This window comes from Desmodus rotundus, chromosome 3, assembly GCF_022682495.2.
Source record: "Desmodus rotundus isolate HL8 chromosome 3, HLdesRot8A.1, whole genome shotgun sequence".
Lineage (NCBI taxonomy): Eukaryota > Metazoa > Chordata > Mammalia > Chiroptera > Phyllostomidae > Desmodus > Desmodus rotundus.
Window position 1 is genome coordinate 195,012,854 of NC_071389.1, and position 140,376 is coordinate 195,153,229.

Genomic DNA, 140,376 nt, shown 5'->3' on the forward strand with positions numbered 1-140,376 from the left:
CGGGACGGAATCCGGGCCTGCCGGTACAAGTTGCTTTGCCCAGACAATGAGAGCCCTCCATATTGCAACCGTCAAGTTTCAGGGTGTCCGGGTGCCAGAAGCCCTGCAAGGTCTTCAGAGTCCCTCGCTGCGGCCCCGCGTGCTATCGGGCCCCGCAGCCTGAGACCTGCCGAGACTGGCCGCGCGCCCCGGCGCCATTTCCTTTCGGTTGCTCTCGCTGTGCTGTCGCCGGCAGCCATGATGGGTGCGCCTGGTCCGTTTTTCCCCGAGCCGGCCTGGCAGCAACGTCCCAGCTGGGTTAGAGCACTCTGCTGCGTGTAGTTCACACTCAGGTGCTTCTCGTCAACAGAATATTTACACTACCCCCTGGCTGAGCACAGTTGGCAAGAAACTAAAATATGGGTGGAGCCCCGTTGAGGTAGCCGCCCCGGTCCCTTGACCGCCTTTACACGGAGCTGTTTCCGGAGGGCCGCTCGGCGCTGCTCCGGGCGGCCCGTGCCGTGCTCTCAGCGCTCTCCCAACAGGAGAGGTTGAAAAGGTGGTCTTCCAACACAAAAAAGGTGAAGGCATGAAGTGTTTTTAACCAGCCTAGGCCGCGTCCTCAATCCTTCTAAGCTGGCTTCCCTTCCCCTGCCTGCTTCCTTCTCCCTCGAGCTGCACTTCGAAGTCTCACAAACTTGGCCAGCGAGAGGCACAGAACTGTCCAGCTGTCAGGACCTTAGGAGAGCAGCTCATCCAGCATCTCCTTTATTTCGGTAGTTGGGTTAAGCAGGGAGACTTGAGACCCCTCACTATGAGGGCTGACTGGTGTCTCTTACTCCGTTCTGAGTGTTTCCAAAATTAGTACAAGAATGCATAAGGAAAGAGCCTCCGGACAAGCCCTTCGGAGGTCTCCTGGGCCACAGACGCCGATGGGCGTGGAAGAAAGGGGGCCACTAACCCTGACAAGCTCAGGGGAGGCCTGCCTGGCGGCCTTACTACTCAGAGACTTGAAGTACCCACATAGTACGATTCGGAATTAAACGCTTTCTACCTAAAAGCAGGTCATGGGGGACAGCCACTGGTCCTAGGCGACTCCTCCGTGACGAGTCAATCTTTGCCCTAAGTGAGCCTGTCTATTGTCTTTTTGCATCTAAAACCTTTGGAATGTCTAGGTAACCTCCCTTTTTCCGGACCCCTCCTGGCAGGGCACAACCACCACCCCTGAGCAGAGACTACAACCCCCTCCTCCCCCAACCCCTCCGTTGTTGTTATGCTGATTGTTGGCTGTTAAGGGTCTTAGGTACCCACCAGTGTAAAAGAAGTTTGTGTCTATCCAGTCCCAGAGGTTTCCCCGCTTTGCTTTCTCTGGCCTCCCTAATCTGTCACCAGTAGAGTTCTTGCAAACCCTTTATGCCTCTTCTTTTGATTGTAATGTATAAAATAAGAGGGAAAGCTGCCATTTCCCAGAGCATTTTCTCAATATGTTGAGGTTTTGCTTCCTGGCAGATGTCAGTTTGGCTCAAACAAATGCATAAAGATTCTTACAAGTTTGGACGTTTCTCCTATCAACATGAGTGATCAGATTCACTGGACAGATGTCGGATGCCTGAAGGGCACTGTGCTAGTAACTGGGGCAAAGCAGCGGACAAACGAGTTACTGCACCCCTGGAGGTAACTCCTGTGGGGCAGATAGGCTAACGTCTGTGCCAGGGTTGCTAACTAAAAGAAAAAAAAGAAAGCAGCGTGCCTACTTCTTTTGTGTGCCTGCGGGGGAGGAGAGTATGCTGGTGACATTGTGTTACATAGGGTGTCCTGGGAAGGCCTCTCTCCTGTGACATTGTGTTACATAGAGTGTCCTGGGAAGGCCTCTCTCCTGTGACATTGTGTTACATAGAGTGTCCTGGGAAGGCCTCTCTGAGCAAGTGACCTTGGAGCAGAGACCTCAAGTGAGGGAGCTAGCCTCTGGCCGACAGAGGAAGAGCAAGTACAAAGGCCCTGGGGCAGAATGTGGCTGGAGCAGAGCAAGGAGGAAAGAGAGGAGAGGTCCAGGCTATGAAGGGCTTGTTGGCTACTGTAAGGACTTTTGTTTTTTTTTCTCTCAGTAAATTGGAAATGTCTAGAAGGGTTTAAGCAGAGTGACATAATAAAAGGACCCCTACAGCTGCAGTAAGGGCAATAAATTGAGAGTGAGCTAGGGCGCAAGTAGGCAGATTAATCAGGAGGCTGGTGCAGTAACCCAGGCGAGAGATGACAGGGCTGGGTGCAGGGTAATAGCAACCAGTGAGGGAGAAAAGGTCAGACTGAAAATCGAGCTGATGATCTGCCGATGGGTGGGATGTAAAAGACAGAAGAGTCAAGAATGAGTCTTGTAGGGGTCGGCCAACAATTAAGCTCCTGCTGGGATTTGTACTGTAGAGGCACAGAAGGAGTTTTTTATCATATATGCCAAGCAATTAAACCTGGGGCTCTCTATGTAATAAATAATTTATAAAGTAAGGCATGTCCATTGAAACCCACCCCCTCCACACACACATTTTGCCAGGGGAAAATAAGTCATATTTTTTACTAGATCAGGTCCCTGTTTTATAGCAGCTCATAACTCCTTATCTCCCTAAAGCTTTTCATAGTATGTCACTACATATTTCTGTCATTATTATTTTGCCCTTCAAATAGTAAATTTTACCTTCCTCTGGTAGGCAAGTTTCTGATTATAAAGTGAACCCATAGTATGCATTTCTCATTCTTGATATATCTCTTTGTTTTCCTACCAATGAGGGTTGAAACCTACTACATTTTCCTAAGCACAGAGAAAGATTTTCATTGCGTTGGGCTGTCAGAGAACCTAGGAATTTCATTACTAACAACCAATGTTGTTAGTAAAAATGAAAACATGTTTTTCTCAACTCATCCTTTTTTTGAAAACCTAACCATACCTCAGCATACATACCACACCGTCCAGCAATCGTGCTCTTTGCTATGGTATTTACCAAGAGGTTTGAAAACTTCTGTCCACACAAAAACCTGCACAAGGATGGTTATAGCAGCTTTATTCATAATTGCCGAAACCTGGAAGCAACCAAAGTGTCCTTCAGTCAGTGAGTGAATAAACTGTGGTACATCCAGACAATGAAATATTATTTTGAGTTAAAAGGAAATTAGTTATTAAGCCATGAAAAGACATGGAGAAACCTTAAATGCGTTATTGCTAAGTGAAAGGAACCAATCCGAAAAGGCTACCTGTTGTATGATTCCAACTCCAGGGCATTCTAGAAAAGGCAGAACTATGGAGACAGTGGTTGCCAGGGGCTGGAGGGGGGATGGGACGGGTAGGTACAGCACAGGCGATGTTTAAGGCAATGGAAACTATTTGCCACGGTACCATGATGATGGATGCATGTCATTACACATTTCCCCACCACAGAAAATGTACAGCAACAGGAGTGACCCTTCAGTGTAAACCATGGACTTTGGTGCTCATGTGTCAATGGGGTCTCACTGAGTGAGACGACGGATGTTGATGGTGGGGGAAGCATGCATGTGTGGAGGCAAGGGATATAGGGAAACTGCATTTTTCCACCCAATTTTGCTGTGAGCAAAAACAGTCTTAAAAAAGTACCTAAGGACTGATAGCTCTTGGGTGCTCATGCTCACCGCGTTGCAGGCGTGTGCTGTGATCTTTTATTGTATGTTGTCCTCATCTGTAAATGACATAACTGTACCTAATAGGGATTTTGGAAGGAGCACAGGAAATACCACTCAGAGTGGTGCCTGGCATGCAATGCTCAACAGATATGAGTGGTTATCATCTCTCCACGTTACGGGTAAGAAAGCTGAGGCTCAGATGAAGTAGCTAGCCCAGGGTCATGCAGCAATTGGCATAGCTGGGACTCAAACCCAGGCGCTCTGGCGAGGTTTTGACGTGGCCTTGTTGACATTATAGGACTCGGTAAGTTATTGTGTGTGTGTGGCGGGGGCGGGGGAGTTATCCCATGTGCTGTCAGATGTTTAACGGCATTCCTGGACTCTACCCACTGGATGCCAGTAGGATCTACCTCCTCCTACATGATGTGACAACAAAATATTTCCAGACATTGCCAAATGCCTCCCACGGGGCACTGAGAACCACCCCGGTTGAAAGTCGCTGCTCTGGACCCACTGTGCGGTATTAATTACATCCCTGTGGCTCACAGGGCCAGTATCATTCTCTCTCCATTGTCAAGTTTTCCTGCAGATGTAGTTTGCTTTCTGCAGACTCCACCTGCCAACAACACCAATGCCATTTTTCATTTTACTGTCTCTTATTGTTGTTATAGCAGTAAATTTATACTTAAGACTCAGTTTCCAACCACTAAGAAAATGATTCATTTTGTTTAAGTTTTGAAATTGTAGGATTTTGTTCCTGAGCTACTGTTACTGTGAACCACCTATACTAAGTCCTGTACGTACATTTCCTTGTTCATTGTCAAACTGTGCACGTTCGTAGTCATTAAACCCACCTACGTGTGAAATAAATGCGTCCGTCTTCTGTCTCGGTAGGACTCAGGCTGGTTTTCTGATGTCTTGGTTTATTGTACTTCAGATACAAGAGGTTGAGAATACTTAAGGCGAAAAGGTTACTTAAAGCAGCTGCTTTTAAACTGTGGTGTGCAAAAGACACACACCAACAGACTTTTCAGGCAATCTATTTCCAGGACTTCAACTTTCATATATAGTCCTTTCTAAAATCGATATGACTGACAAATGAAAAGAATATTTCTCTTCTACCCAAAATCTCACCCCGGCCTGTGGGGTCCATGTGTTGTGGCTGCGACAGATAAATTCACACGGACTACAGAAGCCCTGTGGAGAAAAGGAACAGCATGGCTGCTCTCTGAGTGAGAGAGGGCCCCGACCCCGGCCTGGACAGGCTTTTATTGCTTTTCTGGGTACATTACACCGAGGATTGGTCCTCATTCACTATGCACAGGTTTGCTTTAGGTGATTACCTTTTACAGATTACAAAGGAAAGAATGTTGCTAATTCAAAGAGAAGGATGTTTCAGATGCAAGGGGAAAAGTGGTTGAACTGGTTACACTCCATACTTGGGAGGTTTAGCACAGACTTTAGGAAGCTGGTTTAAAGATATGCAGTAAACATTTGCTGCCTCAATCCAGGGTGAGGGAGTTTTAGCAAAAAAGCAAGCCTCAAAGCAGCCTAGGTACAATGCAGACCTGATTTCCCATGGGAAAACCGATCTGTGGGCTCGGGTCCTGTGTGCTGACTTGCTCCCCACTGGTTTTCCGAGTCAGGGGCTGGGCTACATTCCCCACGCCACGCAGAGTGGTTCCCTATAACTATGGACTTTGACATGGAAGTAGAAATCTCAGAGGTGCCAAATTCAGGGACCATTAGATATGCTGATATTGACAACTTGAAAAAAAGGAAATGGTTCTAATCATTTGTTAATACATCTATATGCAAAATAAGATCATTCCAAGTCTTTGCTTCCAACAAAATGGAAGGAGGGCCACGTGGAATTTCTGCTGATACATCATTGCAAATAACTTGACATAATTACTGGATTTTTTGGCATATAACTTGGAAGGAGATCAAATAATTGAGTGACACTGCTGTAATAAAACTCTTTCCCTTCCCATCTACTAAATTATAGGATCAAAATTTCTCAGCACTGACAGCCATAGAAAGAGAGAGAAATACAAAGAATAGCCAAAAGTAATAGTCTTCCATGAATGTATGATCAGTTTTTTTCCCTTAATCTCCCTCTGTCTTGTTAAAGGATGCATTTCCATTAAAAAAACTTACTTTGTTTTAATAAAGATTTTATTTATTTATTTTTAGAGAGAGGGGAAATGAAGGAGAAAGAGAGGGAGAGACATATCAATGTGTGGTTGTCTCTCGTGCACCCGCCACTGGGGACCTGGCCCGCAACCCAGGCATGTGCCCTGACTGGGAATCAAACTGGCGACCCCTTGGTTTGCAGGTGGGCACTCAATCCACTGAGCCACATCAGCCAGAGCAAAAATTTACTTTCTATGTTTAACATTTTTAAAGAATTGTAATATATTTATATCACTTTGCTTAATTGTGTTCTAATAATATTTGTAATGATAACTTAATCAAAAAAAAGTTTTAATACATAGAGCCTTAGGGTCACAGAAAATGAGAAGAAATATTTTAATTCTGTGCTAAAGTTCTGTGTGTATAAATAAAATAAGTAATGACTAAGACATTTGATAAAGAGGCCCTGGGTAGGTAGTTCAGTTGGTTAGAGCATCGTCCCACTACACCAAGATTGTGGGTTTGATTCCTGGTCAAGGCACATACAAGAAGCAACCAATGAATGCATGAATAAGTGGAACCACAGATCAATGTTTCTCTCTCTCTCCCCCCCCTCTCTAGGATCAATAAATTTAAAAAATTGATGTAAAAGTATGGGATAAAATTCTGGAAAGAAAATAAGAATTCAAAGAGAAAATTGAAACATATACAATGTTCAGCCCTTAAAGAGCTACTTCATATACTTTTAAAGGATGATATTGGTATTAAATTTATATGGCATTTACATTTCACTCGGATGCATTTAGAAGAGTGACATGACAGTCACTCTTTTTCAAGTCACATGAAATATTTCAAGTCACATGAAGTCTTTAAAATGGTAATATTTCAGCATATCATAAATTACATCCTTTCAAACAATTGAAACTTACAATAAAAAAGTTTAGGTATTAGCTTAAAATATATTTGCAGAATTTTCTGGGGTGAGGGGGAGTATTTGAAGACCACTAATCTGAGGAGATTGGGTGTGTTCAGGGTGGTATGGCCGTAGACCTGAAGACCACTAATCGTAAGAGGTGAACCCAGACCAGGTGGGGCCTGAGGGAGCTGGCAAGCCCTGTTCCATCTAAAGTAGCGTCTCATTGTTCAGTCAATTGTTGCCAGAAAGAAGTTTAGGCCCAGAGGTGTTAACTCTAATCTAATGTGTTAGTGACTTCTGTAGTAGAGACTAGAAGAATGGAATCTCATTCTCTCTGTTTTTCAGCTTTGCTAATCTGTGTAGATGTGTTGATTAAAAACTTTCTGTGGCTCCCCGTGACCTAAAGACTCAGCATTAGCTCCATAATCTGTCATTCAAGGCCTTTGAGTTCTGGCTCCAACCTCTCACCAGTCATCTGAGCACAGGACAATACGTTCATTCTCCCTTTTGCCTCTGCAAATGAACCTTTCTATTTAGGGTGGGACAAGAAGAATTTTGGGGGGGACAGAAGAAATTGTTGTAATATGTTAGAAACGATCTAATCAAGGGGCCTTAAGCCCTAGCTGGAAAGCTCAGTTGGGCCTAGTGCCAACACGCCAAGGTTGTGGGTTTCATCTCCAGTCAGGGCACATACAAGAATCAGCTAGTGAGTGCATAAATAAGTGGAACAACAAATTGATGTCATTCTCTCTGTCTATCTCTCTCTGTCTCTCTGTCTGTCTCTCTCTCTGTGTCTCTCCCTCCCTGTAAAATCAATAAATATTTTTTAAAAATTAAAATAAATAAATGAAGGGATCTCAGTAGATGGAGGCTGTTTGGTTTGCTGACCATAAATGAATTTAAACACAGTGTGAAACAGTGGGTATAGGAGTGCAAAATTTGAGAAGCCAGATAAAGTCAGAAATCTTTGCCGGGCAGCAGGGTGAAAGGAGGCAGTAAGGCAGTGATTTTATCCTCAATAAAATCAGTAACATTCACTAGTGCTTAGCAGAGGTGTTTGTTTAATGCAGGTGCGACTAAAATGCCATGGAGTGCTGGGTTCCACTTCAAAATAGATGCCAGTTCAGAGCAAGCCTGTCAGTGGGGACACAGCCATATGTGAGGGTAACTGTTCTCAGTCCAAAGAGAAAAAAATGGAGATGTTACAGTAGATTCGAAGGCACAGGGGTGTGATTTTCCTAAGGTTCCCAGGGTTTTCAGCAGTTGAAATCCAGACTCTACTGGCTCCTCCTTTCTTGCTAGTAGTAGAAAAACAACTATCACAGGTTTGGACTGACCAAAGGCTGAGTGACCAAGGACATTTCAGTGGCAGCTTTTCAGTTCAGTTGAAGCCCTAAAATCAACCCAAGCAGACTGCTGGGTCACTGTGGCTAAAGACCATCTGTGGTGTGCCCTACCGGGCCCCAGTCTCTGAGGTCTCCTTCTGAGTGGGGCTCAAAAGGGAAAGATCAGGCTCCCAGGGTTGTGTGACTGCAGCTGTTGGTGCTTGGGAGGTCCTCACAGTCTCCCGAACTGCAGCAGGGCCTTATCTTTGCTGAGGACACAAACAAGTCTTTCTTCATTCCAGGGGAACAGGTGATTGGGATCCTCAGTTTGCTTTTGACAAATGTAAAGAGGAAAAGTCAGCCATCACAGGCTGGAGGGGAGGCGATGGGGACATGCTAAAATTGAAAACAAACTCCCTAGTAGCTGAGCAAGGTTGGAGGGGCAGGTCCATGTTTTTAAATAGATCCTTTTGTGCTCCCCAGACAGACAGAGGGGTGTTGATCAGAGACAGAGCTGAGTGGAAAGTAGAGAGAAAGCTGACAATGAAAGTTGATAAAGTCCTGCTGAGGAACAGAATAGAAAGGAGGAGAACTGACCACCAAATACACAATTATGTTACAGTCAATTGTACTTTAGAAAGACATAAACTTACAGACAGAGAAAGACAAATGCCATGTGACTTCATGTATGGAATCTAAAAAATAAAATAAATGAACAAGCACAATAGAAAAAGAGAACATTTTGACATTTGCCATATGGGAAGGGGTTTGGGGGGGTGGATGAAAAAAGTGAAGGGACTGAGAAGTACGTATTGGCAGTTACAGAACAGTCACGGGGATGTAAAGTACAGCACAGGGAATATAGTCAGTAATATTGTAATAACTGTGAGGTTTTAGATGAGTACTCATTTGTTCAGAGTGGGCAGTTTGTAAATTATATAAATATTTAGTCACTAGGTTGTACACCTGAAACTAATATAATGTTATAATCAACTGCAATTGAAAATAAAAAATTATTTTAGCCCTGGCCGGGTGCTCAGTGGTTGGAGTGTTGTCCCATGCACCAAAAGGTCGCGCGTGCAGGAGGCAACCGATCGATGACTCTCTCTCACATCAATGATTCTCTCTCTTTCTCTCCCTTCCTCTCTCTCTAACATTGGTAAACCTATCCTTGGGTGAGGATAAAAAATTATTTTAAAAAGAACATATATTCATGGATGTACACTGGCAATAGAATGGATGTTGGATTTTGTCTGGAAAGTTTTTAGACCAGAAGTTGATCTATTATGGGAATTTTTTTTCATTATGTGCTTTTCTATAATATAACATTACATAATATAAAAATGTGAACATCAAAAATAAGATGCTGTATATACTTAAAAAAAAGAAATACATAGATTTAATAATGTGAAGAAAAACCAGCTGGCACACCAAAAATCAGAACATAAGGGTGAAGACAGCGAAAATATCAATAGGTCAGTCAAACACCGACTGGTGTCTCTACAATATTATATAACGAGAAGGGAAACTCTGGCATTGACATAATTAGATCACAGAGGCAAAATGTAGTTTGCACACATTTGAAGGAGAACCAACGAGGATTAGGAAGGACTGTGTCAAACAAGGATGCTGGGCCTAAACACACACACACACACACACACACACACACACACACCATTGACTTGGGGGTGGATTCAGATTGGTGCTGGGTAGAAAAATCAGGTGGAGTCAAAAGGATGTTAGCTTTTGTATACATATGTAATTCTCGGCATGTATGCTTGAGAAGTTGTGGGGTTTTTACAGGCCTGTTATTTCCTGTAAACTGGCTCAGAGCAAGTCAACATAAGCAGATTCACAGGGCTTTACTTCCTCGCTTGCTGGAATGGCTGCCGTGATCAGTTCTTAGCTTGGGAAGTAAGGGATCTGACTCCCCTGGCAGTACTTGTGGACTGAATTGAAGCGTTCAGGACAGGCTCTTTGCTCTCTGCTAAGGAGTGAAGCTACTCAGGGGAGGGGTGGAGGGGAGGTTGGCAACACAACCATACAAAAGCTGCCTACGGTAGAGAGAGGGTGCCTTTTCAAGACAATGTGAATGTTCAGGGCCTGGCTGTTCTTTGTGTCTTCTGGTCAGGTTAACCCCAAACAAGGCAGCCCTCTCAGAGGGTTCTCTCATAGCTACCTGTACTTCTACTTCGTAGCACTTAACCACGTTTGGTTATTTGGGCGATCTTTCCTGTAACTCCACTTCTCAGGAACTGTCTTGATTGGTCATTACTTTATCTGTTGTACTTGGTGCTTCACATCAACACTGGGAGGGTGCAGCAATGTGTTTTATTACTTAGGGATACATATATGTGCATGTAGCGTAAAAATGAAGATATGGATGGAACCGTTTGACAATAAATTCAGAAAAGTGAATAATTCTGTGAGCAGGGAAAGAGATTCAATCCTAGAGGATATTCAGGGGTTTTCAACTGTATTGGTAATATTGCATTTCACAAGTATCAATGGCATTATTTTTATGCTTTTTTGTCTTAAATACTTGATAATAAATTTAAAGTATGAATGGCATGAATGTAATGGACCATCAGAGCCTATTAATAATTCAAGGTTTATATCCAAGAAGACTTATTCTGACTTCAAGTTCATCAAGCAACTTCAGCTTCACGTGAACTTGCTCGCTAAGACAATGGGCTGTCAGATCAATCTTTACATCTGGTCTACTTGACATTATATTCTATTCCTCAATGTCACTGGTGTCCAGGTATACTCTCCTTGTGTCCTTAGCCACACTAAGCCATCGTTCTAGAAATTAACCAATACTCAGGAACTAAACGTATTGAAGACCAAGGCTGAAGGCCTGACCCTGAGGCATGGAACATTCACACCATGTGAGACCTCTTGGGAAAAATCCAGCTAGCCTTCCCAAGCTGGCACCCCTCTCTCTGTGCCTGACTTCAGAGTTACATAGTCTTAAAAATGTTATCTAAATATTTTAATCCTGTGTTGTTTTACTTTCCGAGAATTTGTGTCTTGTGTCCCTGACCATAATGTGAGCTCTTGAAGATAAACTCCTCCTGTTACAGAGCAGAAGGCGGGGGTGGTTCACGATAAATTATTACAGAAAGGATTCCCCCTTTCTGTCTCTGGACGTTCCTTCCCCCACGCCCACCTGCTAGGTTCGCAATGCCCGCCGCCAGACGAAAGACGTCTCTCAATGCCAGAGACTGGTGAAAAGGAAAGGAATTGTTTATTTAAAAGTTACACAAACTTAGAATAATGACCTAATGTCTTCAATAAGATACTAAAGTCCTCTAGAATACCCACAGATGCACAGTCCTTCCCTCTCCCTGTGCCCAGTCCGGGGTACCGTGTCTCAGGAAAAGAAGTAGAAGTCCGTGATTCAGGCTCCCGGCACCATCCGCTGTGTGGCTGCCGCAATCTCCAGTTAATCCAAAGCCATGTGGCACCTTCTCATGGCCCAGCAGCAAGAGTCCTCTCTCCCCTTTCTCTATGGCTGCAGTCTCTCCTGCTGCCTAAGCCGCGTGGCAAGAAGAAGCACTCCAAAACCTCGTGGTCCTCTTTACTCTCCTTCAGAACCGCGTGGTCCTTTTCCCCACTTCAGAACCACATGGACCTCTATCTATCTACTTGCTTCAGAGCCTCGTGGTTCACTCCTTCCTTCAGACCCGCATGGTCTCTCCTCCTATGGCTGCCGGGCCTAGGTTTAAATCCCAGTTCCCATCTTCCTTTGCAGCCCATTTCCGACTCCTCCTACAGTCAGCTACACCTGCCAGCATCCCCGTATTCTTCCAGCTTTACTGGGCTGCCATAGTAAGTCTGGGCAGGTGTGGCCCCATGGCTTGGAGCCAATCATCTCCAAGCTCTCACGCAGGCCCTGTAACCAGGGGGAGTTGCTTCCCAGTCCCATCTTGGGTGGAAGCCACTCCCATCTCCCTGGCTCAAAGCAGGGCCACAGCTATTTAACATATCCATGAAACCAGTTAAAGGTTATAGATATGTTAAATGACTGCCAGGGGTTAGCTACAAAGCTGTTGCTACCCAAAACAGCTCTGAATGGCCCTGTTCCATGTGTCCCATCCCCCCTGGCTCAGGCCTGTAGGGGTGAGGACATCCTATATACATTTTTCTAATGTTTCCTGGACACCCCGAGTCCTGGACCCCATTACAAATCCCTTCTTGGGGCCCTCCTCTTGGCGGCACCCTGCTTCACTCCTACTTCCAAAGGGCACGATGCAGACATGGTTACACTGATGACCTCCAAGGAGCCACGCCTCCTGGTATTCAACCCCCTGTGGAATCCCCTCCCACAGTGACTGTGCACTTAGTGCGCAACCTGCTTCAGCCAGTAGGGCGTCAGCAAGCAGGAAGCAAGTTGAAGCTTGATGAGCACTTCCCCTCTTGGAGCCCAGCTGCCATGTAAAGAAGTTAAGGCTAGACTACTAAATGATGATAGAGAGAAGTCCTAGCCTTTCCACAATCCCTGCCAGGACCCCAGATAGATGCGTGAAGCCATCTTAGACTCTCCAGCCAACCCACAGGCTGCACGAGTGAGATGCTGCCTTGCTCTGAAAAGAATGCCTCGTCTTCTAGGTGCTGTCCTGTTGGGATGTGAAGGTGGAATTGCTGCAGCCATGTTCTGACCATAAGTGGAGCTTCTAAAGAACAAAACCCACACATTGAGGAAAGGAAAACAGAGAGAAAGAACCTGGGCCCTTGATATTATGGAGTTGCTAAATTAACTAACTATGGAGCTAGCTGACTTCTGGACTTTTTATTATATAAGATAAAATGTTTCCTCATGATTTGTTATTTTCTGTTTCTTGAAGCTGAAGACATTTTAACTGATACATTCCTCAGCCAGCTCTACTGGTACAAGTACAAAATGCCTGAAATGCCCTGCATAGCATGTAATAGACACTGAGTAAGCTTGTCATTGCTGAGGAAATAAAAGAAAATGTTGTGGAGACTGGTACTTGCCTACCCAACAACTGTTCTCCCTTTCCTCCTTAATTACAGAACTCTGAATTTTAGCTGGGCTTATGCTGTCTAGAACAAAAAACTATTTCCCTGCCTTCTTTGTATAGAGAGGTGGCCAGGTGGCCGAGTTCAGGCCAGTGAGAGGTAAGCGGAAGGGCTGTGTGAGAGGGCTGATTCACAGGAGCTGCCTCAGCCGGAAGGATCTGCTTTTGTCCTTCTGCCTTTCTTCTTGCTCCCCCAACATGGCTTCTCTGACTAGAGTTCTAGGCGCCACCTGAGGCCATGAGCTGACCTTGAGGATGGAAGCCAGGAGCTAGAACGGGCAAGCAGAAAGAGAAGCCCGGGGTCCTGATTGCTGCCACCCCAGTCCCATTCTTCACCATCTCACAATTGAATTCTTGTAACTGTTTCCTGAAATGTCTTCCTGATGCCAGTGTTAGTTCCTTTACTCATTTTAAAAAGTATATTTTATTAATTATGCTACTATAGTTGTCCTTTACTCATTTTACTGTGTCTCTACCAGCTTACTCCTCCAGCTTCCCCATGTCAACAACCTTCAATGAAAGCATGCCTGAAACCTTTCCTTATTTTTCCACTCTAAGCTTTCCTATTACTCTGCCCGACTTGAAGTCTCTACCAAAAGCAAATGAAGGTCTCTGACTCTCTTGCTGTAGCAAACTGAATAAATAGCCTCTGTTCTCATTTGTTTGTTTCCACAGAATGAATAATCTATGGAGGAAAAAGACATGCTTTTTCTAGTGCGTTTTCTGACTTGGTGGGATGTAAGCCTACAGCTGCAAGCAGCATCTTGGCAACTAAGTAGGGAAAGCCTAAGAACAATAGCAGCGTGGAGATGAGCAGAGCAGAACACGGAAACAGGGAGAACAAGACCTGATGATGTCTGAGATCTCTGCTCCAGCTGTGGCTTAAGTCAGCTACTTCTGGACTTCGCAGTTTCACAAGCCAGTGAATTCCTGTCTTGCATTTGCTGATTTGAGTTTCTGTGGCTTGCAACCAATAGTCATGAGCAATAAAGTCTTCTTTGAGTCCCTCTCGCCCTCTTAGAATAAGCGACCAGGGCCATTTCTACAGTCTGGAGGAGGAGGACTGGAAAACCCCGATGCTTTGGTCACTGATGACAAATTGAACGCTAGCCCAGAAAAGGCCAGTGGGCCCTGCACAAATCTGCTGTGCTGTCCCAAAACTAGGCCCCAACGTTACAGCTTTTTAGTTCACATTTGCATGCTCAGCTACTGTTCTCCAAAGTAGGACGTATTGGAATGGCTGGACCCAGGGAGGTTTCTAGCTTTAGCCATATGCCATATTAAAACCCTCTTCACAGAGCTGTAGGGTCTGTGTTGAGCCCTGGTTTACAGCCATCTGCCCACCTCTGTGGAAATTCTCCTCCTGGTCAGGGGTACTCAGCTTAACCCAGAAAGATTTTCTGAATTTCAAATCTTGGGAGTTTTATTTCCTTCCCTACCTAAAGGCCCTGGGATCCTATACAAATTAGTCCATTCCCTTTCCAGGGCTTGGCATACAAGGGTATCTCTAGGAAATGCTCAGTTTTACTCAAATAACAAAACTTTCCCTTCTCCAGGACAAAAAATATGCATTTATATTTGTATTCTAAAAGAAGCCATCCCTTCTTTCCTTCCTTCCTCCCTCCCTCCCTCCCTCCATCCCTTCCTTCCTCCCTTCCTTCCTTTCTCCTTTCCTCCCTTCTGAGGCTTTGGTTGTGTTTGCAATGTAAGTCTGTTTTCTTCAGGGGTTGACTTACTTGAAGGCAACAAATATTCTATCTCTATAAAAGAAGCCATTTCTTTCTTTCTTCTTTTTTAAGAAAGATTTTATTTATTCATTTATTTATTTATTTGAGAAGGGAAGGGGAGGAGAAAGAGAGGGAGAGAGACATCGATTGGTTGCCTCTCGCATGCACCCCAACCTAGGACCTGGCCTGCAACCCAGGCATGTGCCCTGACCTGGAATTGAACCAGTGATCTTTGGGAGATGACACCCAGCCAACCGAGCCACACGGGTCAGGGCAAGAAGCCATTTCTTAAATGGCCCTGCAGAATATAAAAAAGCTGCCCTTAGATGACTTTATATATTCAGAGAAGCAGTTCTGTGTAAAATGAAAAAAAAAAAAAAAAAGCTCTTATTTCCCAGAACCCCAGCCTGTGAACAATTCTGCTTGTCTAGTTAGTCTCTATTCCCAAATCCCAGCTTCTAAACTCTGCGCATGCTGTCTGGAAGCTTACCCTTTCCACTCCCGTTTTTGGAACCCTATAATCCAAATCACACTACTGATTATACAATCATCTGCTCCCTCATTTTTTCACAAGTTAGCCTTTTCTCTTAACTAATGTATAATACATTGAGGGCAGAAACTATACTTTTCCTGTATATTCTTTAGCACTTAGCATTCAGTATACAATTGGTGAGTAAGTGACTTACTGGATAATCAAATGCCTTTTTAACAAACGGTATTTTCAATACTTGAATTTTTATAAAAGTTATTACAATATAAGAGATTGAATCTTTTTGAAGTTTATAAAGATTACCATTGTAAATATTATTATTTTAATTTAAAGATATTATTTTTACCACATATACATTTTAAAAACTAGATTTTATTTTTGTTTAACAATTAGAAAAAACGATATTCTTTTACACATTTCTAAATTAGTATTTGGAAATTTTACATTTAACTTTAATATTTAAAAAGGTTTTTAATTCTCCATGCAAAACTTTAAAGTCATGCTACCTTTAACACCCCAAATTGTAAAGCTACTTATTTCCTTCCTCTTTATTTCACCAATAAAATATATACATCAGAAGTATATTTTTTAAAGTAATTTCAACTTGTTAAAAAGTCATGATTTAAAATTTAGCTTAATTTAATGTTTGTTTTCTGTTGCTATAAAGGTGAATGTAGTTTGACACTGTAAGTTTAAAAAAAGGCTCTTTTTGTGTGTGTCACGTAAACGTTCCTTCCTCAAAGGTCTCCCTTCTCTGGAAAGGTATCCTCTGTAAGTGTTCGAGGGGAAACCCGGAAGAGAGTGGGACATTTCTGAACTCTGGGACTTCCCTTTCGCCGTGTGGTTCACTTTAAAAAGCTAATGTACGAGGGGGCGGGGCGCTGCGCCTGCACACGTCTCCTAGTAGCCGACGTCACAGCGCGGGCGCCGGCGGACTGCACAGACGCCGCGGTCAAAAGCCGTTGACTGTCTCAGGTTGTGGTCGCTGCTCCTGCTGCTGCCGCTCCTGCTGCCGCTCCGTGCTCTTGCTGCCGCTCCTGCTGCCGCTCCTGCTCCTGCTGCCGCTCCGTTCTCTTGCTGCCGCTCCGTTCTCTTGCTGCCGCTCCTGCTCCTGCTGCCTCTGCCGCCATGGCTCAGTACAAGGGCGCTGCGAGCGAGGCGGGCCGCGCCATGCACCTGATGAAGAAGCGGGAGAAGCAGCGCGAGCAAATGGAGCAGATGAAGCAGCGCATCGCTGAGGAGAACATCGTGAAATCCAACATCGACAAGAAGTTCTCTGCGCACTACGATGCCGTGGAGGCGGAGCTCAAGTCCAGCACCGTGGGACTTGTCACCCTGAATGACATGAAGGCCAAGCAGGAGGCCCTGGTGAAGGAACGGGAGAAGCAGCTGGCCAAGAAGGAGCAGTCGAAGGAGCTGCAGCTGCAGCTGGAGAAGCTGCGGGAGAAGGAGCGCAAGAAGGAGGCCAAGCGGAAGATCTCTTGCCTGTCCTTCACTGTGGACGCAGAGGAGGAGGCCACGCAGGAGGGGGAGTTGGAAAGGGCGGAGGTCCTCCCGAAGAGGAGGAAATTGGGGAAGAACCCGGATGTGGATACAAGCTTTTTGCCTGACCGTGACCGCGAGGAGGAGGAGAATCGGCTCCGGGAAGAGCTGCGGCAGGAGTGGGAAGCCAAGCAGGAGAAGATCAAGAGCGAGGAGATTGAAATCACCTTCAGTTACTGGGATGGCTCCGGGCACCGGCGGACGGTCAAGATGAAAAAAGGCAACACCATGCAGCAGTTCCTGCAGAAGGCGCTGGAGATCCTGCGCAAAGACTTCAGCGAGCTCAGGTCGGCCGGGGTGGAGCAGCTCATGTACATCAAGGAGGACCTGATCATACCCCACCACCACAGCTTCTACGACTTCATCGTCACCAAGGCCCGAGGGAAGAGCGGGCCCCTCTTCAATTTCGACGTTCATGATGACGTGCGGCTGCTCAGTGACGCCACTGTGGAGAAGGACGAGTCGCATGCGGGCAAGGTGGTGCTAAGGAGCTGGTACGAGAAGAACAAGCACATCTTCCCCGCCAGCCGCTGGGAACCCTATGACCCCGAGAAGAAGTGGGACAAGTACACGATCCGGTGAATGCAGAGGTGGAGGGGGCGCACTTCCCGGGTCCCCCCCGACTCCCCACTGCCTGGGTCTCCGGGACTCCAGGTGCCTGAGCTCCCCGATCCTATGACGTGACTGACTGTCCCCTGCCTTTGATGCTATCATTTACTGCTCTCGGTTACTGCTTTTTCTTTTATGATAAAGAAATGCACATGTTAGAGTCAGAGCACTGTGCTTTATTTAAAAAAAAACATTTTTGAGATAAAATTAACGTTACAAAGTTAACCATTTGGCCATTTGCAAGTGTGCAAGTCGGGGTATTTAGTACATTGACAGTGTTGTGCAACCGTCACCTCTCTCTAGTTTCAGAGTATTTCTAACACCCCGAAAGGAGACCCTGTGCCCATGAGCAGTCTCTCCCCCAGCCCCTGGCACTCCCTCGTCTATTTTCTGGCTGGATTTGCCTGTTCTGGAAGTGTCACATAAATGGAATTATACAATTAAAAAAAAAAAAAAACTGCTGTGAGAGAACCAGATACCACTTTCCCAAGTAGTTTTCAATAGGTTTATTCATTCATGTGCATATATATTCCCAAATTGACATACAATGTAAAGTTATAAATCAGGGACTTTTAAGATAAATATAGATTTAAATCTCTTGCTGACTTTAATAACATGTGAAACAAACTCTTACTTCAAGATCTGGTATGTGAGACTGCTTTTCTATTTCTTCGTCTCCTAATAAGCACTAAGAAGCAATTTGCATCAATTCACCACCTACTCCTTGGCATCCCCAATTCCTCCAGCAGTTATTGCGAAGGTGGCTTCATTTTCAGGCATGTCAGGGCTAACAGAATGCAAGGGAACAGAAGTTTATAAAAAGCTGTATTTCTATAAATACTGTATTCATGTTACAGACACCATACTCCTATCTTTGTGAGTCTCCAGAGACACCTCAGAGTTGGTACAGCTAAATGTGGACTAGAGAATTTAGCTACAAGTATTACCAACCCTCATAAACATTTATGGAACAAGTTCTTATAAATAAGGTTCTGAATGTTGAGAAAAATTACCCCCAACTTGGAAATAGGCAAAAGGGATAGCTGAGTGTGCTTTCAGTGTGCTGTCAGGCATTTTGCAGCGGACCCTTAGGGGCTTATCTGTTGCTAAAGGGCTGTGCACCTCTTACTGTCTAGACCAATGGGGGGAAACTGTGACAGACTGAAGGGAATGAGAAGACTGCTGAGCAGAAAAACAGGCTGACCAGCACATCGTTCCAGGCTGTCTGGTTCTGTGAGGACTCTGCTTTTCGTTGAGTTATTTTACAACTCTATAAGTTGCAGGAAACTATGAGTAATACCATTGTTCTTGTCCACAGAAATGTAAATTGTGTGAGGAGGTGTGTAATTGATTATTGTTCTATGGATACTGTGACCTGTTTTTGATCAATTTATAATTTATCTCAGCATTCCTTATCTGATTACATATGTGTGGTAATTTGATTTCTTTTGATCTGGTTATAAAATCTTACTAGTTGCTGCATTAACGAGTTGAATGAACTGACATTTTATATTTGTACATCAGTCATGCTTATATGCTCTTTAAAATTTTACCTTTGAATTTATTCTAAAACTCTGTAGGGCAGTTTGTAGAAAACTAAGAGCAATGCAGATTATTCCAGTCTATAGCAATGGAAATGAAATGTATTTCATTGTGTAGAAAAGCAACTGATTTCCCTCTAGTAGAAAAAACTTCAAATGTTACAATGTATTGCCTGATATTAACCAATTTTGCATTTACTAGCAAATTTATTTCAGCATTCATTTGACTACATAGCTCTTTCTCAAATTATCCTTTGAATCAGTGGTTTCCTCATTAATCAGGAAGTTGAATAAAATCTTTGACACATTCATTTTGTATTTATTTGCAAGAAAGTCATGTTTTTAACTTTTTGGAAATCAGACTAGCATGCACTAGATCCTATAGATTTTACAAAAATGAGACAGAGTCATTATTCTCAAGAAGTCTAACAGGTGAGCTATGACATATATACAAATTAAGCTGTTTCATAAAATCGGTATATATGTTATAGAACTCTGAAGAAAGGGGAGGGGGAGGATTGAATGTGGGAGAGGAGGGGAGGGCAGGGCAGGGGAGAGTAATGGGGGGAAAAGGGAGACAACTATAATTGAACAACAATTACAATTTAAAAAATAAGAGACATTATGCCAGGTAGGTTGATTAGGAAAGGCTTCATGGACAACATTTGAAGGGTCTTTGAGGCAGAAATGGGAGTAATCCAGGTAGAGGTAATAGCATGAAAAAAATGGGAATAGAAAGCTGCTTTTGTGTATAAGAAAAGGAAAGGATAAGAAGTTATGTTTAGATACGTTTCGTTTAAGGTATTTTGGGATATTTATGTATAAGAGTTTTGCAAGCAGTTGGAAATGAATAAAACTTGACTAAATGGTTAGACTAGAAACAGAAATGTGAAAATTACTGATCATGAAAGAGACTGCTGCCACTTTGTGCTGCTATTATACCCAGGTAATGCTGACTGTATAGTACTGTGAACAGCCTCCTTTATTAAGTAGTTATTCTTTACCATGTGTCAGGATCCCTTATTTTATTTCATTTAAGCTTTATGATAACCCTGCTAGGTATATATAATTATCCACATTTTACAATTGAGAAGACTGAAGTTCAGACAAGTAATTTGCCCAAGGTCACATTGCTAGTAAGTGAAGATGCCAGGATTAGAGACTAAGGTAATGACTCCAGAAGGTTTTGATTCCAAAACTCATGTTCTAAACTACTATGCATATTGCCTTTCAAAGTTGGGTGTTTTTAAAAAATTTTGTTTGTTTTGTTGGGAGGGAGCAGATTAGGCAGTAAACTTTGAGCTCCTATGGATACGGTTACTTGCCTTAGGAAATAGCAGAGAGGTCTCCCCTGAGGATAGCAAATAGTCTGCAGATAAGGTAGGTCTTGCTAGACTAAAACTGTAGCTGAGTAGGAAGCCCTGAATGGAATTAGAAAATAACCTTTTAGACTTGTTGGAAAATATTCAGTTGGCCTCTTACAAATGGTAGAAAGAAAAGCAGTTGAGAAAGAGGGAAGCCAAGCAAGGTATCTGCAAAGCTGAACCAGGCTTTTTGTTTGTTTTATTCTAGAAACAGAATAAAAAATCAATTACTTCAGACACCTGATGATTTGTATGTCTTTTCATTATTTTTGCAATTATTTAAAATGTGTTCTTCCTCTGAATTCAGTAGTGTTCTTTGCTTTTAATGTCCACTGATCTCAGATATGCTAAGTGGAATAAAATAAATGGGGTTTTTATTCATTCAAGTTTTAAAAAGAGAAAAATATACACTCGAGGGCCAACTATAGCTACGTAACAGGAGCAGTGACTAGGGTGGATTCTAGGAAATGGGCTTGGTCCCTTTTTGTAGTCATTCCTGTATACCTGGGAATTCTAAGAACCCTTCCTGCTCAATTCTTGGGGAATTCTTTGTTTTCTTTAACAAGAAATGTCTTCCTCTTACATGTGCATAAGGTAGTAGTTGAAGACGTGGAGGTAAATATAGTGGACGAGCTATGACTACCCTGAATAAATCATCTCACATAAACTAAGAAATAGTGTAATGATTGAAAGTGCAGATCTCAGATTCAGACAGAATAGTTTCTAATCTTCATTCCATCCTTTATTTGTTGTGTGGTTTGGGGCAAGTCCATTCATTTACTCATTAAGGAAAATCTTTTTGAGCACCTGCTATATCCCTGTAGCGCACACTTGAAGTCTATAAATAGAAAAAATAGAGAAATACCCTTGCCCTTGTGAAACTTATATTTTGGGGGCAGGAGAGACAGACAATAAATAATGGATATAATACATATATTATGCGATATGTTAGAAAATGGTGTGTTTTAGGGAAAGAAAAAGTAGAGCTAGGTAAATGAGATTGGAAGTATGGAGGCTGGGAGGAAGCTAGTTGCAATTTTAAATAGGGAGATCATGATAGGCATTGTTGAAAGTAACATTTCATCAAAGACTTGAAGGAGGTGAAGGACATGACCGGAAAGAGGGACGTGTGGGAAACGATTATTCCAGGCAGGGAGAACAATAAGCACAAATGCCCTAAGGTGGGAGTGTGCCTGAGGTGTATAGAAGGTCAAGGTGCCCGCTGAGGTCGGGGCGCTGTGAGCAAGGGGAGAGCAGGAGGAATACTCTGTAAACCACTGTAGATACTTGGGCTTTAATTCTGAGTTAAAATGAGGAGCCATTGGAGGATTTGAAGCAGAGAATAGATATGATCTGACTTAGTTGTACAAAGGATTGCTCTCACTTCTATGTTTTAAAATAGACTGTAGAGGAGCAATGGTTAAGTAACTGCTTGGGGCCTTGGTTTCCTCATGTGTAAAATGGGGATAATGACCTCTGTCTCTTAGGGTTGTTGTTACATACAATAAAATATACATAAAGCACTTGGTGTAAAGCCTAGCACATAGTAGCCACTCAATTAGTGTTAGCTATCACTATTAGCAACATCTCTTCCAAAAAGTGCTAAGTCAAGGAGGATGGTAGAACCCTAGTATCCTCTTAGCACTCTGTGTGACGTGAAAGGGTTGTTTGTTCCTGCATGATTTGGAGGCTTAATGAAATAGACAAATGATCGAACACGAAGGCCCATTCATTTATTAATTTAAGAAATAGTTACTGAGTTCCTATTATGTGCCAAGCACCTTGCTAGGTGCTGGGGACATTAAAGAACCAAACCCAGTCCCTGTTGTGAGAGAGGTGCACGTGCAAGCAGCTGATTATGTGTCTTTCTCTTACACATGTACAGTGCTAGCAAAAAGCATTAGGAAAGTTCTAAGCACAGCAATCCATCCAAGATATAGACAAAGAAATTTTAGGACAAACATGAAACAATTCTATTATCTATTTAACAAAAAAACATTTGTAGCAAATTTCTAGAGATTGCTTACACTTCAAAAAACATAGCATTTGAATATTATAGTCTTCCACAAGGCAGATAATGAAAAGCAAAATGGTCTCAGTAAAAACCACATAGATGTGGAAACTGACTATTTAATACTTACCCAATGATAATATGTAATATGTACTGTGATTCATAGCAAAAACCAGATTAAGAGCTCACCTGATTTCTTTTTTGGCTGATTTCCCCTCCCTAGGGTTAAGAATTATTACACCTTTGCCTTTTTGCTCAGGGTGGCTAATCAGTCAGTGACAAATACTGCACATCTGCGATGTCCCAGCATAGTGTCCCTGTCTTCAAGGTATTTAATGTCTAATAAGGATGACATATGCTACACTTAAGTCACTACCAATGGAACCTGAGCTCCATGAAGACAGGGCCTTGTTTCATTGCTGGTTTGTTCATTGTCTATCCCTAGAGCCTATAACAGCTGATATGTAGTAGGTTTCTTTTTAAAATGTATTGTTCATAATTCTTAATTAAATAAGTAAAGTACTGTGAAAGACATAAGGTGTAACATAGGGTATACCCTAGACCGCAAGTCAGGGGAAGTGAGGTTTAAATGGAAACTTGAAAAGCAAACCGTCAGAGAGAATGGATAAGAGCATATTCCCGGCACTGCCTGTACTTTCCTGCACTTACCACATTTCAACTGGGATTGACTATGTCACTATCTAGCTTCACTGTAAGCTTTGGAAGGTCAAGGACCAAGCCATTTGTCAACACAATCCCTGGATCCCTAGAACCTAGTACATAGTAGGGACTTCCCATTGAATGGAGTAATTTTTGAGAAGGAAATTCAAACATGTAGCATCTTCCAGTAGCACGATTAAGCCTCTCAGGAGAGGCAGTTTTATTTAATACCACATGTCCTCGGACCTGATTAAGAATAAGAAAATATTTACCTGTCATAAATCTTGGCAATTCTCAGCTCTCCTCTTCCCTTTCGCAAACTTATTCGGGTTGTTGAAGCATGAGCCAGAATGTGTCCCCCGATGGGTTTTTTGGGGTCTGCCTGAAAACTAAATTAAAAACACCTTTTCACGTTACATTATATGGTCTATATAGAGTCATATCTGCAATTTCAAGGCAACTTTTCTGTAGAGGATGGCAGGGGATGGGGTAGGTGTGTATTCTGAATAAGCAGAGGTTTGTCCACTAACTTTGGAGTGGGCTTAGGTTTGGGGCCATCCAGTTCAGGCTTCTGAGATTCCTGTGATAAATAGTTCATGTTTTGTTTGTTTTTTTAAAACAGGAAAAAATCCCACAAAGTAAATATTACTCATTGTCTTAGGATAACTCTTGGGGTTAAGCAATTTCCTTCTTTGCAAAATACATTCAATTTATTTATTTATTCAGGCATTCATTTATCAGAAGTATTTATTAATAGCCTACTATGTGCCAAGCACTATTCTAGTCTAATGAGTAAGAAAAACCCAACCCACTCTCTCCCTCTTGGGAACGTGCCCACGCCTTTCCCTTTCCCTTCTTCCTCCCTGACAGGCACGCATCTCCTAAAGTTTAAGGGTCCCCACGGCCTTGCAACCAGTGGAGCCATGGGCAGCAGGAGCTCCTCCTGGGCTAACCCCCTGAACCTGTCTCCAAGGCCCCCTTTTCTCTGACCTCTCGGTGAGCCAAGCAGCCCTGCCTGGGCTCTCCTGTTGCTTCTTCTGTCTTAAGCCCATCCTGGTTTCACTGTCCCAACTTAATAAACTTACTCTCAAAATGTAAAAAAAAAACAACAAAAAACCCCCCAAACACCCAACCCTCCTTCATGATGCTATGATGTAAATGACAGCAGATTGAGAAACATCCTTCTTATGTATTAACTGTATGTTGGAAGCCTTCAATGTTGTACAGGTTATGAATTTGCAGTGAAAATAATCTCAGATATAGGAGTTATAAAAATATCAATGAAAATACTGGACTGTAGAAAGACTGATGATTCCACAGAAGGTGGGCCAGTTAGAAGATTCTATCAAGGGGAGACAGGAAAGGATAGTCAGAGTTAGCTATATGGGCAGAGAGAAGTTTTAACAGCTATGTAGAGATGGTCTCTCAGTACTGACTAGTAATTCTCCTATGTGAGCACGGTTAGCTTCACCTCCTCTTTCCCAAATGTTCAGTAATCTCCTGAAGTCCTGTCTCTATTCTTGTCCCATCTTTGACAACACTGTTTGCTTCTTCATAAAGAAAGTGCAAGCTCTTAGGAAGATGTTCCCTCAACTCCTTCTTTTTATCTGCCACCTACATACTTATTTACAGTTGTAGTCATTCTTCCTCCTTTCCTCTCAAACTTTTTTTTTCTTATTTCAGCAAGTCCTCCTACACCTCGATGCCTTTGCACACAAGATTTCCTCTGAAATGAAAGCCCCTTTCCCACAGTGTCTGTTTATTTAGCTCTTACTCATACATCAGGTGCCATCCCTTCTTGGGAGCCTTGCCTGACACCCTGAAACGGAATGGAAACTGCCTCCTCTGTGCTCTCAAACCACTGTATATATTCCTCTGTGAAAACACACTACATTATAATTTGTAATTCATGGGTCTCATGCCCCCCATACTCTAAATTCTTGTTCATCTTTGTAACTCTAGTGCTTAGAAAAGTGCTCAAAATGTACAATAGAAGGCATTCAATAAATATTTTTGAATGAATACAGAAGAGAAGATAATTTGGGTCTCCCTGGTTTAGATCCTTTTGGACATAGATTTGTGACATATCTTTGGAGAAGCTAAAATTCTCCAAACTTTTTTAAAAAAAGATTTTATCTATTTACTTTTAGAGAGAGGGGAGGGGGGAGAGAAAAAGAGAAACATCAGTGTGTGAGAGATACATCGATGGCTTGCATCTCACACACACCCAGCTAGGAAGCTGGCCAACTACCCAGGCATGTGCCTTGACTGGGAATCGAACAGGTGATCTTTCAGTTCGCAGGCTAGTGCTCAGTCCACTGAGCCACACCAGCCAGGGCTGTAATTCAAGGAATTTTGAAGGGTGTTCTGACAGAAAGGTAAATGTAAAAAGAGATAGAATTTCTCCCTAATTGAAGTAACCCTCTCCCAACCCTAGTACAGATAATCTAAAGAAGAGCAGGCAGCTGGACTCTAAGATGTATATCCACGGTGTTTTGTTAGCAAATTTTGTAAAAATGATTTTATTGTTCAATTACAGTTGTCTGCATTTTCTCCCCACCCTTCCCCCTGTTAGCAAATTATTATTTGCTGTTCCTAACGTGGTTCCCTGAGCACAAAAGGAAATAGGTTAGTATTGCTTGTTCTTGATTATTCTAGGTGAAGAGGTTGAATGTTATCTCCAAAGGAAAATGATTTTGAATAAACTAAATAGGGAAATAAATGATAGGATTTGCAAAAGTACTAAGAAAATATACAGGGAAGATATGGGCAGAAAAAAGTACTTAAAATGAGTCATAAACTAAGAGGTAATACTTAATCAAATAGATTGCAACATAGCATAATAGCCTTAGGTCTGGGAGAATGTCAAGCCAATTCAAATTTTACTTGTTCCATCAAGGTTTTCAGTAGAATTTTGGGTCAAATTTATGGCTCTGAGCTTTTTTTTATAAGTCACTAATATATTGATAATTTAATAAAAGATATAGACTCTATCCCAGAAAAATGTACATATACAAAAACTTGCATATATGTTTAGGAGATTCATGGTTTCTTCCCCCTCTGGTATAGTTAGGTATTAATAATAATAACCACCACCAAGGTTTATTGAGTCTTTACTATGTGGCAGCTCTTATTATTCTAACTCATCCAATTATTTCCCTTTTTTGGATTCCATACTTAGTAAATAGCTTTGGATTAAAATTTGAATTCCTATAGAGGTCTGCCTATGGGGGGAGAAGGCGCCGGTCATAAGAACCCCAAGTGTAGTTACATGTTTCAGCATCTGTAAACTGGCCCTCTGACCTTTGAGTCCCATGAGCTTGACTGATGCCAGTCGGTCCCCGAGAGATGGACTTGCTCTCAGTAGGCTCACCAAATGAAATCCCTGCCTGCAAGGCTGAGGGCCCTGGGCTCTGGTCAGTTCACCAGAGAATTGGCTACATATCCCTGCAAAGCCTCTCAAACAACAGTGTGCCAACCCTTCTCCAGGCATTTATAGCCCTGATGTACTGTGTGGTTTATGAACTTGGGAGTTAGATCTGGTTCAAATTTTGGCTTATCAGCCAGACATGTGAGCTCAGGAAAATTGTTTAACCATTCTAAGTGTGTTTCTTTATTTTAACTGGGGGATAATAACTGTGCCTAACTAGCAGGGTAGGTGTGAGAATAAAACAAAATCATTCAGGTAAGGTACTAGTCCAGTGACTACAGTTACAATTACCTGCTTTCATAATCCTGCCTCAAACACCTATTACCTTGGGCTAGTTACTCAACCTTTGTGAATCTCTGTTTCTTTGACTGTAAAATGAGAACAAAAAGATCTTATCTGTTAGCGCTGCTGTGAGGATTCAAGATACATTTAGTATAACTCATCCAGAGCCTACTATTGCCAGGAATTGTGCCAACGAGTTCTACCCTTACAGTAATCTTGGCACATAAGAAATACTCAATAAGTGGTAATTATTATTATTTAACTAAACAATTCAGATAAAACATGTAGACCAAGAAAATCTAAAAGTTTCTTTGAACTTCCTTTGAATCAAGTCTTGAGGTAAAGTACAAGAAGGTGTTACAACATTCCGCATTCTTTCAGAGGGCTTTAATTTACTTCTATTTCTGACCAAGTAAAAACAGCTTCAGAAACACATGCACATTCCTCCTTTAGCCTGATCTCTTATAGCCCCTTCCTTTAAATTTTCTTTTCCTCTTCTTTTCTCCTTTTCTTGGGGGATGAGGGAGAGCGATGACAAAGAGGAAGAAATGAGGGTGGATATTAGAAATGGAGAGGTGTCAGGAAAGATTGTTTTATTTGTCCCCCTCTGGTTGAACAGACTACAGCCTATCATATCACTGAGGGTAAAACCCAGAACAGCCTGATCCTCAAACTTCAAATTAGGGTGCTGGGGTCATGAAGCATAGGGTTATGGTGATGGGAGGCACATGATATCTTTCTGGGAGTGGGATGAGGAGGGTAGTGAAGCCGGAAGAGCATAACTTTGAAGTCAAAGATAACAGGGTTAAAATCCTGGCTATTTTTTAATTGTGTGATTGAGCAAGTAAGTACTAAATACTCTGAGCCTCTGCTTCCTCCTTTATAAAGTAGGAATAATAACAGTGTCTACCTGAAATACTCATTGCAGGGAGGACTTTGGAGCTGCTGGGCAAGGGCAAGCTTGAGGGACAAGGTACTCTGCGGACTTTTGACCTGCTAAGAGGTGAGCTCACAGATAGAATTTTTGAGGAAGGGCCCACTGAGGAGAAAACGACTGAGTGGACGTGCCCAAGAATGAGGAGGATGCTTTGAGACTAGGGGAAGGTGGGGAGAAAAGAGTACTGCCAAAAGAGAAGAATTTGGGGGAAAGAGGAGAGATGGTTTCAAAAAAGGAGTATGTTTAACTTGTTAAAGCTTGTTAGGTAATTCCGCTCCCCCACCTTGTTTCCTGCCAAAGTATGCAGAAAAATATACACTTTTTTCAACAGTTTGAAGATGGAATTCTAGGGTTTGGGCGGCATGGGAAGGATGGAGCAACACATGGAGATTGACTTCATAGAAAGAACAGGGAGGCCCCAGGAGGCTGAGTTACGTTAAGGTGACATAAGAAGCAAGTGAAATAATGCATGAAAGCACCTGGAACCTGGTAAGCAACCAATAAATATAAGTTCTCTTAAGTTTGATGGGGAAGAATATAAGTTCATGTGACTTGGACAAGGTCACCATGCTAGTGATCCTGGTTTAATGTTTTTTCTCTAACCATATTGCCTTTTAATTTATGCCTCTGATGTTAGTCACTAGGTGACATCCTTAGAGAATAAAGTGACTTCACATTTACGGACTGCAGTTGTTCTAAGATGACTTTTTCTTTCAGCAAGACAAATACACCAATGAAGTAGGTGACATCACGGTCTCATTTGCTGCTCATGTTATTATTTGCCCTGGTATTGACTCTTTGCCTTTTTATCTCCAGACCTTCACCAACTGGATCATTCTGGTTCTAAAACCTGTATCCATCCGTAAGTCTCGTCGAGGAGCTCCTACTCTGCTGTATCATATGGCAGCTCCTCGCCTCTATAATTTTGTTCCTTTTAATACAATGTGCCACCAAGATGGGATATAAGCCCCAATTATTGTCAGCGTACTTGGGGATTCATAGCAATTATAGTGAGATTTCTCTGACAGGCTCAGGCAAGTTGTAGCTTGGAGTTCCTCAACACTGAGAAACCAAGGTATTTTCTTTATGGGAGCTTTTCTAATAGCGTTTGAAATCCTTTAGTTTAAATTGTCTTTTTTTTCCCATTTAGTATGGTAATTATGTGCTTTCTATGACATGCATTTAATTTGTATTATTATAATATAAAATACTTTAGAGTATACTAATTATGCTGAGCCTTGTTTCCTCCCAACTCAGCTAGGTGCAGGAGTTGTTTCAAAGCAGAATCACCCAGCAAAACTACTGGGCTTTGTTACCTTCTCTGGCTTTTTACTAAGTTCACTTCATTATAATCTCCTCTCCTCTCTGACTTCTTCAGTGATTTCCTTTCTGTCACCCCTCTATTTCTCCTGTCATTATCTTATTGGAGTCAATTCAAAATGGTTTTACCCTTTTTGAAACTTTCTACAAATATCATAAAAAGAACCCCTATTTGTGACCTAATTTCCACTGATTTCCTTTTCCTTCTAACTCCAGACAGACAGTGTTGGCCTTTTTGATTTTCCCTCCCCTCACCTGAAGAGAGAACATTGCTCTTTAACTTGAACTGTTTTATTTGAATGCAACCCACTGAGCCAATAAGTCATCTTCTCTTTTTAAAGCAAGCCTTAAAAATCTCCCACTTCTCTTCAGCTTAAAATGCCTCCGTTTGTGAAGCGCTCGTGCCCCGTGTGTAAAGTGCCCTACCAACGGCGATGGCCCAAATACTCAAGGACTGCCGACAACGTGTGCCCTGCCAAGACTTGCAAGTTTTGAGTTAAATGGACGTGACTTAGTTTTCTTTTTCGCTGGAGGCAAGGCACAAGTCTCTTTTATTCCCTGATGAATTCCCAGAATCTAGATACATACATTTTCAATAAATATTTATTGAATGAATTAAACAATGGCATTCCCCTCCTCAATCTTTTTAACTTGCTTAATAACTTTTGTGTAGTTAGTATTTTCACATGGGAATCTCCAGTGATTAAGTAGAAAATAGCCATAAAAGAGAACTGAAAAGTTAGAAATATATCAAACTGCAGAAGACGCAGCAACACTCTTAGGGTTAATTTAGAAAATGCCTAAAGAAAGACACACTCATTTCAGTACAATTTGCAGAATTTACACTAGTGTATCAAATACTTTCTAATACGTATGCCAATCTCCATGACTTATTTATTTTACAACTAGAGGTTTGAGGATATAATATACAGCAAAGTGACTACAGTTAAGAATAATAAAAAATAACATGTCAACGACTCATTTATCTGCTACTATTTGGTGTATTGTCTCAGTTTTTCAGTAATATCACTTATTGCAACAATCAGAGTAATAATTGATGGAGGCAAGAATCTTCGATGGGTATTCAAATCAATAGGTGAAAGCTTATCATAGAACAAGGTATTTACATCAGTCTCAAAGTCTCCCCTCACAAATTACTCATTGATTACAAAGTGGAAAAGGTCTTTTACAATGCAGAAATTTTGTGAACACCATCTTAAACATGATCAAACTTAACATCACTAATAATGGGATAAACTGCCCTACAGTTTTCCTGCCAAAAGTGTTTAACACTTTAAATAATGAGAAAAAAATCTACCCCAAATTGAGGGGCATTCTGAAAAACAGTTGGCCTGTGCTCTTCAAAAATGTCAGTGTCATAAAAGTCAAAGAAAGGTTGAGGAGTTGTTCTGATTAAAGGAGCCTAAAGGAGCCTAAAGAACCCTGGCTCAGTGGATTGAGTGCCAGCATGAGAACCAAAGAGTCACTGGTTCGATTCCTAGTCTGGGTACATGCCTGGGTTGTGGGCCAGGTCCCCAGATGGGGACATGTGAGAGGCAACCACACACTGGCGTTTTGTTTCTCTTCCTTTCTATCACTCTCCTTTCCCCTTTCTAAAAATAAATAAAATCTTTAAATAAGTAAATGAGCCTACAGAGATTCGATGACTATGTGCAAAGCATAATCCTCCATTGATCCTAAAGCTAAAACGAAACAAAAAGTGCCAACAATTATAAAGGAAATTATTGGCACAATTGGAGAGACTTGAATACAATTAGATAACCCTGGTAGGCCAGTGTTAAATTTCCTGAGTGTAATAATTATATTGTGGTTATGTAGGAGAATGTCCTTGTTCTTAGAACAAGGTTTCACCTTTGTGAAATACAAAAGCAGAATATTGGGGCTTACGTCATAGTCGCTCCTGGATCAGCCGTCATTTGATTGGTCACAAACACAGCCACATTATATTCTGCATCAAGAAATGAAATTAAGAAACTAAGATAATGGCAAAGTAAATATAAAAATTCTTTGTTTATATTTCATAATTTGGGAATATTGTGCTATGAATTTATTTTAGAAACAAGACTATATTCCTATTTTTTCTTTGATAACAAATTAATTTAAAGTTACTGTTATTATTTAGGTACTTTATCTTATTAGAATCAGTATTTTTGATTTTTAAAATAAGAATGGTATTCCCATGAAGGTAATTTTAATTTAAAAAAATGTATTATCCTGATGTTATTTTGAGCTTCTCTGCAAAATCTCCTCAGCAAACATTCACAGATGCTATTCTGATTGTGCCATTTTATTTAAAAAATGTACCTTCTGAGATTTTTTGGAGTCGTGATAACATCTGGGCCAATTTTTGTTGTCGTTCAGCCAACTCCCCACGACCACTGAAATCCACTCGAAAAAGTGCCATTATTGAATCAATGATCTGCACAGAGTTAATGTAAAAATAAACATGCGTTTGGAAGGGAAGAAGTTAATTTGAATCAGAATCAATAGAAGGAAAGTAATATACTAAACAACTCTGTGAGTGAGCAATATTTAAAAGCTTGTACCAACAGCTTGAAGATGCCAGCTTCTTCATGGAACTTCGCCGCTACATAGTCAAGTAGCTCCATCTGATGTTCACCTGGTGGGAAATGCAGTGAGAAAACAGAAAAGCTGGCAGAAGCAGAGGCTAAGTCAGTTATGTCCCTGGGAGTCGGGCGAAATAAAGTCTTTGAAGGATTTTCTTAATTATCTATAACTTTAGTAAATGATTTCATATTCTGCCTTAGCATACATGCCAAATGCAACATTATTCATGTTACTCTCCACTTCAAAGATAAAGAATAAGAAATAATTTGAGAGTATTTTAATATCTAAGGACTTACCAGATGATCAAATCTGTGGATTGACTAAATTAATATGGAGAAAAGTAAAGTAAAGAGAGAAAAGAGCAGTGTCGGAATGTTGTATCACTCATGTAGTGAATCAGTGCTGCCGACCTTAAAACAGCCCACGCATCCAGCTGCGTGGGGGCTCTTACTAGTGTATGCACGCGCATAGAGGACATTGTCCAGCACTGCGTCATGGTCCACGTTGAAGCGATCGGCAATGTCCCGGAGGCGATCTGGACGGCTGGGGAGTGCCAAAATTAAGGAACCAATCAATTCCAAAAAAGGTTAGACAACAGCTACGAAAAATAATACCACATGGCAATTAACAGAGAGGCAAAACAGTGTACCTGCAAAGGTATTCTGGAGGATGCTAATAATCACTTCAAGTCTATACCAGATTTTATTTTTCATAAGTGCCTCAATGAATACCTTAGGTAGTTATAATGGTTAAAGACATGATGAGGCAGTAATGCATTTAAATATTAAATTATCTAATCTTTAAAGTAACCATGGAAGCTAGTTCCTATGGCCTGTATTACATTTTACAGATGAGGACACTGACAGATATTAGGCAAATGACTCAGGATTATACAGCAAAGAGAGAAACGAGATACTAAGACTTGTGAATCTCTTTTGTTCTCAGTTCTATAAAAATAGATCTATTCTAGGAAGATATCACTGAATTTATAATTCAAGTCACTTCAAAGGGAATTAATTCACTCTTCATATTCCTTATTTGTTCAATACGAAATAGTTTAATATACCATTAATCATGTTTTGCCAGTGAAATCAATTTGACTAAGTGAACCAAAGGTTAAGAAAAGTAAATTCAAAGGTCAGAAGGGAATTACCAACCTTCTTCTGAAGAAGTTGTGTTAGCTTTCTGAAACTAGTAAATTCATAGGGAGGCAAATTCAGAATACCTGCAAAGGTGTTCTGGAAGATGCTAATAATCAATTATATCTATCTAAACTATAAAGGAATAAAACATTTTTAGGCCTTCAGTGATCCTAATGATACGTCTACAGTATATTCTTTAAAGTGGAGAGAGGAAAAATAAAGGGCATGTGTGTGGTCTCATTTCCCTTTGCGTTCATATTGTACCTACCATACTGTAAGTAATTGTAAAGAAGGACCATGTATAATCTTACTTGTGGCACCTGCAACTAGTTTAGTAAATATCGAATTGTCTTTAGGATTTCCTATAGACCCTAATGCACTGTACTGGTTCTTCTCTTCAGAGCCTCAGCGACAGCCACTAAAACCTTCCACCGCTACTGAACACACCCAGGAGATGGTTTCGGAGGATATGCCAGAGAAGACAAGGAATTAGAAGAGGCAATAAACATTTTTAACCGGGTCTGTTTTTAGAAAACTTGGTTACTATGTGACCAAAATTGTGCTTATGCTGCAGGGAAGTTCAAATCCATGTATAAATATTTATTAACTGAATACCATATGGAATCAATTACCATAATAATCAATTACCAGTGCAAGACATTATGGGGAATATAAGGAGTCATAAGATAATCCACACCAAAAAATAAGCATAAAATATGATTAGGTAGGCAAAATATAAACATAGGAAAAGAGAAATATCAAGAGAACAGAATACACATAAGAGATATCGAAGGAATGAGAACATTCTGCTGACGCCCTCGAGTGTCCTTGTCCTCCCTACTCCCTCTTGCATAGGACTTGGCTCCTGTTTCTCTCTACCATTCTTGATAAGGTCCAAATTGCGCAAACAGTGGTTTCTAATCTGTAAGAACAATTCCTCCCTTTCCAAGAAGCATCCTTAAACAGCTATTTCTGGAACTAGCTGAACTCCAGCTGAGCTCCTCTTGCTACAGCCCTATAGAGCATTCCACCCTCCTTCCCCAAGTTAGAAGTTTTCTTCAGAGTCTTATGTCCAGTGTTTCCAAATAAAGTATTTTGTGAACAGTTCTCTGGCTCTTTTTCTTCTACTGGAGTATTAGAGTATTTTAGATAGTAAGTTCTGTAACAGAACAAGGAGAACAAGGTTTTGTAAGTAATCAGAGAAGATTAGAAAAGGCAGGCCTCGGAGTGAGAGGCTTAGAGGATTTGTAAGATTCAGAAAACTGACTGTAAGGTGGGTATAGAGGGAGCAAATACCCAATAGGATAGAAATATACCACGCAAATTTGCCTATGGCTGGCCAAATGAACATTCAAGAGTGACAGCAAAATGAAGCAATCTCAGAAATGAAAATGCCAGGGCTCAAAGTTTACCTCCTGGATTAGTTTTCTGAAAAAATGACTTGAGTAGGTAGGTATTCCAGGAAAACAGAAAAACAGGAAAGAAGACAACTTGGGAAGCAAGAAGCCACAATGAAAAAGAAAATGAGAACCTTTATAGTTAAGTCTAATTCATTGGTGATGTACAATGTTTTCAAATTTCAATAGCAAAGCATGTTTTAGAGGCAGTATGCCTGAACTAGAACAGACTGATCTTTTGCCTCTAATTGTGGCGACAGTGAGTAATGAACTTGGAGAACTAGGTGAGGCCTTCACTGTGAATGACCTTATGAACTTGGGCATATCTTCCCTACTGTTAGTAAGAATTTCCTCTGATCCTTATACCTCCTTAAATTACTGTATTTCTTCTTCTAGTCATTGGTGAATAAGACACTGCCTCAACTCCTTACTGTTTTTTTGCACCAAGTTTCCATCATCACGCTCTACTGCAAATGTTCTCTTGGGTTCCTGATTTCAAACCTTCGTGATCTTCCTCAGTTTTCACTTTTAGTCTGTCTGTCTGTCTCTTTCTGTGGAACATTGCTGACTATACTTTTCTTCTTGGAACCCTCCTTTTTGCTCGTCTTTCATATCCAGATTCCCTCCGACTTCCTCTGTCTCTATGGGTCCCTTCTTCAGTCTTCTTTCTAAATAAACACTGGCACATCCCAAAGCTGTGTTCTTAGTTCCCCTCTCTTCTCTGGAAGTTCTTTTGCCCCTTGACTATTCCATCCAGATCTCTGGGCCCCATACCTTTCTCAAGCTGAGTCCAGCATTTCCAACTGCCGTAAGGATGTATTCCTGTACCTCAGATTCAACACATTAAAATGAAATACCACCTTTTCTCTGAAACATGGTCTTCCTGATTCTGTCATTGGCACCATTGTTCTCCCAGTCTCCAGATGGAATCCAGTGTGGTTTCTCAAACCTCTTTCCTTTGTCTACCAAATGCAGTCACTGGGTCCTGTCAATTTTCCTCCCTCATGTCTTTGTCCTTCTCTTTTTATTCCTACTGCTTCCAACCTAGATCAGGTTCTCATTACTTGCCTAGAATATTGCAAAAATTTCTAATTAACACTCTACATTAATAGTTTTAAAGCCCTTTTGTCTAAGAATCAAATCATCTTACCAACCCTACGTTCTGGACTACCTTTCCGCTTCAATCAAACTGCAATTCTCTCTGGCACCCAAACAGGCTCTGCCCTTTTCCCTTCTGTGCTTTTGTTCTTGTCATACCTTCCCTTATTTTGAACCGTGACTTCAAGTGAGTCAGAATTTCTGTAAATTTTTGGAGAAGATGATTTAAAATGAATAAAATATAATTTCTTCTTATGTACTTTTGTCAATTTCATACCAAATCCATTCAGAGAAATGAAACCTTTTAAAATAAAAAGTGATTTGAAACTTGGTTTTCCTCATTATTGCTGGTTTACAGGATGACTATAAAAATAATACATTTCAAACAAACTCTTTTATAGTGACATTACTATATCACACCACTATGTTAGCAACTTGTTTAAATAAAAAGGTTACAGGGGACTTCCGGCCAAGATGGAGGTGTAGGTAGATACACTGTGCCTCCTTGCACAACCAAAAGAAGGACAACAACAAATTAAAAAACAACCAGAACTGACAGACAGTCAAACTGTATGAAGTCTGAACCAAAGAATTAAAGAAGAAACATTTATCCAGACCGGTAGGAGGGGTGGAGACTGGCAGCCTGGTGAGAGGACTCATGGCAATGTGGCGGCTGGCAGACCTGGCCAGGTGGTGGCAGTCCCACATTTGCGTGCAGATAAACTGGGAGGAACAACTGGGGAGTGAGACAAACCGGGCAACCCTGGGCTCCAGCGTGGGGAAATAAAGCCTCAAGCCTCTGATACAAAATACCTGTGGGGGTTGAGGTGGCAGCGGGAGAAACCCCCAGCCTCACAGGAGAGTTCATTGGAGAACCCATAGGGTCCTAGAATGTTCACAAACCCACCCTCCTGGGAATCAGTACCAGAAGGGCCCAATTTGATTGTGGGTAGCCGGGAAGTGACTGAAAACAGGCCAAGAACTGAGCAAGCAGCACTGTTCCCTCTCAGACCTCTCCTCCACATACAGAGTCACAACCCAGCCACATGGGTTGCCCCACTCTTGGAACACCTAAGGCTCTGCCCCTTACAACGTAACAGACATGCTCAGACAAAAAAAAAAAAAAAAAAAAAAAAAGAAGCCCAAATGAAAGAACAGATCAAAACTCCAGAAAAAATACAACTAAGTGATAAAGAGCCAACCTGTCAAATGCAGAGTTCAAAACACTGGTAATCAGGATGCTCCAGGAACTCACTGGGTACTTCAACAGCATAGAAAAGACCCAGGCAGCAATGAAGGTTGCATTATGTGAAATACAGAAAAATCTACAGGGAACCAACAGTGATGGGAAGGAAACCAAGACTCAAATCAATGGTTTGGAGCAGAAGGAAGAAATAAACATTCGACCAGAACAGAATGAAGAAACAAGAATTCAAAAAAATGAAGACAGGCTTAGGAACCTCCAGGACATCTTTAAACATTCCAACATCCGAATCATAGGGGTACCAGAAGGAGAAGAGGAAGAGCAAGAGATTGAAAACTTATTTGAAAAAATAATGAGGGAGAACTTGCCCAATCTGGCAAAGGAGACAGACTTCCAGGAAGTCCAGGAAGCTCAGAGAGTCCCAAAGAAGTTGGACCCAAGGAGGCACACACCAAGGCACATCATAATTACATTAGACAAGATTAAAGATGAGGAGAGAATCTTAAATGCAGCAAGAGAAAAGGGGACAGTTATCTACAAAGGAGTTCCAATAAGACTATCAGCCAATTTCTCAAAAGAAACCTTGCAGGCAAGAAGGGGCTGGAAAGAAGTATTCCAAGTCATGAAAGGCAAGGACCAACATCCAAGATTACTCTAACCAGCAAAGCTATCATTTAGAATGGAAGGGCAGATAAAGTGCTTCCCAGATAAGGTCAAGTTAAAGGAGTTCATCAGCACCCAGCCCTTATTATATGAAAAGTTAAAGGGACTTATCTAACAAAAATAAGATAAAAAAATATGAATAGTAAAATGACAACGAACTCACAGTTATTAACAACCAAACCTAAAAACAAAACAAACTAAGCAAACAATTAGAACAGGAACAGAATCACAGAAATGGAGATCACATGGAGGGTTATCAGTGGGGGAGTGGGTGGGGAGAGAGGGGGAAAAGGTACAGAGAATAAGTAGCATAAATGGTAGGTACACAGGGGGAGGTTAAGAATAGTATAGGAAATGTAGAAGCCTAAGAACTTATATGTATGACCCATGGACATGAACTAAAGCGGGGGAATGCGGGTGGTAGGGGTTGTGCAGGGAAGAGGGAAATAAAGGGGGGGGAAGTGGGACAACTGTAATAGCATAATCAATAAAATATATTTTTAAAAAAGGTTACAAAGTATTTTCTGTATCAATGAAGATAATCTTTCCTCCTGAGTAGCCACCTGCCCCTGGAAGTTGAGCTGTCACTAGGAAGCAATGAGAAGTTCATTAATATTAACAGTGAATAGACTTATACAATTATATAAATATATAGATTAACATGGGATTTATGCTGGTTGCAGTTATTTAGTCAAGCTAGCAAAGAGCATGTTGCATTTTTATATTACCAACCAATAACAAAATTATAAGTATTCTGTCAGCAGGGTAGTAATTCAACAAAGAATGTCAGTATCTCTCACAATGGGAGATACTCATGAAAGCCAGTTCTCCTAAAGAATACAGGTAGAGTTTACTAACTTTTTTCCTATAAGAAATAACTGCAAATATAATTTATGCTATATAACTCACTTAAGGAAACTTTTGATTAATTTATGTCCAATTTTAAAACACATTTTCTTTATATGTAGTAATAGTTCATACTAAGGAATTATTTTATATTAGGTACCTGCATTATGTTATTTATTTTTCAAAACAACCCTACATTTGCACTATCACTATTCCTGTTTTACTGATAGGCACAATTAGAAAGGTGAAGTAAGTTGCCCAAGTCACAATGCTGTTAGTGGTACAGCAAAGACTGGAGCCAGGTAGTTTGACCCCAGAATCCCTTTTTTAATCATTTTGCCATGCTCCTTTTACTTAGTCAAAGAAATGCACAATAACTTCTTCGTGTAAAAGGAGGTTTTTTCCTTACTTCGTTTTAGAGGAATTTTTAAATTCTTTCTCAGGGCCCACCTTATTCCATGGAAAGTGAGAGATTGTAGGTCTCAATAGATTTTGTGACATTCTTGGAGAAACGACATAGAAAAGATGGCAAGGGGAAAGCTGAGACAGTGAAAGCCTCTCTCCCACCACACTCATGCAGCGCATTTATCTCGTCCCTGTTTCCATCCAGGTGTTCAGAATGCAGCACATCTCTGCAAGCGCCGCACATTCAAAGACTAGCTCTGGTGTCTGTGTAACTATGGGCAGTTTACCTAACCTCTCTGAGATTTAATTCCCTTGTAACTTTGTTCAGGTTACGTGAGATGATTATATAAGAGGGGACCCCCCAAAATTGGAATTTATTTATTTATAAGTACTGTGTATTTATTCTTACATGTTTATACTTCAGTCACCTTTAAAAGTACTCTACATTTGATGCAATACAGCTATGGAGACTTTTTTCCCCACTGCTCAAAACAGTTTTTGAACTCAACAACTTTGATGCCTTTTAGTGCTTCTGCCATTTTTTGTTCCACCTCTTCCACATCCGCAAAATGTTTCCCTTTAGGGACTTTTTTCATCTGGGGAAACAAAAAAAGGTTGCTCACAGAGAGATTGGATGAATAGGGAGGGTGGGGCATGGGAGTCCTACCATTTTAGGTCAAAAACTGCTGAACACTCAGCACGCTGTGGGCAGGTGCAATTGTAAATCACCCATCCTGAAATTGGCAAGTATGTTGAAAGAGTTTTCAAAAAAAAAAAAAATTCACTGAAGCTGAACGCAGCCTCGCACAAGGCCAGCTGGTACGCTGATACAGGTGGGTTCCTAGAATACTCATGTAGCTGAGGAAGCCTGTATTACAAGGGGCCTGCTCTCCAGAAGATAATTCCGGTGTTTTGGGGTCCCCCTCCTATAAAGTTTGAGGCACAAGTTAGATTAGTGAGTGACAGCGATGATTATTGTTGTTGTGGTGGTGGTTATGCATCCTTACCACAGAGGGTGTGAGAGAGCTGGGTTTTTCCAGTGCGAAATTCTGTGAAATACAGAAAACAAACACAAAAAAACAGTTAATTTTGAGATATTTTCACAAAAAATAAAATACGGCCCCAGAACATAATTTGCTTTTCTGACTGTCAAATCTTACACATAAAGTACCACCACATCATAAATGGATTCTGTATATAAGAATACCAGAAGTAAAAATAACTTAAAAATATATTATTTATTTATTTATTTTTGAGAGAGGGGAAAGGAGGGAAAAAGAGAGGGAGAGAAACATCGATCTGTTGCCTCTTGCACGCCCCCAACTGGGGACTGGCCTGCAGCACAGGCACGAGCCCTGACCTGGAATCCAGCTAGCAATCTTTCAGTCTGCCGGCCGGTGCTCAATCCACTGAGCCACAGCAGCCAGGGCTAAAAATAACTTTCAAAGGTATTTCTTTTTCCACAGAGTGGTCTTTTAGATCAAATTTAAGTTAAACTAAGTTTTCCTCAGGAATAGTCATATCAATGAGAGTTTAAGATTCTGCCATAGGAAAGAGAGCCTGAGGTTCTCCCACTGAACTGAAACCCTCCAAGGGGAGCTGGAGTGGTCTCAGACCGGGAGTACGCCCTCGCCACCAAGAAAGCAAATTCTCTCTGGAGGGAAACTTGCTCACTGACCAGTTTCAGCCCACAGGACTCCCACAGATTAAAATCAAGCAATAATCTCACAAATATCAATGAATATATAAGACGATAAGCCACTAAGACTGAGATAATGAAAATAGAAATAATGAAAACCAGATTTATTTCTCTAAGTCAACAGAAACATCAACAAAACAGATTTCATTCCCCAAGGACGGCAAATACTGGAAGCGTCAGGCATAGCAATATAATACAGTTATGCATAAATTGTTTTGAAGAAAACTAGAGAATATAAGCAGGGAAGAGAAATTTTACTCTCTGTGTTCATGAAACATGCCTTTCTTAGAAATAAGATCTGTTTCATTATTCAACTACCTGTTGAAAGAATGCAAAAAAAATTCTCTTCTATAGGAGTCAGAGATAAAATGATGAAGAATTCCAGTAAGACCCGACCCATCTATTAATGTTGGAATATATTTTAACTGTAGCCTAGAATAATCCTGTATTATGGTAATTGATATGTCATCCTAAGTTCCAAATTTGATACAATTTACTTTTGGTTGTTTAATTAATTACAAATGTATGTGTGTGTATATATGTGTATATACATAGTTTTCTTCCCAATAACAAAATATTAAGGTTCTGCCTACCTCCAAAAGCTTCTGTGATTGCCATGCTTTCAATTCCGCCTCCTAGCAACTTGCTGGAAATAGAAAGCAAGCATTAGTAGAGGAACAGAAATCGAGATAGCAAGAAAGGAGAAAGGGTTAATATCACTTCTTTTTCTATCTATCCAGCGTGAACAGGAATTCTTGGCTGAACGAATGGTATTCCACTTGTTTAGGTCACAGGTTCTACTGTGTACAGGCTGGTGGATCAACAGAACAAAAAGCCCCGTATTTCTTACTTTTGGTTACCGATAGGACATGGGCTATATAGGCCTTATGTCTCAGTTCTGCTCTTTAGAACTGGAGTTTGAATAAATGGTCTTATTATTTACTGGGTTTTTCATATTGTACTGGAACCATGTTTCTAAAAATCAACTGAATATCCAGTTTTTAAAAATATACCGTGCCCTGGCCAGGGTGGCTCAGTTGGTTGGAGCATTGTTCTGTAGACCGAAAGGTCACAGGTTTGATTCCCAGTCAGGGCACATACTCAGGTTGTAGGTTTGATCCGTGGTTGGAGCACACAGCGGAAGGCAAACAATCAATGTTTCTTTTTTGCATCAATGTTTCTCTTTCTCTTTTCCCCTTCTTCTCTCTCTAAAAGCAATGAAAAAAAATGCCCTTGGGTGAGGGTAAAGTTATATATACTGAGAAACATGAAAAATAGATATTAGAAGAAAGAAAATGATAAGTTAAACTAATTTTTAAAAATTGTTGGTAGAATAATACAGGATGATTCAGAAACTATATTTTGGGTCTGAATTTCTTGCAAGAAACTTAATCCTGTTTCTACAAGTAGTTTAGAATTTATTTGCTTCGGTTGCCTTTTGAAGAAAAACCACAGAGAAAAAGAAATATAGTATTTCAAAGGTTGTGCTGAGTGATACAAAATGTAACATGAGCTACACACTCAAACTCCTGGCTCCCCGTGGTGATGTGAAAAACCATCTTCCTCTTCTCACTGTACTCAAAAGCAGTCAAGAACCCTGGTTCCTACAGAAAGACAAAGGGAAAGTTTAGAAAGGGTATAAGATGATGGTTTTAATTTCAAATGTTGCCAAAAACTATATACTTGGTGATCAGAATCATTATTTGATATAAGCTATAGTTCATTTGTCTCTGAAGGCAGCACAAAGCCATGGTTAAGAACACAGGCTGTTGAACCACCCTACTGAGGTTCAGTGGCCCCAAAAGCTCTACACAAATGCTTGAATCAAAGCATACATACATTCTTGCTTGGAGCCTGTCAGCTGCATGGACGTCTCATAGTCTGCGGGCCCAGCTACAAGGCATGGGCTGACTCAGCTGTAGCTCAGCTGCCGCAGTGAGCATGTTCTTGGTCGTATCTGTCTCAACTGCATGCACACAGACCCAACCAACCACGACCGGTCCTTTTCTAACCCAGTGATCTCTTACCAATTGGTCTGTACCAGGAGAGAGTAACTTCTTTGGTGCTGAGTGCTTTGCAACAGCCATAGATATATTTGAGGAGGCAAAAAAAATAAGAAGGAGGAAACACAAAAATAAAAAGGAGAAGGAACAGCAAAGAAAAAGAAAGAAAAAGAAATGTAACAGGAGGCAAAAAGAAAAGTTTTGGTAAAAATAATTGCCTCCGTAGTGCTCCAGGTCTCTGAACCCCTGCCTCAATCTTTCAGAAATTACTTGCTGCTGCGTCGTGTCACTGAGGTGATGAAAAAGTTAACATGGAGAGAACAGTATGCCGTGACCTACAGGCACTCAGTTCCCACAATCGTTTCTAGTGTCCTTAATGAGAAAGAGGCTCATGGGGCCCTGCTAAGATGAAACAACAAAGAATGGATTTTGCTTACAACGAGTTTGTTGGCTGCCTCTTTAATCTTGTCCACTTTCGCTTCCGAGAGCCCTTTGACATTGCAGAGGGCTCTTCTTGTTGTCATTTGTATCCCTTTGATGGTACAGATTCCTACTGACTTCAGTTTCTTAATGTCAGCCACATTCTGTAATAAAGGAATGGAACAGATTGATGAAATGCCAGCCTGAAAAACTCCCATACTATGTCATGCGCGTCTGTGTCCGTCTCCTTCCACCACGATGCCAATTTTAGACAAGCAACCAGGTGGGACCCACCCACCATGTAGCCAAATGTTCTGGAATTATCTGAGTAGAACACACCCAGCATACTGCCAAATGTTCTGGCTGTGCTCTGATTGCCCAAGAATGTGAGTGAGATCGTGGCAATGTAGCAATTCAAAAGGAAAGTCTGTTGTAGAAAAGCTAGCAAGTTTATCACACATTCACCCCCTCAGTTCAGCTCCTTCCTTCTATAGAACTTCGTTACCATTATGTTCTTCTAAAATTTTTTAAAGATTTTTTCCCTCTACCCTTGCAGAATGCAAATTACTTCATCACCAAAGGACCAGAATTTTCTCTTACTTCTACTTTCTAAATCCAACAGAAAGAGATCAAATGTGAGGCTTCAGAAGATAACGTCAGAGTTTTACCATCAACTGATTGCTGTTGAAATCACTTCAGTTTGCTGTTCGAAGTTTAGATTTCTGTAAGAATCACTTGCTCCAATTACCCGACACAGAAATGAATTTTTGCTGATGAACACAGCAGGTGCAGATGCCTCTGACTACCTCCAGTGGAACCAGTGGTTCTCCAAATGGGGCAGTTTCGCCCTCCAGAGACACTTCCCAATGTCTGGGCAAATCTTAGTTGTCACAACTAGAGGTGTGCTACCGGCATATAGTGAGTGGTTAGGAGCCAGGGATGCTGCGAAACACTCTACACTGCACAGGACAGCTCCCCAAAACAAAGAATCGCCCAGTCCAAAATGTTCAAAGAGCCAAGGCTGAGAAACCCTGAATTGGACAATTGCACACAGCATTGAAAAAATACTTACAATTCCATGTTTTTGTAACAGATCAATGTCTTGAAATAAAGATTCCTGAAGGAGATAAAACAGGAAAAAATGGAATTTTGATTCTTCATATCCACTGTTTTCAATCTTTTAAAGATTTAATTCAATATTAGGGTCACTCCAAATTCCTCAAATTCAACTCTTCCAGACAGATAGAGGTAGGATCAATAATGCTTTCAAAACCACAGTGTTACATACTTAGCTCTGGCCGGGTGGACCAGTGGTTTGGAGCATCCTCCCGTACACCAAAAGGTTGCGGGTTCAATCCCCGGTCAGAGCAAGTAACGTAGGTTTGGGTTCTATCCCCAGTCAAGTGCATACAGGAGGGAACCAATTGATGTTTCTCTCCCCCTTGCTCTATCCCTAAAATCACTAAATATATATCCTCGAGTGAGGATTTTAAAAAAGAAAACTTTCTTTAAATACATACTTAGAAGAACTAACATCAAAAGGGCTGGGAAGTCCAGTACTTTTGTTGTGGCCTGTCCAAATTTTAAGAGCTTAACCCAAAGGAGTGGAACAACATTTAGCCTATTTTTAATGTTTTCTCAAACTTCTTCTCCACCAGGCCTTGCACTCCTTCCTCTGCTGTTTGGTACCAGTATGCATAGGAACCAATATGGCCATACCAGCTGTTATTTAAATAATTTCATGCCATCTTCATAACATAATTTTAGGACTCACTGAATGGAAAATTTGGGGCTTTTTAGGAAGTATAATAAGATCTCTAGAAATGAGTCTCTGGATGAGATTCTAAACTGTGCAAAAGCATCCAAGAGCCCTGCCCAGGCCATTGGGGTAGTGAAGCCGGCGAGTGCCTTCAGCTACCTATTCATGAGGGCCTCACCCAGAGAGTGATGGCTGACTTTGCAATCAGCCAGGAATAAAAAGCAGCCCCAGGACACCCGACTGCAGTGGCCTGTGACAGTAATAGTGACAGCAGCACTGACAACAACAGTGACATCAGTGAAAGCAAATAAAAATGGGCCAGTCATTCAGGAGCAGCTGTGGCCTAGCATGAGATGTTAATATTTAACCATGGTATGAATAAAATGAGGATATAGATTTGGTGAACTTTTATTTCATGCCCGTTGCTAAGTAGCTAATCTTAGCACCCCTTGCCCAGCATGTTGGTACATATTTGGAATATTGCCTCTCTCCAGAACCATATTTTATTTCTAATCAGTTTCTAAAAATAGTAGCTAACAGAGGAGGAATTTCACTTTTGTGGCTGACTGAATGTCTACAATGTATCTTTCAACATTCTTGCCATACCTCGTCATCTTGGAATCCTGATTCCTCCAGCACAACTTGATCCTCCTTCATATTGAAAGCTGAGCGGCAGAAAAATAAACAATTCTGAGAAAATAAGAAATATTATTTAAGAAATAGACGTAGATTATATAGTAAAAACCCTTTGCCTTTGATTTCATTTCAAAGTCGCCAAGGACCAGAAGGACAATCAGAGAAACATTTATCCCACTTTACTTTGCATGATGTGCACCCACGTGCCCATACTAATTCCCATGTAAAGTGCGCACCTTATTTTTCCCTCAAAAATTTGGGCAACAGTGCGCATGATACATGGCAAATGCGGTAGTTTGGAATCGCGTAGCTGGCCTAACTTCTCTCTGCTGAGCATGCGGCCTTATCTTTTGTGAGTGTATGTATGTAGGGGTGCGGGACTTAGTTTCTTCTCTCTCTCCTCAAAACTGGTCATTTTTTATATCTTTTGATCTCCCATAGCACAGCTAATTATGACTGTGTGACAATACCCTTTTTACGATCTTGGAATGTTATTTAGAAGTGCATATTGCTATTTAACTTTTCGTGATTATGTTAACAACACTCGAAGAACTTTGACCTTCTGTCGTTCTTCCTGTAGCCTCCCCAGCTCTCAGAACTTAGTCTGCCCTCAATAAATAGATTTTCTTTTTCTCATAAATATGAATACCTTTCTGCTTGCTCATTATGCATGGGCTCTCTTATAGCATTATCTTTTTGCTTCATAGAACATTCGATATATTTTGTTTTTACTAGTTGCATGGTTTTGTTTAAGATTTAAAATTAGCACCCTAGCTGGTGTGGCTCAGTGGATTGAGTGCTGCCTGTGAACCCAAGGGTCGCTGGTTCGATTCCCAGTCAGGGCACATGCCTGAGTTGTGGGCCAGGTCCCCAGTAGGGGGCGCTCCAGAAGCAACCACACATGGATGTTTCCCTCTCTTTCTCCCGCCCTTCCCCCTCTCTCTAAAAATAAATAAAATCTTTTTAAAATTAGGGTTGTCACCCACTACTATAATACAATAATATTGAGACCAATGAACAGCTCCAAACGGCCTTTGCACACTGTAGCAGTTGTTTGAAGGCCTCAGGAACCCACAAGCCATGGCTGTGTTCGCGAGGGTAAAACGTGGTCCGGGAAATTCGTTTTCTGGTCTGTTCCATCTCCTCACCTAATCCAAAGTGAGGGGTTGGGGCCAGCGACCCGGGAGCAAATCGCAAAGACACAGGCCTGGTTGCTACTGCCTGTACCTCTAAAGGGCCAAGTAGCCACGGCCCACAGGGGCCGGCGCACGAGGAACCTTCTAGAACCGGTCCCTCAGTTACTCAGACGCGGGGTCCGGCGGAAGTAGCGCCTGCTGGAGTGTGGCTGGCCGGGTAATAGTAGGGGCTTAGTAATTTATAGTTTAAATTTGAACATTCCCCCTAAAATGTCATACGCTGTGCTTGCCTGTGATATTTTTACGTTCAGATCACGTGCTTATGATTTTGTAATGATTTTATAATAAAAAAGGGGTGTTATTTGTGTGGGGCCCTGTATACGCCCACTCCAAATTCCACACTGACTGTCCTCGTCCCAGGAGGGAAAGTCACCCCTGTCTTCTCCCCTTGAAAAACGAAGCCGGTCCCAACCCCTCCGTCGAAGGCGCCCGAGGGGCCGATCGCGCGGGAGCGCGGCCCCTCAGTGGGAGCCGGGCGCAGCGGCGCCCACCTTGGCCCGACACCCGGTTCCCTCAGATGAGGCCAGGCGGAACCTCAGGAGGCTGGAAGTCCCTCAGGTCCCGGAGATCGCCCCCGGGGAGGGCGGGGCCCAGCCGCGACCCCCGGCGGCACTAGAGCAGGGACCCTGGCGCTCCCCCTCAGACCTTTCACGCCCTTCCCTTTCGGCTACAAACCCCGCTCGTGCCCAGTCTCCCCAGGTTTTCAAGGTGAACCCCTTCCGCCGCCTCTCCCGCCCACCCACCCGGGCTTTCCAGTCCTCAGGGATTCTGACTCGGAACCAGAACTCGGAGACCGGGGCCTAGCGCGTCCCGGAACAGGAGGTTTGATTCCAACTCGCGGCAGTTTGGGCGCGTTCAGGGCGGAGACTGGTCTGGTCTAGGACCCAGGGGGCGGGCCAGAGGTGGGCGGGGCGCAGAGTGGGGGCGGGGCGCAAGGGGGGCGGGCGGAAAGTGGGCGGGACCCTGGGCGGAACCGAGGGCGGGGGACCCGGCCCACCGGTCACTGAGGAGTTGCGTTGATACCCACAGCGCGAGCACAGCAGTGAGCCCGAGGTGAGGTCAGGCAGCTGTGACAAAGCAGGCCCTGGGAATTGTTCCGAGATGGGGATTGTTCCGAGACGGCGAGACCGCTGGCAAGGGGCGAGAGGTGGAAGACCTCAAGGCGGAGGAGGGGTGCTGCGGGAGCGTGGCTGAGTGGCGATAGGACTCTCAGTGGGGCTAGGAGGACGAATATGGGGCTCTTTCTTTGCCCTCTGCTCAAGGCTTTCCTTTTCACTCCCAGTTTTTCATACCTGGCTCACTGATGTCCCAGCGTTCCTAACTTCTCTCTCTTCTCTATGGCTCTCTTACCATTTGCCAGTCTATTCTGCGAGGGAGGCATCCAGGGCCCATTCAGGATGGAGAGTAATTTTTCTTCGTCTTGTCTTGAAATTTTAAATAGACAACAGAAGCCAAACATATTTTGGTCCAGCTTTTAAACAGAAATTTTAGGCTGGCTTTCATGTCAGCAGAGCTGCCGCCTCTGGCAGCGTCTTCCTTTTCCCCTTAAATGGAGACTGTTGAGAGTCGTGAAACATTTGAAAGAGCATCTGTTGAGGTGGAGGCCGTGATGTATTTTGGATGAATATCTGTGCTAGCAGTTTTTTAAGTTCAAGACCTAGTACAGGGCGACCCTTTTCCTTCAGTGTCTGAATCATTTGGCTGGAATAAATAGCAAAAAAATTCCCACAATAGCAGTTGACATTTTGTAGGGCATTCCCCGCCCCCAGGTGGATTGTTTAAAGAGCCAATAAATGCCACAGCTCTTCCAAATCTGTTATTTTCCAGAAACACAGCCTGTCCTTGATGTTAAATGAAAATTAATACCCATTTTTGGGGTGAACTGGGTAGGGATAACAGGCTTTCACGTTGAGGGCTTACCTAAAATATAGCGATGTTTGAGCAATTTGTTGGATGGAGACATCAGCTGCAGAGAAGAGCTGCAAAGAGCACAGCAAGATGATTTATGAAAATAAAACATATGTAGTTTGATGTAATGACAGCTGGAAGGGAGAAATGTTCATAATATTTGAAGGTTTGTGCAGTACACGTAAAGAAACTGAAATGAGCTTGGTAATAAACTCATGAAGTGAGGATAAAAATCTTGTTTGAATAGGACATTGGTGGTTATATACAACTTTTAAAATGTTTTTAAAAAACCAAACCAGAAACCCTGGGGTAATTAAAAGGTATACTTGAAGACTTTCCCATTCAAATCAGAATAAAAAAAGATGTCTTTCATATCATACAAAAATTCTGAATATGATGACGGTGAGCTTTCAAACCAGTAGGGAAATGAATCCAATGGATGGTGTTGGAACAACTAGGTGCCCATCTGGAAGAAAAATAAAATTGGAACCATACTTCACACCTTATACCAACATAAATTCCAGATGGGTTAGGAAATTAAATCTGGATAATAAAATAATAAAAGTGCTAGGAAAAAATATGAGACAAATTTCTATTATTTCAGAAAAAGGAAAATCTTTTTAAGTATGACATGAAACTCAGAAGCCATAAAAGACTTATAAAAATGGCTGCATTAAAGAAAAATCCTGCTTGGCAAAATACTACTTTTCCACCCTCGAGCTAGAGCATGGCGAGCCAGAGCTTGTCCGCTAGTACCCAATTAGTAATTGTGTCAATTAGTTTTCACAGTTTCTCAAATCCTTCAGTGAGTCCACAAGTTCTCTATAGAATTAAAAATTTTGTGTAATTTTAATAATAATCTAAGAATTTTTTAAAAGGCAGTGGAATTATAGTTAAGACCTGAGTTTTCAACCATTACACTTTATTGCCCCTCTGTGGCCAACCACCTTATAATCAAATGTATGTGTATGATTTCACTACATATATTGAGCTTTCACAAACTGGTGCCTATAGATATATATTCTTAGAGTTTCAAAAGCTCAAATTTGAGAAATGCTTTAATAGAACTAAAGAATGAAGGGTCATCACAAAAGAATCTCAGTGGGTACACCTCCCCTTAAACGTATTTAATTCATTCAAAAGATTAATTTTTGTCAGACACTGTGGCAGGTGTTGGGTGCAAGGGATTCAACAACAAACAAGATACAAACCCTAGTGGGGGCTACAGATGAGTATGTAGGCAAACACAGTAATATACATATATACATACATGTATATACACACACACACACATGCATATATGCATACATACAGGGTCCAGCAGAAGTAACGCCACTGAGTGTGATTGGGAGGGTACGTGAATGTCTCACACAAGAGGGACAGCAATTTGAAAATTTCACCTAAAATGTCACATGGTGTGCTTCAGTGTGATATTGGTATGTTACAGAGTCACATGCTTATGGTTTTGTAATAAAGGATTTGGAATAGACTGCCAGCTCATAAAAAAGGGGGGGGGGGGCGTTATTTGTGCCGGACCCTGTATATATCAGTTATTTGGGGCTTTCTCATTTAGATTTATTTACGAGTTTGAAAACCTCCCAAATTTGGCACATAGCTGCCCAGAGAGGCATGCCCCTAACAGTTTACTTAACCACCATTTGTTAAATACATGGTCCTGCCTCTCTGCTGGATACAGAGCAGAGACAGGTCTCTGCCCTCAAGGAGCCGGCCATGAGTGTAGCGGGGAAGATAAACACAGAAACAGACACACACAGGGCAAGGTGAGCGCAGATTATACACACGCGCAGTTGGGAACCAAGCAGACCTCCCCCTGGGGATCCTCACAGAGGTGGTAAGCCTTAATTTGGGGCTGGGAGGGTAAGTAAGGCTGTGCTAGCAGGGCGCTGGGAAAGACAGCTGGGACATGGAGGCTTGTTTAGGGAGCTGCAAGGGTTCTGCCACAGGGAAAGGTGCCAGGGACACACGAGCTCTCAAAAACCCAAGGTAACACCTGGTGATAGTTCACATTCATAGAACGAACTGCTTGCCACAGATTAACACATCCATCCCACACAAAGGCACCCTGAGGCAGGCACTACATCATCTCTATTTACAGATGATGGAACGCAGGCACCAGAGGTTGAATAACTTGCCCAAGGCTCAGTCTGGCTCATGTACAGGTTCTAACCAGTATGCCAAACCAGTATATGACAGACCTTCTATATTTGTATGTGATTTTATTTCACATTTATAGAAGTATGGCATAAGCACATACCGGAGGAGCGACTAAGCCTACTGGAGGACAATTCAGCCTCACTAGCTGTGTGCTCTTGGGGAAATTACTTAAACTCTCTGTGACTCAGTTACCTCATCTCAAAGCTAAGACCAGTGTTAGTACTGAGTGGTTGTGAGAATTAAGTGGGTTAGTACACTTGGAATATTTGGGTAAGACAGGGCAAGGAGAACACCTAGGAAAGCGCTGCAAAAGTCCAATCCAGGGGCAAGGGTGGCTTCAACCAAGAAAGGCCTCAGTTTGAAATGGGGAAAATTGTAACTCATTCACAGGACTACAGAACAAGACAAAATAATGTATAATGATATGCTTGAAAGTGTCTAGTCCACAGTATATGTCTTTAATTTTTATTATGGATAAGTTTAAGTATATTCAAAAGTAAAACAGTATAATATTCCCATCAGCTAGCTTCAACGGTTTGCAACACATAGCTAACCTTGTTTCACTTATACTTCCATCCACTTCCTCCCTCATATTTATTACTTTGAAGCAAATTCCATACATCATATAATTTCATGTAAATATTTCAGTGTATAATCTCCAAAAGGACTCTTTTAAAAAACAAAACCATAGTACCATTATCACACCTAAATATTAATAAAAATGTTAACATGAAATATCCAGGAAGTACTCAAATATCTAATTATCTCATAAATGTCATATATTTTTAAGTTTGTTTCTATTGGGACTCAAAAAATGTCTACACATTGCAATTTACTGATGACTTTTAAGTTTCTTTTAATATACAGATTTTCTTCTCTTTCTTTTGCCTTGCAATATATTTGTTGAAAAACATTGAGTCTGCTAAGCAAAAGTCAGACAAAGACTATACTGTATGAGTCCGCTTACACGTAGAATCTAAAAGCAAAAATACATGAACAAACAAAACAAAAACAAACTCACAGATACAGAGAACATTTTGATGGGAGGGCGTTTGCGGGGATGGGTTTAAAAGGTTCAGAGACTGCCCTGACCAGCATGGCTCAGCTGGTTGAATGTCATCCTGCAAAGCAAAAGGTTGCTGGTTTGATGCCCCGTCAGGGCACATGCCTGGGTTGCCAGAGGCAACCGATGCTAGCAGCTGTTAATCAACCTAGATCCATTAATTCATCAGGTGTTACGAAATGGTGATAGTTTAATTCTATCATTCCTTGATTTATTAGGTGGAATATTTTGAAAAGGGACACTCCCTTCATCTACTGTTTGGTTTTCTAGCGACACAGTTCACATGGGCATGGCATGATAAAAATACTGATTCATTTCCTTTATTTACCAGTTTTCAAAATAATGAATTGGTTCCTTGGTATCCTTCAAAGGTGGACCATTAATTTTCTTTTTTTTTTTAGATTTTTAAAATTTATTTTTAGAGAAGGGAAGGGAGGGAAAGAGGGAGAGAAACATCAATGTGTGGTTGTCCCTGCTGGGGACCTGGCCTGCAATCCAGGCATGTGCCCTGACTGGGAATCAAACCAGGGACCCTTTGGTTCACAGACCAGCACTCAATCCACTGAGCCACACCAGCAGGGGCCCCATTAATTGTCTTAAAGTAATAATATGAATGTATGGGTGAAAGCATGTTTGATGTGCTTCCATCCATGGCAATTGTTATTATGAATGCTTAAATTGTCCTATCTTTAGCCACTGGGATCCTCTCTAAGTCGGCTCGCCAGTCTTTCTGACAAGACTCTCGTCTTTGGTAGCTTCCTTGTTGTCTAGTGTGACGAGGTGTTCCATGTTCATCTTATGATTGCCTTCCCTTGACCTGGAGCCAGACCCTTCTTCAAGGATCCCTGGATCCTTTCAGTGCAAGTGGTATTTCAGGACCACATTCTGGGTTGTTGCTACTTGGTCTGTCTTTAAAAAATGGCTTTATTGAGGTATAAATTACATAAAAGAAATTGCACATATTTAAATTGGGTATAGCCCTGCCCTGGCTGGTGTGGCTCAGTGGATTGTGTGTTGGCCTGCGAAATGAAAGGTCGCTGGTTCGATTTCTGGTCAGGGCACGTGCCTGGGCTTCAGGCCAGGTCCCCAGCGTGGGGCGTGCGAGAGGCTTCCTGGAGGAGGGGATGTCTACATGGGGTCCTGAAGGATGAGCAGGAATTAGCAATGTTGGGAGTTATGAGGGAAAAGGGAGAAGGGATATCCAGGTACTGAAGCAGCAATAGGCAAAAGGCCCATAAATAGGAGAGAAAGCATGGCTCCTCAGAAGAAAACTGCAAATAAAGAGTTGATTGCAGGCACGCTCCCTCCTGGGAGCATGCTTGTACCTTTCCTTTTCCCCTCTTCCTCCCAGAAAGGCAGCATCTCCTAAACTCTAAGGGTCCCCGTGAGACTTGCAACCAGGAGAGCAGTGGGTGGCGGCAGCTCCTCCTGGGCTAACCCCCCACCCTGCCCCGCCTGAACCTGTCTCCAAGGCCCTCTTTCCTCTGACCTCTCAGTGAGCCAAGCAGCCCTGCCTGGGCTCTCCTGTTGCTTCTTCTGTCCTAAGCCCTTCCTTGTTTCACTGTCCCAGCTTTAGTAAGTGTACTCTCAAAAAATAAATGAATAAGTAAATAAGTAAGTAAGTAAATAAATAAATAAAAGAGTTGATTGTGGCTTAGGTAACAAAGGGGATGGACAGACTGCTTCGGTTACCTAAGCTGCACGGCACCTCACATGACAGATGCTCAGCGTGTCCTGGTTTGGGGAGAAGAGTATACTCTTGATAACAACAACAACAACAACAACAACAACAACAATAGTTGGTAGCAATTACGAAGTGAAATATGCTGGGCCAGGTACTTGGCATAAATCCCATCCTTCATCATCATGACCGCACTACCCTGGCAGGCAGGCATTCTTGTCTGTATTCAAGAACACGAGCTCAGAAAGGTCAAGGCACACCGCCTCCGGGCCTGAAGTCATACATCTCTTATGAAGCAGGGCAGGGACTCAAAGGCCTGAGTTTTCTGGGGCTCCTTCTCTACCACCCTTCCCGCACCTCTTTACCTGGGTAGTATTCTCCAAGGGGTGGACCAAGAGTTACCCTCGGGGCTGAAGTGAAGAGCCATATCTCTGGGAGACACTGTAGGTCCCAAGAATGCACTCACTTGCTTCTTGGTTCAGGCGAACAGCCATTGGCACGGGGGTTTCTTTCCTTTAGGCTGCGCCAAGCAGACTGTTCTCAGCCCAGCCGCATGTCTTTCTGCACACTGGCCGCTGTACCTCTGAGCCTCAGGGAAGTCTCTCTCCACTTGGTTTTTCTTGGATTCCACACAGATCTCCAGCAAAGTATTAATGCATTCTTTGGTTTATACATCCTACCCCCTCTCCTAGACTGTGAGCCCCTTAAGGTCAGGGGCTGCGTCTTTATTCATCCCTGTATCCACAGGGACTGGTGCAGGCCGGACACACGACAGACACCAGACACCGAGGGAGTGTTGCTCAACCCTCCAAGCCCGGGGTGGGGGGGGTGGGGGGGGTGGGGGGGGTGGGCGGAAATGGAGGTAACAGCGCCATCTTGGGGGAATTAACGGAGATGATGTCTAAAAAGGACTTAGCCCTGGTGGTATGGCTCCTGCAGGTTGGAATCGTCTTGTGCACTGAAGGGTGGTGGGTTCTATCCTCGGTGGGGGTCCGTACTGGAGGCAACCCATTGATGTTTCTCCCTCACATCGACATCTCTTTCTCTTCCCCACTTTCGCTCTCTCTAAAAGCAATGAAAAAAGGTCCTTGGATGAGGATTTTTAAAAATTAAATAAAAAGGACTTAACAGAGCGCTCAGTACATAGTAAGTGCTCAATAAATTATGTCTCCTATTATGTTATACAATATCATATATTTCATGGTGCTATTAATAAACAAGTGAATGAAAGAGATATGAAGTAATTGCATGAGTGAGTGGGGTGAGGTAACTTGGTTCGCAGCCTGACTTTGGCCCGTCGCAGGAGTTCACTGTGATAGTCTTTGCCCCATAGACTGGGAACGACCAGATGTGTTGCAGTGTCATCTTTTTGTTTGCCTTGTTCTTCCTGGGTTTTAATCTAAAACCCAGCAACATGCACAGGCTTCATCCTGAAAGTTCTCCCAGTTCTTGGACAAGGATTCCTCCAGGTGAGCTGGAAGGGAGGGGCTAAGCAAGAACACTTCAGTTTTCTGCATTAGTTTCGACTTCTTACTGACCTCTCTATGGTTGAATCATAAAGAAACAAATAGTAACAGATTTGAAAACTAGTGTGATCAAGACAGAGCAGAAAGGAATCCCCAAGATTATATACAGAGCCTAGAAACCAACCCCCCAGAGTGAAGCAGGTCAGAAGGTGAAATTGTAGACTACGTGACGTGTCTGAATGTACTGGAAGGGGGTTTATAGAACCAAGGATGAATTTGGAGCTACATTATAATAAGTACGTAAGAAAAAAATGAGAACACAGGCCGATTTAAAAAGAGAGAGACTCAGTTCCAGGGATATCAAACAGTTTTGTGGAAAAATAAAAGACAAAGAACCATAGCGCACTCTGGCTCGTGGCGATGGTACTGATGGTACAACAACTCCGACCAAGGACCCCATCACAGTCACAACAGAAACACATGGGGTTGATGGGGCGTGGGAGGTGTGCGCATGCGAGAGAGCGCCTAGCCCTCACCCTTCCTAGTGAGAACTCAATACATCAAGTCTAACAGTGAAAAATCAAGGAGCAGCTCTTGATCGTGGCCACTGCTCGGGACCTGCGCTCGGACCAGACGGTGTACTGCCCGGTCACGTGCCCCTTCACCTCCGGGAGGGAGTCTTTCTCCCCTGCTGACCTGGTGGAGCATTTGCAGGTGCCTTCACGTGCTCTCCAGCCTGGGAGAATGGGACCTTGTGGCCCAGAAGCCGCACGGCCAATGGCAGCACTGGCTCCACACGCAGCCTCCAGGAGGAAGCCTGAAGCCGACGGCAGCTGGGAACAAGCTAAGCTGCCTGGGTGGCCGCTGAGAAGCTGCCTCGGGCTCCAAAGTTCAGTACTTTAAAATGGAACAGGAATTCTGGGTGCTGCCTTTTGTTTGGGTCTTGCTGAGGGCAGCTGGGTTTTGTCTGGGTTTTGTGGATGAGATGAGCTTTGAGATGGGGAGTCCCCCATTTTCCCAGATCATTCTGCATTGGAATAAAAACCTTCTTCTTTAAAAAAAAAATCAAGCAGGGCAGCATGATATTTAGACATAAAAAGGAAAACAAATACTAAAACAATCAGGTAAAGTGGCAAGTGTTGTTTCTGGGGAATGGTGCTATTAATAAACATGTGAATGAAAGAGATATGAAGTAATAGGGGGTCCAGGGGAGTGCAGTCTTTTGTAACAAGCTTTGTAGAACTATTAATTGGTTAATTGGATAAACATTTACTTATTTGCATCAGGCACTATTCTAAGTGTTTTACAAATGTTAACCAACTTAATTCTTATAACAACTTTATGCTACACATACTATTATCATCACCATTTTACAGACTTGCTGAGTCCCTACTATGTGCCCGCCACGGGAGCAGGTGCAGGATATGCAATGCTGAGTGAGACAAAGTCCCTGAACTTGGAAGACTTGCAGTGGAGAGAGGGACACAGACGTCTCCGGCCCTGTTCAGTGGAGCATGTCTGATAAAGCACAGATTGCAATACAGGTAGTGCCGGCTGGGCTGGGCTTTAAGGGTCAAGTAAGAACCAGCCAGATAAAAACGTGTCTCTAACATGTTCAGGGAGGAGGAAAGAGCAACGGATACTTATTAAAATGAACTGAATTGACCGGTCTCCTCTTCCACTGCAAAATGGATGTTAAAAAGAATAGTATGTATAAGCTACTTCTAACCTGGAAGATTCCATAGCCTCCCAAAAAACTGATAAAACTTTCTTCATATTAAGCTTATCTCTTAAGCCTTATCTTAAGAATAGTCAGGGTGCAGCTGGGGCCCTGGGGTCTAACTGCTCACCAAATGCGAGAGCCCGAGGAACGGTCGTCACTGAGCCTCCCTGAGCACTGGCTGCCTCCACTGTAAAAGGAGGATAAAACGTCCCATTATCTCACAGGAATACCGCGAGGATTAAATAATACATGGATCAAGCTTACAACAGAGTAAGGACCTGGCCGCAACTGAGCACCGAATAAATCCCAGCCATGGAAAACTGCTGTGTGCCACTGCACAAGGTGATAAAAACTAATGAATACGTGAAAGTTACAGTTGTGAAAAATATTAGTTATGATTTCTTAACAAATTATGGGATACTTTAAGATATCAAACTTTGCCGATGTACTAAAAATTCCTGTTTTGTACTACTCAATAATCCTTTATTGGGTACCAGAATTTAAAACAATAGGATTTTTATGGGCTCCCACTATGACTTCTGGCTGTCTTGTCCTGGACAGATGGGAGAATGAGGGCCGTGAGCTCAGGAAAATGCCCTGAGTGTGTCAGCGTCCGCTCCTTCACCCTTTGGTCCATCTGTGCTTGAAGCCTGCCTCTTCCTCCACCCCAGAGCAGTAACCTGGTGAAACAGCTGCTGGACTGCTTTCTCCACAATGGGTCTGCTCTAGGTCCATCCAGAATGGTCCAGTGTAGTTGCTTGCACTGCTTTGGGCCCAGGAAGTTTTCATGTTAACAAAAGTCTGAGGGCTTAGAGGAGAACCATTTAACCTTGATTGTCAGTGTATCAGGGATATAGCTTCCTGGAGGAAGAGACATCCTCCGCCCCAACTCTGAAGCAGCAGCAGGAGCAGGCTGTAGAAGGAGGGCCAAGGTGGGAGGGGTAGTAGCATTTCTGCAGAGGAAGACGCTTGCGCCAAGCAAGGCCTGGAAGCAGGGGGAGCTTGGCCTCTTAGGGCAGCTGCAGGGGCTCAGGGTGGTTTGAGAGGTGGGGGGTGGAGAGAGGAGGGAGGAGAGGTGAGCAGGGGCCACCTCATCAACACCTCGTTCCTGTCTAAGAGTTTGGATTTTACCCCTAGGATCCTTAGGGGGATGAGGAGAAACTGCAGGTTTTAAGCAAAAGAGTAGCATGATGAGGTATGGATTTTTAACAGAGACCCATGAGGAGAAGCCTGTGTCTAGACTCCAGAGAGCCTCAGCTGCATCCTTTGAAAAACAGGAACAATACAGTTTCCCTCAGAGGACTGAGCTGGGACTTGAACGGGATGACTGATGGAATGCGCCCAGCACAGGGGAAGATCCCTTCTCAATTCCTCCTCCAGTGTCTGTAACAGCAAGAGCAAGTCTGCTCTAAACGTCTAGGGCCACCAATGTGTCTAGAAGGTGTCTAGGAGGATGTCTAGGAGGATGTTTGTGGACCCAGGCTGCGCCCTGTCCAAACGTGACACTCAGGGAGCTTGGAGGCGCTTCCCTGTGGGTGAGAACTGGTGTGTTTTCTGAGGCTTAACCACTTCAGTTCCCAGCGGTGAGTGAGCAGAATATGGATGAGGCCCTAATCGGTAAGCTGGCCCAGGGCCCGGAGAACCGGGGAGTCCCTCGGGGCTGGGCTGGCCCGTGCTCTCAGACAGGCACGCTCGAAGGCTTCCTGGACTAAGGAACATAAGAAGTTTTAGGAAAAAATAAGACTGTTAATTATTGGCAGTTTCTACGCCAGACTTTTTCTGTGGGTTAGCTCTTTCATACATGACAACCATCCACATGTTTCATGGCCAGGGAAACAGGCAAGAGAACTTCGGGAACTTGACCTAAATAAAGCCTCAGAGGGGGCAGGGCAAAGATTGAAAACCCCAGATCTTTTTAGAGTTAAAGCTCCTTCTACTGCTCCATCTTTTCCCGTGGGGGAAACTAGACAGTGACTCCTTTACCTGATGAATTTGAACCTGGGGCCTGCCCAGAGCAGTCATCCCTGCTGCAGCGTGGGTCCACCACGGGGCCGTTATAAAGGGGATGGTGTTGGAATTCCTGTTTATACGTGATTATCTTATCCTTTTTAATTTCTATTCTCTGTATGTTTTAAAGTATACGTGCTAGATTAGTATACAAATGTAGATATAATTTCTAAATAATTAATGTATTCTTAGGGGCTGGATTCTCCTAAATATTTTTTACTGAGAGAGAGACGAGATCGAGAAAGCTTGGGGACCACTGCCCAAGAGGTACAGCCAGGGTTCCACGTAAAGGTAAATATTCCTGGGAGACTTTGCAAATCCCCCAGATACATTCACACTGCCTTTGTGAAGACTGCCACCTGCCATCAGGACTTTTAAAATCCAAACATGACCACAGGGCCTCCCTGCGGAGTACCTTCCAGCGGCTCTCCGTGACTTGGAAAATGAACTGCTTTGTGCACATCCCTGCACGATCTGTCCAGGGGTCTTCTCCAGGCTCACCTCTCCCGGAAGCCCCTCACACTCTTGTGTGACCTCCCGCCTCTGAGCCTCGGCCTCCACTGCTCCACCCCCCGAGAAAGCCAGCCTCTTTTCTCATCCCTTGCCTTCTGCCTGGCAAACATCAGACTTGGGTCAAGACACACCACTTCTGGAAAGCTGGTGTGGCTCAGCTGGCTGGAGTGTCATCCTATACACCAAAAGGCTGCAGGTTCAATTCCTGGTCAGGGCACATACCTAGGTTGCTGGTTTGATCCCATTAGGGCACAGACGGGAGGAAATCAATCGATGTTTCTCCCTCACATCAATGTTTCTCTCTCCCCCACCTTCCTCTCTCTCTAAAAACCAATAAACATATTTTAAAAAAAGGGTTTCTGCATGGCTTCAGGCTGCTGCATTCTTTGTGCCCTCTGTCAAATAGCACCTCTGGAACTTACGGCATTTATTTGTTGATACACCTGCCTTCTCCCTACCAGACTGTAAGTCCTCTGAAAATAGGAACTTTGTCTTAGCTACCGCTATTTACCCAGTGTCTACAGCAGGGAACTTCTAAAACCTCTCCAAACCTGGGCTTGCTGCTATATAAAACGCGCTAGACAATCTCTACTTCATATGGCTGTTACAAAGATTACAGTGAGCCCTGGCTGGTGTGGCTCAGTGGACTGAGCGCTGGCCTGCGAACCAAAGGGTCGCCAGTTTGATTCCCAGTCAGAGCACATGCCTGGGTTGCGGGCTGGGTCCCCATTAGTGGGTGCATGAGAGGCAACCACACACTGATGTTTCTCTCCCTCTCTTTCTCCATCTCCTCTTTCTAGAAATAAATAAATAAAATCTTTAAAAAAAATAATAAAAGTTACGATGAGGTCATGTTCCTAAAGTATTTAGCTTAATGCTTGGCACAGAGTAACCAGTTAATAAATGATAACCATTATTATCATATTGTAATTTAATAGTTAGTTATAATATTTTAAATAAAATAATAGGTAAAATAGTAAATGCATGGATGAATGTAGTCACCCAAGCAAAAAACTCCCCACTCCTGTTTTTCACTCAGCCTAGGAAAAATGATTAATATCATGAACTCTCTCTTCTATCCTAGGAATCGTTACTTTTATTTTTCAGTCTTTGGCCGCAATTTTCTTTTCTTCCTGTTGTTGCTCTACCTACCTAGAATCATACACATCAGACTCGCTGCTGGAGCTTTCTAGTTCGAAGGAAGAGAGTTTATCAGGGCTTGAAAGCGGGACGGGCGGGTAGTTCAACATCTGTCTCTCTCTCTCCGCCTTTTCCTTTCTGTGGGGAAACAAAAAAGCCATCAACAGCAATCAGCTCAAAAATTCAATGTGATTTCTTCGAAGTTTCCACTGGCACCTTGATGGGTGTTGGAAGAAAAGGTTTACAAACCAGTCAGTAACGCTGGCAATGGCAAACAGCTGAAGCGGGGTGTTGAATGCACCGCAATCACTCCCTCATTCATTTTCCAACACTGACCGGGGCCCTGCTGGGTGCCAGGCACCAGACTCGGCCCTGGGAAAACAAGGTCACCTAGGACGGGATTCCAGACTTCCAGAACAAAGACCTTCAATCTAGGGAGCTGGACGAGCAGACCTGCGGCTACTGCGTGCTCTGAGGCGTGAGATCAGAAGGGCACGTAAGGGGACCCTGAGCAGGCAAGTGAGGGAAGAACTGCCAGAGGTGACACCTGAGTGGGGTTTTAAGGGGTTAGCTTGATTAAGAAGTAGCTGAAGGAGAGTCAGGTCTGAGGGAGCAACAGTAATACTGGTGAATTGGACTGTGTTGCATTTTTATACTTTCTGAGCTGAGAATCGAAAATGAGTATCAGAGTGTTAATGAGTTGCCACTGATCCTATACTATAAGGTGGGTCTCCAGCTAAACTGCTATTATCAAAAACCTGTGGTCTTTTTCCAGTTCAAAGGAAAAATTCAAAGGAGAAGGTTTAAGATTGGAAAGTTTCCTTGGGTAAATTTTTCAACTCACTTAAGATTTGATTTCTCCATTTCTAAAATAAAGAGTGTAACACCACCCATCTGTGGTAGAGATGAGTGGCTAACCCATCATACTCTCCCCCCTTTCCTTCAGCAATGGAACCAGTTTTTGTTTAAGACGGCGATGAGCCCATATTCCAAAATAAAATAAACCTGCATTTTTCCCAGCCTCCTTTGAAATTAATATAACCATGTGACTGATATCTGGCCCTTGAAATAAAGTGGTAATGTTATATGACATTTCCAAGAGGGTTATTAGAAGGGGGGGTAAATAGTGATTGACTACAAATGGGCATGAATGATCTTTCTGGGGTAATAAAAAAGTTCTGAAATTAGATTATAGTAATTATTGCAAAACTCTTTAAATTTACTAAAACATGTACCCTTAAAATGGGCAAATTTTATTGTAAATTGCAACTCAAAAAATGTATAACATAGTAATAATTATATAATTATTAAAAAGCATTTAAAAATAGCCCTGTCTGGTGTGGCTCAGTGGATTGAGCACAGGCCTAGGCCTGTGAACCAAAGGGTCACTGGTTCGATTCCCAGTCAGGGCACATGCCTGGGTCGCAGGCCAGGTCCCCAGTGGGGGGTGCGCAAGAGACAACTACACATTGATGTTTCTCTCCCTCCCTTTCTCTCTCCCTTCCACTCTCACTCTCTCTAAAAATAAGTAAATAAAAAGCCTTTTAATAAAATAAAATGTTTTTAAAATATTTCCTTACAGAGGAAGAAGGTGCTGTAGCCATGTACTCATGCTGTAGCAGAGAGGTGTGAGTGGAAATGCTGTTTGGGACTTCTGGAAACACTCCTTAAAAGAGGATGGGGTTATGAATTAAAAGTACATTGATGGAGAAAAATATTCCATTCTAGTACTAATTGAAAGACAGCAGAAGTGGCTACACTAACTTCAGAGCGAGCACACTTTAAAGCATGGAAAGTTAATAGGAATAAATAAGGTTATTATACAAGAATAAAAAGGCCTGGTCTCCATGAAGACATAATTCTTAATGTGTGTGCTCCTACCAACAGAACATGGAACTGCAGGAGGCAGTAACCGAAATGCAAGGGCAAGTACACGAATCCACTATCATGGCTGGAGACTGCAACACCGTCCGTCAGAATCGACGGGTCCAGCGGCAGAAAGTCAGTAAGGACGTAACTGAACTTAGCAACACCACCACTCAGCTAGATGTGACTGACATCAAGGACTACACCGCCCGACACCATCAGAATGCACATTCTCCCCAGGTTTACCTGTGACACACACCATGACAGACCACATTCTGGGCCAAAAAGCATACCTTAACAGATTTAAAAGATTAGAAATCAAACAGTGTTTGTTCTCAGACCAAAATGGAATCAAACAGAAATCAATAACAGAGAGCTGGAAAATCCCCAAATACTTGGAGATTATGAACAACATGCTTTTAAATAACACGTGAGTCAAAGAAGAGACCTCAACAGAAAATGTAAAATATTTTGAATAAATGAGCATGAAAAGACAACTTGTGAAAACTTGTGGGATGCTGAAAGCAGTGTTCAGAGGGAAATTCACAGCAGTATTTGCATATACAAAGAAAGAAAGATCTAAAAGCAATCATCTTAAGTTTTCACTAGGAAGTAAGAGCAAACTAGAAAAATAAGAGCAAAAAAATTAACTCCAAAGTAAGCAAAATATGTAAATAAATAAATGAACAAAATTAGAGCAGAAATAAATACATGTAAAAGAGGAAATCAATAGAGAAAAATCAACAAAACCAAAAGCTGGTTTTTTGAAATGATCAATAAAATTGACAAGCCTCTAACCTGGCTAACTAAGGGAAAAAAGAAAGGACGTAAATTACTAATAGTGGAAATGAAAGAGGAGATATCACAACAGATCCCATGGACACTAAAAAAATAACAAAGGAGTATTATAAACAACTCTAAGCTCATAAATTGGAAATCCTAGGTGAAACTGACTAATTCCTTGAAAGACATAACCAAAATTTGCACAAGAAGATACAGACCACCTGAATAAACCTACATATATTAAAAATTTAACAAAAAATTAATAACCTTCCAACTTCTAGCCAAGATGGAGGCATAGGTAGACACACTGTGCTTCCTCGCACAACCAAAAGGACGACAACAACAAATTTAAAAACAAAAAACAACCAGAACTAACAGAAAATCAAACTGTGTAGAAGTCCGACAACCAAGGAATTAAAGAAGACACATTCATCCAGACCGGTAGGAAGGGTGGAGATGGGCTGCTGGGGAGGAGAGGACTCTCAGCTAAGTGGCAGCTGGAGGACTAGGGCCAGCAAGGTGGCAGATTGCGGAGTGGGTGGTCCCACATTTGTGTGCAGATAAACCAGAAAAACTGGGGAGCGAGACAGACCAAGCTATCCAGGGTTCCAACACAGGGAATATAAAGCCTCAAAACCTGACTGAAAATACCTTTTGGCGTTGCAGCAGTGGGAGAAACTCTCAGCCTCACAGCAGAGTTCAGTGGAAAGACCCACAGGGTCCTAGAACGTACACAAACCCACCTACCTGGGAATCAGCACCAGAAGGTGCTTGTGGGTAGCAGAGGAAGTGACTGAAAATGGGGTGAGAGCTGAGCAAGTGCCATTGCTTCCTCTCAGGCCCTGCCCCCACATACGGCACCACAATGGAGCCACGTGGGTTGCGCCAACCTGGTGAACACCTAAGGCTCTGCTCCTTACTATCTAGCAGGCATGCCAAAACAAAAAAAAGTGACCCAAATGAAAGAACAGGTCAAAGCTCCGGAAAAAATACAACTAAGCGATAAAGCGATAGCCAACCTATCAGATGCAGAGTTCAAAACACTGGTAATCAGGAAGCTCACAGAATTGGTTGAGTGTGGTCACAAAATAGAGAAAAACGTAAAGGCTGTGAAAAGTGAAATAAAGGAAAATGTACAAAGAATCAACAGTGGATGGAAGGAAACCAGGACTCAAATCAACAGTTTGGACCAGAAGGAAGAAAGAAACATTCAACCAAAACAGAAAGGAGAAACAAGAATTCAAAAAAATGAAGACAGGCTTAGGAACCTCCAGGACAACTTTAAATGTTTAAATATCTGAATCATAGGGGTGCCTGAAGGAGAAGAGGAAGAGCAAGAAATTGAAAACTTATTTGAACAAATAATGAAGGAGAACTTCCCGAATGTGGCAGAGGAGACAGACTTCCAGGAAGTCCAGGAAGCTCAGAGAGTCCCAAAGAAGTTGGACCCAAGGAGGCACACACCAAGGCACATCATAATTACATTAGACAAGATTAAAGATAAGGAGAGAATCTTAAAAGCAGCAAGAGAAAAGGAGACAGTTACCTACAAAGGAGTTCCCATAAGACTATCAGCTGATTTCTCAAAAGAAACCTTGCAGGTAAGAAGGGGCTGGAAAGAAGTATTCCAAGTCATGAAAGGCAAGGATCTACATCCAAGATTACTGTATCCAGCAAAGCTATCATTTAGAATGGAAGGGCAGATAAAGTGCTTCCCAGATAAGGTCAAGTTAAAGGAGTTCATCAGCACCCAGCCCTTATTATATGAAATGTTAAAGGGACTTATCTAAGAAAAAGAAGATAAAATATATGAACAGTAAAATAATAACAAACTCACAACTATTAACAACGAAACCTGAAACAAAAATAAAAACAAACTAAGCAAACAACCAGAACAGGAACAGAAGCACAGAAATGGAGATCACTTGGAGGGTTATTAGCAGGAGGTGGGGCGGAGGTGGGGAGATGGGGAAAAAGCACAGGGAATAGGTAGCATAAATGGTAGGTAGAAAATAGAAAGGAAGAGGTTAAGAATAGTATAGGAGAGCCCTGGTTGGTGTAGCTCAGTGGATTGAGCACGGTCTGCAAATCAAAAGGTCATTGGTTCAGTTCCCAGTCAGGGCACATGCCTAGGTTGTGGGCCAGGTCCCCAGTGGGGGCCACATGAGAGGCAACCACACCTTGATGTTTCTCTCCCTTTCTTCTCCCTCCCTTCTCCTCTCTCTAATAAATAAATAAATCATTTTTTTTAAAAAAAGAATAGTATAGGAAATGGAGAAGCCAAAGAACTTATATGTACAACCCATGGACATGAACTAAGGTGGGGGAATGTGGGTGGGAGGGGTTTTACAGGGCAAAGGGGAATAAAGGGGGGGAAATGGGACAACTGTAACAGCATAATCAATAAAATATATTTAAAAAGGTAATAACTTTCCAAAACAGAAAGCACCAGGCTCAGATGGGTTCACTGGTGTATCTACCAACATTTAATGAAGAAATCATACCAATTATCTATAATCTCTTTCAGAAAGGAGAAGCAGAGGGACTACGTCTTAACTCATCCTATGAAGCCAAGCGTTACTCTAGTACCAAAACCAGACACAGACATCACGAGAAAACTACAGACCAATATCTCTCATAAACATGGATGCAAACATCTTCAACAAAATACTAGCAAATCGAAACCAACGACGTATAAAAGTGAGTGTACGCCATGACCAAGTGTGATCTGCCCCAGGTACGCAAGGCTGGCTTAACGTTTTTAATGTTTTTTTCAATTAACATAATCCATCACATTAGCAGACGAAAATAAAGGGAAAGAAATAATTAATTAATAAAAATTGTTAGGATTGGAGGATACTGTTCCCCAGTCTGAGGGTTCCCAATCCCAATGAAACATAGTGAGGAAAAGACTGACCCCAAGGTCATGACTGTGAAATTTCAGACCACTAGGGATAAAGACTATACGGTAAAGCCTTCCACAGAAAAAAGTAGGACGTACACCATTCAAGGCCATGGGAATCAGAACAGTATCATGCTTTTCAACACAAACTAAAAGGTAGGAAAATTTTTCTTTTCAAAATTCTGTGGCAAATGGACTTTTAATTTAAAATTGTATTCCCAGCAAAACATTGATCACATATTAATCAAGAGCAAAGTCATTTTGAACATGTAATGACTAAAAAAACCTTCCCATGTACCTTTTCTTAAAGAACTACAAGAAGACGTGTTCCAACAAAATGAGGAAGTAAAATAAGAAAGAAAAAGACACGTGACCTGGAAAACAAGAGACTCCACCCGAGTCAAGTTGACAAAGAGAAGTCCTAGGATGACGGTGGAAAAAGCTCCCAGACGGTAGCTGTGAGTGGACCTCGAGCACACCAGTCTAGACCAGTGGAGGATGAGGGCCTGAGAAGAACTCCAAAATCTTTTTAAAAAAAGAAAAGAAAGAAGAAGGAGGAGAAATTAATAGAATGTCTCCTCACTTTTAGGATCTTCCATCACAACTTTTTCTTAACCCTGGAAGTCTGCGTCTGCTTGCAGTGGAGAGGAAAGAACAAGCAGCAAACCACATGTGCCCTTGTTCTGACCGCACAATCTAATAGAATGTACGTAGAATATACATGATACGTTTGAGAATATGGAAAACAATGCTGCTGAGTTTTTGACAGCTCTTAACAATATGGGAGAAATGATCAACAGATTGTCACAGAAGGAAAAAAAATCAAGAAACACAATGTATGCATGTTATTTAGAAGAATGGATGTAAGTTCCAGAGCTGAAGATTGAAATTTCTGTACAGGAGACTCCTGGATGGCTGCCTCTGGGCTACAGGACAGCAGACTTCAGGTGTGGCCTGTGAGACCCCCTCAGGCCCCTCCGTTCCTTGTTCCTTCCGCAGCTCTCCCTCGCTCCCTGACCAGCCAGACCTAGTGGCAGGCTGATGACTTTGAGCTCTACGACTTGGCTAGAGTGGCAGCCCATTTGTTCTTCCCCACCGCAGCAAACCAGCAACGCTGACCACTCCCTGCAGCGTTCCCTTTTGAAGTGTTCTCTTAGGACCTATGCAACTTGTAGCATGTTCCCTATTTACACATCTTTTTCCTCCTTCCAGACTGCAGGGACTTTAACTTATTTATTTCTCTGTATCCTATGCACCTGGCATAGAAGGTCTTTAGTCAGTGTTTACTTGGCATGTCTGTGCCTCCATTCTCTATTCAGTAAAATGGGAATGATGTTATTTAATAGGGTTTGATGAGATGTACATAAAATAAAGTGGGCACGGTGTCTTTGCCTGATGGCACGTCACCCGTTCTACCCCACGTTACTGACTGTGCCCTGCTCACTCAGGCCTGGCTCAGCACAGTACTGCTTCTCTCTGTACAGAGTTGATCCCGACCAGGTGGGAGGGCGTGGCCCAAGCAGAGCAATCAGAGACTTTGATGAGGTTTGGTGCCTGGAGGCTGGGAAGGAGTGTAACTCTTCCTTTAGGTCATGCGCTGTATCTCTGGCCACCTTTCTTTCTCTGGGAAAAGGGGCAGCTTGAAAAGCAAGCCAGCAGGCCGAGGGAACGAGGTCGATACAGGGAGGGAGAGAGAACCTGGAAATATTGCTGGGCCCTTAGGTCCAACATGCCTGCAGCCGGCTTGTCTGTGGGCTGCCGGTTACTGAAGCCACCAGCTTGTCCCTCCGCTCAAGCTCCTTTGAGCTGCTTTCCTGGCACTTGCAACCAAAGAGTTCTGACTGATACAGTTTATAAAGTACAAATGCTTGGCACAGAGGGCGTACAGAATCATTGGTAGCTCTTTCTACTACCATTAATAATAAAAAATAAAATGAGGATGGAGTGAGTCACACATAGAAGTGAGTGAACTTTTATGTGTTCTTTTCCATATGCTAAGAATTCTTCCATTGTTCACATTTCTACTTTCCCCCTGGTGTTTTTTCAAACCAACCTTAACAGGAACGCAATCTCCCTCTGAAGGCTTCCTCTAGATTTCTTTTTAATCCCCTCATTGAGGACGGAAGGGTAGATGAACATGTGGTTTGCCTTTTTCTTCTCCGCTTCTCTTTGGTCTACATTCTTCACTTCCCTGTGGAAAGTCACAAAGACACAGAGAAAAAGACTGATGAGCCAGCATGACCTTTCCTTTTGTACCTTCGTCTGTAAAGAGAGGCCAATATTTACAGCCACCACTACATCTGTCAAGAGAGACTGAGCCTCTCCTGCTGTGTGCCAGAGGCCCCGTCAGCCCTGGGGACAGAGAGGAATATGGGTGGTCCCTGAGCTCAAGGAGCACATACCCAAATTAGGAAGAGAGTGAGGAATTCCACAGTCTGAAAGATGGCTGGAGCACGAGCTTTGAGGGCAAGCTGAATTCAAGTTCGGGCTCTGCCGCCTGCTGCGTGACCTTGGGCAAAGTGTGTGACCTCTCCGTGCCAGTGTACTCATCTCAGCGAGGCGGTAACAGAGCCCAGGGCTGGGGTAGGGATGGGGTTACCACAGGTCAGGAGCTGGCACACAGGGAGGGCTCCATAAATGTTGGCTGTGTTTCGGTAAGCTTGCGGTACACCGAACGGGGAATGCTGACTTGAGTAACGTATCAGCTGATTTCTGCAGTGTGAGTGCACATTCACTTGATGAAGAAGCAGGTTATGGGTATTCAAAGTAGACAAAATAGCAATAAATATATACGTGAGAGGTTAGAACGCTGTCATACACTTCTCCACTGCGGTAGGCTAGATGTAGAACGACTGACTATTTAAAAACTAGCACTGAACTTGGCCTAAACCAGTGGTTCTTCCAACAGGGGGGGTCTCCCCACAAGTTGAAGGAAAAAATTGTGTTGTGACAGCATTGTCACCTTTGTGATCGATCTTCTGCCAGGACCTATCCCTAACTTTTCGGAGCCTGCTCCCGCTTGCAATGGAGACAGACCCCATTTCCCTAACAAAAAGCCTAGGTGTAATTCCTTGAGAGTATTTTCTGTGTTGACATTTCTTGAGATGTAGCCTGCCCACGTCGTAGGCTTCTATTTTCCATTAGTAAAAGCATCTTTAGCTCATTTAACAGAATCACATGTTGAAACATTTCACAGAGTTCTGCAAAAAGCATTTTGCATTATGGATGCTTTGCCCCCAGACAAGAGCGAGCGTCAGGGCTCCGGACTCACAGGAAAGGAATTCCTCAGCAACAGCTGGCCCTGCCCCTTCCCAGTACAGCTCCACCTGCTGGTGCAAACTGGCTCTTCCTCCGCCAGAGCTGAGAACCTGGCACCCAACTGGCAGTGACGCCACTACCCTGCAACCCCAGGTCCTGTCACTGCCAGGCTGAGCCGGGCACTGAGCCAGACATCTCCTTTCACTCCCACGACCACTCTGTGAGTACCACGAGGAGTGTCCCCAGTGTGGCAGGTGGCACCAGGCCTCCCGGGGCAAACCTACGGACCTAACTCACACAGAGAGCAAGGCAGCTGTGCCTGGCGCTGCGGTCCGTCCCACTTCCATGCCAGCGCTCTCACGGACGTGCTCTGCGGGGGAACGAAGTGTGACCGATGTCCCAGAAGGGCCCTGGCCCATCTACAGGCACTGTTCTACATCGACGGTTGTCGCCTTCCGTTTGTGTTATGTCCACCATTTAAAACGACATTTAAAATTTGATAACATATCAAGTTTGTATATAAAAGTAAAGAAAGTGGTATAATGAACGCTACTTACCCATTCTCTGACCTCAGCAGTTGCCGACAGAAGGTCAATCTTGACTCATCTATTACTCCCTTTGCCCTCCACCCCGTCCCCACCCCAAATGGGTTATTTTAAAGCAAATCGTAGACACCATGTCATTTTACCCATAAATACTTCATTATGTACGTTTTTAAGAAGACCCCTTAAAAATAACTACAAAACTATTGTAATCTCTTTTCAAAGGCAACACAGCAGTAAAAGGAATTCTTTAATATCATCTAAAACCCAGTCGATGTTCAAACGAAATAAAAACCTGGTTTCTGTTATTGTGGAGCTCACACTCTGCCGTAAGCTCAATGTGCCTAAGACGTTACAGGGCCAGTCCGGCAATGAAACCCCCTCGGGCGAGCCACAGAAGACAAGGGCTAGAGCCCTGCCACTCCCCTAAGGCCCCTAAATACCTGAGGAAGGTGTCTTGCAGTTCCTTTAGGTGCTCATCAAAGTAAGTCCACTCACTCCAGTGCAGAAGGTTCAGCTGCTGGAGGGCATCCTTTCGCTTCTTCATGTTGCACAGGGTCATGCTGATGATATCAGCGTAGGTCAGGCTGGACTCAGTGGCCTTCATGGTCAAGGAGAACCCACCCTGTTGGTCGGTGCTGACTCTCAGTGTTATCAGCGGGGTGTGCCTGGAGCGTGGGGAGGAGGGACGGTGAGATGGCAGAGCGAGGAAACTCTCTGTCTTGGAACGGGATAACAGAAGCCTGAGCAGGAAGCGACTCTGCTCTTTGACCTTGGCCTGCTTTGGAAGGAGGCCATCCCCTCTGCGGCCAGGCCGCTCCCTCGCTGTGCATGAAGCCCTTCTCTCTTCCCGCTGACGGAAGGGCTAGGCGATGCTTTTTTAGACTGTCATCTAAAAGTCTCACTCTGCTATCTTAGTGGTGAGTAGGAAGGAATTCCAACTTCTTCTTTCCTTCCAGGTCCAACGCCTCATTTGCCTTGCTCATGTTTGTTTGTGGAAAGATTTCCTCTGCCTCCCGTCACGCCCTCCACCCCTCCTGGATGGGTCAGAATCTCAGCTGCACTCGCCACCTGTTGTGGGAGCTCACCCTTCGTGTCTCCAGTTCCTCATCTGTAAAATGGGGATAATAACACTTACCTGAGATGATGGTAATAATAATAATGAGTTATTATTTATTTAGTACCAGCTGTATGCCACTTAATCCTGGTCGCAACATTGCTGGCTTGGTTTAACTACCCTTATTTTAGGAAGGAGACAACACAGACACTGAGCTCAGGGCTAAGCTGTGCACCTGAGATCTGAAAGCCACAGTTGCTGAGGGGGGGACTCAGACCCGGGGCCGTGTATCCCCAGCCCAGGCTTCTTTACTACACTGAGCGATCTTGACAGACCAATAGGTGATACAAGGAAAAGCATTTTATAACAATAAAGCACTGAGAATTGTGGGATGTATTCTCTGCCTAGAGACTTACAAATAGGTTTTGGATATGAAGCGCTGAAAGGCAGCAGTTATAAGCCCTACCTAGTTCATTACGAAAGCTCCTCCTGATGGGGAGCTATAGGCCACTAGGGATCATTCAGGCTCTTGTTGCCTGCCGGGCACCATGTGAAGCCTTGACCTCTGCTGTGCTTGTACTCTGCAAAAGAGTCCTCTGAGGAAAGGACAGTTATCCCCAGTTTACAGATGAAAAAGTGAGGCTCGGAGGGAAGCTAGAACTTGTCTCAGCTGGTAAGCAGTTGAGCGGGTTCCTGAGTCCAGGTCTGTCTGAGTCCGTTAGGACACGGTACATCCTCTACGGTAATCTGCCGAGACTCGGGCCACCGACACGTCACACCTGCTTTCTTAAGGTCTGAGCTTCTAACCAGATCTTCAGGGTGAATGCCAGTGGGGCCAGGACTGTGCTGGGGTGTCTCGGGGAGGGGTGTGTGTGAGGAGGGTGTTAGAAAAAACACACACTTAGACACCCAAATTCCTGCTCAGTACATACTCCAGGGTCCCGGAGTACCTGGGAGGCATTACTGAGTTGCAAGGTATGAGAGAGTATCTAGTCAACGCTTTCACTCTGGTTTATGGGAAGAGACTTTGCACACAGGGTAATTCAACTTGCCCAGGGTCCCACACAGCCAGTTCACGAGGCAGATGTGGATCTAAATGAGCGAGATTCTGACCCTGAGGCTTATATCAATGGCGACCCTGGAGAGGCACCTGCTCTGAGCCAGGCGCTGTATTAAGGACTGGATGCCTCTCCCCTCCCCTTGCTTCCGGGCAGAGGAGGCAGGGGCCTGGACTACCGTGCCCCTGCCCGTGCAGGAAAGGATATGGGATGGTCTTGGTTTTCTCCCTCCGGATTATCAACACGTCTTGGCCACTGTGCCGCAGAGTGACGTAGTTCAGGAGGAAGTACACGATCAGGGGGCTCTTCCCGTAAATGTTGAAGAGGCTCGAAGTCAGCTCAGGGCTCTTGCAGGCAGGGTGAGACTGAGCAGGAGAGAGGGGGGGAAAAGAATTCTGTCATTTTTACAGCATGTGTTAGGAAGTGTAAAGGTGCTCACGTCCTCTGACCTGGTAACTCCGGCTTTAGGGCGCTCTCCTAAGGAAGGTGGCCAAAATAAAGAGAAACGGTTTAGGCACAAAGATGTTTACTGCGGAGACTTTTACTATAACAAAGTATCAGAATAATAGTCATGAAATTATTAATACCCCTAACCAAAGGTATAGGATGCCACTATTAAAGTGTTTATGAAGAGTCGGCATTAAAATATTGTTTCAGATATAATAGATTAAAACAAGATGCAAAAATTGAACAGATGGTATTAAATATGTGAAATAAATGTAATTATATGAAACAACTGGGTAAAAAAATAGGTGAGACTCTGGAAGCACAGCTACCAAATATTTGAGGGGCGACCACCACGTGTACTCTGTTCTAGGCACTGGAGACTCAGCCGAAACCAAGACAAATTCCGGCCCTCGTGGAGCTGGCCTTACGGTTGCAAGAAAAACAACAAACAAACCAAGAAACAGAAGAACACCAAGATATTGTGGAATAAGTGCTTCAGATAAGAATCAAGCAGGGCAAGGGGTGCAGGGCGGTGTGGTGGGAGACTGGAGAGGAGGGGAACCTTCTGCGGGGTGGGCGGGAGGGTTGCCCTGAGGAGGGGTGATCCTGAGGGATGGGTGGGAAGAAGTTCCAGGCAAGGGGGGCCCTGGGGCAGATGAGAGCAGTGTAGGGTAGCAGGGGGACAAAAGCAAGGCTTGCGTGGCTCAAATGGAGACTAGCTGATGAAGCTGAGCAGGGAGCGGGGCTCTGGGCCCTAGATTCTTTTCTCAGAGTGATGGAAACCACTGGAAGCCATGATCCAGGTGCAACAGTAATCTGATTAATTTTCCTAAAGATCCCTTTGACTGGCGTGTAGAGAAATGACTGCAGTGGGTCAGAGTGGGTGTGAGAAGGGCGGCTGGGAGGCCTCTGCAGGGGCTGGGGGAGCTGGTGGGTAGTCAGAAGAGAGTGAAAAGTGATCGAATATGGCCCTGACTGGTGTGGCTCAGTGGGCCGGTGTCATCCAGCAAACCCAGAGGTCACCAATTGGATTCTGGGTCAGGGCTCGTGCCTAGGTTGAGGACCAGGTTCCCGGTTGCAGGGCATGTGAGAAGCAACTGATTGATGTTTTTCTCCCTCTGTTTCTCCCTTCCTTCCCCTCTCTCTAAAAATAAAATCTTTTTAAAAAGTGATCAAATATGCAATATATAGTGAAAGCAGAATTGGCAGCATTTGCTGATGGACTCAATGTGGGTGTGGAAAAGGCAGGAAGCAAGGGTGACCCCACAGGTTTAGGTGCCAGTTGCTGGGGGGTCCTGGGGAGGAACAGGGGAAAATCAAGAGGTCTCATTTAGACGTGCTGTTACACTGGAGACGCTGACAGACAACTGGAGGAGATGAATCCAGAAAGAACAGGCCGGGGCTCAGAGATTTGCTTGCTACCTTTATATTCCCCTGCCCTTTTCTAAAAATGTCAGTAATGATTATGCACTACTTTTGTATTTTAAAAAAATACATTTTAGTACCAACTGTAATTTGAAAATAAAATATTTTTAAAAAGAAAAAACAATACATTTTATTTTGAAAAAGTGGTTATAATTTAACCACACAAAAGGTCTGTCTCATGAAAAAGGCTGGGGCAGCACCTAACCACGCTATTCTCTAATCCTCTCCATTTTAACCGCTTCGTGAGATTTCTTCTGTCTGCAGCAGGGGCTCTCAGCCTCAGCACTTTACCATCTGGGGCCAGATAATGCTTTGCTGTGGGATACTGCCCCGTGCATGGCACCTGCTAGGCGACAGACAGCACCCTCCACCCCACCCACCGTGACAACCCAAAAGTCTCCAGATGTGGCCAGATGTCTCTGAGGGGCAAACCCAGCGAGGTCCCGCTGGAGTCACAGAAGCGTGGGGTTAGCAGGGAACCTATAAGACGTTCAGTCTAATGCTTCCTGAAACCCCTTCTCCAAACGGGGCCCGTCTGTGTTCACCGGTCTCCACTGAAATGGGGGAAGGGGGAAAAAACACATCGTAACACGTCTGACACAGAGCAAAGTCACTCACTTTAAGGACTCTCTTTTTCCCCGAGATTTTCTTCTTCACTTTTTTATGTGGATGACTTTTCTTTTATGAAACGAGGTTGGCAGATAGCAGCCATTTGGTCTTAGTGAACTCATTTTGAAAAACAAAGAATTTCAAAGTCTAGAAAAATCCAAGTGGACCTAGGACCCCCTGACCTTACCAGAGAATTAACTTCTGGCTTCCAGTTTTCATTTTCCTGTCTGACAGCCCTGGGACTCGGGGGTTTGGGGGGTTTACCTGCCTTCTGCTGTGCACGGGCGTGGGGGACTTTAAATAAAAAATAAAAGTGGAGCCATAACAACACTGCCGGGCTTCCTTTTCCCAGTTTTAGAGAAGAAGGTTGAGAAAGTTAAACAACCCGCCCAAGGAACACAGCTGATGAGATGCGGCACCGAGATTTGAACCCACGTCTGTCTGTTTCTTCCGCCATGCCCTGCCACTTCTCAAAAGTTTCCTGCTAAAAGCTGGCAGAAAATAGGCAGTGGTGATGAACATGGAGAAATGAAGAAGGTTCAAGAAATCTCCTACAACACTTGCTGCACCTGGCCCAAACTCTACCAGCCCGAGACTCCTTTGCCAGCCGGCGTTTTGGGAAAGCCCCACGGCCTCTTGCCCCGTTTGGGGTCCTAAGGGCCTCTCTCCACCACAAAGAGTGGCGGGGCCACGATACAAACTCCCAAGCACCGAGGCTTGCGGGAACATCTGGGGGCGGGGAGGAGAAGAGAAGAGAACACGTATCGTCCAGTGGGTCCCGTGGGCTGCAGGCTGTGCGGGAGACCAGGCTCAGTAGGTGAGAGCTCAGGCCCACAGCCGGACAGATCAGCCTGCAATCCCCGCTTTGTCCCTTACTTGCTTTGTGAGCTTGGACAGATGAGTCACCTGCTCTGAGCATCATACACTACTCCTCACTGATAAACTGGAGGACACTAGGTGTGATGATCTCGGAGGACTGCGGCAGTCAAACGAAATCTGCTGTGCGCACAGGTTTAGTGCATGCTTGAATTGTGTGTTTATTATGTGGTCGTTATCATCACCACCTCGGATAAACCTTATAATCCACGGCCTACCAATTACTGTCTCCACTTTAGAGATTAGGACACAGAGACTCAGTGTTCTCTCTCTACTACACCCAGGCTCCCGAGTTCCAAGCAAGTCATTTAACCCCCTGGAGAAATTCAGACAAAGTGTTGACTCAGCTTGTGCTCACCTCAGCCAGGAACTGCCCTTAGGAGATTTCCTGACTATCACCTGGGTCTGCATCCGAAATACCCCAGTTCTCATGCTGGCATCTCTCCGGTGCTAGCTTTTACAGCCATGTCCCCTACCCCCTTTTAAGTCATCTCGACTATTGTATTTCCAGCCCTGGCTGGTGTGGCTCAGTGGATTGAGAGCCGGCCTGTGAACCAAACTGCTGCAGGTTCGATTCCCAGTCAGGGCACGTGCCTGGGTTGTGGGCCAGGTCCCCAGTAGGGGGCGCTGGAGAGGCAACTACACACTGATGTTTCTCTCCTTCTCTCCCTCCCTTCCCCTCTCCCTAAAAATAAATCGATAAAATCTTAAAAAATATATAAATAAATTTCCAATCATGTGCCCACCTTCTTAGGACGCATAGTCTCATATCCTCTTGCTTCTGATATCCTCTTGACTTGTTGCGTAGCTTTCCTCAAGACCCGAGTCTGACCAGAATGCTCTGTTAATGCAATGTTAGCAGAAAAAGATCATCGGAGCTGGTGGCTGTCGTAATAAAGAGTACCTGGCAGACCTCAGTTTCCTATGAGTGAGGAAAGGCCTGGGTGCGCTGAGACCACTGGGAGATTCTGGAGGAAGCAGCTCAGGTAAAGTCACACAATTTCACCCCATTCGATCCCCTAGCCCTGTAGGGCAAGCAAGCCATGCCTCGTCTCCAGGAAAACTGAATAACAAACTTTTCCTTCCAAGGTGTCGACCCCCCTGGGGAGTCACTCAGTCACCTCTATAAATTAACAGCCAGGCATGAATCAGTTCCTGCCTCAATAAATGCCGGTTTCCGATGGAGAGAGGAGCAGTGATCACGTCTCAGATTTATTTTCTCCCACCCCACAGCCTCGCCTCCCCACAGACGTTAGCACTGTGCTGCACTCCTCGCTACAGAAGTGGAACTTAATTAGAGCTTGCCGAACTGAAAAGACAAGCATATCCTTGCATAAAACGTGACTTGCTGCCAAGGCTCAGGCTAGAAACTGGGTGTAAACTAGGATGACAAACTATGTTGAAACAAACCTGAGAAACGAGGGTTTGGAGATAATAACTGAGTGCAAAGCTTACACTTTCCTTTTAGGTAATTAATGTACCTTTCGTGGTAGTCTGTATTTGGGAGGTGTCCTCTGAAGTCTTCTTGGATACAGAGTCTTTCTCGCTGTTTGAAATTACACTAGTAGACTCCAGGGGAGAGGAAAAAACAGAACAAATTCAGTACAAGTGGCAGTGAGAGGAATACAAACACGCACACACTCTATTTCTCATCGTCCTTGTAGAGGGCTGGCTTTCAGGCACAGCTGGACAACTCGGCCCTCCGTCCGGCAGCGCGGTGGAGAGAAGTGGCCAAGGGAGAAAACGCTTGGGCCGCAGCCGGCACGGGCAGGCTGGGGTTCCGGTCCCAGCCCTCCGCGCAGCAGCTGCTGATCTTGGGGAAGTCATCGCACGTCTCCATGGCCTTGCTTTCCTCGCTGGCTCTTAGGAGGTCGGCGAACGTGCGCAAAGTGCTCAGGGAGCACTGCAGCCATGGCTCACGCGATCACTGCGCCTGCTTCCACAAATATGCCGTTGAGCCACTACTAATGCATCTGGCACTGGGAAGACCCTGAAACCTAGTCCCTTTCCAGAGGAGCTCCCTGTCTAGCAGGGGAGATAATAGTAAATAGACAATTATGCTAAGGTGTGGAAAGTACCACATATTTATTAGAGAGGCAGTATAAATTAGGATTGTGTTTGTACGTGAGTGACAGGGACTCAAAATAACAGTGGCTTGAACTAGGAAGAAATTTCCTTCCCACATGAGTCTTCTGGGATAAGTCCTTAGAGTCTCTGACTTCTTCCAGCTCCTGGTCCTACCTTTCCTAAGATAGAACCCTTGTTCTTAGGGTCCAAAATGGCAGCTAGAGCTCCAGTCATCACATTCACCTTCCAGGCAGCAGAATGGAGAGAATGGCAAAGAGGCAAAGGAGTTATATGAGCTCTTAAGGCTCCCAGAAACTGCCACATGGCACATCCACCTATATCTCATTAGCTGGATCTTAGTCACATAGCTATACACAGATGAGGGGGGGGGCTAGGAAATGGAATCTTTTATCTGGCCATGTGCATGCCCAGATAAACATCAGAGGCGCTCCTTCTACACAGGAAGGGGACAGCACGCATTGTGGCGCAACTAATAGTAGGCCAGAAGCAGCACGAGCAGAGTATCCTAAGGCAGCAGAGTAGGGGATACTTGATTCTGTCTGGGGGAGAGCTGGAGGGTTTCCAAGCAGAGAAGACACTTTTGTTCTGCCTTCAAGGATGAGTAGGAGTTTAGTGATGCTAAACAGATGGCCCACCAAGTGGCACACAAGCAGTCCACCAGCCTCAACAAGCACCGCCTGGCTTTTGTATAAATATATTGGAATAGGAAGAAGGCTGAACGGACTTCCTATACACCATGCAGCTGGTTGTCCAACAGCTACTGATGTCTACAGTGTTGAAGTGGCTACTGGGACTCGTTAGAGAGAAACACTCCCAGGGCTCAACGAAGCATCGTGCTCGCTCTTAACAGGCCTCAGCTCTACAGCAGAGCGGACGATAAATGCAGATTAGACTCGGGCAGCATGATGGTGTAGAAGGAGCTCAGACTGACAGCGTCCTGGGGTCTGTTGAAGTCAGCTGTGTGGCCTGGGCCACGTGGTTCACCCCTTTGAGTCTATTTCTTCCTGTGCCAGATACAGATAATCATCACTGACCTCGCAGGAATGTTGGAAAGGACGAGCGAGGATATACGCAAAGAAAAGCCACACAGGGTGGACTCCCCAACGTACTTTTCCATCTTTCTCATGCTATGAACAGCAACCCCCCCCCAAGTGCATGAGGCTAGGCGACCACCGCTGGGATGGCGGCTACAGTAAGACTGCTGGGGCCCCTCCCCACCACAGCACAGAGGACACAGAACCACTCTACCCACATGGTCACCCTGCGCTCAGATTCTGCACGCCGAGAGCTCAGCTGCCGTGGGGCAGAGCAGCAGGAGAGACTGTGTTTGAGCCAGTGTGAGATTCAATCGGGGGGTGCCTGGAGACATGAAAGGGGAATGGGCTTTGAGATCTCATTTCGGTGGGTGAGGGCATAAGCTGGAGGGACTGGGGTCAGCGCTGTCGTCGACCCTGACTGTGCCTGCGCTCTGGCACTCGGGAAAATTCAAGGTGCAAGATGAAGGGGTAGGGAGTGCAGAGATGTGGGGCTGACCAGAAGCTGCTGAAGCTTATGGGGGCTCCAAGGGGTCTGGGTTTGCGCCTCCCTCCTCACCTGAAGACCGGGGACTTTCTTGCTCTGGGCAGACTTCTGCGAAGAGGACGTCTTAGAACTGAGGAAGGATCGCTCTCTTCCTAGGGAAGAGACAGAGTTGTTTATCAGTTCCTTCCCGTCCTGGTGTGACACTGCAGACTCTGAGCTTTGAGACAGACCCCTCCCTGGACGCAACAGCAATGGCAACAGCAAGAGAACTGGCCCCAGGCAAGCCAGAACCACCTGTTGAGTGGCAGGACTGGGTACTCCTTCCCAGGCCGCTCAGCACCCATGTTCCCCACCGTAGCTCCCAATCCCCTGCAGTATTGCTGTGTTGCCTGCATTTCCCATTAGACTGCTGGTGCGGTCTGTGCTTGCCTCCAGGGTGAAGCCCGGGGTTGACACAGGGTGGTGCCTGGCACATGGTGCTAAGAAAGTTGACCTTGGGGGAGTTGCTTCTCTGAACTCTACTTCCTGCTCTGCGGACTCAGTGTGTATTTCAGGTCATTGTGAGGATTAGATAAAAAGGGAGAAGATCTCGGCATGGTGCCTGGCACACAGTAGACGCACAATAACTGACATCCACTGTAATAATATAAAATATTGCCCCCCACACCCCAACAATTATGCCGTGCTGACTCCAACTGTGGTTAACAAATTAATTTCTCAGCCATTCTGGTGGGTAGTTTGGGGGTATACATGAGAGAGAACCTGGCCTGAGGATTTGAATACTAAGGCCTTTCCCTGCCCCAGCTACATGGTGGCTGGGTGTGGCCTGGGCAAAGGGGGAAGAAGTCTGTGAGTGGTACCTTACCCTTTATCGGTCTTCTTCTATTCAATATTAATTCTTCTCTCCAGAACCTCTCTGGATCAAGTTTTGAGTAGTCCCAACTGTCATAGCTCTGTGGGCAAGGATATGTACCTAAGAGAGAGTCAAAAATGATCATGAAAACTGCAAAGAGAACAGGAGGCAGAAGACAGAAGACAGAGGCCTCCGAGACGCCCCCTGCTGGTCGTGGAGAGGCTGGGCTTCCAGCAAAGCATCATCCCCACCCCACACAGGCACTGTGGTCTTGGGTGTCCCTTCCTCTCTAGGAGGTTTGGTTTCTTCATCTAGAAGATGCAGGAGGTGATGCCTACTCTGCCTTCCTGACAGTGTGGGGGTGAGGATCAGATCAAAGCACCCCAGGGACGTGTTACCCTGTGAAGTACTACGCAGATGCGAAGGCACTGTGATAATATGTTCTCCTGTCTATCTCCTCTGCTTTTCCTGAACTCTGAGCTCGCTGAGCATGGGTCTTATTTATCTTTCCACCTCCAGGGCTTAGTACTGAGCCTGGAACGTAATAAATACACACTTAGTAAATTTCGTTCAACCTATTATCACACTTAGCTAAGTACCAGAAATAGGTTCACCCTAAGTATTTGATGGTGATGCTTATGGGACGAATGTTTTTCTTCTAAGGAAACTGTGTGTCTCAGGGTCTCGGCTTCTTAGAACCTGAACCCTCAGACATCAGAGGGACTCCACTGTCTCCCTTAGTTCTTTGGTTAAGGAAAGAAAAGACCAAGGATTGATCGAGATATTTGAGCCTCTATGCAAAGCCGTTTGCTGGACAGAGTAAAGAGACAGGAGGTTTCTTGTTACTGGGGATGGATTAGGAAAAGGAAGCTCAGCCTAGGACAAAAAAGGAGAACGGGAAGGAGAAACAGGGAAGAGGAGGCCGAGTGGCAGGACGGCCAAAGACCTAGCTCTGCCATGCGCTCAGGCTGAATGCCTGGGTCTGAATGGCTGCTCCCCATGTGTTCGCTGCTCAATTTCTTTGATCCTGAACACACTAAGAGGATTAAATGGGTGTGCAGAAAAGAGCTGGCATGGTAGCTGTATTATCCTTAGAAAGGCCTGCTTGCAAGACTGGCCCTTAGCTGGCACCTGGGACCTTGGCTGGTAAATATTTCCTTACATTGGTATAAACTTTCCCTAACTACCTAGAAGAAATGGATAAATTCCCAGAAACACACAACCTCCCCAGACTGAATCATGGAAGAAATAGGAAATCTGAACAGACAAAAAATGGGTAAGGAGGCTGAGTCAGCAACGAAACCCCTCACTCAACAAAGAAAAACCCAAGACCAGATGGCTTCACAGATGAACTCTAATAAAATTTAAAGAATTAACTCCAACCCTTCTCAAGTTCTTAAAAAAAACTGAAGAGAGGGAATACTCCCAAACTCATTTTAGGAGACCGGCATTATACTGACACCAAAGCCAGCTAAGGGCACATTAAGAAAAGAAAATAACAGGCCAGTATTCCTGATGAATATTGACGAAAAATTCGCAACAAAACACTAGCAAACAGAATCCAATAGCACAGGAAGCAGATCATACAGCACCATGAAGCGCGATGTATCCCTGGGACGCAAGGATGGTGTGACATACACAAAACAGGAAATGTGATACATCACATTAACAACACATTAATAAAATGAAAGATGAAAACCACGTGTTTATCTCAATAAATGCAGGAAAGGCATCTCACAAAAGTCAACATCCTTTCATAATAAAAACTCTCAAAAAACTGGGCACAGAAGGAACATACTTCAACATAACGAAGGCCACATGTGACAAGTCCGCAGCTACATCGTAGTCAACAGCGAAAGATCTTTTTCTAGGATCAGGAGCTCAAAACTGAGCTGTCCACTCTTCCCACTCCTGATCAACACAGCACTGGGAGTCCGAGCCAGAGCAAGAATAAGAAGAAAAAAATATCCAAATCAGAAGGGAAGAAGTAAAATAGTCTCTATATGCTGATGACTTTCTATTACATATAGAAAACCCTCAAGATTCCACAAGTACTGTTAGAACTAATAAATGAATTCAGTAAAGTTTCAGGATATAAATCAATACACAAAAATCAGTTGTGTTTTTATACACTAACAGAGAACTATCCCAAAAAGAAATTTTAAACAGCCTATTTATAATAACACCAAAACCAATAAAATATTTAGGAATAAATTAAGCTAAGGAACTAAAACATCTATATATTGAAAACTGTAAGACATTGATAAAAGAAATTGAAGACACAAATAAATAGAGGGATATCCCAGGTTCAGGGTTCAGAAGAACTAATATTGTTAAAGGGTCCATACTACCCCAATCCACCTATAGACTCACTGCAATCTCTATTGAAATTCCAAAGGCATTTTTCACAGAAATAGAAAAAAATCCTAAAATTTGTATGGATCCACAAAAGACCCTGAACTGCTAAAACAATCTTGAAAAGAACAGAGCTGGAGGCATCACACGCTCTGATTTTAAACTATGTTACAAAGCTATAGAAATCAAAACAGTATGGCATTGCCATTAAAACAGACATATAGATTAATGAAACAGAACTGAAAGCCCAGAAATAAACCCACACATACACAGTCAACTGCTTTTTGAAAAGAGAGCTAAGAACACTCAATGGGGAAAGGATAGTCTCTTCAATAAATGCTGTTGGGAAAACTGAATATTCACATACAAAAGAATGAAATTAAACCCCTATCTTATACCACTTACAAAAATCAATTTAAAATTGATTAAGAATGTAAGTGTAAAACTTGAAGCCATAAAACTCCCGGAATAAAACCCAGGGGAAAAGCTCTTTGACACGGGTCTTGGCAATGATTCTTTTGGACATCACACCAAAGCACAAGCTACAAAGTAAAAATAAACAAGTGGGACTATATCCAACTAAAAAGCTTCTATGCAGCAAGAGAGAAAACAAAATGAAAAGGCAACCAACTGAATGGGAGAAAATATTTGCAAACCATACATCTGACATCTGATGAGGGGTTAATATTCAAAGTGTACAAGGAACTCATACAACTCAATAGCAAAACAAATAACCCAGGTAGGAAATGGGCAGAGGACCGAAACAAATATTTTTCCAAAGAAGACATACAGTGACCAAAAGTACATGGAAAAGTGCTCAACATCACCAATCATCGAGGAAATGCAGATCCAGACCACAACGAGATGCCACCTTACACCCATTAGAGTGGCTGTTACCAAAAAGGGAAGAGAGAAACGCTGGCGAGGATGTGGAGAAGGGGAACTCCTGTACTGACGGTGAGAATGTAAACTGGCACGACCACTACGGAAAACAGTATGGAAGCTCCCCAAAAAATTAAAAACAGAATTACCATACAATCCAGGAATCTCATTTCTGGATATGTACCCAAAGGAAATGAAATCACCATCCCGGAGACACATCGGCACCCCCATGTTCACCGCAGCGTTACCGACAACAGCCAAGGCACGGACACCACCTGGGCGTCCACCTGTGTGCGGGTGGGTACAGATGTGGCACATACACACACAGACTATTGTTCCGCCCTGAAAAGAAGGAAATCCCGCCATTTGTGACAACATGGACAACCTTCGAGGACTTTATGCTAAGGGGAATAAGTTAGACAGAGCAAGACAAATGCTGTGTGATTTCACTTATGTTTAGAATCTTAAAAAGCTGAACTCAGTTTGTTCTTTATTTCCATGTCTCTGGTTCTATTTTGCTCGCTTGTTTGTTTTGTTGATTAGGTTCCCCTTATAGGTGAGATCATATGGTATTTGTCTTTCACCGCCTGGCTTACATCACTTAGCACAATGCTCTCCAGTTCCATCCATGCTGTCGCGAAGGGCAGAAGTTCCTTAAGCAAGCAAAACAGAACCAGAGACATGGAAATAAAGAACAAGCTGACAGTAACCAGAAGGGGGTGAAGGGGGGTAACGGGGGCAAAGAAGGGGAAGGGTGGTCAAGGAACATGTACAAAGGACCCATGGACAAAGATAAGGTGGGAGGAGGACTGAATGTGGGAGGTGGGGGTGGGTAGAGTGGGGGAGAGTAACGGGAGGAAAATGGGGATACCTGTAATTGAACAACAATAAAAAAATTTTTAATTGTTTTTAAAAAGCTGAACTCAGAAGCGGAGAGTACAACGGTGGCTGCCAGGACCTGGTGGGCGGGGGATGGGGAGACCATGGTCAAAGGTACAAACTCCCAGTTACAGGAGGGGCAAGCGCTCAGGACCATTGATGTGCAGCTCCGTGGCTACAGCCACCAGCACTGTATTGTCTACTTGAAATCTGCTGCGAGAGCGAACCCTCAAAGCCCTCATCAGGACAACCACCACAGCAAACGGGAACTGCGTGAGCTGACGGATGTGTCAGCCAGCCGTGTTTCGGTAAACACCGTGCAACGTGTGCACTCATCAGCACCACACTGTGCCTTAAACTCACACGGTGCCACGTGTCGATCACATCTCGGCAACGCCGGGGGAAGGCGTTCCCCGCAGTGGGCTGTGCGCAGACTGGTTGTAAAACGTGGTTTATGCTGAGCACCTGCCCATCTGGCATTTGGGTACATGATATGCAGAGGTGTCTGCGTGACCAGCACCCAGTGAAAGCCTTGGGTGCTGTTTCTCAAATGAGATTCTGGGCAGAAATATCACACGTGTTGCTACGTTTTTGTTGCAGAAGGAGAGAGTTCTGCATAACTCCTCATGGGAGGGAGGGGGAGGAAGGAAGCCCGCACAGGAACTCCCCCAAACTCTGCCCGTCTTTTCCCTTGTGAACTAGCTGTGTATCCTTGTCACATCACGGAAATAAATCTTAGCCATGAGTGCAACCTGTGAGCTCTCTTAGCAAACCTCCTAACGTGGGAACAGGCTCCGAGACCGCCAACACAGTAGGAAATGTGCAGAGTGCTCACTTCGCCCTGGCTGGCGTGGCTCAGTGGGTTGGGCACCCTCCCGAGAACCGAAAGGTCCCGGTGGGATTCCCACTGGGGACACATGCCTGGGTTGCGGGACATGCCTGTGTTGTGGGGGCGTGCGAGGGGTGACCAATGTTTTTCTCATACATCAGTGTTTCTCTCTTTCTCTCTCCCTTCTTTCCCTCTCTCTAAAAATAAATAAGATCTTAAAACAAAAAGTGCTTATATTTGCAGAGTACCACATACACAGGAATCTCTCAATAAATGGTAGCTTTTAGTGTGACCTTAGAAAATGTCTGGGTTGAGAGGGGGAAGTGGGGAAGGAGACAGAAAAGCAGGTGAACAGCAAACGTCACACTGGCACTGTGTGCTGCAGACACAGGGGACTACCCAGGGGGCCGCCTGCGTCACCGGGGCAGGGCGTGCGGAAGGGTGGGATGTTCTAACCGGCCTACTGCTTTCGGGTTCCTGAGTTCTGGGCTGGGTACAAAATGGGGACAAGGGGTGTCTCAGAACTGTTTTGAGGAAGCAGGAAAATTGTATTCTTAGGCTCTAACTGTACACTTTACTTTCTTTAATGTCAAGGAGACGAAGGACAACTGCTTCAGTGACAGGGGTGATGGCAAACAGTGACATGCTTGGGTGGACGAAATATGTGCAGAACTGCTTTCCCAGTACAAAGCCGGCGCCGCCTACCTGAGATCCACAGGCTCATGGTGTTACAGAGGCCGGACTTGAACTCGTGCGAGTTGAACCAGGACTGCGGGAAGCAGCAACAGAAGCTGGTGTACAGGCCCTTACTCAGAAGTGATGGCAACCTCTGGGGGGCAAGCAGAGCTCAGGCAACGTTCTGGACATTTCTACTCCCGGGAAAGAGCCCCTGACGTCAGAATGGACCTGTGACAAAATTCTCTACCTGACGCCATGCTGCCTTCCTGGTTATGAGGGGAGCAGTTTGCACCTGCGGCTGCCCCACAACTCGGTGGGCCCCTTGCCCTACCTGGGGACCACTTCTCAAACACGCTGGGCTGGCCACCCCTCCTCCAGCTCCTCTGTACTCGGTCCATGCCTCAGCCCCTGCTGCGTCCTGGCCAAACAGCAGCCCAGAAGAGGACAAGACACATGTGGCCTTGTTGTCCCCCAGAGAAGATACTAGTAAGCACTACTCACTGGGTCTTTTCTACGCACACGCGGTATGGTTGTTTCTTAACTTTGACTGAGCTCCAATTATACAATTATATTTGGCTTTATTCATTTAACATTCTAACATAAGCACCTCCCCAAATTATTCTAAACTCTTTGGGATTTTTTCCCCAAATACTGGCCTTCATAATTTTGTGCTGAGTGGGTTTATCAAAATTTACTTAAACACCCCCCACTGGTAAATATTATCCTCTTTCCAAGACTTTGCATTACAAATTGTGAATAATTATTTTTATTTATTAAACTTTCATTGTCTGGCACATATCAGACGGTCAAAATTGTTGAATGAAAGCATGCGTGCATGAATAAAAGCAGCTTTTCCTGTGTATTTAATTGCGTCTTCCAGGGGCTGGTACGACGATGCTGTTAACTGCACAGCTGTGGCACACGGGGGGCATGTCATGCTCTGGGCAACCTGCCAGACGCCTTCCGAACACCACCCCCCAGAATCCTGGCGGTGGCTCGGTGAGGGAGGCATTACTAGCTGGGGCCCAGAAAGCTGAGGGGACTCATGAAGTGGTCACTTAATTGTTGTGATGTTAAGTGCGTCCCGTGTAACTGTATGAACTCGCTTCCCACGCACACCGTGACAGTGCCACTTCCTACATCCTTAACAACTCCGGGGATTATATTTTTGAATCTGCGCTGTCAGGTAAAAAGGGGTATTGAATTATTATTGTTTTAATTCACATTGTTAATTATGGTTAAGGATGAACTTTTTCTGGTGAGTTTCTAGTTTATGAACTTTGTCCATTGGCCTATGGGGTGTTTCATTTCTTTCTTCTTGATTTGTAAGCATTTTTATGTTGTGTGACATACTCATACATGGTACTGGTATTTTCGCCTAGCTTCTCATTTGCTTTTTAACTTTGTACTAATTTTTTAAAAAATTTATATAGTTAAATCAGTCTTTTTCCTTTATGGTTATTTGGGATCATATTTAAAAAGTCCTTCCCCACCCCCAAATCAGGTAAATATTCAATTATATTTTCTGCTAGCAATTCTTTTAATACATATATACATATGTCCATATATAAAGTAAATATGTGTGTTCTACTTTTAATTTTAAAATTATATGCTTATTTAAATGCTACAGAAATACATAGAATAGAAAAGAGCCCTGGCTGGTGAGGTTCAGTGGATTGAACGCCAGCCTGTGAATCAAAGGGTTGCCGGTTTGATTCCTAGTCAGGTCTCATGTCAGGGTTGCGGGCGAAGTCCCCAGTAGGGGGCATGCGAGAGGCAGCCATACAACATTGATGTTTTTCCCCCTCACTTTCTCCCTCCCTTCCCCTCTGTCTAAAATAAATAAATAAAATCTTTAAAAACAAAAGAAAAGAAAGTCACTTGCAACCTTATTTCCCAGAATATAACCATTGCTAAGCGTTTGGTAAATATTTTCCCACACTTTTTCCTATTCATAGGCACATATACATACATACACATAAATGTTTTTAACATAGACTTGTATAAATTGCTTTGTTTCTCACTTAAAATACATCATTTTTTTACTTTGCAGTAAACCTACTGCAAAAGTAGGTTTACGGTTGTGAATATGTGCCAAAGGAGAGTTTATTCTTATATTCTTATTTATTAATTATTGTATTATTTTCCATCTGAATAACTAACCCTACTCTTGCCCCAGCCTGTATATATAGACCTACCTCATTTTTTTAACTGCTGCATTCAAACTCAGTGGATGAACATTTCACAACTTACTAATTACTCCCTTATGGAAAGACGGTTAAGGGCATTCCACTGGCATTAGATGTGAACAGCCATCTCGTGTGACTTTTTCTTCCAAATGGTGGTTGCGACTCACCTTTAAGATAGCCTCTTCATAGTGGGACCTGGATCCATGGAACAAGAGAAAGGCGTAGTGCTGGGATATCCGGTCGAACAGCTTGTTCTGGACCTCTCTGTTTGGCTACCAGGGAGAAAGATAGGGAAGGAATTACTAGAGTCCCTTGTTGAAAGAGCCAAGGGCTGAGATTCTTAAATAAGAATTTCTCTTAATTTTAGGAATATCATTCTCAAGATATTTAGCCTCATGTTATTTAGGAAATAACACAGCAGTTTGTTTTATGGGATTTATAAAACATGTGGAGGGGCAGAGAGTTGAAGAAAGGTCCTGACTTTACTCTTGGCCCTGCCCTTGACCAGCCTTGAGACATGGAATAGTTCCTAAGGCTCAGGGAAGCTGCGAGGCGGGGGGCAACCGCTAAAGCACAGGGATGAGGGTGAGGCGTGGGAGGGGGAGGGGGAGGGTGACAGGTGAGGCTGCAGGGGCGGTCCATGGAGTCACAGGGGCTTACAGCCCATGGTGAGAGGGCAGGTAGGATTGGTGCCATGGGAAAATAGCTTCAGCAGGGAGAGAAGCAATCAGATTTGCATTTACCTGGTACCTTTCATGAAAGATCCACCAGAAGCTATCCAGCCATATGGCTCTCAGAGAGGGAGAAGAGAGAAACTTCTCTAATTCTCTCTGTGAACAGAAAGACTTGAAAAGAAACAAAGTTCACGTTATTATTGTTGCTGTTACTGTTCTTCTTCTTTATTATTCACCTGGACTCACAGTCAGATTCATAGTAACCTCTACTCAAAACCTTCCTCTCCTCCTTTGGTGTCCCACACTTTGTCACCGTTATTTACCACCCCATTTCCCCACCAGCTATCTTTGGAGTCAACCTAAAAAACAAACACCTGCCCCTGGCTGATGTGGCCCAGTGGATTGAGTGCCAGTCCGAGAACCAAAGGGTCACTGGTTCGATTCCCAGTCAGGGCACATGCCTGGGTGGCTGGCCAGGTCGCCAGTAGGGGGCGCACATGAGGCAACCACACATTGATGTTTCTCTCCTTTCTCCTTCTCTCTAAAAATAAAAATAAAGTCTTTAAAAAAATAATAAAACTTAAAAAAAACCATGCCTAACTTTACAGTGAATGCTGACTATTTGCTTTGCCAGGTGTTTTCACATCTTCTCTTTTAACCCCTAGAACACAGGTGCAAACACAAGACCCACAGCCCTCCACCTCGTTTTATCTGTCCTGGCACCTCATTTCTACCCAGCGGCAGTGCCAAGCTCTCGCTTAACTGTTAAGGGGTAGTTACATTTATACAGTCCTAAAATTACATTTGGCTCTTCAAAGGCAACCGTGAGGTTGATGTGGCCCCCGGGGAAAATGAGTTTGACACCCCTGCCCTAGAATAATCATGTGAGGCATGTGTTATTATCTCCATTTTACAGATGAGGAAACTGAGGACTAGGGAGCTGAAGTCACTGGCTCAAAGTAATACAGCCCGCAAGTGGCAGGGCCAGGATAAGGCAGGGGGAAGGGAAGAGGGTGAGAGAAAGAAAGGGAGGAGAAATAGAGATGGGGTGGTTTGAAGCAAGCAGCAGTGACGGGGTGAATAGTTTGGAGCTGAGGGGACAATGACCAGAGCTGCTTTGGAAACACGAGCTTTGTGACTGTGAAGGCCGACGAGGCACCCTGGAGGGCTGCCGAGACCATTTTCTGGGCTTCCTCCCTCCCTGCACCTCCTTACAACTGTCCCTGCCTCCCCAGCATTGTCTCATGTACGCACACAGGTTCTTCTGGGCCTTAGAAAACTCCCTGCCTTCCTCCCTAAGGAAGCCAGTGTGCACTGCTCTCCACGTGGGTCACCCACCCCACCGTGTACCATGTGGCATGGAAAGAAAATATTCTAACTAATGTCTGATCAAGAAAAAAATAAATTAAGTTTATGGACATACAGCGTAGCAACTGACAAGAGAACACACACGTCACACATTAAAGAAGCACACCCCCGAGGGTGTGCACTCAGAACTTCTTGCTCACCGAATACATGACCGGAACGACCTGCAGACCGGTGCTCCGGTAGAAAGAATCTAGGTTTTGGAGGTAACATGGACTTGGGGTCTAATCTCAGCTAAGTCACTTGCAAACTGCGTGGCCCTCAGGGACTTACTCAAATGCCCTGGGGTGTCAAACTGGGACAGCTGTGTCTGCCGCAGGGTGCTGGTGAAGCTGGGGCGCCGCTGGGCCCACGGCCGGACCGCACACAGGTGAGCTGCCCGCTCTTTCTCACCTTGCCACTGAGGGAGCTCCTCTCAGACTGGACCACGTTGTCCACCATGTCACAGAATATCACGCCATTGGGGAGCTCATTTGGCCTGGAGATGTCAAACTGGGTGCACTGGTACAGCTCTGCCAGCAGGTTTTTATCTGCTGTTTTCTGAAGCAAAAAAAGCAGAGTTTGAAAACGGGGTCCATCATTTCGACAATTTCCGACAATAGGATATCTTCCCCTTTACGCCCTTACGGAATGCTGAAATGAAAAGGGGCGTGTGTAGGCCCCCAGCACCCCTAACCAAACACCCATTCACGTTGTTGCTCTTTTCCCTTTCAGGCTGTGAGCACATGTGTACAAATGTGTATATGAGACTGCATTTTACACACACACACACACACACTTATGTCCTGCGTAACTTTAGGCTTTTCACATTGCTATACTGTCTTCAAATTTCTCATCTGAAACGACACTCCTAGCCCTGACCGGTGTGGCTCAGTGGACTGGGCGTTGTTCCGCAAAGTGAAAGACTGCCAGTTCGATTCCCAGTCAGGGCTTGTGCCTGGGTTGTGGGTTCGGTCCCTAGTCAGGGCATGTACAAGAGGCAACCAATTAATGCTTCTGCCTCACACCAATGTGTCTCTCCCTCTCTTTTCTCTCCCTCCCCCTCTCTCTAAAAATAAATTAAATATAATAACATACCCTATTAATAAGATGGGCTACAATTTAATTAACAGTTAATTACTTCCAATTAATACTACTGCCATTGTATTTAAGTTCATGATAAAACTGGGAACATACAGTTTTCCCCTCCTTGGGTTATTTATTTCATATGACTTTCTCAAAATGTCAATATGGGGTCAAAGAGTATGACTATCCTTATGGTTCTTAATATATATCATTAAATGGATTTTTAAAGTAAAAATAAAATATGACTAAAAAAAATGTAAAATTATGGAAAAGTAGAAGGAGGAAACCAACGACCACCAGCCAAAGGCACCTGCCGGGAATGTGCCGAGGGGTGGCCCTGCTCTCTGACGGGCTGCGGCGCCTGCACGGCGGGGCCGGGGGGACCACTGACTGAAGGCACCGACTCTGAGTCAGATGGTCTGGGCTCAGACGTCAGCTCCACCATGTAGTAGCTGTGCCACCTGGGGCAGGACATGTAAATCTGGTCGGCCACCATTACGGGACATAGGACAGTTTCGATGCTGACTCTCAACTGTCGAACTTGATGCTATGTGGGAATTTTCTAAGATAAAAGATTAAAAAAGATAATAATACTATAGTGTTCACATTCTCCAGCATCGAAGGGCTTGAATACATCGCACCTGAGTAGCTGAAAGAGCAAGCTCAGGAGAGTCGTAACTGGGAGGCTGCTGGAGACGGCCGACAGAGTCTGGCCGTGGGTGCGAGCATCTGAGCAGGAAGTGGGGATTGGCCATCAACCATGCATGATGGCGGACACATCATCTACGCCTGACTCTTGGCCTCTCGGGCACCCGCAGGGACCGACAGACTAGCCCTGCAGTGTGAAGGGGCCCTCGGCGTAGTGCGACACAGGGGCTCTGCGAGCTCAATCTGAACTCACCGTTCCTGGGTTCTGCAGACAGACAGATGAGTGACCTCTGGAACGCCCCCCATCCTACCCTTTTCAGGGCATTACGAGAAATTCTAGCATTCTTAAAACACTTTAAGATCTTCCACAAAGAGAATTCTGTGAGTTCCTGCACCATCACCACACAGGTGTCCATTATTTCCCCTCCTCTCAGGACTAAAAGTGACTTCATGCCCAGCAGAAAGCAGTCAGAGACCCAGGAGTAGGTCCCTTACCCTTTTAACGGTGAAAGATCTGACGCTCCTGGATTCTGGGCTGCTGCAAGGAGCCTGTGGTTTCCTTTGGCTTGTGTCTGCGGGAGAATGGAAGAAGAGGGATGGGGTGTGAGTAACCGCGGGGTCCGCCCCTGCTGGGCTGCAGTAATAACTGCGACTTTTCATTCACCCTGAACTGCCTGATGACACTCGTGTTACTGGTCTCACTGGATCCCACCTGTGTTGCTGTAAGGGTCCCTTCCTTGCCCTGACTGGCACGGCTTGGCTGGCTGGGCGTCTTTCCGCAAAGCAAAAGGTCGTGGTTCGATCCCTGGCCAGGGCACATGCCTGGGTTATAGGCTGGTCCCTGGTTGGGACATAAGAGAGGCAACTGACTGATGTTTCTTTCCCTCTCTTTTTCTCTAAAATAAAATAAACTTTATTTAAAAAAAAAAAAAGAGTCCCCTCCTTATTTGATTGGACCGCTTGAGCCAGAGGAGGAGCCAGGAGAAGTGGACAAATCATGGGCTTTGAAGTCAGGCTGGGATGAACCCAGGACCTGCCACAGACGGGCTGTGAGACTTCTGGCCCCCAAGCCTGCCCCTCATCTATAAAATATACTCAGTGGCACCAGCCTCACAGGTTGGGGCATCAGGAAGACTTAACAGGGGAACACGGATGAAAGCACCCGCTGCAACGCGGAACGTAGTAGGTGGGTCTCGGAATGGTACTGTCCTTCCCTCTGTTGCCCGATGTCAAGAAGTCAGGTTGAAGGCTCCTTCAGAAGAGGACAGTAGTACCCTCACTGAAACTCTGGGCTCCTACTCTATGCATTCTAGACACTGAGAAGCCAAACCCCGCCGAAACACCATCAAGGCCATGAGAAAGGATTTTTGCCTCTGTCTCCCGAGCTGCAGTGACTTTTCTCTCTTAAAGCCTTCTTCTCCAACTCAAATCTCTCAATTGCCTTCAAAAACCAGAAAGAAATGAGGCATTAGAGGTTGACACAAATACTGGCGGATGGCGGGGTCAGGGACGAGGCCATTTCTCCTGTGGGTGTGCAAACGGCCTGGAGCAAAGTTTGGAACAGTGCCTTACGCCTTTCCCCTGGCTGGTAGGGCCTGGGTGGCCACTGACCTCATGCCCCTGGGCGTCACCACGGAGGCGTCCCTCAACCCCGCCCTCTCACGCTGCCCCTCCTCCTGGCTACGCCTCCAAGGAGCACAGGACTCGGAGCGGTTTCAAACCTGGCCCCACGGGTTACACACTACTGTTTACTCTCGCTGTAAGAGGGGGATAGTAACACCTACCTTTCAGGGTCCTTACAAGGATCAGATAGAAAGTATTGAATGCATCTTAAAACACAAGCACAGAGGCTACCAGATAGGAGCTACTCAATAAACAGTAACTATTCTTCTTATTATGGATCACTGTACACTTGACCTCTCAAGAAATTTCTCTTGATCTCTGACGCCTCCTCTCCTGCCCCCGCCCCCTCCTGGAGAGGAAAGCAAGCAGCATGCATGTCGGAGGCCTGACAAGTCCTGCTGACCGCCCGCCCGGAGCCCCCTGTGCCAGGATCACAGAGCTGGCAAAGCAGCAGGCTTCCATGTTCTCGCCCTCCAGGAACTTACAACCTGTGCCGAGCCACGTCAGCACCTGGGGAACATTAAACCGTGGGGTTTAGGGTTCACCTACAGGAGACTCGTGTGAGTGGGAGCAGTCGGGGCTGCCCAGCAGGAGCAGGGTGTGAGGGCTGGGGGAAGCAGCGAGGCACCCGTTTCCTTGGCTTGATAAACTGAAATGTTCCTTGCCGTGTGCACAGGCGTGCGTCTGTGGGGACCAGGGTCCCGTCGGTAAGGCGTGTGTCAACACTGGTGCTCTGGTGAAGTGCACAGGGGTAAGGATGGTGAATTGGTGGGTGGGTGGCAATGCAACAGAACAGCATGGTCTCTGTTCCTTCCCAGGTCAAACCGTCAGGGCCCTGGGAGGATGGATGGGCCCTGTACACCGAGGGGACAGAAAGGATAGCCGAACATCAGAAAGCAGCAAGTTTTGGGGGGAAGTGACGAGACCGGCCTGGGGCTGAGTTTGCACGTGAGGAGACAGCGCACCTACCAGCGGGGCTGCGAGAGAAACCCACCTGGCCACAGGTGCTGGCTCTGGAGAAGTGGCCACATGGTCAAGGCCAGTGTATGAAGGGCAAACTGTGGCCAACAGAGGCTGGGTGGGGTAGCCCAGGGGTGGGCTCTGGGGGCAGGAGGCAGTTGGCGTCTGACAGATCTGACAGCTACCTGGGCGGAGGAGCAGAAAGGACAGGCAAGCGGTCCCTTCCGCCAGGCCCTGTGAGGACCAAGACGCCCCTGGCCCAGTGCTGGCTGTGACCAGCAACTTGAGGGAGCTGTGCCAACGCCAGGCAGTCCCGAAAAGCCACCAGACCCTGCTTCTCAGAGGAGAGTTATTCTTTTTCCTGGTTTCAAAATTGTCATTAAAATATCATAGAGTGACACATAAGTGCGTTCTTGTTTTTTGATTTGTTGAAATCAAAACTCCAGCAAGTTATTTTATGGATATTGACACACTAGCTCTAAACTGCGTGGAGACTGACAAAAGGCCCAAGGAGCAAACACGGCAGTGAAGGGGAGGTGGCGTTACTCGACTGCAGGAGTCACGACGAAATGACAGTAATCACCACGGGGCGGTGTTGGCAGAAGAACAGACAGACAATCAGCGGAACAGAACAGAGAGCCCAGAAACAGATCCTCGCCCATACAGTCAACTGAGCTTGGACAAAGGGTAGAAGGCAATTCAATGGAGCAAAACCAGTCTTCTCAACAACTGGTGCTGAAACTGGACGCCCGCATGCAAACAAATGAACCCAGGCACTGACCTTCCGCTCCTCGCAAGAATTAACTCAGAATGGCTCACAGACCTACGTGTACAACGTAAAACTATAAAACTCCTAGAAGGTAACGTAGGAGAAAACCTAAATGACCTTGGGTGAGGCGGTGGCTTTCTGAATGCAACACCAGAGACACAATCCATGAAAGAAACGGCTGGTAGCTGGACTTCATTAAAATTAAGACCTGCTCGGCAACAGACACAGTCTAGGCAACGAGGACACAAGCCACAGCCTGGGAGAAGCGAGTTGTAAAAGACGCGCACGACAAAGAACTGTTATCAAACATGTACCAAGAACTCTTAAAACCCGACAGTAAGAAAACAAACAAATCGATTAAAAAACGGAGCAAAGCCCTGGCCAGGTGGCTCAGTTGCTCGGAGCGTCATCCCAACGTGCCAGGGTTGCAGCTTCCATCCCTGGTCAGGGCACTTACAAGCAGCCACCGATGAATACGTAAGTAAGTGCAGCAACAAATTCATGTCTCTCTCCTTTCTCTCTCTCTCTCCTGCCCTTCCTTTTTCTCTCTGAAAAAGCAATAATTTTTTCTTAAAAATGGAGCAAAGAACTTAACAGATACCTCACTTCAGAAGAAATACAGCCCTGGCTGTGTAGCTCAGTGGGTTGGAGCATCGTCCCAATACAACAAGGTTGCGGGTTCGATCTCCCATCAGAGCATGTACAGGAAGCAACCAATGAATGCATGGAGGATAAGTGGAACAACAAATCCACATTTCTCTCCCCCCCATCTTCTGTCTCTCTAAAATCAATACCTAAATTTTTTAAAAAGAAACAGAGATGGCAAGTGAGCATAGAAAATAAGATGCTTAGCATCACATACCATTAGAGAATTTCAAATTAAAACAATGAGATACCATTACATACTGGTTCAAATGGCCAACATCCAGAACACCGACACTGCCAGATGCTGACAAGGACGTGGAGCGACAAGGACTTTCCCTCCCTGCTGTGGGAATGAAGAAGAGCACTGCCACCAGCCCAAACACACTCAGCACAGGCCCAGGAGCCACGCTCCTTGGTCTTTACCCAAGTGAACTGAAAATCGCGTCCACACAAAACCTCGCACGTGGATGTTTATCACAACTTTACTCACCACTGCCAACACTCAGAAGCAGCCAAGACGTCCTTCAGTGGGTGACAGACAAATCTGCGGTGCACCCAGACCATGAAGCATTCTTCAGCACTAGAAAGAAATGACTCCTCAAGCATGAAAAGGCATGGAGGAACCTTAAACGCAAATCACAGAGTACAAGAAGCCAACCCGAAAAGGCTTCTTGGGTTCCGTGCTGCAGGGTTGCAGCTATAAGACATTCCGGAAAAGGTAAAGCTGTGCAGACAGTAACGGGTCAGTGGTTGCTGGGGGGTTGAGGGGCGGGAAGGGGGACGGAGGGTTGCAGGGCAGTGGGGCGATTCTGAGAGACACCACCAAGGTGGATACACGTGGAGACACATTTGTCCAAACTCATAGCGCAGGGAGAGAACCCTAATGTAAAGGATGGGCTTTGGAGGATGACGACGGTGCTAATAATTTAGGTTCCCAAGTCACAACGAGTGTGCCGCTCTGGGGATGGGGAGGCTGTGCATGTGTGGGGACGGGTGTGCGAGAACTCTGTGCACTCAGCTCCTGGTTGCTATAAACCCGCAACTGCTCTACAAAATACATTTCGTTAACGAAACAATCTGTCTTTGAGACCCCTATCAGGCAGATGTGCTTTCCAATAAATGGAGGGGCCAGCAGGGCGCTTCCTCTCTGGAGGCCTGGCCCCAGCCCCAACGCCCGGAACTCACCAGGCTGCTGTCCAACAGGTTGGGGCTCAGGTCTATTTCAGCCATCTTTTGGTTCACCTGGTGGACGGAGCCAATGAGGCAGGCTGTGAGGGCGTGGGCTAAGGAAGCTGTCTGGGCGGTGGTTGCACACCAGCAGGATGGCGCCAGTCTGGCGAGGGTCCAGGCTCACTCCCTCCCTCCCTAGGCCGCCTCTGCACTCCACCCTTTTCTCTTCCGGTCAGCGCTTCTCTTCTCCTGTTTTACATGAGTTGCTTTGTAAATTCTAACTGAAAATTATATTCTAAGTACCTTGGAAAACATAAAAAGCAATCATCCATTATGCTACCACCCCAACAACTCCCGTTAGGATTTGGGGAGGTTTCCTTCCAGTACTTTTTTACATAGTTACAAAATCAGTGTATGCCTACGACTAGTGTGACTTCTCTCCCACTCATTAACATAATTCCGTGGAGCTAAATAATTTTCATAATATTTTAAATGGCACTATACGAATCCCTGTAGAGGATGCACCTTAATACACTTAATTGTTCCTTGGCTATTGAATATTTAACTTGTTTGCAACCTTTTGTGATTATAAATAATTGCAAATTATTTATACACACAGTCGCACAGAGTGCTGTTTCCGTATTTTGGATTTCTCCTTTAAGAGAGATTTTCAGGAGATGGATGCCTGGGTAAAAGTGCATCTCAGCCTTGTTTATCACTGTCGAGATCTCTGCCCACTTCCCTGGCCCATCTGGTCGCCCGCTCTCTGAATTTCCTTCTGTCTTAGCTTCAATTGGTCTAGGACATATCCTCTGAAAAAGCCCCGTAATCCTATCACTTCTCACTGTCTTCACAAAAAGCAGGATTCACTCTTTCTTCCATTACCTTCAAGGGTTCTTACAAACTGGAGGGTACGTGACAAGGGAAGGTGCCGAGGAGGGACATGACAAACCCAACAGGTTGGTTAGGATGAGATGAATGTGGGATTAAGAAGAAAGAGGGAGCATTAGAAAAGGCTCAGGAAAGCGAAACACTGAAGCAGATCCTGATGAGCTCTGACGAGCTCATCTTGAGGGGGGTTTCAGAGAGGCATGGGACAGGAGGGGACGCAGGGGGGTTCATGTAGTTTGGTGGGCAGCAGCATGACTTGAAGGGAAATGAGCTCTTTAGGTGATGGAAGGAGCTGTGGTTATTTATAACCTGAGAGGGTTATTTGCTGGAGGAGCTCTAAGCTGGCCAGAGATGGGATTCTGTGGGCCCCTGGGATATAGTTCAAGGTCAGAAGTGAGAGGGGGATCAATGAAGGCAGGACTAGAGCAGTAAGACGCTGGCAGAGCCTGGATGATGCCAGAAGGGCAAATGCAGAGCCCAGGCAAATGGGCTGGCAGGTGAGAAGAGGGGAGGCCAACTGGAGTGAAAAAAAATTTTTTTTGCCCTGGCCAGGTCGTTCCAATGGTTAGAGTCTCATCCCGATTTGCCAACGCTGTGGGCTCTATCCCGGGTCGGGATGCACATGAGCAGCGACCATGAATGCCCAAATAAGTGAACAACAAATCAATGTGTCTGTGTGTCCGACTGTCTCCCTTCCTCTCTTTTTCTAAGCTCAATTTAAACATTTTTTAAACTGAGTTTTAAGTTCACTTGTCTGAGGGCAGAAGGCTGGACAATGATCTTTTAGTTGCTATCTATAATTGTAATTCTGGAGGGTAAAGGGGAAAGAATGAGACAATGGAAAAAAAAAACAGCTTTTTTTTCTCTTCTTCCTCATCCTTTCAATAAATATTTCCAGTACTTCTTCTGTGAGCTCTTTCTGATTATCTTAGTAAACCAAATTCAAATCGAATAATCGTTCAGAGTCTCTGATTCTTTTAGAAGCTAGGAAGAACTTAAGACACAAAGAAAAGTACTGGATGTATGAGGAACGAGCTAGTATGTAATGCACGTCATAAACTCGGCCCAGGTTACCCCTCTGCGGCCGGCGCACTTGGTCTCGACTGTGAACAGCACCACAGAAGGATACAGGGTGGACAGCCTTCCAGACTCTTCCTGGCAGCATGCTGCATCGCATGCTGGGCAGTGAGTGAGACAGTCAGGGGATCAGCCACTGGCACCACTGGCATGGCGGTGACGTTGATGACTTCCATCTTGAAATAAGCCACTGTCCGGTTTCTCGTAAACTGACAAATGGTAGTAAATTTCCGCTTCTAACAGCCTCCCATTTCTCACTCTGATCTTGCTCTCTGTTCAACCAGCCTCCTGGAAATCACAAAGAGCACGCAGCTGTCTTAGAAAGCACGGGCACGCTCCTCTGGCAGGCAGGGCTGACGGAGGCACGAGCTGCACGCAACGTGGGGAGCAAAGGCTTCGGTCTGAGAAGCCCGTCGTCAAGGGACGGTGGCATACATGCGCTTTCTTTCTACCCGCTGATGCCTCCCACCCCAGCCCCAACGAAAACTGTTGTACAATTGACCTCCAGACAATAAGAGAATGAGGAAGTGTTGTCCCCGTGTAGTCAAAAATCCACATCTAACTTTTGACTCCTGAACTGAATTCCTGAGAGCCTGGAAGCCTTATCAGTACATAAACATCAGTTAACACATACTTCATAAGTTATATGTATTATTTACTGTATTTTTACAACGAAGTAAACTAGAAAACAGAAGATATTATTTAAAAATCGTAAGGAAGAGCCCTGGCTGGTGTAGCTCAGTGGACTGAGGGTGGGCTGTGAACCAAAGGGTTGCCATTTCAATTCCCAGTTAGGGAACATGCCTGGGTCGCGGGCCATGTCCCCCCTGGGGGCCACGTGAGAGGCAACCACACATTGATGTTTCTCTCCTCCTCCCTCCCTTCCCCTCTCTCTGAAAATAAATAAATATATTTTTAAAAAATCATAAGGAAGGGAAAATATTTAAAGTACTGAAAGTATTTAAATATTAATTTAAAGTATTAATATTTAAAGTAATGTATTGATTGAGAAAAAAAAACCATGATAAGTTAAAGGGACAACTGTATTTTAAAAATAAGGAGACTGGGATGTTGAAAAGGCTCAAGCTCTAGACGACCCAGCAAGCTAGTTTGCAATTTAGAAATGAAATCAAACCTCGTTTGCCTCTCTGAGCCTCACCCGGGAAGCCAGAGATATGGATGAGGTCCTTAAGGCCCCTTTCGGCTCCCAGACACTGTGATTCTATGACGCAGGCTCATCTCCTCAGCACAGGGACCTGATCTACCTGAGGCTTCTGCTACTTCTCAGGAAACTGGCCCCAGCTCTGCCCTGCCTCCTGGGTCCTTGCTTTGCAGCCAGGAGTTCATCATTACCATCTGGGGATCCTCCACAGCCAAGGCCTGGTGGCAGAAGCCTGGCTGGAGTGAGGGAAACACATTGCCATCTGCCCTCAAGCAGCGCATACACAACAGAAGGAGAGAGAAAATGGAAGCAGAGTTTGGTGGAAAACTTAACCAAAGGGCCCTTCCCCCGGCCTCCCTTCCTCTCCTCCCGTTCATGCCTTCAGTCCGGCCCTCTTCTCCCCAGGCGTGTGTCCCACCTGCCTGCCCCTCGACTCCTTCCTGGCCCCTGCCATGCTGGGCTTCGTGCCTCTGTGCCTTTGCACGTGCTGTTCCCTCTCTCCAAAGCTCAGAGAGGTGATGCATCTTTTGGAAGACCTTCTTCAATTACCCCAGGCCATTAGTACCACCCTGTCCTCTGTGAGGCCCAGGGTTCTGCTTTCACCTCTGCGTCACAGCACTTGCAATACTAAAGTGGAATGATTTGCTTCTACGGCTTTCTCCATTAGGCAAGTTACTCCTTAGGTATTAGGGCCACTCAATAGTTTTTTCCACCACACTTCTTTCTAGTCCAAAGAGGCTATTCATTTCGGGCTACCCCAAGTCAGTGGGATCACACGAAGGGCTGGCCCCGGCCCAGATCAATACTCTTTCCTCCCTGCCGCTCCCAGCTGTTAGCGAGCAGGCAAGGGGGAGATGGCTGAGAGGCGGCAGGTGCACTGTAGGGCTCCTCACTCTCCTCCCACGCACTCTGCAGCATGACTGGCAAATTACATGTTCTCCGAGAAGCCAGGCTCAGCGTGACCGTGTCACGAAGCATCTTGCTTCAGCTTAACCTTATTACTCATGTCTAACGGGGAGAATGGAATATTATGCTTTTTAAGAGAAATGTTAAAAATACATAGTTTGTTCCCTTCTGAATGTTTCATCATACCGTTTTAGCATAAGTATTCTCTGAAACGTGTTAAGTTTTTACTGTCAGCACTTAAGGAGGAACAAAGGACAGGGGAGGGAACTCGGCTGAGTACCTACCCCGTGCCCCGCACTGCGCTGTGCGCCAGGGGTAGAAGAGGAGAAGAATAAGAAACATCCCGCCCTCACCAAGCTGAGACTGGAACATCCTTGTTTTAAGTTAACATGTTTTAACTTAAATAAATTGACTTTTGCCCTGGCTGCTGCAGCTCAGTGGATTGAGCGCCAGCCTGCGAATCAAAAGGTGGCAGGTTCAATTCCCTGTCAGGGCACATACCTGGGTTGTGAGCCAGGTCCCCAGTAGGGGGCGTGTGAGAGGCAACTGATTGATGTATCTCTCACACGCATCGTTGTTTCTCTCCCTCTCTTTCTCCCTCCCTTGCCCTCTCTCTAAAAATAAATAAATAAAATCTTTAAAAAAAACCAAGTTGACTTTTATTCGGTTTAACCTTGGGGAATTCAGTGACTAGTGACAGTGTCTAATACAAGGCAGCAGTCTATTCCTCCTGGGGATAGGAGGGTGAGCCAACCAGACTCGATCCCTGCCCTGAAGGAGCTCAGTCTACCAGGGGAGGCATGGGATGACCAAACAATCATATTAAGTAATCGTCAATAACTCTGACCACTTCCTCGAAGGGTCACACAGTGCTACGTGATGGCATAATAGCAGGCGCTGACCTAGTCAGCATGGCCAAGACTTGAAGGAAGAGCAGGACTTAACTGGATAAAAGGAGCGGGGAAACACCACCCAAGCAGAGGGGGTAAGGTCGGAAAGGTAGGAAAAGGCTGGACCATGCATCACAGTAGCCCTAGCCACATGTGACAGGCAAGCCCTTGGAACTGGGTCAACGTGACTGAAGAAGTAACCTTTTAATTTTAATATGAAAATGAAGCAGTACCCCTGACCCAGTGTGGCTCGGTTGGGGTTGTCATCTGGCAAAGGAAAAGGTGGTTGGGGCACATGCCTGGGCTGCGGCCCCGCCCCTGTTGGGGCCTGTGCGAGTGGCGATGAATGTTTCCTTCTTTCTCCCTCCCTCCCCCTCCCTCTAAAAATAAAATAAATAAAAAATTTAGAAAATGAAGCAGTGCCAATATAAATATATTAATTATACAACGTTGAAAGGATAAAATTCGAGACACTTGGAATTAAATATTATTCAAATTACTATCATCTGATTTGTTCTTTTGTTGTTTTGACTTTAAAAAATACGGCTCCTAGAAAATTCTAAACGACATACGCGGCCCACATTATGTTTCCAAGGACAGCGCAGGGCTAGACCGTGCAGATTTTGGTTCTAGGACGTGGAACTCTCCCCTTCTCGATGCAGTGAGGTGTGGCTGGAAGAAAATTACACTTGGAGCCGCGGACCCATGCATGGGTCCTGCGCCTCCTCATCTGGATAGCCGACACCCACTAGGCACCCTAAGTTTCATCATTTATCAAATGGAGCTAACAAGACACCGTGTTAGGACATCAGGAGATCTAGAGTTGACACTGTAGAAGTTCCCTACCTCTTGCTCACTGTGAGACCTTGAAGCGGCCCCCGAACCTCAGTTTCCCCTGCTTGTAGAAGCCGAAGAGAGTCGGCGTGGGAAGGCGGGGAGGGCGGGTCACCGTTCTTCCGTCGGGCTTACCTGAAGACACCGGCGTTAGCCGGCGAACTCGGGGCCGGTTCAGTCACAGGGCCCTCGGGCGACCCTGCAAAGTTCTGCAGGTGACAGCGGACGCCTGTTGCCCCCACATCCACCAGGAAGAGGGGGCCCTTTGCTTTGTGGTCGCGAGGGAGAAAGAGCAGAGGGCAAACAGGGAGAGGCCCATTTTGCCACTGTGAGTCCCGGCATTCTCCAGGCAACGCCGGAGGCGACCACGGCGTCCCCCAATCCCACAACAATGGAACCTCCGCGCGCCGCGGCCTGACGCGGTTACCAAGGTGACGGCCACTGTAAGACCAGACCCAAGGGTCTGTGGGGAGAACTACTGTAGTTCCTCGTTCTATCCTATATCAGGGGGACATGCAAATGATTCCAGAAGACAGTCCCTTTGTGGAGTCTATTTAACATATCGAGAGAAGCCCTCGAGGGTTTCTGGTGCTTCTCAGAGGCTCTCGTAGGGGACTCCGCCGCGCCTGGCACCCCCACATTCTCGGTGGTAGAGGCCGAGGAGGGGCTGCACATGCGCGCGGCGGGCGGGCGGGCGGTGGCGTGGCCCGCGGGGACCGTGAACCCTCGGGGGCGGCTTGCGGGTGGTCTAGGCGTTTATTTGGAACCCGGCTTCTGGAACCTGTCGAGTACGTCTCCATCCCGGCGTCTCCGGAGGGCTGAAGAAGGGTAGGATGTCCGGGCGCTCCCTAGGGGACCCAGCGCCTCCCGGCGGCTGGAGCGGCCCGAGGGCGCCGGGCAGGGGGCGAAGGCAGGCTTCACTCCAGGCTGGTGACAGCCCCCGTCCAAGTGTTTTTCCTTGATTGTAAATTGGGATGGTAATTTTTCCCTTAGGTGGGCTGTGAAGGGCTCGAGCGCGAACGTTTGTTCGCTGCCGTCCACTGAATCCACGAGCCCGGGGGCGGCGGGGGGTGCCGGGTACCTGCGGGGCACGCTCTAGGCTGGCTCTGAACCCTGGGCGACGCGGATCCCTTCGCGAATCCGATGAAAGCCGAAGGCTCATTTTCTTGTTAGATTAATAAGAATGTAGTTGATGGGCCACTGCAAACTGTAAAGCCCCGCACAGTGATGCAGTGGTTGTCATCGCCGGTGCCGAGCAGTAGCCTTTGTTTTGAAGCCCAGTTCCACCACCTTCCCGCGGTTTGGTGGGGGCAACTTAGCTCCCCTAAGTCTCCGTTCCCTGATTTGTAGATGGGGACATCCTTGGGTTGCTGTAAGCATCAAATGGCACGGCTTTTTATAAACACCCAAGCGCTTTAACAACCCGTGGGTCTCGTACTGTTGTCTTTCCTGATCACAAATAAAGAAGCCTGCGGCCCAGGGTCCCGCTCAGGGGGATGGGGAGCGCTGAGTGATGGTTGGGACCCAGATGCTCTCTTCACTTCCTTTGTGCTGATCCCGCTCTCCCCGGGGAGTTCCACAAGAAAGAAGGCTGCCAAGGGGACCTCCAGGTCCACCCTAATGTTCCAGGACCCATGCATGGGTCTGCCAGAGCTGTTTGTGGATGACGGGACTTTACTTAAAAGGCAGCTAGTGCAGACCCTTCCTTTTCCTCATCTGTTAGATATTGTGGGTGTCAGCTCTGCCATGTTATGGGCCTCCTCCTTCCACTGGACACCTCACCTACCTACAGGACAGGTGACCTTTGACATATACACTGAGTGAGGGGCACTGTTACCCATCTGAAAGTGAAGTATAAATACAGCTTCATTTCTTTAAAATGGAGTCTATGCCGAAGCTATTGCCTAGTGTGATTCTTGTCATTGTACTGGAGTAAGTAAAATTGTATCCTTTGCTCCAGACTGTGAATCTGGTGATGTCAACTTGTGACAAAGTTTAACACGGGCAAGTCAGGCACTTGGCTGTGTTAACAGAAACTGTAGAGCCGCACACACCTGTGTTCAAATTCCAGCTCCCCTTTAGGACCTTAAGTGTTTCTAAACCTTATCTGTCAAATGGGGGTAGCCAGAGGAGCTGACAGAGGGTGGTTGCGAGAGCCGAGATTCCCCGTGTGAAGGTACTGCCTGCCTGGCACGGGGCGAGCACTTGACACGTGGGGGCCACTGCCAGGGACTGTGAATAGCCACAGAGGATGTATATTGCAGTGATTTTAGGGCAGTAACCTAAAGTCGCTCACTCCGCTGTTGGTACCCCTGACGTGTTCTGCCCCCATCGACCTTTCCTTCGTCAGGCCAAAGATGCCTCTCTTTGGGAACACGTTCAGCCCGAAGAAGACTCCGCCTCGGAAGTCTGCCTCTCTGTCCAACCTGCATAATGTGAGTGTCAGGACGAGGGGCAGCCCGGTGTGCGTGTGAGTGGCGAGCCTGGTCCCCGATTGGGAGTGAGATCCTCTAGAGGCATCCAAGGAGGGGGCATCCTCTTCATTCATGCTGCTATTGCTACCATCACTTCTAACTCCTCTGTGGAAATCACTGTCAGAGCTTGCTCAGGCACCTAGTAAAGCAGTCAATCTCGTGATTGTTGACTCCACATATTGTCCAATTTGACTTCACTTTATTCCCAAGACGTGGCCAGGAATCGATTTCAGTCACATCTAAGCATCAAGTCCTTCTGAAAAATGACATTTCGCCACCATTTGTGGCATTCAGAAGGCTCTGTCACAGCCCCAGAGGCGGTGTCCAGGCTCCTCGAGGGTGGAGCTGGTCCCGTGCATCTCTGAACACCTAGTACTCAGCCTGATGCGGGGTGGGTGCTCAGCGAGGAGCGGAAACATCGGAAAATACAGTGAAGAACAGCTGCTACTGTTAGCAGGGCGTTAGCATTTGGTGCTTGTCCAGGACATGCAGGGTGGGCAAAGTAGGCCTACAGTTGTTCACATGGAAAATAATACAGTAATTCATAAGTAATAATATAGGAATAGACTGTGTTTTGCATATTCACAACTGTAAATTCACTTTTGCTTGACCCTGTATATACCTCCATAGAAAGCAGCTGATAACTTGGGCTTATTACACTTAAAAAGCATTTTTCACAGTAGATGTAAAATAATTCATTTTACAAATTTCAACATATATAGCTTTTTCAGAAAATGTCTATTGTATAAAGCAGTATGTTTCATTTCTCTTATAGTTTAAAAGTGTTTGTCACACCTTACTTGATTTTCTGACTTCAAAAACGTTATTAAATGTGCTGGGTAATGAACAGAGGAGAGAAAGGAATTATCGGGGTCCTGTGGTTAGGAGAGGTGCTGGGACTGGAGTGTGAGGGCTGTGGCCAGCCGAAGTGGCACGCAGTGTCTCACCCACAGTTGGACCGGTCAACCCGGGAGGTGGAGCTGGGCCTTGATTATGGAACCCCCACTATGAACCTGGCTGGACAAAGCCTGAAGTTTGAAAATGGCCATTGGATTGCAGGTGTGCTGATTTCCTGCCATTTTGTCTAGCAGGACTGTGGGAGGAAACCCTCCTTGTAACTGCCGCCTCTATCTTTCCACCAGAGACAGGGATCAGTGGAGGTGTGGACCAGAGGGAGGCTCTGCGCCTCCGGAAGCGGAACCAGCAGTTGGAAGAAGAGAACAGTTTATTGCAGATGAAAGTGGACATCCTGCTTGACATGGTGAGGAAAGTGGTGGGAAGGGCTGCCTGGGCTTTCCTTCCGAGGGAGGCTCCACCTCGAATCAGCTCTTGCAGCTCATACCTCGTGAGTGCATGTGCCCAGGTACATTGCTTTGAATCCAGAGATACAAACCCAAATCAGGCATAGTCTCTGCCCTCAAGCACTCACAGTCTAGTGGGGGGACGGAAACAAACGCAATGACAGTTCCTCGTGGTAAAGGCAACACTCAAGAGTCTGTATAGGGCCTGGTGTTAGAGTGTGAGAGAGAGAAGTTCCTCTGAACCAGGAGGGAGCCACAGGGGAAGGGGTAGTTGAGCTGAATGTGGAACAATAAAGGGAGGAGTGGAGGCTGGGATAAAGGGAAGGAGGACCATCTGCTCACAGCTTGGAGGTGTCCTGTCCCATGGGGGCCTTCTCCTGTGCCTGGCGCAGACCTGCGCAGGAGCTCTCTGCACGGCATCTGTTTCCTGTGGTTGTTAAATACACAGCAGCCACCCTGGCTGGGTGGCTCAGGCAGTTGGAGCATCGTCCCACACACCAGAAAGGTTGTGGTTTCCATTCCCACATACTATCCTAGGGCGCATACCTAGGTTCGGGTTTGATCCCTGGTGGGGCACGTTAAGGGAAGCAACTGATGGATGTTTCTCTCTCTCTCCCCCTCCCATCCCCCCTCTCTCCACCCCCTCTCTCTCCACCCCCTTCCCCTCTCTCTAAAATCAATAAACATATCCTTGGCTGAGGATTAAAACGGCAACAACAACAAAGCCCAGCAGCATGTATCTCTGGGCCTAGAGATACATGTGAAGGCCGACTGAGAAGCAGGAGAGCGTACACTGGAGTGGTTAAGAGCACGCGGTCTGGAGTTAAGCTTCCTGGCTTCTTGCCCAGCTGCACACCAGTCGTGTGCCTTTAGGCAACTTAAGTGATCTGTGTGAAGCACTTGGCTTCTTCAGCAATAAACTAGGCATGATAGTGGGAGTCACCTAGTAGTGAATTAATCCTACAGGTAAAGCACTCAGGATAGTGGGTTACTCAGGAAGTGTAGCTCTTCATAGTAAGATGACCTCTACTTCAGAGAGTTTATCTCTCTGTCCCTGTAATGAATATCTGAAGTCCATTGAAAGATTCTGATGAGGAAAGTGGCATTTTATTTTTAAAGCATTTTCTCCCTATGCATCATGGGAGCTACAGCTTAGACGCAACTAACCCTTTAGATTAGAATCACCAATATCTGCCTTTTTCATCCCCTGGGGCATGCTGCTGTTAACACAGTGAGTGCCGTGCAATCCTAGGTGATCGAAAACATTGATGGAGCCCTGGCTGGTGCGGCTCACTGGATTGAGTGCCAGCCTGGGAACCAAAGATTGCTGGTTAAATTCCCAGTCAGGGCACATGCCTGGGTTGCAGGCCAGGTTCGTGGCTGGGGGCTGCAACAGTCAACTGATTGATGCATCTCTCACACATTGACGTTTCTCTCCCTCTCCTTCTCCCTGCCTTCCCCACTCTCTGAAAATAAATAAATAAAATATTTAAAATATATATATTTTAAGTTATTTTAAAAAACCCCATTGATGGAGTGGATGTGTTCTTCAAGTACTTGAAGTGGTTACATTCTGCCCAGTTACAAAGCGGATCCTGTCATGGAGGCCGGCTGGCAGTGTTAGAGAAAGGCCCAGGGCCTTTCCCCAGTGCACAGGGCTGGCCTTGGAAAACCTGAAACAGCCCAGAAATGTCCTTTCTAACCGCCTGCTGCTTTACTTTCAGTTCTCTGAGACCACTGCCGAATTCCAAATAATGAAGAAGGAATTGAATGAACTCAAGAGCGTCAACCGGAGAAGGAAATGAAGACCTCCAGAAACATTCGTTAGGAGAATAGGGAGAAATCTACTGATCAGAGAGTTGTTTGGGTTTTTTTTTTTAGCCAAACTAGTGGAGTGGGTCCTGGGAGAGAGTGCCATGTAATAGGGTCAAAGGCACTGGCACCTTTGATTCCCAAACTTCCCCTCCAGCGTTTGGTGCAAGAAATTGCTCAGGACTTCAAAGCAGGTCTGCACTTCCGGAGGGCCGCTGTTGGTGCTCTGCAGGAGGCACGTGAGGCCTGTCTGGTCCGGCCTTTTTGAAAACACCAACTTGTGTGCTATCCATGGCAACCATGTAACAATTATGCCAAAAGACATCCAGCTGTCACGCAGCATACTGGAGAACATGTTTAAAAATCCACTATGATGGGAAACATTTCCTTTTTTTAAAAAAAAGATTCTCTTTTCCTGTTATTGGTAGTTCTGAACGTTTTCTCCCCCCTCCCTCCCGCCGTGGGTCAAAAGGTGTCTAAGTACATGATTGCAAGTGGAAAATAGGGAACAGAAATCAGGTTTTGGCAATTTTTCCATTTTCATTTGTGTGTGAATTTTTAAAATAGAAATGTGGGGACATAAAGGATTAACGCAAGTCAATGTTCCAGTGAACACTTTCAGCAGTTCAACTGTATGACAATATAAATAAACCTGTTAAATTTTTCTGGACGATGCCAGCTTTGGATTTTTAAAAACAAGTAAATTTCTTATTGATGGCCACTAAATGGTGTTTGTAGCATTTTTATCACAGTAGATTTCATCCATTCACTATACTTTTCATGCAAGTACGTTTTTAATGTTTTCTGGGCTGTTCCTGTAAGTTTGCTATTAAAATACATTAAACTATAATGAACAATAAAAATAAAATAAATAGGATCCCTGGGAGGTGTGTTAAAAATGCAGGTTTCTGAGCCCGCGAAACCCCTATTCAGAATTACTGCGGAATTACTCCTTAATTTAGCAAGGCTCGCCGGGGTTAATTCCCACTGAAATCTCAGCCGCCTCCTGACTGCGGGCCAGAGGGCGTCGCTCGCCTGCAGCGCGGCTGCCCCCGGCCCCGGAAGGGCAGCTCTATCCGCCGCCGCGCGCTACACTCGCCTTCCTTCTTCCGGTTCCGGTGTCTCCTTACAGCCATGGCCGCTGCCGTTGCCGCCGCTGGCCCTGGGGCTCCCCTGTCCCCAGACGAATTGCCTCCGAAGGGTGATGCCGAGAGGACCGAGGAGGAGCTGGAAGAGGAAGACGACGAGGAGGTACTGGGGCCCCGTGGGGTGGGGCGGGGCGCGGGGTTCCGGACGGGAGCGTCCCGCCCGAGAGTGTGAGCTCCGCGTGCTGCGGGACCGGGGCAAAGGCGCGTACCGGAGCCTGGCGAGGAGCCTGGCGAGGTCGGAGCGTCTAGTCCGAGAAGCGGAGTTAGGGGTCCTAGTGGGCCCAGGGTGCCCTAGCTCCGGGGTCGGGGGTGGGCGGCTCGGCGTGTCCTGGCGTCGGGAGGAGGTTACCGCCGCTTCGGCCAAGACTCGGGCCTCCTCCACCACAGCCGGATGAGACCCTGTTGGAAAGACTCTGGGGTCTGACGGAGATGTTTCCGGAGAGGATCCGGTCCGCGGCCGGAGCCACTTTTGATCTCTCCCTCTTTGTGGCTCAAAAAATGTACAGGTAAGGGACAAGGGCAAAGACGTCGGGGTGTGCCTGGGGTGCCATGAATGAACACGGGCTTTGGAGGGAGTATACCTGGGTTGGGAGCCAGCCTGCCACCTAGGTCTTTGAGTGTGACCTTGGACTTGCGGTACCTTACCCTTTCTTTTCTTAGTCTTGGTTACCTATTCTATAAAGTGGTGATTCTTGTTGGGCAGGGGCCTTGTTAGGGTCGTTTCAGAGTAGGTGAGATAATTAACGTATTCGTATCTTTGTAAGAACCCAGGAGAACATTAAAACTGTTCTCACTAGATGTACAGCTACTAGGACTGCTGGTCCTCTTTCTGGTCGGAGTTTGGTGCAAGAGTTGGGTAGAATACGTTTATCAGAAACAGTGGCGTACATAGCGTGAGAAACTTTGTTCTGCTTGGTGCAGCTGTCTGGTTTTGCCTCACCGTAGTGCTGACAAATCCTCCTGCAGGTTTTCCAGGGCAGCCTTGTGGATCGGGACAACTTCCTTCATGATCCTGGTTCTTCCTGTTGTCTTTGAGACTGAGAAGTTGCAGATGGAACAGCAGCAGCAACTGCAGCAGCGGCAGGTGAGCCCAGGCCCTGGGCTTTTTGCCAGTGATGGAGCCACAACTTGGTTATGTCTCCAGCGCCTGGGTAGACCAGCAGTTCGTGTGTGGGTAGAGGTTGGGATCTGTTCCATGTTCTTGATTGTGCTGTTGGCATTGTTTTGTAGACCTTGTCTGCCTCCTATTACGTGGATGAAAAATGAGATCCCTGGGCCTGCACAGTGCCTTACATCCTTCCTTTTCTGTTCCAGATACTTCTAGGGCCTAACACAGGGCTGTCAGGAGGAATGCCAGGGGCTCTACCTTCACTTCCTGGAAAGATCTAGATTGTTACTGCTATATTTGACCTGTCTTGGCAGGAGAAGTTTGAAAATTCAATAGTGTTTGAACTCCTGTTTTTTGTTTTTTTGTTTTTTTTGAAACTTGGGCACACTGACCTGTCTAAACCTGGTTGGGAGAATTTTCCCCATGTCATCTCATGGAGAGACTCCCTGCTTGCACCTGTGCCCTCCAAGCTGTCCTGACTTACTACTTCTGTCCTCGCTCTGATACCAGAGTGCGGCAGCGCAGATGGTTCCTCCACTCTGGCCATCCCACGTCTTTTGCTAAATTGACTCCTGACGGGAAGATCTCAGTAGCTCAATGTGGGGGCCATTGGGAAGGACGTACCCCTGACCGTTACCGACTGTTGTTTTGACATGCACACCATAAGAAATACAAAAGCATTACAGCTGCAGTGTAAAAGCAGCCACTGTGAATTTCTGTGTATCTTGGAAAAGATGGCAGGCTGGCGGCAGCTTGAAGCACAGGATGGGGACGGGAGAGCAGAGCAGCTTTCTTCTGCTGCGCATTTTGGCTGTTAGACCTGTGTGTGTTTCTAAGACAATAAAAGAGTCAGTGCTAGCTTTTGTATTTAAATATTAAAAATGATCCCAGCCCAAAGTGTTGTGTGTGTACTTCTGAAACATACACACGTTGAAATTAGACCATTTCAGCAGGGTAGAGACGCGAACTGCACCAAAGCACAATGTGTCTCTAAAATATGGCTTGTGGGTGAGTTCCTCCTAAAGCAGCATCACACTGTTTACCCTTTTTTCCTTTACATACAGAATTACAGAATTCAGACAGACATGAGGTTTATGTACAGATTTTCCATTTTTAATATTTGGTTAAACAAAATACATCTTTTGTAAACAAACCCAGCACAAGGCCAACGAAAAAGGGGGGGGGTAAAAGCAAGAAAAACAAAGCCTAGGGTCGCCCCTTACTGGGCATCAGGGTCAGGCCTGCCCCCTTCCTCAAAGGAAATGGGACTTTCTGCCCTTGGGTATCAGCATGGGTCCCTGTTTCTAAGCACCAGAATTGGATATGAACAGAGAAACCAGCCCTGAAATGTTTAAGCATCTTTGCATATCCCATTGGCTCATGGACTCCAAGGACCTGGGGACTCCTTTGAAGCGCCACTTGCACAGGTCCAAGCAGACTGGAGGAGTTTCCCCCTCTTCCCAGGAAATGGCTTACTACCTATCACTGACAGTGCCAGTAGGGCCAAGGCCTGGTTGTGACAACCAGCGAGGTTGGCTGTACCTTCTGGCTGGTGGTGGCTGGAATGTCATTGTGCAGGGTAGGGGAAAGAGCTCTGTGGTGCCAAGCAGATCTGCTGTAGAAAATGGTGCAGAAGAGACTGCAGTCAGTTGCTTAGATGGTGGGACGCAATAGACGCTTGGTGGCCTCATACTAAGTAAGCATAAGAAACGGCCTCATTGAAGATACATGTGCAGAAAAAGTGCTGGTGTAAACATGCACTCCAGTCACAGTGGGGAGGAGAAAGCCGCAGCTTCGTCCCAGTCAGCGGCCTCATGTTTGCCATGCAAGCCGCAGGCTGGCTCCACTGCTGGAGAGAAGTCAGCAGCTCTCAGGCCCGAAGAGACCATTGACCTGCAAGGGCTAGACAGGTCATCTCTGCCTGCCCACCTGCCTTGAGGCAGTTACAACCATTTCGGTGACACGCAGTGTGTGTGGCATGTACTCTCCCCTCCTCTCTGTCCCCCAAAGTTACAGGAGGAAAGTGGCCTACAGCTACTTAAAGAGGTATGGGACGGTCAATTCTCAGCTGATTTGTAGAGAAGTCCCAGAAAGACGACAAACGCAGGTCCTATAACATAGTGCATGTAACCGCCCAACTTGAGGACTCTGCTTGCCACTGTAGTGACCCGGAGCCCAGGACTTCTGGTTCTAGCTAGTCTCTTCGCAATACTTTCCTCACCCACTCTGCTTCAACTAGTGGAACTTAATGTTGAAGGCAGGCTTAATTTTTTTTCCAGTTTTTACCACTGGGAAAACTGCCCTTTTGCTTATCTTGTGCCCCAGAGCCTCCTAAATGACTGTAATGAAGTGGCAGGGACAATGCTGGCGTGAGGCAGCCAGGTCGGCCGTGCCCACCTGGCTCTGGTCATGTCCTCTTAGGTGTCTAGCTCACCCTGTCACACTACAGTGTTGCAGGATTCAACCACTCAGTATGAAATATTAGACAACTTTTCATTATAAAACTCCAAGGATGGCCATAAACCACCCTTAAAAATAGGGTGAGGGGTGGCATCCAGGGCTGGAGACAGCATGCTGCCCTGCTTCTGGGGTTGTGAAGACGGTTTCCTGAGAGGCCCTTTTCTTCTGGGTCCTTCAAACCAGTCACACAGGCTTTGCATGTACTGTGTCTTCAGACCCACTGGTTGCCAGGAAAGGGTAAACGGAGACAGCATCTCCAGGTAGGTCAGAGCGGCAGTGAACTCCAGCAGAGCCTCCATCAAGTCCTCAGAGGAAAGGGAGAATCAGCTAGGACCCACCTTTTTCCCTCCTCTCTCCAAACGAAATAAGGGTCTTCTGCTGCTTGCCCTAAGCAGAAAGCCCCTACCTTCCCTTCCCAGGAATAAGAACGCTGGTTGGTTCCTGTGACATTTCACACATCTGGCCTATTGCACTGTCTGATCTGAGGGGAAATACCCAATGAGATGTTCGGGGGAGTGGCGAGGGCAGACCCACTGTACAGGCCACGGCTCGGAGGGCTCGGGCGGAGGGGAGGCTGGGCAGAACTGTTATAAGTCAGCCCTCCAACTCTGATGGGCCTCCACCTCTTCCGGTACCACCAGCAGGAGTTCACAGTTCTTGCCTCGCAAATGGTGTTTTAGAAATTTCCTATGGGGAAGAAATGAAAGAGAAAATTAAATGCTGGTAAAATTGCAAATTCCAGTCTTGGGGCCCCATGTTCACCAGTAACCTCATTATTTGTACCCTTGGCAATCCAAAAGAACACGCTCATAGTGATCTGTTCTTGGAAGGCTCCCTTCAGACTGTCCAGTTAGGCTTCCACCCTGAATTTCTGCTCTTCTTCTTGTTACTGTCAAAGCAGCTAATTCTGTGACCAACAAAGCAAGTTCAAAGTACTCTGAAGGATTTCCAACTGTTAAAAAAAAAAAAGTTCCTTCATTGGTCTCAGGGAAACTTCGCCCTCTCTGGCCTGAATAACTTCCTTCCTCTGACCTGGGAGCCCCACGGTCGTGGCTGAGTGTTGGTGACACAGTGACACTACTGTGCCGCCACCACCAGACCAGAAGGCCAGCATCCCAGGTGCGGAAACTTCATAGGCTCAGGTCTTTCAAGTCTGAGACCTTATGATTCCAAGTAAGGCAGAGAGAGGTCCAAGGAGCTAGGAATTCTATTTCCTTTGCCAACGGAAGAGGAGCTCAAGTTCCCCCAACGCAGCAAAGAAAGGAGCCCACCCCGCACATCAGCCACCACGGGCACCTGAGCTCGCTCTCGCCTCCGATCCACTCGGGCATCTTCAGTTTGGAGTCAAGGTTGTAGTAGGCACCGCCCACCTCTCGGACACAGATCCAGTGCTGCCTTTTGAGAGGCAGCTTCAGCGGGCCCCAGCACAGGCTGGAGGGCAGGTTCATGATGAAGCCCATGACGTTAGTGAGAGCGATGGCACCGACATCTCTGCGGGGGGAGGAGCGGTGTCAGGCCGGGGGCAGCCAGCCCTTCAAGGTTCCCTGGCTGTCACACCACAACTGTCCACCTGTCTCCTCCCGCAAACCCTGCGCGCTAATTCCCGAGATGAGCCTGGTTCAGGTTACCTGCGCTTGTCCCACCAAACCGCCTCGTAGCCTTTGGTCTGTAGTGCTGCCATGATGACGTTCACGTCGTAGTTCCCGTTTCCCAGCATGCTCCTCTTGTGGGGAGTCACCATGGTGTTTGGAGACAGCCTACAGATACGAAAGGAGGGCTCAGCCCCGCTGATCAGCCCAACACCTCCTGAGCCTGCACTACCAGAGCCCTTTAGGCCACTGTGCCCTGGAAGCTTGTTTCCTCCATCCAAGCCAACGGTAGCCAGCTTTCAACAAACTATTCTGTAGGCTAGGCTCCTACTGCCCTAGGGATTAACCCTCTTTTCCTGCAAAATAGTAATCCACAGGGATGGGGCCTATGCCTGTCATTTAGAAAGCGTGTCCACAGTGAAGTCGAGGGGCACAGAGTGTCCGCGGAGCAGCCTCCTTTGTGAGATCCCGGGGCCCACTCCCCTCTGCGGTCTCTTTCCTCGCTGATTCTCCTGCCCTGATACAAGCCTTTCTTTTAACAATGGAAAATAGTATTTGATGTTTTCATTTGCATGGGTAGTATCTGTTACTCTTGTTTTTTTAAAGCTTAAGTGCTTTCTATTCAAGGCTTGCACACTTGATGATAATTAATCATTTAACACTCAAAGGCCTATAGGGGCCCAGGCAGGCAACGTAAATGTACAGTGTGAACTGGGGCAAGACACGAAGCAATAAAAAGTAGTCAGGCCTATGTTAAACTGGGACATGTGACCCACAAAAAGCATTCCGAAAGCGTGTATCCATGTGTAAAACCCGTAAACGAGAAGTTTTTAAAACCTGAAAACACCAAGAATCAGCTGAAAATAATGTTGGTGCCAGACAGACAAAACTCCACTGCAGTCTGGTTCGCTTACCCTGCTTAAGGCCACTCTTGGCCCGCCTCTCAGCCACGCCTTCATCTCAAGGCAAGGCCAGTTCTGAAGGCATTTCCAATCCTGCATTTTGTGTTCAGAGGCTTGTCAGGCCAGCACCTGAGGAAGGGCCACCCTGAAGGGAAGGGCAGCCAGTGTGGAGGAAGGGAAGTGGGGAATAAACGCACAGGCGTCCAGGAGGCTGCTCAACACCGTCTCCAGAAGAGAAGTGAGACTAGGTCAGTTCTAAAAACTAAAGAAATCTTATAAAAAGTATAAAACTTCTCTATACACAGCAAACATGGATAATTCTTCAACACAGAAGCATACTCCTGCCACTGCTGAAACCCTCTAGTGGCCCCCCAAACACTGAACTACAGTCTGCACCACCGCCCCTGGCCTGCCACGGCCCCGGGGTCCTGCTGACCCATCGCACCTCCTAGCACACGACCTCCTCAGCTTCTCGCACACACAAAGCTCTCGCTCACTGAGGGCCTTCGTACCCACCCACGGTTGCCACCATCTGGAATACTCTTTCCTCTAGATTGTCACTTGGTCTGCTCCTTATTATTTGGGTCCCAAGTATTATCGCCTTAGAGGCCTCCTCTGACCATCCAACCGTAGGTTTCTCCCACTCATTTCCTCCGTTACATTACAGTCACTCGTCACTACCTGACACCTCCTCGCAGATGTCTGGTTTTCCACACCAGAGGGGCCGCAGGCGCCTTCTCTGTCCCGTTGATGCTACATCACCAGGGCCCAAAGGGTGCCTGGCACATGACAGGTGCTTAAGGAGCGTGTGGAAATGTTCTCTGTGTTGTATCTCTTTCCTGAACATAGTAGTGGGCCCTTAAAAAGGAAAGAACTTCCATGCCTGTCCCCAGAGCTACTGAAGGTACCTGAAGACACTAAGTTCCAATTTGCAACGAGAACGTGCATTCCCTGTAACCACCACCACTTATTGGAAGCGTCTGTGCCAAGCCCGTGGCACGCTTTCATGTGCATCTAATTTAATCCTCATATAAGCCTATGAGGCTATGAATTATTTCCATTTTATAGGTTTAAAAAAACTGAAGTTTGAATTTGTCCCTGATCACTTTCCTTTCCTTTTTCATATTGTCTCTTTTTAAGATTTTATTTATTTTTAGAAAGAGGGAAAGGGGGAAACATCCATTGGTTGCCTCTTGCACACCCCGCACAGGGGATCAGGCTGCAACCCAGGCATGTGTCCCGAACTGGGAATCGAACCAGCGACCTTCTGGTTTGCAGGCCGGCACTCAATCCACGGAGCCACACCAGCCAGGGCTGGTCACTTATCTTTCAAGTGACAGTGCTGGGATTCAAACTCAAACCTGTTAGAATCCAGCGTTGGGCTGTCTTACAGCAAAGATCCACAGTCGGAATGGCAGCGCGGCAGGGTGGTAACAAAGGCCAGCAGACCCCCTGGGGCCTGGGCTGAAATGAAGCTTAGCAGGATGAAGGTTCTCAGTGGGTTCTTAGGCCCTCGGATTAAATGCGTAAGCGTATGAAAGAAAGCCCAGCTCAAGACATACCAGGTTCCTGCCCCTCACCATCTTTTCTCATTACTTCCAGCGCAGTCTCCAGCCAGTAGGTTCATGAAGGCGCCAACACAGAAACTGCGGAGTCTTCCTCCTCTTACACCACCTAAGTCCCTACCAGGCTCAGACCTTACAGCTGTGCTTTCCCAAGGGTGCTCCTAGAGAGAACATTCAACACGATGGCTGCGTGAATCAAGGAAACAGGTTCACTGCAAGAATTCTTGGAACCCCTAACGCAGTAACATTCACTGGGGTCCTCCGTGTCTGTGGGTGATGCATAAATGTTCTCCGGTTAATCCCTCCGCCTTCCTTCATCGAGCCCCCCACCTCCTCCCACAACCTTGAGTCTTAAGTGGGGAACATCTTTCAGTTCCCAAACATCTTTGACCACACACACACTTTTTCTGGAGGTGCGTCCTGCAAGGACCTCTTCTGTCTGATATCTTCTCATTTTCATATCCCTTCCTGTCTACCTGCACCCTCCCCACTACCTGGAGGCCCTTCACCCCACACCTGGACACTTTTTTTCGTATTTTTTCCCATTACCATTATTTATTCCTCTTATTCCCTCTTCCATTTCCACTCCTCCCAGCCCCCCACAATCACCACACCATTGTCCCTGAGTCCTTTTTCTTTTTTGCTCCATCCCTCCACTCCCTAACCCCACACACAGAGCTGTCAGCCTGCCCTCTGAGTCTCTCTTTGCACACCTGGACTTTTAAACAGAGTCCTGAATTGACCTCCTTGCTTTCAAACTCTTCCTCCTCCAATCCACCTACATGTTCCTGCCACATTCACCAAGGCGTCATTTCGCTCTCTTATATAAGAAACGCCAATGGAGCCCTGGCTGGTGTGGCTCAGTGGACTGAGTGCCAGCCTGCAAACTAAAAGGTCACTGGTTCAATTCCTGGTCAAGGCACATCCCCAGTTGGGGGCGCCTGAGATTGTTTCACACATTGATGTTTCTCTCCCTCTCTTTCTCCCTCCTATTCCCTCTTTCTACAATTAAAAATTTAAAAAAAGAAAAAGAAAAAGAAAAGCCAATGGAGCCAACTGCCGGGCTGGCCAATTCCAGCCCTGCTCGGCCTGCCGCTTCCCTCTCTTCGGGCTCCATGCGCTTCAAGCACCATGACCAGGAGGCCTCTATCCCTTCGTCCCACTTCAGGTCCCAAGTCAACCCAGCCGCTTCTTTAGGCTCAACCTCACTACTGCCTCCTCCATGGGATCTCGTCTGGCTCCTTTGGAGTAGAAAAGGAAGGTGTTTGGGAGGACAGTATCTGAGTTCACACCCAGGCAGCATCAGTACTAACTGTGAGATTTAATCTCCATGCCTATTAGCTTATCTGTAAAAACAGGAATAATTCCTGTTCCATAGATCCACTGAAGAATTCGGTTATTTCACACATGCTGAACAAACAGGAAATGGCCCTTCTGCTCTGCATCCTTCACAGATAGGCACTGGTGGCTGAGTGAACACCTGCGGGTCAAACCAGTCAATTCAGGACATGCGAGAACGGCCTTCCTCTAAATCTAGGGTGGTCATCTGAGCACGTGGGGCCCACCAGTGTGCCCACGGTTAACAATAATTAAGTGCCCACAGTACCAGCTACTTTGATCAGCTTTACCACTTAATCCCCCCAACAATCTTGAGGTGGAGTTTGACCCCATAGTGTAAATACAGAGACTAGGGCAGAGGGGTCACAGTCAGCTGCCGAGAGAGCTAAGGCCACCCTGAACATTGGGATGCACTGGTCCCCCAAAATTCCACAGGACCCTGTTCTGTGCCAATGGGCGGTTTTCTTGAGACTCCTTGGCAAACTCCTGTTCGGGACTGACTCTCTTAATGAATTCATTGGAAATTCTGGACCACTAAGCAGGCTTCTCACTGTCACCACAGCCAGAGGTTACAGCCATGAGATGTGAAGGATCTGCAGGTGAGAGACGGGCTCCAGTCCAGGTCTCACACCCCAGTTAAGTTCCAGGTCCTCTCTCGTGGTTACCACTGTGTCTCGCTCTGCTGATGAGTTCAGATTTTAATGAGAAGGAAATGAGGAGACATTCATCCATATGCCTTCTCCTCTAATTATTTTGCTTTTTATCAGATCTGAAGAGATGTGACATTAGGAACTATGACTCGGAACTTTCTGATGTCTATAAGTTACTGAAGTACATAGAAAGCACAGATCGCAGGGCCAGGCACACAGAAGTCCTCTGTGATGCTGGCTTTGCGAGTGATGACATCTGTCCTGCCCTGGGAGAGATAAGTCAAATCTCTACAGGTTAACCTTCAACAACACCTTTTCTCAACTTACAACCACATGCCTTTATATGTGGCTCCTGCCACCTGCTCAGGGCCTTGTAATAGGGAGGCAGGAGGACTTCCCCTCTGTGGTAGAGAATGCTGGTTGTATGTTAATCTCTGTCCCTTCCGCCTCACATGAGATTTTTCTCCCTAGTACCGAGCTAGTTTTTGTCAATTTAGATTTTAATAGCTATTTTATTGGGGAAAGGAACACACACCTAGCTACAAGAACATCTGATCACTGAAAAATTGAGACTAGTGAAAATGTCTGAGACCTGAGAATTTTCAAAACAACCTTGCCACACTGCTACCACATCGCTTAACTTCTAAGTTCTTTCTTTTTCAACGTACGGACACGGATGATGAAATGTCCCCATCTACACACATGCGCAGTGATGCCACCGGCCCTATTTCCAACCTTTCCTCTAACTTCACATGTTGAGAACTGACCCTTCTCCAACCTCTTTTTGCCATCACTGGGGACACTACCACCACCTCCAAATCCTGGACTGAGCCTGGCACACCTCTGACTCCACTCTTTCCCTTCCCCACGTTGCTGCCAAGCCGCGAGCTCAGTTCTAAGTTCCCATTCACTTCTATTCCCAACATGAACCCCGCAGCCCCACCCTGCTTTGTATTTCTCCGATCTGGCTGAAGTTCAACTGCCAGGGTGAATTTCAACAAATGGCATTAATAAAAATTTTCCTCATTTCTACTATTCATTAGCACATCTTCAAAAAGCACAGAACTTCGGATCATAGAATTTAAAATGGTCTAGCTGATGTTGCCACCATTACTGTTCTTGCCATTAGGGTCCAGAGACCATCTTTTCCTTTTAGACTGTTCTAAATTCCCCAGCTGTAACTGTACTGGAGCCTGTCGTCGAGGCCTGGTCAACGTGTGCGTACTTCGCAGCCGCGGAGTCCTTGCTTTTTCCCAACAGTGCCTAGCAGTGCCGGGCACACTGCAGGTGGCCAATGAATGTTTGCTTAAAAAACTCCATTTTCTCTGTCTCACCTCTTCTCCCTTTGCTTTTCCTGATCCCTTTCACGCTTCTTTTTGTTTGTTTCTGTCCATCCCCACAGAATCCCTCCACACCAAATACTACATCTAGTGTTCTGACCTGGGAAGGGGGCAGAGTATACGCCCTTTGCGCACTGGTTTGCTATGACTTTAAGGTGGATCTTTACATTGTGCCAATCGGGATTGGGCTGTGTAGTACAACCTGCTAAAGCTTTAACAGCCGGGACTAGAACTCTGGTTCCAGGTGAGTGCTGAGCAAATATTCAGCATTCTTTCACTCGGGAAACACGGCTGAAAGAGCCCGCACTGTAATCCCCAGCTGACAACCACAGACCGCGTCTGCAGACCCAGACCCAGCTTCCTAGCAGGGTCAACAGCTACTGATGATACAACCGTTGCAACATGCCTTTCTGATACTCAGAAAGCAACAGGGCGGTTAGGAGAACAGGCCCCGGAGTCACAAAGCTTGGGTCCAAATGCTGCCATCGATGGTTTTGTTAACTCTCTGTGCCGTGATTTCCTCGTTTGGAAAAATGGGAAATACGGAACAGAAGCTACCTTCTAAGATCAGCGTGAGGAACGAGTCAGCACAAGGAAACAGTGCTTTGCACAGAGTGTTCACCTGTTAGTGATCACCACCATGTTAGATCAGGGCCAAATGCACAGTCCCGAAAACGTTCTGAATGGACACACAAAATCCTGACTGTTGAAATTCACTGGCGAGTGAAACTGGGCAAATTGCTTAAAAGGAGTCCTAAGGTTTTTGCAAGTTGCCACACGGTACCTCGTTGCAAGATTGCTACATATTACCAAGTACCAAGCACACTCAAGTACTCTCTGTGAGGCCTCTCCTTGCTAGTCTTCCGTTAGCAAATAATCTGCAAATACTCAGTTTAGAAGAAATATTAATGGCTGGTCAAAAGGAAGCAGTCTAATGGACGGGCCTCCTTTCTGCTCCTTTCAGTTACAGGACTGTGATGAAGAGACAGACTAACCCACCCGCCGGGGCCCCAATTCCTGAAGAGTTAATTCTATTTGCCAGATAATGGGCATAATGCAAATGACACATCCACCCTGCTGAGGCACAACTATGGTTATTCTTGGCAGTGAAAAATAATTACCTCATTATGACTTTGTCAGTACACTGGGATTAACATTCTTTTAAGAGAGGACTATGTTCCTTTCAGGGCAAACGGTCTACACCTATGGCTTTACAAATCACCCCAAGAAGGCTGTTTCCATTTGTAATTCCGGACCTTCCGGGGCAACAGTTTCATCTCTGGGTGACGGGAGTCAGAAGAGGGTCTTCTGGAGCTGCCAATGTGCACCACTTGAAGAACTCTTGAGCCTTCTCTGCACGGGGAGGCGAGCAGGCCTAACTAACACTTCCCGGCTGGAGGAACCAGACAGGCTCACTGCCAAAGCGGGCTGCAGACCTGCCGAACTCGGTGATCTGAGACAAATTCTCTCACCTGCCAGGGCCCCACTTCCTGAAGAGAATTAGTTCCCGCGGAATTACTTTCTCAAACCATTGAAAAAAGAACGTTGTAACATCAAAGCAGAGAGAAAAATACTGAACTTCCATCTACCTGTCAGGCAGCACTCAGCAAAGTGGGGAAGAAAAGTTATCTAGAATGAAGCAAAAACGGGAGGGGACCAAGAGTCCGCTTCCCAAAGTGGCTTTGCGACCTTGAAGCTCTTGGGACAAATAACCTGAGCTTTCTGCCCGTTTCCATGTCAGTAAAACACGTTTGGAGGGCTACACGAGACAATGTACGAAAAGCCCCAAGGCCAACATTCCACCTCCTAAGTCTGGTGACTGAGTGTGTACTATCTCGTCCCTCATTCCTTCCTGGGCCACAAACTCCTTGAGGGCACTACAGCGTAGTGGTCAACAGCACAGATAGAAGCCTGAACTCAAACTTGGCTCCATCACTTGCTATGTTACCTGGGAGTATTACTGAACATCTCTGAGCCCTGTCTCTATCCCTTAAAGGAAGTAACAACATGTATTCTATGGGAACGCTCCAAATCCTGTTGACATGACACCATCGAGGCTATTGGCACTGTGCCTCGCCCACAGTAAGTCCTCAATAAATGGTAGTGATCATCTTTCCAATTCTGCATCCCTTATACCTGCTCATAACATCACCTAGCTGATAATACCTGTTGGTTTGAAGGTGTAGGGAACTGAGACATTGCCCCACCCACAGAAATTCAGAAATAGCAGAAAGTATCAAGCAGCCAAGAAGAAGGGGCCCCCTACCTCTGGAAAATCTCCTGCAGCGTTTCCCGGGTGAATGCATTGCTGTCCTGGAAGACGTTATTGAGGGCATGCAGGGCACAAAGCTCCCTGCGCTGTTTCTCATGGTAGATTTGTGCGGGTGCTGCCTGGGGCAGCTCCAATGATTCAGATTTGGCCTTGTCTCCTTTCCATGGCACGCAACTCATGTTTTTCGTTTTAGGTTCCAGAGAGGGCTAAAAACACCCCACCCTTCCCTCCAGAGGAAGAATGTGACCTTCTCAGTCTTTGCAAGATTCCTGAGGTCCACCTTATTTTCTGGTGTCCATGATTTATGCTTTGTCACGGAGAGAAAAGATTGGAATCAAAAAGAAAAACAATCCATCTCTTCTCAAAAAAATAACTTTTGGCTAGTGTATTTCGCCACCACTGTCAAAGTGCAGATTTTGAAAACAAACAAACAAACATGTAAAACCTAAGACCTTGCTCCCTTTTCCCACCCTCCCCTCCCACCCCCCTCCAAAAGCAAAAAAAACCCCACGATTTTCTTGCTATATTTTCCTCTCTGCAAAAGCCAACCAGGCCTCAATGCAGGAGGACTGAACGGAATCGGTCACATCGCTCCTTTTCTTCCATTTCTTTCGAACCACAACGCCACTGACTCAGGAGACAAGGCCTAGGTGGTGGATAAAACGGGTAATTCGAGCAGCTAGCGAGGGCCGACCAGCGTGGGATCACAGGTAGTGGTGGGGCCTCTCAGGCGGCTCTCCATCCCTTCGGGTGCGGTGGGGCCCAACAAGGCGCGGACCGAGGTGGGCACAGCTCCTTCGGAAAGCGTGGACTCTCACCTTCTCGCCGCGGCCCTGCGGGGGAGACAACCCCGGTCAGCTCCGGCGGTCAGAAGGGCCACCGCAAAAAACCAAGCTGGCCGGGTAAGTGTCGCTGCAGGTCTGGCCCCAGCCCGAGGGAAGATCCAGCGATGGGACGGGCAGACTCGCGAGGCGTGGGGCCAAACAATCCGCCTCGCCCTCGAGGGCCCACCCGTCTCGCCGCCCCCACTCAAACCTCCCCGCCGGTCACGTGAGTGCAAGCCGGAGAGCCCTCCCGTCGTTCCCCTAAACCCGGCCCCCACGCCGACCCGCGTCCGCGCCCCAGATCACCCCCTTACCGCGGCAGGGTGCTACCTGGAGAAGTGGGCCACCACCTGGGCCGCGCTCTACCCAGCGCGCGCACCTGAGCCCAACGTCAGCGGCCCTCGCCCAGCGCGTGCTCCGGAAACGCCCTCCAGCACCGCCCCGCCGCGGCGTCACGTCTGAGGTCAGCCTGACGTCAACGGCTCCGGCTTTGGGGGCCTCGGCTGCCGCGGGTCTGTAGGCTGGGTTCTAGTAGCTTCGGGTGCGGACCTGCGGGCCTCCGCGTGCCCCGCTGCGGAGCCCAGCGGCGACCGCCAGGAGAGCTCGCCGGGCTTCTGCGCTCCGCTCCTCCGTAGGCTGCGCGGGGCGGGGCCGTCAGCGGGAGCCCCGCCTCGACGCCCGCCACGCCCCTCCCCGCCCCTCCCCGCCCCTCCCCCGGGCGTCGCCGCCCTGGGCGGTGACCCGGCCTGCGGCTGCACTTAGCGGCCCTTGCCACCCTGCCCTTGGCTGTGGGCTGGATTACTCCAGCGAGTGCTTTCGCCAACCCGACTCCCTCCCGCGCTCCCCGCTCACCGGGTTGTGTTATCTAGCGTGCTGTTCACCGTTGGTTTCAAAGCACCTGACCGACCTGGTTGGGCGCAAATCCTCTTGGTTAGTGGGCCCGACCGCTCTGCGCTCTCCTGTAGCGCTGAGGCTGAGTCACATTTCAAGTAGGGTGAAGACCCCTATTTCAGTTCCTTGGTGTCGTATTTCGAATCACTATACACAAACCACTGCCCTCTCCCCCTTACTGTGGCTGCCTCTGGAGCTTTCCTCTGGGTTTTCTTAGGTCTATCCAAGCGCACTGTGTTTGTCAGAAGGGTAAACCCTCAGTCCCGCGTGGACTTCCCCTCCCCTTTATCTACCCATCCGGCATATAGAAGGCATCAACAAATACTCCCTATTCACCTTAGCTGCCCTCCTTTTGGATTTTTATTAAGAAAATCGGAAAAATGAGATCACGCTTACAATTCTGTCACTTCCTTTTTAAAATTTTTTAAGTATATTTTATTGATTATGCTACTACAGTTGTCCTGATTTTCCACCTTTGCCCCCTTCCACCCAGCACCCCCACCCCTGCAGGGAATCACCACACCATTGTTCATGTCCATGGGTCAGGCATGTAAGTTCTTTGGCTACTCCATTTCCTATACTGTACTTTACATCCCCGTAGCCATCCCCGTAGCTATTCTGTTTGTAGTACCATAACTACCTATTTGTACTTCTTAATCACCAGACCTCTTTACCCATTCCCCTACCCCCTCCTCCCATCTGGCAACTGTGAAAACGCTCTCCATATCCATGATTCTGTCTCTGTTCTTGTTTGCTTAGTTTGTTTTATAGATTCAATTGTTGATAGATATGTATTTATTGCCATTATTCATAGTTTTGATCTTTTTCTTAAATAAACCCCTTTAGTATTTCATACAGTAATGGTTTGGTGATGATGAACTCCTTTAGTTTTTTTTCTGTTAAGCTCTTTATCTGCCTTTCGATTCTAAATGACAGCTTTGCTGGGTAGAGCAATCTTGGCTGTAGGTCCCTGCTCTTCATGACTTTGAATATTCCTTGCCAGTCCCTTCTAGCCTGCAAAGTTTCTTTTGAGAAGTCAGCTGACAGTCTTATGGACATTCTCCTGTGGGTAGCTAACTGTTTTTTCTCTTGTTGCTTTTAAGATTCTCTCTGTATCTTTAGCCTTTGGTATTTTAATTATGTGTCTCAGAATGGGCCTCTTTGCATCCATCTTATTTGAGACTCTGTGCTTCCTGGACTTGCATGTCTATTTCCTTCACCAAATTAGGGAAGTTTTCTTTCATTATTTTTTCAAATAGATGTCTAATTTCTTGCTCGTTCTTTTCTCCTTCTGGCATCCCTGTGATGCAAATGTTGGAATGCTTGAAGTTGTCCCAGAAGCTGCTTATACTATCTTCATTTTTTTGGATTCTTTTTTCTACTTGTTCTGATTGGTTGTTTTTTGTTCCTTATGTTCCAAATCATTGATTTGATTCTCAATTTCATCCACTCTACTGTTGTTTCCATGTAAGTGGTTATTTATTTCAATTAGCGTGTCCTTCCTTTCTGACTGGAACTTTTTTATGCTGTTGAGGTCCTCACTAAGTTACTTGAGCATCCTTATAACCAGTGTTTTGAACTCTGCTTCTGATTGGTTGCTTATCTCTATTTCTTTTGGTTCTCTTTCTGGAGTTTTGATCTCTTCTTTCTTTTGGGCCATGTTTCTTTGTCTCCTTATTTTGGCAGCCCCCCTGTGTTTGTTTCTATGTATTAGAGCTGCTGTGACTCCTTGTCTTCATAATATGGCCTAATGTAGTAGGTGTCCTGTAGGGTCCAGTGGCACAACCTCCCCTATCACCCAAACTGGGTACTTGAGTCGTGCCCTTTGTGTGGGCTGAGTACACCCTCCTCTTGTAGTTGAGCCTTGGTTGCTGTTGGCAGGTGAATGGGAGGGATTTACCCCGGCCAGCCAGTAGCAAGGGTTGGCTGTGACCACAGACCACCTCTGTGGAGGATCAGCTGTTCAGGGACAGGGTGGTGGTGCTCCAATGTGGTCTGTAGCTGTCCACTGGATGTGTAGGCCCTGGGTTTCCCAGGTGGTGCAGTCCAAGGTCAATTCCCACCTCTGTTTTGCCTGGAGCCACCCTGCCTGAACTATAGAGCAATCTGAGATGGCTGCTACTTGTGCTGGGCTTGGAGATGCCCAGGCAAAGCCAAACTTAATCTAGGCTGCCTGCTGCTAGTGCCCTGCCAGGGGCCACTTAGCAAGAGGTACGGGGACTGGGGGCTCAATCATGCCAGCTATTGCTTGTTTGAGAGGATTTAGGAAGTTGTGAAGCATGAGCGAAGATCAGCCAGTCATATGGAAAAGCTACTGTTAACAGCTGTCAGTTGGGTGGGATGGAGTCTTAGGGAAACTCTAGGGCAGGGCAAACAGGTTGATGTAGTCTCAGATGTGGCACCTCCCTGTGAGGTCTCAGATGTGGCACTGCGCTGCTGGTTCTGTTACTCTGCCTGCCTTTCTGTCTGGGAGAAAGCTGTCCCCCAGCCCTCACCTTGATGCCAGACACTTCAGTTCCCCCTGTATGCCGCTGGTGTCTTTCAAACTGTTACTCTGGTGCTGGAGCTCAGAAGGAGTGAGTCTGAATAAGTCTGTGTGTGGGTTTGTTAAGTGGAACTGCTTGGGACTCCAGAAGTTCCTTCCACTGACTCAATTCCTGCTGGTTTCTGCAGCTAGGAGTTATGGGAAGTTGTCTTCCTGGTACTGGAACCCTAGGGTGGGGGGCCTGGGGTGGGGCTGGGACTCCTCACTCCTGAGATATCCCTCCCTAATTTTTATCCATCACATGTGGATATGGGACCAGACCATTCTGTGTCTCTGCCTCTCCTACGAATCTGGATGGATGTGGTTTCTTTAATTCCGTAGTTGTCAGCCTTCCATGCCACTCGATTTCTTCTGATGGTTCTAAGTGATGGTTGTCCTATAATTTAGTTGTAATTTTGATGTGCTTGTGGGAGGAGGCAAACCATGTTTACCTACCCACCATCTTGACCCAAAGTCCCTGTCACGTCTTTAACTCCGCCCAAACAGGACTCTTAACACCCATACACTCAACAGAGTTATCATCACTTAATACATGTTTAAGTGCCCATGGCCTGGTTTGGAGTCCTCTGGGCTAATCCAGACAACTTTTGAATTACCTTAAAGTTTTGTAATTTGTTGGAACTGCCCTTTGACCCAGCAATTCCACTGCTAGGATTATACCCTAAGAACCCTGAAACACCAGTCCAAAAGAACCTATGCACCCCAATGTTCATAGCAGCACAATTTACAATAGCCAAGTACTGGAAGCAACCTAAGTGCCCATCAGCAAATGAGTGGATCCCAAAACTGTGGTACATTTACACAATGGAATTCTATGCAGCAGAGAGAAAGAAGGAGCTTGTACCCTTTGCAACAGCATGGATGGAACTGGAGAGCATTATGTTAAGTGAAATAAGGCAGGCAGTGAGGGACAAATACCATATGATCTCACCTTTAACTGGAACATAATCAACAAAAGAAAAAAGCAAACAAAATATAACCAGAGACATTGAAGTTAAGAACAATCTAACAATAGCCAGAGGGGAGTGGGGAGGGGACAGTGGGGAGAGGAGTTTACAGGAACTACTATAAAGGACACATGGACAAAATCAAGGGGGAGGGTGGGTTTGGCTGGGGTGGGGTGGAGGGGTGGGGAGAAAATGCAGACAACTGTAACTGAATAACAATAAAAATTTTTAAAAAATTTTTGTAATTTGTAAGCTTGCTAAGGGTTACAGTTCTATTTATGTAAGATTAGTTACTGAGGCTTTGCAAGTATTGTTCCAAGTGCTTTACAAAGACAAACTTACTTACTGCTATCCTATGTGATGGGTACTTTTTTTTTTTTTTGGAGGTGAAAACTGATGCTCAGGTTAATTGAGTTGCTTCAGGTCACATAGCTAGTAAGCAGTGGACTTGGGGTTTGAACCAAGGCTCTAATGTGTCTTTGGAAAGAGGATGTAAAGATGGGCAGGGAATTACCTTTATAAAATGTGATTTTTAAGACTTCTCTATTCAAGAAACACCTACTCAGAATACTTATTCTGGACAAAGCCTTATGGTGAGAAGAGCATACTTTTTAGTATCCCATCAAGTGTCAGCACGTTCTGAACTTTAACTCCTTCTGGAAAAGCCAGTTTATGTATTAGTAAAATACTAAATATCAATTGTTATTCTGGAGTATAATGCCTTGATATTTGGCTTTTCTGACAAATCAAGATGTTAATATTTATAACTACCTCATAGAGAAATGTATAGGATAGTGGCGAGCAATTTAGTCAGTAAAAAAAGGAAAAAAAAACACATTCAAAGAACTATTATCAAGATATTTAGAGTTGGCCCTGGCTGGTGTAGCTCAGTGGATTGAGCACTGGCCTGCAAACCAAATGGTTGCTGGTTCAATTCCCAGTCAGGGCACATGCCTGGCTTACAGGCCAGGTCCCCAGTTGAGGGCACTCGAGAGGCCAGCACATGTTGATGTTTCTCTCTCTCTGTTTCTCCTTCCCTTCCCCTCTCTCTAGAAAGAAATAAATAAAATCTAAAAAAAAAAAAAAAGATATTTGGAGTTGGATGTCTTCTTGTCCAGGGTTCCCAGCTGTGTTTGTATATGTGAGACTTGACTATAGTTGAAAACAGAGACAGGAGAAGGTTGCCTCTTTCCTCTCAGGTAGAGCCCTGAAACGGAAAGCCATTTTGAACTCTGCCTTTTGTCCACTAAATCCTGTGTTCCAAACCCTAAATCTTAGGCATGTTACCTTCTCAAATGGCTTTCTTGCTTGCTACCTGGGATGAGTGGCCTAATCCCTAATTTCATCAAATTTTTCAGATTTTTGAAACAGGAGTTCAAGACACTAACTTGTGCTGATGGTGTTTTGGATTAGGGCTTTCCACAGCCGATGCCACCCTGAAAGAATCATCCACAGGAAACTGCCTGTTTAACAGACCCTTGCTAGGTCTCAGCTCCACAGTTCACAAACGTGGTGAGGCGTGTTAAGGAACAAAAATTCCAGTGACTTTGAAGATCTAATTGGCTTTGTTAAATGACTCATGAATCAGCAGTAGCAACCCATCCAGCAAAAAGAAGGGAGCTCCAAGGAGTTATAAAGATGGAAGGTTTTCATAGGCAGAAGGAGGCTGGGCCAAGGAGGTTAAAGGAGTGGTTCATTTCAGGCAAGTTCACCTTCCTTTAGGAGAAGGCAAGGGGTCTTTTCAGGCAGCTTACCTCACAAGTGATCAGGAAATTGCAGACTGATTGGTTTAAGATTCCACTCCTCGGACAGAATGAAACTGCAGTTAAGTTAGGTTTGAACCCTGGCTGGTGTGGCTCTGTGGATTGAGCACCGGCCTGAGAACCAGGGGGTCGCTGTTACAATTCCAGGCCAAGGCACATGCCTGGGTTGGGGACCAGGTCTCCAGGAGCCGGCACGCAAGAAGCAACCACACATTGATGTTTCTCTCCCTCTCTTTCTCCTCCCTCCCCCCTCACTAAAAATAAATAAATAAAATCTTTAAAAAAAAGTTAGGTATTGTGTCTTGCGGGGCTTCCCAGTGTGACTCCACTGTGGGTCTTTCTTTTTAGCAGGTGGTTGTGGCTCCTATTAATATTTCAGCTGATTTCCTCTTTTTGGTTGTGTAATTGCTCTCTCTCTACAGAGGTAGTGAATGGAGACTTTTCCTTAAGGTCAGCATTTAATTAATTGCCCTGCTCTGGCTGCTGTAGTATTCCAGGCATCGATCTGATCCTACTATCAAAATTTCCTGGAGATTGCCAGCAGATCTGACCTCGGTCTTCCAGGGACTGTGTGGAGAGCAGGACAATAAAACGGCACTGGTCCGATTAAGACAGCATGAAGTAACATAAAGAACCACTTTGGTTCAAGAGGAAAATACCCTAAGTCAGAGTAAACACATCTGGCAAGGAGACATATTTGCCCACGTGGTCAGAACAGACAGGTCTGGCAAGGAGAAACACTTAGGATATTTGACCATGTGGGCAGATACGTCCCTTTGCCAGATGTGTTTACTCTTGCCTTAGGGTATTTTCCTCTTGAACCGAAGGGGCATGGCTGGCTGACAGCCATTTTAGCTGACATAAATGACTCCAATTTATTTTATATACTTTATGCTATCTTAATCGGACCAATGCCATTTTATTGGTCCTGCTTTCCACAGACTGCCCTCAGCCATTGAGTTGAGTGGCCTGAGGCTTATGCTGTTTTGTACCTCCGAGGTTGGTGGCTCCAGGAGCGGGACCCAGCCAATAACTGGATTGGGCCTTGACCCTGTCCATTATCCGAAGGCTCTAGGGGGACGCCCACCATTTGGCAGTAGGGTTTGGAAGCTAAGCACCTCCTCTGGAAAACTAGGAGAGTGTAGAGAGGTGAGGGCAGTGAGTGAGTGTGCGCGCGTGTGTGTTCCTCCTCATTGGATGGCTACCGTGTCAGTCATACTCTGCGTTGCTCCCATTGGCCGGAAGGCTCCGTTGCGTGGACTTGGAGCTGCAATCCAGGCGTGTGACGTCTCCTGTATTTGTTGTTGGGGTTTGGACTCATTAATTATTCATTAGATACCTGAAAAGGCTGCCGCGATTGGTAGCTGAGAACCCCTGTCGATTGTTTCTTAGCTAGAGATACGTGCAGCCCTCTAGGAGCCGCTGGAAAAAGTTTGCATAAATTATTCCGATAAGGCGTGGGGCGGGACTACGCATAGATTAGACAAATGAGCTGGGGAGGGACGGGAGGCCGGTACGAATTAGCCTAAGTTATTAAAGATGGCGGCGGAGCGGAGTCGCTCCCCGGTGGACTCGCCGGTCCCGGCCTCTATGTTCGCCCCGGAGCCTAGCTCCCCGGGGGCGGCCAGGGCCGCAGCGGCTGCCGCTCGGCTACACGGCGGCTTCGATTCGGACTGCAGCGAGGATGGCGAGGCGCTCAACGGCGAGTCGGAGCTGGACCTCACCAGCAAGGTAGGCCCGGGCGCCGGCGCGGCACTAAAGGGAACCTGGAGCCGAGGGGGACAGGACTGAGCCGCTCCGGGCGACGACGGGGGCGGGAAGGGCTAGGCCCACCCACCCACCTGCCAGTGCGGTCAGTGTCGGGGGCGCCCCCGTCTCCCCTACGGGCCATTCCCTCCCCCACCGCCTTGCCCGGGGGCTGCTGCCGACCCGCCTCCCGCCGTCCAGCTTGGTGGGGGCGGGGGGCGCGCATCACAACCCCTCTGCTCCGCCACATGGAACACTGGTGCCCGACGCTGCAGCACCCCACTCGGTGGCGCCTCCTCCGTGACTGAGGTTTGGGCAGGGGGAGCGGAGGCGCGGGAGGATCAGGTCGTCTCCGGGGGAGTGGGGAGGCGTCCCTTCCTGGTGTCGGGAAAGGAAACAGAAAGTAGTGGTTGAGTCGGGCAGAAGAATGTACAGCTACGTCTTCTTTGCGAATCCACCCAAAACAAAATTGAAAGATGGACATAACCCACAATCTTGCCATCCTGGGAGTGAACTACAACTTGTATGAACGGAATAATGAAGGACGTTTCAGATCTGGTGTTATGAGCTATTTACAAGGTGGGCAGGAGTTACGGTCTCACCTGCCTAGCTTTGTGAGGGATAAAAAAGTAAGTATGAGATGTAACTGGTGTTTTTAAGGTGCTTAACAATTGCTAAAGGAAGAATGCTAATTTGGGCGTCAGATAGGGTTTGTTTGTGTTAAATAAAGAGACAAGCCCTAGGTGGGGTCAATTGCTCCCATGTCAGCACACCGAGACTTAATTGTAGTTTCAGCCCCTCCTGGGTGTGGAATATTAAACTGTAATTTCCTCATGGACACCAGAGAGGTAATCTGCATAAGAGCCCCCTGCCACCCTTCACCACCAAAACTGGTGACCGGCCTGAAACAATCCTTTTTTTTCCTAATAACTTTCTTATCCTGCCCAGTTTCCTATAAGAATCTTACATTTTGTGTTACTCAGGGCAAGTATTTTATTTACTGGATGGGATGCTGCACAATTCAGGAATAGGTCAATAAAGCAATTAGATCTTCAAATGTATTTGGTTGAATTTTGTTTTTTGTTCTTTTTTTTTTTTAAAAAAAAGAAACAGATTCCTTTCCTACCCTGCCACTTACAAAGGTTCTGTGACCTTGGGAAAGTTTCTTAACCTCTCAGTTCTCCAGCTACCTCATCTTTTAAGTACAGGTGGTCGTAAAAACGAGGGATGTATATGAGACACCTAGTGTAGTGTCTAATACATACCACTCAGTAAATGTGTGAAGAGAACTGAATAACTGATCGTTCCCTGTGCAGATTAATAGCAGCCAATGGAAGGCAGAACACCAACACCCCTCTTACTTGTTGTTGGAAAACTGCAGTAGAGATGTTTGGGACTTTTCACAGTCTTTGATGGCGAAATGGCATGAAGCTTGGCTCCAGCTGGAGAGAACTTGTCCCTGTAATCTAAGCAACCAACTTTCAACCGCTCTTTCTCCCTTTAGTGGCAGCTGAGCTCTGAGAAGCCAGTGGTCCAGGCTGGTGCCTCTCATGCCAAAGTGAGGATGGCCAAGCTAGGAGAGGGGAAGGTCAGGGAAATGTGTGAGGCGGTGTGATGGGGCAGCACTCAGGTTACAAGTACAAGCTCTGATGAGTCAACTCAGGAATTGTAAGAGATGTGCTTGACTCAAGCAGACAAACTGGATTGTCAGTTCATGGTGGAGGTGCTGAAGAAATCTGAAAACAGTGGGGAATTGCAGGGCCCATTTGCAAAGAGTAATACCTTCATTTCCTGGCCAACTTATTTACTGTTCCAGAACAAGAAAGTGTTACTTCGTCACATAGCTGGTGAAGCCTGCCTCACTATTTTAAAGTTGAGATGCTATATACCAGGTCTGTCCAGAAGGTGTCCAGCCATGTAATATGAAAAATAGAGACATTTACTGAAGAAGATACAAGAAGCAGTGTACATGGGACGATGACACCTTAGGCCCCTTCAAAGTAGGCACCTTGGGACCTCACACAGTTCTCCCAATCGATCAGCTGCCTGGTCGTATTTTCCTGAATCTCACCGATGGTCTGAAATCTCTTCCCTTTCAAAGGTGATTTTAGTTTTGGGAAAAGCCAGAAGTCGCAGGGTGCCAAATCTGGGCTGTAGGGGGGCTGAGTCCCCTGGGTGATTTGATGTTTTGCCAAAAAACTGCACAGGATGTGATGCGTGAGCGGGCACCTTGTCATGATGAAGCTGCCAATCACCAGTTGCCCATAGCTGTGGCCTTCTGAATCTGAATAGTTTCTGTGGAGGAATGTTCAAGCTTAACACAAAATTTGATGCAGATTTATTGCTCTACTCGCTCAGTCATTTTGAATGTGACGGCCACACAGTACCCATGCTCACTCAATGGTGTCTACCGCCCCCACTGACTAGTGCAGTGAAGTCATTGTTTACGAATGTGCTTTCCAGTCCCCTCCCCCTGGCTGCCAGGTTACATCGTTGTTGCACACACTGTTCTGGTTACATTGACAATGGCTGGACTTTTTCTGGACAGACCTTGTATATTGGTGATATTGAAAAGAAAAACTGACCATGTGGAGGGAGAGAAGGGATAGGTTGATAGCTTGATTCCTGAGGAAGAGATGATAAGTTTATACACTTGATACAATTATATGTGGAGATCTGAGGCTCTGAAAGTTTCCGAGGGGAGAAACAGTAAACTGGTGGCTAGTTTCATCCAAGAAGGTTGTTTTGGAATGAGTGTGGAGAAAACTGTGCTTAGCACGTAGGGAGCTGTGGGCTAGATACTTACAGGTTACCGTACTTGGTCTCTACAGTGGCCTTAGGGTGCAGGTGGTATTATCTTCATGTTGTAGGTTGAAACGAGAGGTTAAGTTCTTTGTCCAAGGTCACACGTGAATGGTAAGAGAATGGGACCTGACATGCCTATTGGTAAATGGTCTCCCTAAATAAGCGGTTGATACTTTTTAATGTTATTGGCCCAGATTTGTAAAATGATGGCGCTAATACCCATCTTAGTGGTAATGGTGTTTCGTTGATGAAGACAAGTCTCGGCGGCAGTTTTTACTGCAGATCTTTAAAAATACCAAGATAGCCAAGGCAAGATGGAACCGAATTCTTCTGTTGTTATGGCAACCGTGGGTCTTCTGTGGAGGGCGTGGCAGTGCAGGAGGGCGGAGGGCGTGGCAGTGCGGGAGATCTTCCTGCTGCTGGGAGCAGACTTCAGCAGTAGGTGCGAAGCCATGCTCATCAATTTCTAACCACAGTGACAGGTTCTCAGTCATTGCTGGTCTTTCCCCTGCTGGTGAGCAGCAGGAAGCAGGCCGCTGTTTCAGACATAGTCATTTTGGAACATTCTAAATCTCAGCTTGCGGAAGACCTCAGGCTCAGAGGCTGTTTAAGGAGTGGCAGAGAGGACATGCAGGGGCGGCGTAGCTAATTTAGATGAGGGTGCTGTGGGGGTTCAGTCAGGGTCTTCGGTCAGCCTGTTGATCTGCTTTGGCTGCGGTGCTCTTCTAGGAAGTGCGGTCCTAAGGCTGTTGGTTTCTCTTCTAGCTGGTTCTAGTGAGCCCTACATCAGAGCAGTATGACAGCCTACTTCGGCAGATGTGGGAGAGGATGGACGAGGGATGCGGAGAGACCATATATGTCATTGGGCAGGGATCAGGTGAGCATAGTTTTCCTTTCACTTTATTTTTTAAAACTTATGTAGAGCACATTTCCCATCTTTTACCCACTCTTCTTGTTCAGTGTCTGCAGAACTGGGAGGACATAAAAGGACAATGTGATAATGTTAATTCCCACCTTAATGGTCATAATATGCTTGACTTTAAAGATGCGCTTTCCAAGCGGTGTTACAGATGCTTCTTTTCTACCTCCGGTGCTCTCCATTTGTGTAAAGGTCTGGAATGGAGCCTCCCCTGGGCAGCTCCAGGTGCCCGCCTCTGGCCCAGTTTACACATCCCATCGCTCCCTATTGTCTGCCGAGCAGAAAACTTCCGTGATCCTTCTTGGTGTCAGCAAGAAGCGGCCAGCCCAGAATTCCCCTCTTCAGCAAGGCTTCCTTGCCCCAGACCACACTGACCACTCTGTGGAGCTGTGGTAACAGGAGCCCTCGCTTCTCCCTGAGATCCACCAGATGTGGAGGCTTGTCACCCACTGGGAAGAACCAGTTATTGTACTCAGCCCGCTTATTCCGTCGTAACGGGACTGTTTTTAGAGGAGGGCAGCCTGCGTAACAGAAGCCCAGATTATATCTTAGGCATTTTCCCCCCGCTGGTCATTCCTAGTTTAAACTTTCAAAACAAGGCCTACTTACACTCATCTTCCTTACCACGTGATCTTTGCCGAAATGGCGGCTGGGCATGTTAATGATTGTTATGAACCCAGCCTGTACCAGAACTTGTCTGTCATCTTTGCAGGATGCCTCAGTAGGGCTCAGCGCATCATAAAGGGACAGTTCTCTTCGTTGAATGGAGGCTTTGTAAAGGCAGATAATAATTCTTTTGTAGACTGAGTTTAAGATGGAGAAAATCTCAGAATCATTCTTTATTTGACAAATAACTATTAAGTATCTTCTAAGAGCTTGATACTGTTGCAAAGCATGTTTGAATACTAAAATCTGGTCTCTGTGCCAAGAAGAAAAGATGGCGTATATACAAATAAGCTCATAGAAAACAGTATTTGGAAATGCTGTAAGAGTAACACAAGGAAGAAGGGCTTGATTGCCAAATACGGCTGTGCCTTACTTTGAAATATTTTTCTTATCTATCCTTTCCTTTCCATCTTTGCAGCCACCTCCCAGGTTTCAGGTCTTATCACCTTTAAGAAGGCTTGGTCCAAGAGATTGCATGTCAGGGAAAGGAGGGAGTTGGTCAGCGTTGTTGTTAGTGCTTAGAGAGATAGCGGGGAGAGTCAGGTTCCCAAAAGCCGCTTGCTTGCTGACTCCCTAGGGGTTGTTGGCAGGCTTCCGAAAGCTCTCTGGCCTGCTGTGCTAGGGTGAACCTCTCAGAGACCGCCTCGTGCTTGTAGAATTGAAGGGGCCACATCCAGAGCAGTTTTGACAGGTGTTGTGACTGCTCTTTGAAGACCCAGATTCTTAAGACACCTCCCTTCCCCCAATTCCTTAAACGTGGACTCTTAATGAATTTTGTTATACCTTGGCAACTCACCACTAATTAACCCTCTCATGGCAAAACACCAGATGTCAAACGTTCATTAACACACCTACACACCCAAGCATCATCGTCGCACCTGTCAACTGGACGCGCTCAGGTTCGCAGTGACTCCTTCCTGCTGGAATTCTTGAGAGGTCGTAACTAGTTGAGCAAGTCGGACATCAAACAGAGGACGATACCAGACGCCAGGCACCCAGGGGGCAGCTTCGTCACCTGCTTCCTGTGTGTGCCTGGAGCTTCACCTCTGTTTATCACTTCCCTTGTCTGTAAAACGAGGATAACGACGTCCTTTCCCACCCGACTTCTGAGGAATTTTGTAGGAATAAGTTAGACATTAAGAAGCTCTGAGCAGTACAGAGGAATAGCTCCTTCAGTATACATTCCTAATTTAAGATTGGTCTTTCAAAAGGAGGCAGACTGGCCTGGTGGTCGGTTCAGGGTCTGGAGTCTGGCAGGTCTGAGTGTGCCTGCTGGCCCTTTAACTTGCCCTAACATGGGGGTGGCGGCAGTGTCACGGTGAAGGTCAACACTTAGCGCATTGTAAGCATTATATACATGTTAGCTAGTATTAGTAGTTACAGTAGTAATTTTTCAAGGATTCCAGGTTACAGTTGGTTTGCCATGAGATTCCTTTCCAAAAGAACCTTAATTCATCGGATACTAAGTTAGGACTTTCTAAGAGCCAGGTACTGTATTAAAAGTTCAGGCAACAAAGGAGGGGTATTAAGTCTTTGTGGGGAGTCAGGAAAGGCTTCAAAGAGGAGGTGCCCCTTGAATTGGGTCTAAAGAGTGAGTAGGAGTTTTCAAGGTAAATGGAGGCAGTAGTGAGTGGGCAGAGGAAGCCACACGCACAGAGGCACTGGCAACCGTAGAGTATTTGGTGGACCAGTGGCGATTCAGAAAGTAGGAGTGTGGTGTGTGAGGTTGGGACTGTCAGTTAGGAGGGTGGGATGGACAGGTAGGCAGGGTCTAGATCTCGAGGGTCTCTGAATGCCGTGCCAAAGAGTCTAGACTTCTCAGAGAACCTTTGCACCGTGTTGAGTGGGAAAGTGCGTGTAGAAAGGGTCAGCCAGAGGGCAGGACAGAAGTTTCACTCAGGGCCAGACGCCGGGGAGCATGTGGCCTTTGGTAGTGGGACTTCTGGGGCATTTCTCCTTGGCCTTTGTCTCCACTCCTACTGAGTGAGGAGTGCAGTGCATGCTGGGGAAACATAAGGTGACTGGGGCATTTTGTAGGAGCTCTGGATGGACAGGGTGACAACGGTGACTGCCCCCTGGTGTGGAACAGAACCTGAAAGTGTTGCTTTTTGTTGTCAGAATCAGGAAACTTGGGGGTGTGGCAAGAATGGCTGGGCCAGCAGGCCTCTGAGGACCAGTGCCGGCAGGTTCTTTTCTAACCCAGATGTCCAGAGCTCAGTTGGCCGTGTGTTTAGAAACTCTTCAGCCCAGCTGCTCCTTTTTTGTGCATTTGTTTTGCATTTTACAAACACTGGGGACTTTATATGGGAAAGGCAGCCCGGATAGGGCGTCGAGGGAAGGTTGGAGTTTGACCCCTGTCCTGAAGATGCTGATGTATAGTCAGGGAAGACATGCATCCAGAGCTACTCCACAGGTGCGGTATGCGGTGGATGGCATGAGGGGGCAGAATGGGCAGGGTTTGATAGGTGGAGATGTCCCAGCAAAGTTGTAGAGCTGGCGAAGCCCAGGGAGCATGGGGTGGGGGTGGGACAACACAGAGCGAGGCTGCGGAATAAATGGAGGAGGTCTTAGAGGAATGGCACCTGAGCGCTGCTGGGCCTGGAGAGCCACTCCCACCAAGGCTTTGACCTAGGACAGGACAGCATGGGAACTGTGCTTTGTTTGCGAACTTGGGTTTGTGTCTGCGCAGGAGGGCTGGCGGGGACAGGCTGGGTTTGCAAAGGCCAGTTAGGGGTCTGTTGTGGTGACCAAGGTGGAACAAGGGCCTAAATCGGACTGGTGGCATTGGGTGGCAAAAAGAGGAGAGGAGGGACACAGAACAAAGGGCAGGTGTAAAGCTAGAGTCAGTGATGAGTGTCAAGCTTGGGTGACTGGAAGGGTGGTGTTGTCCATAACAGGGAAGGCAAGAGGACGAGCTGGTCTGACATTAAGAAGAGCCGTCGCCAGAGGAAAAAGCTCTAGGTTTGCAGTCAGAAGACCCACCCTCTCACGGCCCCTCCGGGCCCTACCAGCTCTGTCTTCTCTGGGTTCTGTTTACCCCACAGTCAAGTGGCAAGAGGAATGCTTACCTCGTAGGGTGGCAGTGAGGACTAAAATGCTGTAATTGTGCTAGTTTTTTGCACTGTTGTTTAAAGGGAGGGGACGGGGTTGTTGAGTTTAGATAGACATGGGGCTTCTAGGAGTCATCCAGCCATTTGGAAATTCAGTCTGGAGTTCGGGGGAGAAGACAGTGCTAGAAATGAACGTCCTTTGTAGTTTTCGGGATGACATTTGGAGCATAGAGTGAGACAGCCAAGAGGAGTTTCAGAGGACAGAGAAGGGGCGCACTGGTCACCACTGAAGAAGAGGAGCAGGAGGAGCTGGCAGAGCAGACGGAGAAAGAGGGGGACCCATACAGCGGGACGGGCGTCATGGGAGTTCCTGCAAGAGACAAGCAGGGAGGGCGCAAAGTGCTTCCAGGGGCCGAGGTAGGGTGGCTGGCAGAGTCAGATGCTACTGGGGTCATGAGGGGCATTGGGTGAGTGGTTAGAAGGCCTTTGATGACTTGAAAACGAGTTTCTTCTAGAGTTGTAAGTAAGATGCAGAGAGTAGGTGCGTGATAGTCACCGAGTCTCAGTTACACTCTTTCGAGATGGTCAGTGGTGAGAGGAGGAGCGGAGGAGAGGGTAGCTCGGGAGATACTCCGGGGCAAGGGAAGAGGGGATGGGTTTCCTTCTCCTAGTTTCCGAGTGACTTGGGCTTGTTTGTCAGGGGGGCAGGGTGGGCAGCGGGGGAAGAAGAGAGGGTGAGAGAAGGTGCTCTGGGTCTTTGGGAGGCAGAAAAAGGGAAGAGGTCAGGCTTCGGGGAGTAGCCCAGGGACAGAGCAGGAGTGCTTGGGAAGTCACCTGGTGGGAATTGTCATACCATCAGCTCTCGGCACGTGATTGGCTGACTCGTTCCTCCCTTCCTCATCCTGAGCTCAGACTCGTTTTTTTCATCTACTTGCTGGACATTTCACCTGAGCTACCTCAGTTAAAAATCTATCCCTAAAATCATTCTTAAATTCTCTCCCCATTTTCCTTTGTCACCTGTCCTCATTACTGCTTACCTGGATTATTAGAATGACTTCCTAACTGGGCTCCCCCTTTCTGGTCTCTCGCTCGTCGCACTTTCTACCACTGCTTAAGAGATCTTCCTAACCCACCTCGGTCTGACCATGTAACCCCCTTGCCTCAACCCCCAAGGCTTCCCACTGTGTTTCGCTGCTAACGTCTGTCTGCATAACTGCTTCTACCTCTTGTGTGGTCTCCTGCCACTTGACATCCTGCTCCCCAACACGCCGAGCTGCTTACTGGTCCCTGAATGTGCTGTGATCTGCGATGCTCCATGCTTAGCTGTGCTGCCTAGGATGTCCTTCCTCCTTTTTCTGCGGGCCCGTTTTTCACACTCGGAGACCCAGCACCCTGCGCAGCTGTCTTCAGCTTCCCCAGGCAGTGCTAGTCGCTCACGCTTTACATTCTCTTTGTACTATTCTATATAATACAGTATTCAAGCCGTGTTGCAGTTAATTAATTTCCTGTCTTTCCCACTGGGCTGTCAGCCCGCCGAGGGCACCTGTATTCCCGGGACTCAGCATGAGGCTTGGCCTCAAACCCAGGAGAGTCTCGGTGATTACCGCTGAATGAACGAATGAGCGTCCTGCTGAGTGGGGCAGGCTGCGGCACTTACTTATTCCCGTTAACCGTGTGTGCCCACGTTTTTAAGTGTTGGGTAGAGAGCCGTGCTCTTCTCCAGTGCCGGGGGGCCATCGTGAGGAGTGGGCCGTCTGGCTTGCTGGAGCGCTGATGTCTGGGCTCTTGTCGCCAGATGGGACTGAGTACGGGCTGAGCGAAGCCGACATGGAGGCCTCCTGCGCCACAGTGGAAAGCATGGCGGAGCAGATAGAGGCCGACGTCATCCTCCTGCGGGAGCGGCAAGAAGCTGGCGGCCGAGTGCGGGACTACCTGGTCCGGAAAAGAGTAGGCGACAATGACTTCCTGGAGGTCAGGTGAGGAGGCCTCAGAACGGTTTAGGGGTCCCTGCAGCATGACCTCGGGGTCCAGGGCTTCACAGAGAGTCACCGCCCACCCCCCCACCCCCCCGAGGCGTGGAAAGAGTGTCCACAGACGCGACGGTGCCTTTCCGTACTTCTGTACTTCCCCACGCCTGAACACTTCCACTTGGGGAGGGGGGGAAATGCCAGCCTTGCGTTCTATGGGCTGCGTTTTCCTTCTTACCGGCCTGTGAGGCCGGAAACCAGCGTGGTGGAGGAGAGCATTTTGGGGCCCCTGTCTGGCAGCTTTGGGGAAACGAGCGGCAGTTAAGGGAGAAAGCCACTGTGGTGGGGGTCCAGGTCCTCGTGAGTGACTCTTTCTGCACCCTGGATGACACCTCCAGGGACATTCCCGATGTGCTCGCCCACAAATAGTGGGGCAGTGAGCCCGAGAGGCCCAGGGGCAAGCCTGCCTGTGCAGGTTCCTCTGGTGGCTTTCCCCGCACTCCCCCGCTTGCCCTCACGTGGGTGTCCGGGTTCACACACACACAGGGTTGCAGTCGTGGGCAACGTGGACGCCGGCAAAAGCACGCTTCTGGGCGTCCTGACACACGGGGAGCTGGACAACGGCCGAGGCTTTGCCCGCCAGAAACTCTTCCGCCACAAGCACGAGATCGAGTCTGGCCGCACCAGCAGCGTGGGCAACGACATTCTGGGCTTCGACAGCGAAGGCAACGTGGTGAACAAGCCGGACAGCCACGGCGGCAGCCTGGAGTGGACCAAGATCTGTGAGAAATCCACCAAAGTGATCACCTTCATTGACTTGGCTGGC

General features: G+C 46.0%; 7 protein-coding genes across 19 annotated transcripts in view; 4 read left to right on the top strand and 3 right to left on the bottom strand.

Annotated features, from left to right (window-relative positions):
• The first annotated feature begins 16,176 nt into the window (after positions 1 to 16,176).
• Positions 16,177 to 19,266, top strand: LOC112321865 (protein FAM50A). The gene has a single exon (XM_045187106.3). The coding sequence runs from the start codon at positions 16,392 to 16,394 to the stop codon at positions 17,385 to 17,387; it is 996 nt and encodes a 331-aa protein (XP_045043041.1). The 5' UTR covers positions 16,177 to 16,391; the 3' UTR covers positions 17,388 to 19,266.
• Positions 18,132 to 47,578, bottom strand: DMC1 (DNA meiotic recombinase 1). 2 transcript variants are annotated; one of them, XM_024579468.3, is made up of 14 exons: positions 47,309 to 47,578; positions 44,791 to 44,849; positions 43,498 to 43,542; positions 42,443 to 42,589; positions 41,524 to 41,606; positions 40,596 to 40,648; positions 39,311 to 39,352; positions 37,567 to 37,639; positions 32,000 to 32,091; positions 31,527 to 31,600; positions 31,285 to 31,399; positions 30,868 to 30,928; positions 23,263 to 23,379; positions 18,132 to 18,201 (listed from the first exon to the last, which is right to left on the bottom strand). In XM_024579468.3, the coding sequence occupies exons 2-14, from the start codon at positions 44,839 to 44,841 to the stop codon at positions 18,132 to 18,134; spliced, it is 1,023 nt and encodes a 340-aa protein (XP_024435236.1). In that variant the 5' UTR covers positions 44,842 to 44,849; positions 47,309 to 47,578. The 2 variants fall into 2 exon arrangements, with proteins under 2 accessions (XP_024435236.1, XP_053775554.1); XM_053919579.1 differs by lacking the exons at positions 18,132 to 18,201; positions 47,309 to 47,578 and adding an exon at positions 46,760 to 46,844 and having other exon boundaries at positions 22,859 to 23,379; positions 44,791 to 44,874.
• Positions 47,579 to 47,610: 32 nt separating this feature from the next.
• FAM227A (family with sequence similarity 227 member A) lies at positions 47,611 to 95,034 on the bottom strand. Of its 9 annotated transcripts, XR_006653864.3 has the most exons (16): positions 95,029 to 95,034; positions 91,037 to 91,113; positions 89,222 to 89,368; positions 87,533 to 87,634; positions 86,957 to 87,061; positions 84,628 to 84,751; positions 78,990 to 79,097; positions 78,197 to 78,276; positions 75,997 to 76,084; positions 75,262 to 75,356; positions 71,366 to 71,523; positions 69,487 to 69,639; positions 67,297 to 67,434; positions 65,618 to 65,768; positions 59,705 to 59,830; positions 53,701 to 53,908 (listed from the first exon to the last, which is right to left on the bottom strand). XR_006653864.3 is itself a non-coding variant. In XM_045187103.3 (15 exons), the coding sequence occupies exons 1-15, from the start codon at positions 91,199 to 91,201 to the stop codon at positions 47,710 to 47,712; spliced, it is 1,656 nt and encodes a 551-aa protein (XP_045043038.3). In that variant the 5' UTR covers positions 91,202 to 91,242; the 3' UTR covers positions 47,611 to 47,709. The 9 variants fall into 9 exon arrangements, 3 of the variants coding, with proteins under 3 accessions (XP_045043038.3, XP_045043039.3, XP_071077197.1); XM_045187103.3 differs by lacking the exons at positions 53,701 to 53,908; positions 65,618 to 65,768; positions 95,029 to 95,034 and adding exons at positions 47,611 to 47,717; positions 47,937 to 47,995 and having other exon boundaries at positions 91,037 to 91,242; XR_006653860.3 differs by lacking the exons at positions 53,701 to 53,908; positions 95,029 to 95,034 and adding an exon at positions 47,939 to 47,995 and having other exon boundaries at positions 91,037 to 91,242.
• A 7,115-nt stretch (positions 95,035 to 102,149) lies between these two features.
• On the top strand, positions 102,150 to 107,725 carry CBY1 (chibby 1, beta catenin antagonist). Of its 2 annotated transcripts, none has more exons than XM_024579307.3 (5): positions 102,150 to 102,256; positions 103,819 to 103,903; positions 104,896 to 105,001; positions 105,085 to 105,203; positions 106,968 to 107,725. In XM_024579307.3, exons 2-5 carry the CDS (start codon positions 103,826 to 103,828, stop codon positions 107,046 to 107,048), a joined length of 384 nt encoding a protein of 127 aa, XP_024435075.1. In that variant the 5' UTR covers positions 102,150 to 102,256; positions 103,819 to 103,825; the 3' UTR covers positions 107,049 to 107,725. The 2 variants fall into 2 exon arrangements, with proteins under 2 accessions (XP_024435075.1, XP_024435076.1); XM_024579308.4 differs by having other exon boundaries at positions 102,163 to 102,296.
• A 443-nt stretch (positions 107,726 to 108,168) lies between these two features.
• TOMM22 (translocase of outer mitochondrial membrane 22) lies at positions 108,169 to 110,208 on the top strand. Its single transcript, XM_024579261.3, has 4 exons — positions 108,169 to 108,306; positions 108,591 to 108,709; positions 109,170 to 109,287; positions 109,518 to 110,208. Exons 1-4 carry the CDS (start codon positions 108,190 to 108,192, stop codon positions 109,590 to 109,592), a joined length of 429 nt encoding a protein of 142 aa, XP_024435029.1. The 5' UTR covers positions 108,169 to 108,189; the 3' UTR covers positions 109,593 to 110,208.
• A 166-nt stretch (positions 110,209 to 110,374) lies between these two features.
• Positions 110,375 to 122,888, bottom strand: JOSD1 (Josephin domain containing 1). 2 transcript variants are annotated; one of them, XM_024579259.4, is made up of 5 exons: positions 122,566 to 122,888; positions 121,422 to 122,260; positions 113,400 to 113,528; positions 113,068 to 113,262; positions 110,375 to 112,458 (listed from the first exon to the last, which is right to left on the bottom strand). In XM_024579259.4, the coding sequence occupies exons 2-5, from the start codon at positions 121,604 to 121,606 to the stop codon at positions 112,359 to 112,361; spliced, it is 609 nt and encodes a 202-aa protein (XP_024435027.1). In that variant the 5' UTR covers positions 121,607 to 122,260; positions 122,566 to 122,888; the 3' UTR covers positions 110,375 to 112,358. The 2 variants fall into 2 exon arrangements, with proteins under 2 accessions (XP_024435027.1, XP_024435028.1); XM_024579260.3 differs by having other exon boundaries at positions 122,582 to 122,887.
• Positions 122,889 to 129,807: 6,919 nt separating this feature from the next.
• GTPBP1 (GTP binding protein 1) overlaps positions 129,808 to 140,376 on the top strand; it is a 22,240-nt gene continuing 11,671 nt past the window's right edge. Inside the window, exons 1-4 of one of the 2 annotated variants that reach the window (XM_024579325.3) lie at positions 129,808 to 130,128; positions 133,714 to 133,825; positions 139,379 to 139,559; positions 140,097 to 140,376. The exon at positions 140,097 to 140,376 is cut by the window's right edge and continues 69 nt beyond it. In XM_024579325.3, the coding sequence (XP_024435093.2) occupies positions 129,937 to 130,128; positions 133,714 to 133,825; positions 139,379 to 139,559; positions 140,097 to 140,376 (765 nt within the window). In that variant the 5' untranslated portion in view covers positions 129,808 to 129,936. The remainder of the gene's footprint in view (positions 130,129 to 133,713; positions 133,826 to 139,378; positions 139,560 to 140,096) is intronic. The other variant, XM_045187020.2, reaches the window with a different exon arrangement.

Bases quoted from the DNA above. Each gene is read 5' to 3' on its own strand.
- LOC112321865 (XM_045187106.3), top strand. From the start codon at position 16,392: ATGGCTCAGTACAAGGGCGCTGCGAGCGAGGCGGGCCGCGCCATGCAC.
- DMC1 (XM_024579468.3), bottom strand. From the start codon at position 44,841: ATGAAGGAGGATCAAGTTGTGCTGGAGGAATCAGGATTCCAAGATGAC. The intron at 32,092-37,566 runs GTAACCTTTTTT...GGCACTCCCCAG, and splicing joins ATTGATACAGAAAATACTTT to CCGTCCAGATCGCCTCCGGG. The intron at 18,202-23,262 runs GTAAATATTTTC...GCATTCTGTTAG, and splicing joins ATTGCCAAGATTTATGACAG to CCCTGACATGCCTGAAAATG.
- FAM227A (XM_045187103.3), bottom strand. From the start codon at position 91,201: ATGAAAAGTCGCAGTTATTACTGCAGCCCAGCAGGGGCGGACCCCGCG. The intron at 89,369-91,036 runs GTAAGGGACCTA...TTTTTGCTTCAG, and splicing joins GATCTTTCACCGTTAAAAGG to AAAACAGCAGATAAAAACCT. The intron at 78,277-78,989 runs GTAAGGTACCAC...TCTCTTCCCTAG, and splicing joins TAGAAGAAGACCGATAAAGG to GAAGAGAGCGATCCTTCCTC.
- CBY1 (XM_024579307.3), top strand. From the start codon at position 103,826: ATGCCTCTCTTTGGGAACACGTTCAGCCCGAAGAAGACTCCGCCTCGG. The intron at 105,002-105,084 runs GTGTGCTGATTT...TCTTTCCACCAG, and splicing joins AAATGGCCATTGGATTGCAG to AGACAGGGATCAGTGGAGGT. The intron at 105,204-106,967 runs GTGAGGAAAGTG...CTTTACTTTCAG, and splicing joins TGGACATCCTGCTTGACATG to TTCTCTGAGACCACTGCCGA.
- TOMM22 (XM_024579261.3), top strand. From the start codon at position 108,190: ATGGCCGCTGCCGTTGCCGCCGCTGGCCCTGGGGCTCCCCTGTCCCCA. The intron at 108,307-108,590 runs GTACTGGGGCCC...CCTCCACCACAG, and splicing joins AAGAGGAAGACGACGAGGAG to CCGGATGAGACCCTGTTGGA. The intron at 109,288-109,517 runs GTGAGCCCAGGC...TTTCTGTTCCAG, and splicing joins AGCAACTGCAGCAGCGGCAG to ATACTTCTAGGGCCTAACAC.
- JOSD1 (XM_024579259.4), bottom strand. From the start codon at position 121,606: ATGAGTTGCGTGCCATGGAAAGGAGACAAGGCCAAATCTGAATCATTG. The intron at 113,529-121,421 runs GTAGGGGGCCCC...TCGTATCTGTAG, and splicing joins CTGCAGGAGATTTTCCAGAG to GCTGTCTCCAAACACCATGG. The intron at 112,459-113,067 runs GTGCCCGTGGTG...TCTTCCCCATAG, and splicing joins GGAGGCGAGAGCGAGCTCAG to GAAATTTCTAAAACACCATT.